Below are 144,179 nucleotides of genomic sequence, written 5' to 3'. Positions count from 1 at the left end.
AGTAGTGTTAGTATGCGTTTATACTATACAGGGAGTGGGAAGCAAACTACTCACCCCTACTGGTCTGAAGACTCGGGGATTAAACCGTGAGCCTAAATCGTAAGCCCATTGCTGTAAAGTGATGTGCTCTGGGCACTGTGGCATACCTGTGGAAGTAGTGTTAGTTTGCGTTTATACAATACAGAGAGTGGGAAGCAAATTCTGGTCTCTACTGGTCTCAAGACTCGTGGATGAAACCGTGAGCTCATTCCAATGTAAGTCATAGTAGAATGTTAGTATGTAATGCTATTAGAATGTAAGTATGTAATGTTAGAATGTAGGGCTGTCATGGGGGGAACCTTGGGAAGTTTGTACATGGTGCTGGATGTTGCCTTGCTGTCTGCTCCTGTTGGTGGCTGTTTAAGCTGTCTTGTTTTCCTGCAATAAATCTACTTATCAGATCCACTGCTGTCTGCCTCTTCACTAAATAAATTTGGCGAAGAGCGGGTGAAGGTAAAAAGAAGACAGCACTCACCAAAATTTCGAGCTTGCTTGCGTTCTGCTGAAGACCCGTTTTCATTGTGAAGTGTTTTTACTCATCCCAGGGTCGTTGGCTCATTGAACTATGTTATCCGACCTCTGGTAGGATTTATATTTTTTGATTTTGGGCTTCCTGTGCCTCTTCACTACACTCTGTCGTTGTACTACACATGTGCAAGTAGTGTTGGTATGCGTTTATACTAATTCTGTAGTTATGCAGTAACCAATGCATTATGGTCCTAGGGAGCGCCACCTCCCAGGCGCAGCTCATACAATGTCCTGGGGTGTGCATCTGTGGAACATTTATGTTTGCAATTGCAGGACGGGTGCATCGCTTCCACCCTGTGATAGCAAATCTTTGTTTGCCTCTTTGAAGCAAGAGGATGAAAACCTTGTATCGCTTTAAAATAGCGGATCCGGATGGTAAAAATGAAGAAAAAAGAATGAAGCAGGGTCTCACCCGTTCATTTAAATGAGCCCCCTGGTGGGTAATGTTTCGGGGCCAATCCTATTATTATATTGCGGGGTCTCTGCAGCACTGGGGGCTTTTACCTCACATGTAAATTAGGTGCGGGAGGGCACAGAGACGTTTCACAACCTAGGGGATCGCCACCTCCCCGGGTATTGTTTACTTAATGTTCGGGGGGCTTCGAGGCCTACTCAAGTCCGGGGATCGCCACCCTCCGGGGCTTTACTTAAATATGCAGAGTGGGCCTTGCCAGTCCCTGAAGCCTCGGTGGCCCTAGGCAGTGCCTTATTGGTTCTGTAATCACACGGGCAGTACTCATGGTGTTATAAAGTGATACACTCATAGAACCCTTGCAGTTGTAGAATTACGCAGGCTTCGTTTATGTAATAGTCTGTTGCTTTATATTTGGTAGGTGCACCACAAAATTACAAATGTTTTCCCCCATAAACTCCTATAAACAGCCTGTGACCATAAACTACAGACAAGTGTTGTCAATAAATAAGTGACCCTCCGACCCAAAAACACCTGGGTCCGATCATGGAGTCGTGTCAATCTTGAAAATCTCTCCTCCCTCCTGACTAACTCTCTTCCCGCTCTTCAAGGTCTTACCACTGCTTCCCAGGTTGATTCCATAAATCTATGGCTCATTCACAGCTGCGACTCTGTTGCCCCGCTCAAACGCCTAACCTCCAAACGCGACAAAGACGCCAATCGGTGGTTTAATAACGAGCTCAAAACCACCAAATTAACTGTCCGTCGCGCAGAGCGGGCCTGGAGAAGAAACTATTGCCCCGCTCTAAAACTGGAATACATCAACATCTTGAACCAGTATAAAAAAGCCATCCTGGAGGCTAAAACATCCTACTTCTCTTCAAAAATTTTAGCAGCAGAAAACCAGTCCAAAGAAATTTTTTCCATCGTTCACAACCTGGCGTTCTCGGATAGAACTACTCTCAAACCAGCCCCATCCGAAGACCTCTGCCTCTCTCTTAATGATTATTTTATTCAGAAAATTACCACCATTAAGGCCAACATCCCCCTTCCCTCCCCATCTTTTGTTGATCCTCAATGTCCCCCCCCAAAAGGTGCACTAACCTCCTTTCCCCCTATCACTCGGGAAAATCTGACCTCTGTAGTGCCACTGATCAAATCCGGCTCTCCGCTTGATCCCTGCCCTGCCCACATTCTCCGCCACGTCTTTGTCTCGTGCCCAGACCCTCCCCTCCATCTCCTTAATAGCTCTCTCTCACAAGGCATAGTTCCCAACTCTATGAAATCCGCGGTCATTGTGCCCATCTTGAAGAAACCGGGGGCAGATCCTTCTGTCCCGGCCAATTTCCGCCCCATCTCCCTCCTGCCTTTCCTGGCCAAGGTGCTCGAGCGCCATGTCACCTGCGCTCTGAGTTCCTTTGTGGAGAAACACGGTGCCCTTTCCCCCCGTCAAGCTGGTTTTCGCCCCGCACACTCCACGGAGTCTGTTGTTATGTCGGTCCTTGACACCCTCAGGGAGGGTATGGACACCAATCAGCACCAGGCGCTTGTGCTCCTCGATCTCTCAGCCGCCTTCGATACGGTGGACCATAACACCTTACTCTCCCGTATCGCGGCGGCGGGGATCGGGGGGAGTGCCCTGGTCTGGTTGTCCTCCTTCTTGAGGGACCGTACCCAGGCTGTCCGCCTGGGTGACTATACAGCGGACATCCGAAGAGTTCAGTGCGGGGTTCCCCAGGGTTCCTCTCTCTCTCCCCTTCTATTTAATCTGTATATTGCCCCTCTTATTTTCTCTCTTCAACAGATGGAGGTCACCGTATTTAATTATGCGGATGACCTCCAGCTGGTCTTCAACCTTTCTTCTCCTTCTGCTACACTAAATTTCCAAACTGTTATGCTTCATATCAGGGACTGGATGAACCACAACCACCTTAAACTCAACCCCGATAAAACAGAACTGGTGTTGACGGGTGCTTCATCCAGCCCCTGGTCCCCTCTTTTCTGGCCCCCCTCTCTTGGTCCCTCTCCTGTTCCCTCTCCCTCAGTCAAAACCTTAGGCATTAAACTCAACTCGCAACTCACCCTTCACTCCCAGGTCAGCTCTGTGGTATCTTCTTCCTTTCTTTCACTGCGCACAATTCGCAGGGTGTCCCGATTTTTCACTTTCTCCGCACTAAAACTCATCATCCTGGCCATGGTGGTGTCCCGCCTGGACTACGGGAACGCCCTGTATGCCGGCATTCCCGCATACAGTCTGCGTCGCCTCCAACAAATACAAAACCAGGCGGCCCGCCTGGCCTTCAATCTCCCCAAATTCCACCACTCTACCCCTCTCCTGAAACAACTGCACTGGCTCCCCGTGCGAGCTAGAATTCAATTCAAGCTCGCATGCATTACCTTCCTGGCCCGCTCCAGTTCGGCGCCAGCTTTCATCTCCTCGGAGATCGTCTCTTATGTCCCTACTAGGGCTCTACGATCCTCCACCCAGTCCCTCCTTACCATCCCACGCTTCCGGAGAAAGAAGTGGGGTGGATCCAAATTTGCTGTCCTTGCCCCTACCCTCTGGAATTCCCTTCCCCTTGAACTTCGCTCCATCCCCCTCTATTCACAATTCCGCAAAAACCTCAAAACCCTCCTTTTTACTAAATCCTTTGATTAACTGCCCGTTTTGATCCCCCTACTTCCACCCTCAGTCCCCGTTAGCTATAGCGCCAAGAAGCCGCTGGTATACGTGCGCTTAAGAAGAACTTTTAAACTCAAACTCAAACTCAAACTACTTATTTATTGGTAAAAAAAGTAACTTTTATTAAAACAAAACAAATAAATGGAAACACAACTTTATTCGAACAAACAACAGTATAACATGAAATAAGTGGGTAGGACTCCTCTGGAAATAGCTCACAAAATCTGCAAGACGAAAAAAGACACAAAAGTATGTGTGCCATGTTCAAGAGAAAAAAAGGTAGTCAGAATGAAAGGAAGATAGTGAGAATGGGACAGAGAGGGAGTGGGTGGAAGGGAGAAGGGGAGGGAGAGTCAAAAGAACAGAGGGAGGAGGACACAGAGTGTCGGCCTACTGCACCCAGCCCTCACTGTTTACCTCCCGTCACCTGTGTGTCTAGCACGCTACGGTCCGCGAGAAAGAGTGCGGTCCAGCAAGTCCTTAAAATGAAACAGATATGAATGAGGCCAGAAATTACATTATTATCTACGGCAACATCGCTTGCCTGCACCTTTGCACCCAGGCTGCTACACGCCAGACCCTTTCCCCGCATGTTGCTCAATTGCAGCTCCTGCACACGAGGCTTCACTACTCACCTGCCACCACCGGTGTGTCCAACGATGTGCCAGTGCAAGCTCCGACTCTGGGGTGCCTCTCTCAGGGTGGCATAGAAGGTCTCAGGTCGGGGACCGTGTCTTGATACCACGATGGAATGTGTCAGAATGGCTAGGGCATCGTCACAGGGGTTTGGCGCAAGCAACTCAGTGTCTGAAAAGGAAGAAATAATGTAATGCTGAAACGTCTTGAGGTAAATGAATCTTTATTTCAAGCTTATTAGAGAACACCAGTTGAGTGCATCCTTCCTTCTTGAAGTACGATTTACCAACTGCTAGTGGTAATCGTGGTTCAAAGAGGAGTTAGAGTGCACGAGAATACACAAGGTTAAATAATAAAATGTTATGCCATTGTTTACAAACAACGGAACAGAGCGCATGCTAGAAGCATAATGTGCGCGTGTTAAGCAGTGGCGCAATCCTGTGTGTATGTACACTTAGTAATTAGCTCACTGCAGTGTTCCAAAAGCCAACGCCACATGTCTGTAGGGCAGCGGTGCCCGCTGTCTCAGGCCTACAGTATGGTCCAGCAGGTCCTTAAAATGAGACAAAGATATGACTGAATGAGGTCAGAGATCACATCATTACGCACAGCAACATTACTTGTTCGCACCTGCACACCCAGGCTGATGCACTCCATCCCTCCCGCAGCACCGCGCTCAATTGCAGCCTCTGTGCACCCAGGACCCACTGCTCACCTGCTGTCATTGTTGTGTGTCCAAACACGACGGGCAGCAGTGTTCACAATTCATATGCACTGTTGATTGCCAGGATGGTGTACACCTCATGGATCCCTTTCCAAACACGACGGCCAGTAGGGTTCACAATTCATATCCAATGTTGATTGCCAGGATGGTGTACACCTCATGGATACCTTTTTATTAAATTGTGCATTGTGATATGCGAGGTGGATGCAGCCATATCACCTGAGGCAGTGTGGAAGAATTGGGACATGTGGCGTCGTCGTTACCCTATTTATACGTTCACAAAGTGGGCTGAGCTTGGCTTGCGACCGCCAGGCCAGCGTAGGGTTGTGAATAATTATTCCTGGGACCTGGGCGCTGTTCAGTTCCGGCATGGCCAGGAAGTGTACTTATGTGTGTTTCTGTTGCAGTTTTGACGTCACAGAATGCACAATTTACATTAATGTAGCATGTACCGGGAGGGCGGCAACTATCGCTTATGAGATGCTGTTTGAAAACATTGAATGGCCAACATCACATATCGTTGTCAAGTTTGTGGATATGCGGAGACACGCATGTCAATGGTGTGCGGTATTATTGAAAGTGTTGCTATCGCGAAATGCACACATGTGAATGTGCTTGGATGGAGGGAGGATCAGCAGTGAGGCTACGTCATACATAGTGATAATGCTCATTACAGTCAAGCAATCCATGTCAAACATGAATCTGAAAGTCTCACATATGACACACTACTATACTGGTAAAGCCTGACAACAGAGCATACTGCAACACAAATCTACACATTACTCTTTACTGTTTGTCACATGTGATCTAGGATGTGCACTCTGCCCGTGGCTTATGATACCCCTTTGAGCCACCAATACCCAGGCCGAAAGGCAGCACAATAATATGCACACACACACACCAGGGGCATCGTGTAACACACACTTGTTTTTGATGTAACGTTTCAGACGCATTGCCATCACACGTGGAAGACTAATGTTCAGACCATGAATATTGATCAAGATGATCTTTGCATGTTGTGTGTAGTATAAGATATGTGTACACGGCAAAACACTTTTTAAAAAACCTCTCTAAGGAGAAGGGGTGTGTCTCATCAAACGCTGTAGAGAGAGTGACTAAAATGGGTGGGGTCCTCCAACTTTTATAATGGGAAATTTATGAACTAATCAAATGCTTTTTTTTAAGGTCACATGGCAATCACACTTTGAGCGTGCAAGGAGTCCGCACCCTACGTGATTTATCATAATATAAGTTTATTACAGTTAGAAATATATAAATGTTTTAAAATATTTTAGATTATCGCTTGCTCTCATATACACTTTAAACTTATTTAGATATAGTTTTGAGACATATGCAACGCGCAGCAGGCGTGACCCCATACTTACATGTTGTAACGCATGGCTTTGTACTGCGTACCCGTCAGATATCAAAGTAGCAGCTGGCGTGACCCCATGATGTTACGTGGGATGTGGTGCCACGAACCCATCGGATACGAAACGCACATCATTTACGTGTTTAGCAATATGGCGGATAGGTTTCGCGTGGTGATGGAGTGTGGTACACTACCGGTATGGAACTGCAGTTTAAAAAAAAATATATATACAATTTTTTGAGGAAAGGTATACAACATTACATACTTTTTAAAGTGAAAAAAGGATAATAGATTTCCAAAATATTACAAAAAAATAGAAAAATATAGGTTTTATAAATATTAAAATATGAAATTAACATTTAAAAAATCTTCGAAATTCATGGAAAAAAACATAGGTTTTACAGACGTTATAGTTAGGAATTAGCATTTAAAAAACTTTTGAAATTCACTAAAAAAACATAGGTTTCAGGTATGTTATAGTTAGTTGAACATTTGACTCATATAAAACCATAGAAATTTGCCTGTTATAGTTAGTTGAGCTAACTATAACTGGCGTGCCCGCAATGCACTACTGATCGCGTCACATATTACATCACTCATGACATGGTCAGTGACATCTCAAATGACATCACTGATTACATCTCGAGCATGTCATGAGTGATGTAATGTGTGACGTCATCAGCAGTGCATTGCAGGGGCACGAGTTATAGTTAGATCTACTAACTATAACAGCCGAATTTCTATGGTTTTATATGAGTGAAATATCCAACTAACTATAACGTCCCTGAAATCTATGTTTTTTTCTGTGAATTTCTAAGGTTTTTTAAATGCTAATTTCTAACTATGCCTACAAAGGTAGGACATGTGAAGAAAGAGGAAGAAAAGCGCAGAAAGAAGCAAGACAAATGCAGAAAAAGGCAACAGAAGTCCAGAAAGACGAAGAAAAGTGCAGGAAGAAGAAGAGATGTGCAGAAAGAACCAACAGAGGAGCAGAAAGAGGCCCTGTTGCAAAATCATCCTGTGCCCACACATTTTTCAGACGGGTACTGGTGGTAACTGACTCTGACTAAACAGGCCTAGAGACAGTGCAATGCTAAAAGACACTTAGAATACAGTGAAAACACCTACATACACCAGGGAACACTATGTGTTGGGGTACCCCTGCGATTAGCATGACCTCCTCTGTAAGGCCCTAGTACATAATAGGGCAGGGGGATTAAAACTACCTCTCAATCAGAGGCGCCAAAATATGCTACTTTAACTAGTAGTCGCATTGGCAGAGTGGTGGAGAAAGGGTGCTGGGCGTCCAACCAACGCTCAGGAATTCCGCTGCGTCGGACTTACAGGAGGTACCAGCAGGGATTTTTGGCCCCCAAACTCCCTCAGGACTAAATTGGACTTCATCCTCCATCCCGTAGTCTGCCACAAAGCAACTTGCAGAGTGGTAGAGAAAGGGGGCAATGGCCTCTGAAGACGTCTTAGCAATCCCACTGTGTGGGGCTTACTGGAGGTAATAAGAGGGGTAGTTGACCCCCAAGCACATTCTTGGGGGCCTACTTCCCAAACTATTACTTCCAATCAGTCCCACACAGCAGCATTGGTAAGTGCTCATACCAGGCCACGCCCACTTTGCCCACCACTCCACAAACGGGCTCCCTGCCTGCTCTTGGATGGGGAATGAACTCCCCTTCCCTGCTGGGGGTCCTTTAGGGGCCAACTAGCCTACCTTTTACCTCCAGTAAGCCCCACACCGTGGGATTGGTGAGAGGTAGAAAAAGGCCATGCCCCCTTTCTCCACCACTCTGCAAAAACGCCCCCTGGCGCTTTGTAAGTGGAGGGACTAAGTCCCCTTTAATCCTGAGGGTTCCTGGGGTCCAACTAGCCCACCAGGTACCGCCAGTAAGCGCCACAGAGCTGCGTTGCAGAGAGGTGTAAAAAGGGGCGTGGCCTGGACCACCTCTCTGCAGCGCAGCCCTGTGGCACTTACTGGAGGTACCTGGTGAGCTAGTTGGCCCACAGGGACCCCCAGTATTGAAGGGGAATTAATTTCCCAATTTAAAGCGCACCAAAGGGCGCGTTTGCAGAGTGTTGCTGAGAGGGGTGGGTCCTCCGGCATGATCGCAGTCTTTTGGGAAGGGGGCTGTGTGGCCCCCTTTCTTTTCCCTTTTTTTGGGGCCTGGGGACCCCATCCCCCAGGGCCTGACCCCTTTTTTGTTTTTTAATGGAGGGGGATTGCGTGGCCCCCCTCCTGAGGCCTCTAATTGCCCCGGGGACCCCATCCCCTAGGGCCGGCCATTCTTTTTTAAAAATTTTGGGCAGGGGGCTGTGTGGCCCCCTGCCCGGGACACTTCTGACCCCGGGGACCCCATCCCCCAGGGCAGGCCCTATCCGTTGGGGACCGTGGGGGGAGCACCAATTCCCCCACGGTCCCGCCGGCTCTCCCCGTCCTGCAGGAGCCGGCAATGCTTTTCCACATGGGGAGCTCCTCACATGCAGCTCCCCGTGTGGAAAAGCAATCTGCTTTGCTTCATTGAAGTGAGAGCAGGTTTCCCTGTTCTCGCTTCAATGAAGCATAGCAGTTTGCAATGACAGGGTGAGAGCCGCACGGCTCCCGTCCTGTCATTGCAAACAGCAGTGTCCCAAGGATGGGCACCCTGGCACACTGCAGGTGCCGGCCCTGGGGGGTGGCGGTCCCCAGGGCCATCAAAGGCTCCTGAAGGGGGGCCTCCCAACATTGGCAAAGCCCCCGGGAGGTGGTGGTCCCCAGGGCCGGGGGTCCGAAATTACACAGTCAGTGCCCCGGGGAGGTGGCAGTCCCCGGGACTTGTGGGGAGCTCGAGCCCCCCACACATGTTGTTATAAAAAAAAAACAATCCCGGGGTGTGGCAGTCCCCGGGGCTGCGGGAGGGGCCATGTGCCCTGCAAATATTTAAGAAAAGCCCCAGGGGTGGCAGTCCCCGGGGCTTGGGGGACCTTGGAACCCCCCCACCCATTTCAAAAACAAGCCCCGGGGTTGGCGGTCCCCGGGGTTGTGGGGGGCCATGTGCCCCGCAAATATATTTAGTGAAAGCCCTGGGAGTGGCGGTCCCCGGGCTGTGGGGCCCACCTGGGCCCCCGCAATCACAATATACCAGGCCCCCAGGACTTGGTCCACCCGGGGGCTAAATAATAACGAAGAGCTGGAGTCCATGCTTTGTTTTTTTTTTTCCACGGCAGGATCCACGGATCCTCGGTGATTTTTGCCGATTTAAAAAAAAAAAAATCTTTTTTGGCCCTGGGGGTCCTTGTGGGACCCCCTAAGCAGGCCTAGGGGGTCAGGGTGTTTCTACCCTGCCCCCTTTTCTTGTTTTACACATTTGTTTTTCTGTTTTCTGTTGGCTGCCAACACTTCCTGGAGTGTTGACAGCCAGTTAGAATAAAGCTTGTGGTCGGGAGGGTCCGCGGATCCAACGCGCCTCCATATATCAAAACTTTTTATTGTTTGATTTTCTCAGCAACTACTAAACGGATTTACACCATTTAAAAAAAAGGTCTCTTTCATTCAGCAGTTCGAGCTGTAGCCGTGTTTAAAGTTTCCTATGGGAAATTGATTTTCTGACCTACATTTTTTTAATTTCTCAGGAACTACTTAACGGATTTGCACCATTTAAAAAAAAGGTCTCTTTCTGAACCATGGGCTACCTTTTTGCCAAATTTGGTATAATTCTGTTCAGCAGTTTGAGCTGTAGCCTTGTCTAAAATTTCCTATGGAAAATAACAGCCCATGAGTTTAGAAAATTTCGCGAAGATTCGTCATTCGGCGCCAAAGTTATTTAGAAAACAAAAAACGCTTTGCCTATGAAAATAGGTCCTAACTATAACTATCTACTGGCGACTGCCAGTAGATAATATATATATACACTGTTTAGAATTGTAGATATTCGAAAGTATTTTACTTTTTAACATTCATGTTCTCATTGAAAAAACTGCTGTAGTCTGTCTTTGCTATTCATGAATTTGTTGCACAGCTGTTGTAAATAATGTTTCACTGGCACTTTAAAAATGGCTTTCCGCTAACGCAACGCGTCATGTGATCAAGGTCCTGGTGGGACTGAAACGTGTTATGGCGGCGATGCAGTTTGTTTCAAAATAAATATTTCTGGCGCGAAGAACTTTTTGGGTCCGCTAGTCTTCTATCGTTGTTTGCTGGATGTTTTGAGGAAAACTACAGTGTTTAAAGTGTCGAGTTGCTTTAGCGACACTTGGCGGTAACCCCTCCTCTGATTTTGGGCGTTGCGGATGGAAGCAGCTGGTCTCGTCTCACAAGACATACTCGTTTGTCTCTGGAAAGGAGCAAACCACACAGCAGCCCCTGCACGCAGTTGAAGTGCTTCCGCCTGAGTTTCTGGAATCGAGGCGACCGGAGAAGGAAAACCGGGTCCCCTGAAGATATCCGGCCAAGGTAGGAGGCGTAACTTACTGTCCAGTAGAGGAGTGTGCCCGGTGAGGTTTTCGGCATTGTTCGGAGGCCGTTACCGTTTGTTTGATATTTCTTTCACCCACAAATCTGCATCATGGCCGCAGACGCGTTGCAGAGCCGCGAGGCGGCGGCGGTCGAACTTTTCGACGATTCCCTGGCTGGGGGATCGCCTATGGTGGTACAACAGGGTGTTGCACCCCAAGTCAACAACAGCGCATGTGAATTGTTTAGGAAATTGGAGAAACTTATGCGCTCCGAGCAAGCCAAATGGTGGGAACATAAGTCCTTGTCACTCTATTTGGAAGTCAGCAGAGTTCCAAGGGGGCTACGAATTACTTTGGCCCCTAGCTACGAAAGTCCTGAACCAGACATGTTAACAGAGTGGGCCGAATGTAATTTAGAGTCTTCCAGTAGACTGATTTGCATTTTGGTGAAGTATGCTGAGAGTGATAGGGTCAAATTACAAGCAAAAATTGAAGAACTAAACGCCGAAATTGCGAAATTGGAAGAAACTGAAGCCATTATTAAAATGAGAAAGGAGATGTTAACAAAGTTGCAAAAAGATGAGGAGATTATCAAGAAGCGCAAGGCTTATAAATTCAACCGTGATAAGCTTGATTACCTTCGCGCGAAAATACAACGGTGTAAAGGCTAAAGTTGGTGGTGCAAAACAACGTGCCAATGTGAGTGGCTTAAGCAATAACACTGTTGCCTCAACGTCCGCCTCCGATCTAAGTACAGCCACGGAAAGTGAAACAGAAGGGGAGGGGGCGAAAACGGCAACTTTGGGGTTTACAAAGCTATCCCAGGCACAGGAGGTGGATTGCCTGTGCCAGGACAGGAGAGACACCTTGAGGCCCCGGAATCAAAAAGTGCCACAAAAAGCAGGAGATTTGAAAAGACAAGGGGAACCCAATGGGTAGCTAGGGACCATGGGTATCAAGTGTTTTAAAGGAAACAAAAGGTCCTCAGCATAAAGGAATAAGTACAAGAAAATATTATATAGACCACAATAGGCTACTATATACTTCAATCCCTAGTCCAGCCGGACAGGGAATTTATTAATCAAACAAATCATTCAGGGTAAGAATACATATTAGCAACAAGACATTGTAGTTACAGTAGGGCACAGTCCTGTGCCGTACAAGAGAAGCAAAAGTGAGAGAGTAGTAGAGTGAAGAAATATCAGGCAAACAAGGTGAGCTATCAGGCCACTGCTTTGAATCAGAATTGACAGTGTGTCCTGGAGTAAACCATACATACAACAATATAATAGGGTGAAACGTATGTCTACTCTAAAGAGTCGACGTTTCGATCCCATGCTCAATTTATAGGGATCATCTTCAGGACTTAGGGAATTGTTTTTGTCTGAATTGGAAATTAAACGCCTGTAGGGGAAAACAGGGAAAAACAAAAGATAGACAGGTATAGTCATTTTAGGAAGAATATTGATGGACATCAGCTTCAGCCATTATACTTACAATATTCGGATCCGCAGTGAAAAAGGTGTTGCCTGATGGCGTGGGCATTCAGTGCAGACATATCTTAATAGGTGAAAGGTGAATTGGCCGCAGTGCTGGGCAGCTATCTGCTGATGGTAAGGAGGCAGATAGCGTGCGCGAAGAAGGAGCACGGACCACAAAAAATCCATTTAGACCGCAATATTCATTTAGCTACAAAACATACAGCGGCCGTCATCGCAAAAATGCAACCTAAAAGTGTAACCAATTTGACACTTTTCATAACAAATAGCAGCATTTCCCCATTACTGAAATTCATTAAGCAACACTCCATGTATCAATGACACAGTCATGTGGTTAAAAATAAAGCCCAAGTGGGCCAAAGTTATATCAGCCATGTCGTAAACAATCAGAACCAGTACAAAATAAGCAACGTCACATCAATAAAGTACAAACCTAGTGACAATTGGTGCAAAATTGTGCAATACAAATATATTAAAAAAGGAATATTTTGGTTACATTAAAAACATATGGGAGGCAGTTATCAGCAGTCATAGTTCTATAAGGACACAATGTCTAACAATTTAAAGATGTGTATACATGTCCTCACTCAAATTCATTCCAAGAGGGGTTATACAGTCCAATTCAACAATGTGGTTGGTTTCCAATTTGCGTACCATTGACTCTCTATTTCCACCTCTTCTCAGTGGAGGGACCGTGTCAATTACAAAGAATGTTAACTCAGTAGAGTTTTTAGCATACAGTTCTTCAAAATGCCTGGCAACGGGATAGTTGGAATCTCTGTTGTTGATAGCTCCTACGTGCTGGAGTATCCTCTTGTGGACCTGCAATTTTGTGCTTCCCACATATCGCAGGCCACAGGGACACTCCAGCGTATATACAGCAAATTCGGTTTTACAAGTCAATTTTTTCTGAATGAGGACTCGTTTATTACTGAAGAGGGTAGAGTATTCACTCCTATTTACTCCATTGTTGCAAGCTTTGCAGACTGTGCATCTTAGAAATCCCTTACTAGAATGCAACCATGAAGTATTGGTTCTAACCTTAGGACTACATTTAACAAGGCAATTGCTCATGGAGCGAGCCTTCCTGTATGTGATCCTGGGTGAGCGTGTCAAATTGGTACCCAAAACAGGATCATTTTTGATGAGGGCCCAATTCTTGTTAACAATCTTCCTAATTGCTTGATGTTGATTGTTATATGTCAGAATCAATCTGGTCTGTTGTATCTGACCTGTTTCTTTTATCATGGTCTCTTTACGCTTGCCTGCTAATGCTTGAGGCCTGCCCTGTTCATTAGCTTTGACAATAGCTTTTCTGACTACCTCTGAAGAATACCCTCTTCGAATAAATCTCTCTCTACATTCTTGCTGTACAGTATGGCAATCCATGTCAGTGCTACAAATTATTCTTATCCGCAGCATCTCCCCATAGGGGATCCTGGTGATAAGAGGTACACAGTGATGACTAGAGGCATGCAAAATAGCATTGCCAGCCGTCGGTTTCCTGTACATTTTGGTCTGCAGTTGGTTATGTTGGATATTATAAGCAGGTCGTCTATATACCTGCACCATTTATTAACATTTTGGGACATGATTTCAGAGTAGGTGGGTACAAGGACCAGTTCCTCCCACAAGCCCATATGGAGGCTGGCATAGCTTGGTGAGAAACAGGCCCCACTTGCTGAAACACCTGGTTAGAAAATAGGAAATAATTGTTAACCAAACACATATTGATCATGGACAACAACAACCTATTGTGTTCAAAATAACACATGGGCTTAGTATTCAAATAATGTTGAATTGCTTTCAGACCATCCCTGTGGTGAATGCTAGCATAAAGGGATGGTACATCCAATGTAATAAGCAAATACTCAGGTGGCCAAACAAGTCCCTCTAACTTTTGCAACAAATCACTGCTGTCAAGAATAAATGATGGAAGTTTCTTTACATGGTCTTGTGGGAAGAAATCAACATATTTACTAACATTCTCCATAATGCTATTACAAGCTGAAATTATGGGGCGGGCCGGTGGTTTTAAGTTGTTCTTATGAGTTTTAGGTATAAAGTATACCATATATATATAAATATGTATATATATATATATATATATATATATATATATATATATATATATATATATATATATATATATATATATATATATGTGTGTCTGCAATACCTCGCAGCAGCAGCACTCCACCCATCAAGTGGAAAATACGAGGCATGGACCAGCTTGTTGCAGCATTCAAATTATTTATTTCCCCAAAACAGATTTGCCACGACGCGTTTCGGCCGTCCCTGCGGCCTTGATCACATGACAATGCATAGTGCTCAGCTCATTTTTAAAGTGCAAGTGCGTGACATGTTGTCATAGACATAGAAGATATACTATCCACATAAATGTATTGTTGAAATGCCATGGTTGCTAGAAGAAATAATTTGTATAAATACAAAAAATCTTTCTTCAAAATACAGTTTCTGTTTTCATAAAACAAGTAATAATAAACTGCCAATATAGGTTTTTTTCACTGCATGAATGCATTTGATTCCATAACATTTATAATTCAACCTATGTCTCTTCAACATGAATAATTAAATTCCAAATATTGACACGTGCCCACCCAAACGTGAAAAACAATTTTTTTTTTAAAGAAAAGAAAACATCTCTTAATTTTTCTAAGAACATGAGATCAAAGAAGATGTTTTCGCACATTTCATCTTGGCAAGATTCAACAAATCATACTTATAAGGCAGATTGTACTTAAAGAGATTTCGTAGCCAATAAAGGTACACTTTAAACTGTAGGAAAATACATTTCATATTTTTCTATATGGAACCTTTTGGTTTCCAAAATACTTAGCACTATAGGTACATTTTGTATATAAGAGATAATCAATGTCTATTCGCCACAATGATTTAGAAGGGTCCCCTTCAAACTAATAAAGTGACACAGTGCTACAGTACAGAATTTAAAGTGACTGGTGCTACAATACATAAAACAAAACCCGATTATCATATGGAATAGACATTCACAGATAAATCGGTTTCTTCAACAGTTCATGGGGGTACTCAGTTAGTTGGGAACAGGGTTTGTTTTTAAATTTTAAACAGTTGATCACACAGTTGCATACATAGGATTATATATGCTTGTTCTGCACATATTTGTTTACTTCATTGGTGCAGATTGACTACCATATATAAATATATATATATATAAGAACTCATGTAAAAATGGAATCAGTGACATGTTAAAAAATTAGCCAAAATAAACGACATATGGATAACACCTACCCTGATGTCTAAAATGTACAGCTAAAATCAATCATGACACACAATAATTATACTGAGATGATAAAAACCTAGTGTTTCTTATTTTAAAAGGATTTTCATGAAATAATGATTAAATAAATATATATAAATACACCATTACACCTAAGCAGTATAAATATTGCAAAATGTCAAAGCATGAGTCCAAAAATATATGATATATATGTACAATTTCATGTCTTATTAAATGATCATACAAATAGAGCCTCATACATAAATAGACTATTTACAAATATGTATAAAGGTCCTCAGTAGTATTTAATCCACCTGGCCACATAGAGTCAAATTCTAGAATGTAGTTGGTTTCTGTTCTTCTCATGCAAGCCTCCCTATCCCCTCCTCTGCTTGTCACAGGGATGGATTCGATTGCAAAATATTTTAGGTATTGAGGTTTACTATTGTGACACGCCTCAAAATGCCTACCAACCGGATAGGTTTGATCCTTATTAATTATAGCTCGCAGATGTTGCAGGATTCTTTTGTGTGCCGGCAGCTTCGTGCTGCCAACATATCTCAGGTGGCATTCACATTCTAAAATATATATACAATACTCAGTCTTGCATGTAAGATATTGCTTGATCTCTTTGTTTACCCTGGGGATAACAGTGGTGTATTTTTTCGTGTTTACCCCATATTGACATGCTTTACACGACAAGAATTTTAAAAAGCCCTTGCTTGTAGGCATCCAATTTTTCTTTCTAAAGCATTCCTGGCTATTTTTGGATAAAATATTCCCCAGGCTCCTAGCTTTACGAAAGGTTATTGATGGATTTGAGGGCATCCGATCACCTATGACAGGATCGTTTTGAACGAAATGCCAGTTGTGTCTGACAATACTCCTTAATTCTTTTTGTTGCTTGGAGTATGTCAGAATTAGCCTGATAGGATTAGAATCTATACTCGGATTTTGACTCCTGTTGCAATTATATTCCAGGAGTTCACTTCTAGATTTTAGCTGTGATTTTCTCATGGCGCTTTCCACTATTCTTAGACTGTATCCTCTTTCCACAAACCTTTTTAAACTTTCTTGTTTTAAAACCTTATTGTCATCATTACTGCAGATACGGCGGATGCAAAGCATCTCACCGTATGGTATGGATTTAATGAGGTGTTGTGGATGAGAGCTTGTGGCATGTAGTAAGGTGTTACCCGCCGTTGGTTTTCTAAAAAGGGTAGTACTAAGAACATTGTTAGTTAAAAAAACCTGCACATCTAAGAATGTCACCGATTCCTTGCTAATACCAGAAGTAAAATTTAAATTAAGATCATTTACATTTATCTCCTGTATAAAATTTAAAACACTTTCCTCTGAGCCACGCCAAACAATAAATAAGTCATCAATAAAACAAAGCCAAGAAACTATATTTGATGTACAATAGTGTTCAAATTGTCGCCTGAGGACCAGTTCCTCCCACCAGCCCATGAATAGGCAGGCATAACCTGGGGAGAAACTGGCCCCCATGGCCACACCCTGAATCTGTTGGTAAAATTGGCTGTTAAACATAAAATAGTTATTTTTCAAACAGGATGACAACATTTCTAAAAGCATCTTTGAATGATGAGCAAATTCCATTGGCCTAGTGCCGAGGTAATATTCACATGCACGTAAGCCGTCCCTATGTTTTATGCATGTATATAGGGAACTTACATCCAATGTTACCAAGAGCAAATCAGAGTCCCATTCAATACCTTCTATTTTTCTCAAGAAATCACTCGTGTCTTGAACATATGAATTTAGTGATTTCATGTGTGTTTGCAGAAAATAGTCTATGTATTTCGAAAGATTTTCTAATGGTCCACCACAGGCAGCGATTATCGGTCTTCCTGGTGGTCTGGTTAGGCTCTTGTGGACTTTAGGTATGAAATAGATGTAGGGAACTAGGGGATGATCTCTTTTGATGAACTTAAACTCATCCCCACTCAACAGTCCTAGTCCCTTCCATGCCACCAGACTTCTGCAAAGATTTTCCTGTATTGTCCTGTATTTAAGTGGATTGCTCTTCCTGTAGCATTGGATGTCATCCAGTTGACTATATGCTTCTTGTAAATAGTCTTTGATTGGCCATAAGACAATATTTCCGCCTTTATCAGAATTGCGGATTACCAATTCTGCTTCTTGTAGTTTTTTAACCAATTGATTCAGTTTCCTTTCCAGGTTCGTATATTTCTTGCTCTTATCATTGTTGGAGTGGGCTAATTTCTTGATTTGCGTCACCAACGATTCACTGCAGTTGTCCAAACCATCGTGTGTTGCCAGAGGGATGTACTTGGACTTGGGTTTAAATGAGGTAGTTGGTTTTGTTTGGCCAATCATTAGTATTCTTTCTTGTGTCCCTAGGCTATCTTCATTGCCCAGTTGACACATATCGTGGAATAATCCAATATCACTGACAGTCAATTCTGTGGCTCTTACTCCAGACTCCGGTCTCCCAGCACCAATGGATGTCGATTTGTGCAGGAACTGTTTTTTTTAGTTTGAGTTTACGTATATATTGTTAAACATCTGCCCTGGTTCTTGTGTAACAGAAATTAGATTCTGGGCAATAGCTCAGACCCAAGCTTAATAATTGATTTTCTGCTGCCGTCAGGTCTAGGGTACTCAAATTGATAATCGATTTAGATTGTATTTCTTAAGACATACTTCCATTATGATCCTGCGGCTCTTCAATGTTACTTATAGGGCTTATAGGGGTTTCTTGCTGGTTCCCCCCGACCCCGACCTCGTTTGCTTGGATCTCCTTTGTTTGGCTGCGTTGTGCCTGCCCCTCCTGCGCTGGGCTTTTGTTGCACCGCTTTGCCCTGGAATCCCGATCTCAAAGTGTCTTTTCTGTTTTGTTTTAAAATGTCCAGCTCTTCCCCCAGAGTCAGTTTGATGTTGGCCAATCTCCTAGCATCCTCGTTATCTGACCCACTCTCTGCAGCCGAGCTGTTTATAGATGACTCATCCGTTACTGCTCTAGCAGTTCCTGCACTGTTGGTGTTACGTTTACTCGCTGTAGCCACTCTGAGATTGTCGTAGCGGCGCGCAAATGTAAATATTTGCCCGTTGGCATAATCGTCCCTGTCCCTTTTGAACGTATAAATTTTTCTAGTTTTTATTTTTTCTTCCTCTTTGGCCAATCTGGCTAGCATGTCTTCTCTTAGTTTGGTTGTTTGTGGAGTTTCCTTACCACCCATCTGGGTCTTGATTGTGGGATTGGTGTCAGTACAACGCGGATTTTTACATCGCATTCCGTTACAACGGAATTTTTACAACGCAGGATCCATTACATCGGATGCCATTACAACGCATGGCATTACATAGCAGAGGGTATTACAACGCATGGCATTACATCGTAAGTATAGGTAAGTATACCTTTTTTAAAAAAATGTTATTAAGTTAATTTAATTAATTTAATTTAATAAATTTAATTAAAATACATTTTAAAATAGCCATTAATTTAATTTAATAAAATAATATCTATTTAATAAATGTAATTTTAATAAAAAATGGAAATAATTTAATTTAATTACAAAAAATAAAATTAACTTAATGTACATATTTTTATAATTGAAATTAAATTAAATTAATTGAAATAATGTATTTAATTTAATTATGTTAATTTAAAAATGTAATTAATGTAATAAAATTAATTTAATTTATTAAATATATTTTAATTAATTTAAAAATGGTAAATATAATTTAATTAACCCAAAATACAAACCTACCCCTGAACCCTAAAAACACCCCTGTACCCCAAAACCCAAACCCTGCCCTAAAACCTAAAAACACCCCTGTACCCCAAAACCCAAACCCTGCCCTAAAACCTAAAAACACCCCTGTACCCCAAAACCCAAACCCTGCCCTAAAACCTAAAAACACCCCTGTACTCCAAAACCCAAACCCTGCCCTAAAACCTAAAAACACCCCTGTACCCCAAAACCCAAACCTTGCCCTAAAACCTAAAAACACCCCTGTACCCCAAAACCCAAACCCTGCCCTAAAACCTAAAAACACCCCTGTACCCCAAACCCTGCCCTAAAACCTAAAAACACCCCTGTACCCCAAAACCCAAACCCTGCCCTAAAACCTAAATACACCCCTGTACCCCAAAACCCAAACCTTGCCCTAAAACCTAAAAACACCCCTGTACCCCAAAACCCAAACCCTGCCCTAAAACCTAAAAACACCCCTGTACCCCAAAACCCAAACCCTGCCCTAAAACCTAAAAACACCCCTGTACCCCAAAACCCAAACCCTGCCCTAAAACCTAAATACACCCCTGTACCCCAAAACCCAAACCCTGCCCTAAAACCTAAAAACACCCCTGTACCCCAAAACCCAAACCCTGCCCTTAAACCTAAAAACACCCCTGTACCCCAAAACCCAAACCCTGCCCTAAAACCTAAAAAAACCCCTGTACCCCAAAACCCAAACCCTGCCCTAAAACCTAAAAACACCCCTGTACCCCAAAACCCAAACCCTGCCCTAAAACCTAAAAACACCCCTGTACCCCAAACCCCAAACCCTGCCCTAAAACCTAAATACACCCCGTACCCCAAAACCCAAACCCTGCCCTAAAACCTAAAAACACCCCTGTACCCCAAAACCCAAACCCTGCCCTAAAACCTAAAAACACCCCTGTACCCCAAAACCCAAACCCTGCCCTAAAACCTAAAAATACCCAAACACCCCAAAACATATACCTCAGTACCCCAAAACATATACTCCTATACTCATACTTATTTAAAAAAATTACTTAAATTAATAAATTTAATTTATAATATTTAAAAACATAAATAAATATTTTTATTTATTTTTATTTATAATTAATAATAATTAAATCAATTATATAATATTAAATAAAATAAAAAAAATTATATACTTACCAATACTTACGATGTAATGGTATGCGTTGTAATACCATCTGCTATGTAATGCCATGCATTGTAATGGCATCCGATGTAATGGATCCTGCGTTGTAATAGCTGCGTTGTAACAGCATTACGACGTAAAAGTTGCGTTGTAAGTGATACACACCTGATTGTGTCTTCCAGAGCGTCTATTTTCTTTTGAAGTTCTTCCCCATCGATCTCAGCGTACTTGACTAAAATTTGCATCAAGCGCCTGGAAGAGTCTAAGTTGCATTCACCCCATTCAACCATCATAAGTGGGTTCGGCGCTTTGTAGCTGGGGGCCAGCATAATGCGCAGCCCCCTTGGTACTCTCCCAACATCGAGGTACCTCTTAAGCAAATGCGCCTCCCACCACTTGGACTGTTCATTACGTTTTAATTTTTCGAATTCCTTGAAGACAGTTCTTATATTGCCAGAATCGGCCTCTGCAGGATCCCCACTAATCTCTCTGCCATTGTTTGTTGCAATTTCCAATTCGTCCGAAAACATTTCTTCTGCGGTGAGCTCCCGAGCTCTGCGTGCATTGCCTGACATTGCTGTGTTTTGAATGGGTTACAATACTACTTCTGCGCTGACAAACACGTTGACACTGACTCGTTTCTTGCACACAGAAAGTAAACTTTCTCCTCGCTGGCACTGGCGCTAATGTTCACCAAGCCTAGTCAGATCAATGTGTTGACCTCCCCTCTCCAGAACGCCAATTTTGATATGTTAAATATCGTCAGCGACCTTACCGCAGTTACGGCTTCCTCTTGGCACGGTGTCGGATCCTCGCCTCTTCAGCCGAACGGCTCGTCGGACCCTCAGTCCATGTCTCGGTTCCCGTTGTCTGCGGGTCGCGTATTTTCCACGGGTTTCTCTCCTTGCCCGTTATTGGACGTTCTGGATGGCTTCACTCCTTCCCTTGACTGGGACTTTGAAAGGTGCCCCCGGGGTCTCCACCAAAGCTGCACCTCGCGGCGGAGAATAACGGGGATTGTAGGGGACACAGGAGACTACTTGCAGTGAAGCCTACTTGTAGAGGAGGGGGTCCACCACCAGCAGCAATCCAATGCTGGTATAATATCTGCAATACCTCGCAGCAGCAGCACTCCACCCATCAAGTGGAAAATACGAGGCATGGACCAGCTTGTTGCAGCATTCAAATTATTTATTTCCCCAAAACAGCTTTGCCACGACGCGTTTCGTCCGTCCCTGCGGCCTTGATCACATGACAATGTATAGTGCTCAGCTCATTTTTAAAGTGCAAGTGCAAGTGCGTGACATGTTATCATAGACATAGAAGATATACTATCCACATAAATGTATTGTTGAAATGCCATGGTTGCTAGAAGAAATAATTTGTATAAATACAAAAAATCTTTCTTCAAAATACAGTTTCTGTTTTCATAAAACAAGTGATAATAAACTGCCAATATAGGTTTAAACGCGTCAATGGAGGGCACTTGCTCTGCACTTACTGCTTATTAAATGCACTGCTGAAATATACTTTTTGGTGCTGGCTCATCTTTCAACTGGAGTGTTTGCTTTCTGAGGTCTGCGCCCGCTTTAACTGCATCCAGAGCAGTTGGGAGTTTGCTTTATATATATATATATATATATATATATATATATATATATATATTCACTGAAAAAAACCATAGGTTTTAGGCCTTATATAGTTAGGAATTAACATATAAAAAACCATTGAAATTCCTCCTATATAGTTAGCTGGACATTTTATTGATATAAAACCAATGAAATTCCACATATAGTTAGTTGCACTAACTATATATTTCGCGCATCGGCAATCCAATGCTGATGATGTCACATATTACATCATTCATGACATGGTCAGTGACATCACTGATCACATCACTGATGACATCTCAAATGACATCACTGATGACATCATCCAGTGACTGTGTGTTTTTGTAAAGTTTAAATATGTTTGACATATTGAAGAATGAGTGGATGTATAAGAGTATGGATGAAGGATTTGATTGTATAAGTGAGTAGGTATGTGTTAGTATATTTGTGAAAATGTAAGCTGTTCTGTGTTTAACTGTATAGATGAAGAAATCAAAGTGTGATTGATTCTTTACAGGACTGACTCGGTGTGTGAGTAACTCCATGGATGAGTGGCAGTGTGTGAGTGTCTGCATAGGTGTATGAGTGCATATGATAGTGTTGTAATGATGAGTGACTGTATGTACGAGTGACCTTATGGGTGAATGAATGAATGTGCATGTAGACGTAGGAATCAGTGAGTGCGTATGTAGTAAATGGTATTGGTGTGTTAATAGTTTCAAAAATAATACTCTGTATTTTACACTAGGTGTAACAGAGGTTATATTAGAGTGTAAGGAGGTGCATTGTATTATCACATGAAGTAGAGGCCCCAAATATAAGCTGGCTTTAGGAAATTCTATCAAGATTTATATCAGGAGGAAGCAGGTGTAGAGGCCCCAAATATAAGCTGGCTAGACATGGGTAGTAAGCTAAAACAGGCCCAGATCGAATTTCTGGAACAAGATATCACAATGTCTGAGGTATTGGAAGCTCTGCAAGACCTGGCAAGCGGAAAGGCCGCGGGCCCAGATGCTATACCGGTAGAGCTATACAAAAGTCTAAGGGAGGAAACAACACCAATGCTTTTAGATCTATTTAATGGCGTTATGAATACTGGAATAATACCTGAGTCCTGGCAAGAAACTAATATAGTGATCTTTCACAAAAAAGGGAAACCAAAGACCAACCCGGGCTCCTACAGACCAATATCATTGATCAACAGTGACAACAAGTTATATGCAAAAATTATGGCCACTCGTGTGGGGAGGGTCATTGCGTCCTTGGTTTCCCCCTGGCAGCATGGGTTTATCCCAGGGAGGGGAACCACAGATCATATTAGGAGAGCTATCACCTTATTTGACATCGGTGCTGCTAGGGGGGAGGAGGTTGCAATGATCCTCCTCGATGCGGAGAAGGCATTTGATCGCGTCAGATGGAGTTTTCTATGGAAGGTTCTGGAGGCAAGGGGATTTGGTCCTAGATTCTGTCAAGCCATTCAGGCTATGTATTCATCACCTACGGCAAGAATTCAATCAATGGGGGAAAGATCAGATAGGATCAACATAACAAGGGGTAAGAGACAGGGTTGCCCATGCTCTCCAATGTTGTTCGCGCTCTATATAGACCCCTTAATCACACAATTAATGAATAGTGCGGTTATTAAACCAGTACTATCAAATGGGTATCAGACTAAACTTCTCGCATATGCGGATGACTTAGCAGTCATCACAAAAGACCCAGAGTCAGCTATGAGGGAGGTAGTTAATATAACCGGTCAGTTTGGAGATGTGTCGGGTTACCGACTAAATGTGGACAAAACACAAATATTATGTTCCAAAAAAATAGCCAAGTTGGACGGTAGATACCTAGAATCTGTAGTTTACTTGGGAATAATAATAAATGCAGATCCAGGAAGAATAATTGACGATAATTACACACCGCTTATCCATTCGATGGAAACAGAACTAAAAAGAATGGATTCATTACAGCTGTCATTGATTGGGAGGGCTAACGTTATAAAAATGACTATGTTTCCCAAGGTGCTTTACAAATTAAGGTCAATCCCATTTAAAATTGATGAGAAGATTATTAAGAAGATTGAGGTTATATTCATGACATTTTTGTGGCAATATGGTAAAATAAGGCGATCTAATAGATATATGTCATTACCACAAGATAGAGGAGGGTTGGGATTGCCAGATATCAAGAGCTATCATTTCGCATGTCTCCTATCAGATATGGCTATCCTATTTCATCCGGGGGGCCCAACCCTCAGGCAGGCGGTGATACCATCAATTTTTCAGCTATTGGTGGGAAGTGAAGCCGTAGGGCTCTTATTAAGGAGAACTCATAGGAGCTATTACAAGGAAATTGGATTCAAGACGCTTGAAGACGTATGGTATATATGGAAAACTGTAAAAAAAATCCTAGATATACCCACTATCCATCACAGCACACCGCTTTGGAACTCAACACTCTTTCCAAACCTTAGTAGGGATGGAGCGTGGCGTCATTGGGAGAGTCAGGGCATTGTGGAGTTGGGGCAAATAATGATTAGAGATCACTGTAGGACACTTGAAGAACTTACGCAACATTATTCACTACAAGGTTATCAAGAGTTTAAATACCTACAGATTGTCAATAGAATTAAATCAATTAGGCCACGTATCACTTTGCTTGGGAGATTTGAATTAATTGAGTATGTGAAGTCGGGGGGCCATAGAATTAGGGATATATATAAAATATTTAATGATGCATCGATAGACGATATAGGAAAAATGGAAACCGCCTGGTCCAAAAAATTGGGGGATCCCGAAGTAGATCTTGATAAGGCACTAGCAATGGATAAGAGGTTTCTGCGCTCTTCGAATCTCAGGGCCCAACACTACAAAACACTATTCAATTTATACTATACTCCGGAAAAATTATTCACTTGGGGGAAAGCGGCAGATAGTAACTGCCCCAGATGTGGAAATGGTCCAGCCGATCTTATACATATGTTCTATGGGTGTGAAAAACTAAAAAGTATTAAAACTGAAATAGTGCGGTTTTTAGAGGGGCTACTTGACGTCAAAATTAATCTATCCCCTACTCTGATAATTATTGGATGTGATGTGAAATTAAATATGTGTACTGAGGCCGAAGCTTTAGTTTTCATCTCTGTAGCAGTCCTTAGGATTTTAATAAGTGCAGCCTGGAAGGATACAGAAGCTCCTACTTTTCAAATGTGGATGTGCAGATTGTTGGGTATACATAACATAGAGGAAGCACTATATGATTTAAAGGGAGCGAAGATAAGGGATATGGGTAAGCGACTTTGGGCCCCAGTAGCTACTTGGAGGACAGCAAAAAGGTCAAATGAATGATTTACTGGTATTGTAGTTATTCAACCTGTCTATTGATTACTATTGATTACTGTTTATTGTTTATTATTCTTTCTGTTCTTTTATTGATGGTATAATTTTACGTATCTATTTATGTATTTATGTACGCATTTATGTATATGTATTTTCTGGTATGAACTCTCAATAAAAAAAAAATTATAAAAAAAAAAAAAAGTATTATCACATGAAGTATACCATCAGTGGTGTGATCATTGATGTTAAATGAGCTGTCATCAGTGATGTCACTGACCATGTCATGAATGATGTAATATGTGACATCATCAGCATTGGATTGCGGATGCGCGAAATATATAGTTAGTGCAACTAACTATATGTGGAATTTCATTGGTTTTATATCAATAAAATGTCCAGCTAACTATATAGGAGGAATTTCAATGGTTTTTTATATGTTAATTCCTAACTATATAAGGCCTAAAACCTATGGTTTTTTCAGTGAATTTCCAAGGTTTTTTAAAGGCTAATTCCTAACTATATATAGTCTATAACCTATGTTTTTTTCACTGAATTTCATTGGTTTTTTAAAAGCTAATATATATATATAATATATATTTGTTTCCTGCTATTTTCCAAGTGTTTTCTTATCCTAGTGCAACCTCTATACAACAGTCTGACATTCCCTAGCAACACGTCCACACTACATAAAAACACAAAAATGTATGTGCCTAACCCAAAAAACGGAGTAGTGGGTTTGTTTTCCTCTCTCAAAGTAAAACAAATGGTTTATGTGTGTGTATGTATATATCACTAAGGAAGCAAATTTTGTTTCAAAAATTCAGCAGAGGCTGGCAATCACTTATCCATCCAGCCATGCATGTGTCTGTACGTCCACAACCATGCTTCCACCTGCCTCCTACAGTTGAGTCATGCTATTTTTTAATTGAATCTCTCGCATGGAGTCTAGTGGGTTAACAATCTAAAGATTCCGGATTAGGGTAAAGGTCATATGGTGTCATCTAATTAGAAATTAATCAGTGCTCCTACCCACACCCTCCTGAACAAAATAAGACTGGAGCAAGAAATTCAACATAACTTTTTCAAATATTAAGAGAAAAAGATTATCTCTGATACTTCAGTCGAGATTAATCTTGCTTACAGAAAGTAGTGGATTTATCTTTTTTTTTTATTATTAAAAAAACAATCTTCAAAATGAATATCTCTCTATGTAGCAGTTGTTGGTGTTTCCTTCCTGGTGAAGGTGCTTTATTTTGTGTGAACATTTCCTCAATAAAATAAACATTTTGGGGAAAGATTTTGAAAGAGGATTTACCATGCAATAAAATTACTGTATAAGTAGGTTGTTATTTTCTGAGGTCCTCCAAGTAAAAAAAATAAATAAAACTGTGTGTGTATACATGTATAAACTCCTACACCACGACCTCCTGATCGCTCCCTCGGCACAGGGGAGCCCCTGCACCTGTCCGTTCGTCCTTCCAATTGGGCTTTTTGCCCCAACAGTGTGAAAATCATCCTCGTTCGTAAACTCGTAGCTTCAGTATCATTGGTGGCCGATTGCTTTAACTGTTAGATGAGGGTCGCTAATTTCGTCTATTAAGTACAAGATTCGTAGAGATGGGAGAGCAATAACAATTAAAATAATTGCTGGTATGATTGTCCAAACTATTTCAATTTCTTGAGCGTCCATGGCATTAGTGTTCGTTAATTTAGTGGTTATTATTGTTGTAATAATATAAAGTACTAGTGTGCTAATTAAGAAAACGGCTATAAGTGCGTGGTCATGAAAGTGTAGTAGTTCTTCTATAATCGGAGATGCTGCGTCTTGAAAGCCTAGTTGTGATGGATGTGCCATATAAGATGTACAAGATTCTAACTAGTAATTAAGCCTTGACAAGGCTTTGTAATATTTTTACTAACGTCTTAAAGAAAGTGATAGATTGGTTATATGGTTGACTTGAAATTAACTTAGGGGCGTTCGATTCCTTCTTTTCTTGTTAGTTAATTCGGGCTTGAACAAAGGAGGGTTCTTCAAAGGTGTGGTATGGTGGAGGGCACCCATGGAGTCACTCGATGTTTGTGGGTGTAAGTTCTGTTGTTATAACTTCACGTTTAGATGCTAATGCTTCTCAAATAATGAATATTATTATAATAACGGCAACTAATGAGATTAGGGATCCAATGGACGAAATTGTATTTCAAAGGGTATATGCGTCTGGGTAATCTGAGTATCGTCGAGGCATACATGCAAGGCCTAAGAAGTGCTGTGGGAAGAATGTGAGGTTTACCCAGACGCCAATGCCCGTTAGTCCTCCTACTGTAAATAAGAAAATGAAACCGAGGACTCAGAGTATTGCAGCGTCTCATTTGATGGACCCTCCATGTATTGTTGCTAGTCAGCTAAATACTTTTACACCAGTTGGGATAGCGATGATTATTGTAGCAGAGGTGAAATATGCTCGTGTGTCCACGTTCAAGTCGACGGTAAATATGTGGTGAGCTCATACAATGAACCCTAGAAGTCCAATAGACATTACAGCCCAGACCATGCCTAAGTACCCGAATGGTTCTTTTTTAGCAGAGTAGTAGGTTACAATGTGGGAGATTATCCCAAATCCTGGTAGGATTAAATGTAAACTTCGGGGTGGCCGAAGAATCAGAATAGGTGTTGGTAGAGCACCGGGTCCCCTCCTCCAGCGGGATCAAAAAATGTGGTGTTTAAGTTTCGATCGGTTAATAGCATTGTAATACCAGCTGCGAGGACAGGAAGTGATAATAAAAGGAGAATGGCGGTAATTAATACAGATCATACAAATAGGGGCGTTTGGTATTGGGTTATTGAGGGGGGCTTCATGTTGATTGACGTTGCAATGAAGTTGATTGCCCCCAGAATTGAGGAAACTCCTGCGAGATGGAGGGAGAAAATTGTTAAGTCAACGGAGGCACCTGCATGTGCTAAATTTCCTGCTAACGGAGGGTAGACTGTTCATCCTGTTCCAGCGCCTGCTTCCACCCCTGAAGAGGCTAGCAGCAGCAGAAATGAGGGAGGAAGCAATCAAAAGCTTATGTTATTTATTCGAGGAAATGCCATATCTGGGGCCCCGATTATAAGAGGGACGAGCCAGTTTCCGAAGCCTCCAATTATTACAGGCATTACTATGAAAAAAATTACAGCAGTAAATTCCTTAATTAGTCAGGGCACCCTCTATCACTAGCCACTCACCGAAAAGAGCACGTAAGGCAGTAGGGTCTTTGCTCCCCCATTGCTCTCTCACTCCTGTGAGAGCTTTACTGTGGGAGCCAGTGTCGCCGCCCTCCTTCACCCGGTCACCATAGGCAGCGCTGAGGCTCCTTTCTTCGGGTGCCGGCTCCTGCCTTCCGCTCCCCGGCCTCCCGTGCAGTTCTCCTACCTCGGGGGAAGCCCTCGCCGCCGGACCAATGGCAGGCGGGCACGGTGATGACGTGACGGGATTCCCGGGCAGCTGGAACCAATCCCTGTGCGGCCCTTGGGATGACAAGGAGGGAGTCCCGAAGCAATCACCGCGCGCCCCAAGCGATGCAGCCTCGCTGCAGTTATTCTCTCAGGGTGAAATAACGAGGGGTCCGTTCGTCCTGGTGCCATCTTCCTTCTTCCCCCTCGCGGCGGGGGCGGGCATTCCTGGCCGGCCGCGCTGGGATTGGCCGGCCGGCCCCAGCACTTCCGGGTCGCTGCGGGCAGCGCGGTGGCCCGATTTCAGGCAGGCAGGCGGGGACAAAAACAAGGTGGGCACTCGTAGGTGCAAATGACACTTGTCATACAGGTGGCAGGGCTCCCTCCCATCACGGGAGCCCTGCACAGTCAGCCGCCATCGTCCTTCTTCCCCCTCGCAGCGGGGGCGGGCATTTCCAGCCGGCCGCTCTGGGATTGGCCAGCCGGCCCCAGCACTTCCGGGTCACCACGGGCAGCGCGGCGGCCCGATTTCAGGCAGGCAGGCGGGGAGAGTGCGCGCACGCGTGTGCGCCTATAGATATATAATTGATTTTAAATGCAATTTTCTTAGCAAATACTGGACGGATTTACACCATTTAAAGAAAAGCGTAATCTGCGAACCAGTCTCTTCCATTTTACCAAATTTCAAATAATTCCGTTCAGCCGTTCGGGCTGTAGCAGTGTCTAAAGGTCCTATGGAAATTAACATGGGGAAAACACGTTTTGGGACCCCCCTTTTTTCTCAGCCCCCACTTGACGAATCCCCCCCAAACCTTCAGGGAAGGAGAGGAGCGGAGCGAGCCATCTTCTTTGAGAAATTTGCGAAGATTCATCAACCAGCGCCAAAGTTATTCCCAATAGAATGTTGGGGATTTCCTATGGAAACTAGGTCCTAACTGTATATACCTACTGGCGACCGCCAGTAGGTAATATATATATATATATATATATATATATATATATATATATATATATATATATATATATATATATATATATATATATATATATATATATATATATATATAGGAAAGGTAATATAGGCATTGTTGAACTTAAGATTCATTTATTTGTTTTTATTTTTGTAATTCAATAGTGAAGCAATTGTAGATAAATAGTTATGATAAAAGATTTATTTATTATGCAGTTACTTATATACATGTTAAAACATAGAAAATGTAACTATACGTAATATGTAAATCTTTTAAGCAGCACTAACGAATATCTATATTTAAAAAAACATAATTATTGTACACGTTTATACAAAGCAATACACATATGTAGGCACATAGCTATAGTCCAAGTAAATATTTAAATACAGAGGGATATGCTGTAAGTATATGTTTGAGTATGGTGGTGTTGTATGGCGACAGGGATCACACGGACTACAAGGGTTTCTCTTTGCAAAAAACAGAGGTTCTGTTTATTTGAACCAGTCACAATATACAGAAAAGCACGATGATGAAAGGAAGGAAAACCAAAGAAAACAAATGTCCCGTCGATGTCCTCTTCAGGGGAATAGGTCCTCTTCTCCTTGACAGCGTCGGGTCGGTGTCCTCTCGTTAATATTGCGGGCGTGAAAGGAGGGAAGAAAAACAACAAGCACTATGGTTAGTGCACAATACTCTGGGGTCACAAGAAAGAAGAAGGGAGCGGAACGTGAGGGATGACACACCGCAACCACTGGGCGTGAGGGTGCGGGGAAACCGTCACCAGAGAGGGGATCAGTGAGAGTACTTGGCTGACGGGGAACTGGACGTGCGGTCAGCCCGACTCTAGTTGTTTCTCAGTCTGACCGGGTGGCCTTCGGGCTCCCACCCAACTCCCAAGTCCCCATGACCCTCCGGGGCTGTGGCTGGGCGTAGCGTCCTCCGGTTGGCCACCTGGCTTCTCGAACGGGTGATCGGCGGGTCCTCTCATCTGCTTTGGTTCCTTCGGCGTCTTTCCACAGGTTCCCCAGACTTCCACTTCCTCCTTGCGGGTTCTGCCTCCTCCTTCCAGTTGCCAACTCTTATCCGATTCGTCGGAGGTTAGCTCTGCCCCCAAGGGGTGGAATCCTCATAGGTAGAGCCAGAGTTAAAAGGCCAGCAGTAAGGCTCTCCTGGTTGTTCATGTATCCCGACGCGGAGCTGGAAGGGAGAAAGAGCGCAGGAGTCAGGATGGGGCCGGGGAGAGTCCGTGGCTGATGGAGGTAGAGTCCGATACACCCCACCCCGAGAGTCTTCTCAGTCGCGGATCACAGGAAAGCGTGAAAAGAAGTCAGCGTTGGAATTTATGGACCCCTTCCGATGCTGATCGTCAAAGGTGAAGGGCTGCAAGGACAGAAACCAACGCATCACCCTGGGGTTATTCCTTTTGTTCCTAGCCATCCAAACCAGGGGAGCATGATTGGTGTATAGCGTAAACCTATTCCCTTCCAGATAGTATCGTAATTTCTCTATAGCCCATTTGATGGCTAGGCACTCCTTTTCCAGGACCAGATAATGGGTCTCTCTGGGGAATAGTTTACGGCTAACAAACAGAACGGGGCGCTCTACCCCATCCTCTGTAAGCTGGGACATTACGGCTCCAATCCCCACATTAGAAGCGTCTGTCTGTAGGATGAACGGATGGGAGTAATCTGGAGACATGAGGCCCGGGCTGTGGGTGATGGCTTTTTTCAGTTCTTGAAAGGCGATCCGGACAGAAGGAGAGGGTGAGAGTAGATTATGTGTACCTGTACCCTTTTTTAGGAGATCGGTGAGAGGGGCAGCAATGGTAGAATATTGGGGAATAAAGTGCCTGTAAAACCCCAACAGACCCAGGAAAGCCCAGACTCCCTTCTTGGTGGGGTGGGGAGCGTCAATGATGGCTTTGATTTTTTCGCTTTGGGGTTCAATACAGCCATTCCCCAGTATGTAACCTAGATACTTCACTTTGGTGAACCCCACCCGTGATTTATTTGAGTTAATGTGCAACCCAGCCCATGCCAGTGCCATGAATATTTGGTGGCAATGTTCTAAATGCTGTTCCCACGTGGAGCTATAAATGACGATGTCATCCAAATAGGAATAGGAATCGTTTTGGTGGGGTCGTAATACCTGGTTCATAAGTCTCTGAAAGGTGGCTGGGGCACCGTGTAACCCGAAGGGCAGGATGGTAAACTCAAAAAAGGCCATCAGGGGTTGTGAAGGCTGTCTTCTTTCGATCAGTGTCCCGTAAGGGAACCTGCCAATACCCTTTAGTTAGGTCTAGAGTGGTGATGTATTTGGTGTCTTCCAGGCGCTCAATAAGCTCATCCACTCTGGGCATAGGATAGGCATCGAGGCTAGAGATGGCATTCACCTGTTGAAAGTCAATGCAGAATCGAATACTCATGTCCGGTTTGGGAACCAGGATGATAGGAGAGGACCAGTCACTATGGGAGGGTCTACTGACCCCCATTTCTAACCTGTTTTTGAGTTCAAGGGAAACCGCTTCTAGCCTGGCAGCAGGAATCCTGTAAGGATGGAGCCGAGCCACCTTGTCAGGAGCAGCACGATACAATGCTCGAATAAAGTAGTTCTGCCGGCACGGTCCGAAAACAGGGGGGCATAGTCTACCAATATGTCCAGTAAGGATTCCCACTGGGTTGTTGGGGATATGCACAAGCTGGTTTGTCACTGGTGGGGGCCCTAGCCATTTTTAAAATAGATTAATGTGATAAGACTGGACTTGGTTGGGACCAAGTTGAAGTCGATACGTTGTTTTACCAATGGTTCCTATGACTTTATGTGGTCCCTTCCACTCGTTCTTTATTTTAGCCAGGGAGCTAGGAAAGCATACCAAGGCCCAGTCATTTATCTGGAGGGACCGCACATTTTTCCCTTTATCATATTGCACTTTTTGTCGGCCTTGACTTTTCTCTAGATTGGTATGGGCTAGTTCTCGTAGTTTACTCAACCGAGACCTCAGATGCTGGGTATATTCGAGTAAGTCTGCTATCTCATCGGGTTCCTTCTTCCAGACTTCTCTGGTCATTTCCAATAAAGTCCGGGCTGCCTTCCTTACAACATCTCGAAAGGTGAGCACCCAAGACTGCTCTGGACTTGTAATCTTACGATAAACAGAGCTAGTGGTAGGAGCCAGTCCCGCTGTTTTCCCTCAACCTCTAACCTCTTCTTATGGGTCAGTTTCAGTGTCCCATTGTATCGTTCTACTAACCCATCAGTCTGGGGGTGATAGGCTGAGGTTTTTATTTGTTTGACGTCTTTCAGCTTGCAGACGTGTCCCATGATCTTTGATATAAAGGGGGTGCCCTGGTCGGTGAGTATTTCTCGTGGGAACCCAATACGTGAAAAATATTCCAGGAGCCTGTCAGCAATAGCTGCGGTGGTAGGTGGCCTTATTGGAAAGGCTTTTGGAAAATGGGTACAGCAGTCAACCAACACCAGTACGTATTGGTATCCTTGCGCAGTACGTGGTAGGGGGCTACGAGATCCATCCCCACTCTGTCGAAGGCTTTCCCTATTATAGGTAAGGGTTGCAGGGAAATGGCTGGTGGTCGGTATGGGTTCTTTTTTTGACTAATGGGGCATTCTTGGGAATACTTTTTTACCTGGGTGTAAATGCCGGGCCAATAAAAATATCTGAAGAGGTTTTGGGTTACCTTCTCTGTTCCCAAATGTCCTGAGAGTAGATGTGAATGGGCATAGAACATGATTTGTTCTCGGAAGTCACGGGGAACAAGTAATTGGGGCTACTCGTCGGATCTGGTGACTCGATACAGTAGCCCATTGGTTATCTTAAAAGAGGGAAAAAGGGGAGTAGGGTTGGACGCGTTTGCTCGAGCTTTTTGCCAAGCTAGGGCAAGAGTAGGGTCGTTGGCTTGTGCCCATTGGAAATGCTTGTTGCGTTGCCATGGTTCTTGCGTGAAAAGAGCACCCGGGATCCCCTTTTGGTTGTTGGATTGCACGGAGTGTTCTGTATTTACCCTGTCCAATATTAGTGACATGAAATGGGGGTTGCCGGTTCCAAGAATCAACTGTTCAGGAAGGGTTGGCAATACCTCAACCGTTACCATAGTAAGGGAGCCCCCTGAGTGTTTAAGGGGAATCCTAGCTGTGGGGTATTCCATGACATCCCCTTGAGCACATCGATTAAAGGCCCTCTCCCAAGGGTTTAACTGCTCTTCATTTACCAAGTCAGAGTGGACAACAGACTGTCTACATCCAGAATCTAGGAGGGCTTCAAAAGGGACCCCATTTACGTGAACACTTACATAAAAACGGGAACTTAACTTCTCGGTTTACATTATGCTTCGGGGGATGCAGCTCATGTCCATTGGTACGTCCGCTCGTTTTTTTGGGCAGATCCGAGCTATATGGCCCCATCCTCCGCACTTGAAGCACTGGGGGCCTTGCATAAGGGGGCCTACCATTCTTGGAGGCGGTATTTTCTCTGGTTCTTTGATGGGACACAATGGTTTGCGGGCGACGGGTAGGGAGCGTGAGGTCTTCTCTGTTTCCCAGAGAGCGTTTCGGGGTTGGGCCCAGGAATATGAAGCAACCTATTCAACAGCGTGCTCTGGGGTTAGGTTGTAGTGCTGTTTGAGCCTCCTTTTAGTGTGGTATGGTAGGGCATCGATGAACTGCTCCAAATAAATGGAATTTATAATATCTTCTTTACTGTGTTCGCTTGGTTTGAGCCACTTATCAGCGCCTAGTTTTAGTTTAAAGAAGAGGGTTTTTGGATTATCACCCGGAGCCCCCTTCTCTTTTCTGAATTTCATCCGGTATGTTTCAGCATCCACATGGGGTAACACCACCAGAATCCGCGACCTGGTAGGCTGCTTGGACCTCCCCGGAAAACAATGGCGCCAAGATGAAGGGCCACTTGGCCACCGGCCATCCTGACACTCTGGCTGCACAAACGAAATTTAATAGAAAGGCGTTCTGGGTCTTCCCCTGGAACGTACTTTTGGAGAGATATTGCTGGCATGGAGGGGAAGGTTCTATTCCCTTGGGGGTCCTGCCACCCTGAGCTGCCTCCTCGCCAACTCGGAGAAGGGTGTCTATTTGCCCTTTCATAAGGTCTTTGAATAGATCCTTGTCGGCCTGTGCAGCGGTCATTTGTCTTTCGACCGCCCATTCCAACTTTTTTTGTCCTTCAGCCAAATGCTGTCTTAGAGCCTCCATTTTGTTTGTACAATGAATGGTTCAGATCCCACTTCTGACACCATGTGTTGTATGACGACAGGGATCACACGGACTACAAGGGTTTCTCTTTGCAAGAAACAGGGGTTCCATTTATTTGAACCAGTCACAATATACAGAAACGCACAAGGGTGAAAGGAAGGAATACCAAAGAAAACAAATGTCCCGTTGGTGTGCTCTTCAGGGAAATAGGTCCTCTTCTCCTTGACAGCGTCAGGTTGACGTCCTCTCGTTAATATTGTGGGGCGTGAAAGGAGGGACAACAAGCACTATGGTTAGTGCACGATACTCTGGAGTCACAAGAAAGAAGAAGGGAGGGGAATGTGAGGGATGACACACCGCAACCACTGGGCGTGAGGGAGCGGGGAAACTGTCACCGGAGATGGGATCAGTGAGAGTACTTTGCTGACGGGAAAATGGAAGCACGTTCAGCCCGACTCTATTTGTTTCCCAGTCTGACCAGGCGGCCTTCGGGCTCCAAACCAACTCCCAAGTTCCCGTACCCGAGCACGCACCTGCTCAAGCCACGACCCTCTGCTGCCATGGCTGGGCGGAGCGTCCTCCGGTTGGCCACCTGGCTTCTCGAACGGGTGATCGGCGGGTCCTCTCGTCTGCTTCGGTTCCTTCGGCGTCTTTCCACAGGTTCCCCAGACTTCCACTTTCTCCTTCCGGGTTCTGCCTCTCCTTCCGGTTGCCAGCTCTTATCCGATTAGTTGAAGGTTAGCTCCGCCCCCCAAGGGGTGGGATCCGCATAGGTAGAGCTGAAGTTAAAGGACCAGCTGTAAGGCTCTCCTGGCTGTTCAGGTATCCCGACGCGAACATCAGCGTCAGGGAGATGGAAGGGAGAAAGAGCGCAGGAGTCAGGATGTGGCCGGGGAGTGTCCGTGGCTGATGGAGGTAGAGTCCGGCAGTTGGTTATTTGGGGAAGAGACAATTCTTGAGTTTTCTTCTGAAGATAAGGTGCTTATCCGTGGATTTTACCTTTGGGTTTCAAGATTTCCATAGTTTGGCTGCTTGAACTGAGAAGGATGTGCCACCCATGGGCTTTTATAAAGTATGGTGGAATTTTGAGGTGAGGTTCCACTCTAGAGTGTAGATTCCTTTGTTGAAAATATGTTGTGATTTTATTCCTGATGAAGAGCTGTTCTGTTCCATGTACTGCTTTGTGGGTGATACAAAGCAGCTTGAATGTGGATCTTCTGGCAACCGGTAACCAATGGAGGGCTTTCAAGGCAGGGAGAAGTGGGCTTATGGCTTTATATGTAAGAGTAGTCTGGCAGCAGAATTCTGAATCCATTTTAGCCTTTTCATAGTGGTTAAAGCTTATCCTTGGTAGAGGCTATTGGGGTAATCAAGTTTGGACAGAACAAGAGAGATGGTAGCCTGAGCCTTGTGTGGAAATTCAGATGGAGGGAGTTGTGTTGCAGAGTTTTTATAGTAACATAGCTTGATCTCGCTAGTTTGACGACTTGGGCATTCATTGATAACTTGGAGACCATGGTCATTCTGAGGTTTCTTATTTCCTTTGATAGTTTAAGTGGTGTTCGCAGATCATCAGGGCAGGCGGCGATGGGGATCATAATTATTCCAATCGTCACACGTGAGTATTTCCGTTTTGGAAGCATTCAATTTGAGATGGCTCCATGTCCTCCATTGATCCATGGCTATGAGACAACTGAAAATTGGTGTGTTTCTAATGTCTTTGGGACATTCCAGATGAAAAAGTATTTGTGTGTCATATGCATAGTTATTGCACTTGAGGTGAAATTGATTGATCAGTGCTGGTAATGACTTTATGTAGATGTTGAAAAGCATGGGTGAGAAGATAGAGCCTTGTCATTGATTTAATGTCCAACACCTTGCCCAAATTGGTTTAGATTGGAGTGGGAATAGTAAATGTTACCCTTCTTGTGTCCAATTACTTTCCCAAATTGATTTAGATTGGAGTGAGAATAGTAAATATCCCCCTTTACTGTCCAACAGTTTCTTAAAATTGGTTTAAGTGATTATTTATTTTTTATAATTTTTGTGTGAAATCCTTGTTTTTATTATATTCATTTGTGATATTAATAGTTATTAAATTAGTATTGATGTTTTGAAATATGTAAAAAAAAAGATAGTTGTATGTTTGTAATTATTATTATTATCAATTACATATTTTCATATAATAAAGACATATAACCCATTTTTTCTAATTTTAGTTATGCTTTCAAAGTTTATTTAATGTATATTTTTGCATTTGTGAACATGTATTTCAACATAGATAAATATATTTTGTTTATTTACATAAAGATGTAAGTAATATTTAAATAGCATTGTATGTTGTGCATGTTTCACTTTTATTTATTATTATTATTATTATTATTAGGGCGGACTTGTATAGCGCGTGGTTACCCTGGAGCATCCCAGCGCTTATCCAGACAGAGTAACGCTCATGTGAGTTGAGGGACAGCGGTTAACAGAAAAGAAATGTTTTCAGATGTTTGCGAAAACGCAGGAGGCATGGCTCAGAGCGCAAACTTAAAGGGAGTGAGTTCCAAAGGGTCGCAACCTTCACGGAGAATCTCCTTCCTCCTGAATGGGCCTTTTTTACCCTAGGGGTCTTAAGTAGATGTTTTTGATCTGAGCGAAGTGCTCTACTGGCCTTGTAAGGGGTCACCAGATTTTGCAGAACGGGGGGGCCTTTACCCTGCAAGATTTTATGTGCAAGGCAGAGAGATTTAAATTTCACCCTTTCCCGCACCGGTAACCAATGCAAAGCCCTCAATGCGGGTTTAGCCGACCGTGACATGGGGATGTTATTGAGCATTCGTGCCGCCGCGTTCTAAACTTGTTGTAGTTTATTCAGAGGGGCGCCCAAGTAGATTGCGTTGCTAAAATCCAATCTTGATATAATCAGCCCCTGGATCAAAAGCTTCCGAGATGGAAATGGAAGAAGAGGCAGCACTTTGCACACGGATCAGAGAAGGCCAAAACAGACACCTGCCATCTTAGTAGCCTGGGTCCTAAAGGAGAGATCTTGCTCCAACCAAATTCCGAGGCTCTTGATCTCTGCCTTGGGTTTAGGCGGTGATCCCAGACAACTAGGCCAGACGGACGGGCGGAGTGAGGGACTTTTCTGCCCCATCAGTATTATTTCGGTCTTTGAACCGTTCAGCTTTAGTGCTGACTCCCCCATCCAAGTGTGGACTTTGGATAGGCAGGAGTGCAGCACCTGGGGATTTTCCGTGGCCTGGGATAGTGCGAACACCAGCTGGGTGTCATCGGCATAGCTCACGATTTTGATGTTAAATGGAGCCACCACGTCCTCCAAGGGGGCCATATACACATTAAATAATGTGGGGCTCAGGGAGGAGCCCTGCGGCACTCCACAATGGAGGTGGATGGATGCCGATCGTGAGCTGCCTTCCCAGACCTGATAGGTCCGGTCGCTGAGAAATGACCGCAGCCATTTCAACGCAATCCCACGCACTCCGATGTCTGACAGCCGTTGAAGTAACACTTGATGGTTAACAATGTCAAAAGCTGCACTAAGGTCCAGGAGGATCACTGCCACTGATCCTCCCGAATCCAAAATGCTTCTTGCTTCTTCAATGACTGCCAGCAGGGCGGTGTCGGTGCCTTGACCAGGGCGAAAACCCGTTTGAGAACTTCTCAATAAACCGTTGGACTCAAGGAAATTGGATAGCTGGAGATTTACCAATTTTTCCGCGATTTTACTGAGTCCCGGAAGTAGAGAAATGGGCCTGTAGTTCGCCATATCAAGGGGATCGAGGTTAGGCTTTTTAGGAGAGCTTTTACTACTGCTCCCTTCCAATTAGGTGGCACTACACCGGAACCCAACAAGGCGTTAATAACCTCGGTTATCGGTTCCGCGATGGAAGGGGCAACTATTCCATTATTTAACTTTTTAAAAACATTTCTTAAATTGTTTTACATGCATATTTTCAAGATTATTTTAACAAAGGTTTTTTCAGTATGAAGTAAATATTTGTATATTTTTTATGCTATTATTTAATTTATATTTTACAATTGTTTAACATTTGTACAGCATTTTATTTACATGTTTTACATGTCTAATATTTTTTTTTACTTTTTAAGTGCATTTATTATTTTTTTTAAATAGTTTACCATTCATTTCTATCAGAAGATAGACTATTTTTTTTGTTTTATTTAGCAGCCATATTTTTTTACAACTACCTTCTATTTTGTAGTCTTTTTGTGTAATTTTTAGTCCATTTTCTGGGATTCAGGTCGCGGGCTACGTAAATCCTTTATAAAGATTTTTACAGGGTTTTGAGGGTATGTTAAGTGGTATTTTTAGTTGTGTTTTCCACTAGAGTGTAGTTTTGGGTTTTCGTACTTATTTTCTGGTGATTAAGTGTGATGTATACGTATTTTTGGAAATGTAATGTATAGTACTGGTGAGTTTTCTTGTTTACTTTTCAGGTTTTTGTTGTTTACAAACGTGTCCTGTGGGCATTGGGAGTAGCTTGCATTTATTTTTAAGAAAATCAGTTTTTGGTTGTGATTTCCTTTTTTCTGGATTTCCAGGAGTGTTTATTTTTTTTAACTCTTTTATTATTTTTTTATAGGTCCTAGATGCTTTGGATTGCTTCAAGGGGTCTCTATTGGAGTCATTTCATTTTTGCAATTTTGGGGGGCTTTTTGAAAATCGTTTTCCTAGTTTATTTGGATTATTATTTTTGACATGGATACAGAGGAAGATCTGCAGCCACAGAACATTCTAATATTTATTTTATTTGTTTTGGGTATGAAATTCTATATTTTATTGTTTGTATAATTATTATGTGATCGTTAGTTGGAAATGTGTGGTTTATGTGTTGTATTCATATTACATGATGGATTGAGTTTATAGAATGCATCTTTAAGCTACTTATACATACTTACTTTATGCATCTGTATACCTTCTATGTACTTGGATCTATGTATTTATTACTTTCCTAAAAAAAGTGCATATTCAATGCACTACTCTTTTTCTAACCATATACCTCTAACAATATCTTTAATCTACATCTACTTACTTTCTTTATGCATCTATAAACTTTCCATGGTCTTATGGATCTATATATACTTTCTTCTAATTCAGCATATCCAATGCACTACCCTATTTCTCACCCTATAACTCTCAAAATATATATCTTCTACCTCAACTCTTTGACTCATCACATCTCAACTCAACTCATCAAAGCTAAAGATAACGAATCCACACTAGGAAGAGGTATAGTCAATATCGTAAGAAGATAATGTAGGCATACAAAAGGGTGCCGATATATTGGGCATGCATCGTAAATTGCTACACGGATCCGCCGACAGGAAGCGGTCTGGTCGAGTCCGTATCCTGTTTGTTGCTTCCTGTTGGGAGATCCGCGTAGCAATTTACGATGTGGATCCTTATTCTGTCCAGCGTTTTGCATTTTCTGCCACTATTTTGAACACATATTGAAGTCACTTGATATCAACAGTATTTTCACTGTGGACTATATATCTGCCCGGCATGCCCAATATATCGGCACCCTTTTGTATGCCTACATTATCTTCTTACGATATTGTCTATACCTCTTCCTAGTGTGGATTCTACTTATCTTTACCTTTTCTGTGTTACTTGATTCTAGCAGGACCTACTTACTGGGGTCTTGGAGTCCATTAGACTTGGCAGAGATCGCCTTGGCACTTGCAATAGATTTTTTGGACGCATCTGCACCTATGTGCCCTTGACATTACGCCTTTATGAACTTGTATGGAAACCAGTGGTTGTAAGCCTTTCTGAGCACACTACACAGTCAGCTAATCAGCGTATCTACATTTTTTAATTGATGGCTTACTGCCACTGATTACGTTCAGGCAGAGAGCGCCCTGTGGAAGGAATTGCTCAATTTCTGTCTACTTCCGAAACGCGCGTCTGCGCATTTCTGTGTATGACAATATCTGTTATGTTTATCTGTATAATGATCAATTCTTATTTTTTGTGAATGTTTTCTTCTTGTATGTTATGTGTTCTCTTGTCTTTGGAGATTGTTTTGCTCAGTGTTAAGATTTATGTTGTTTTTGTTATTTGCACTGTGAAATATTTTGTTTTTTGTATGTGTGTATACTATTGTATTGTTTTGTGGGTGCTCACTTATTGATTACATAGGATTATCTAAGTATATGTATTCTGCTTTTGTGTCTTTCTATCTAAATAATAATGCAAATATTTGTTCTTTTTTTAAATGAAGAATTATTTATTATATATTTTTGTATGTTTGATAGAATAAAATTGAAAAACTATTGGTCGGGTGCATGGCATTATTATACATTATGGACATCATGTGGCCTAATATGTAAAAAAAAATATTTGGAGAAGCCTTGTTCTTATTTGTTTCTGTGATTTCCCTGCTTTCTTCTCCAAACTTATCCAGTTTAGTCAACGACCCTCTCTGTTGTTTTGAAAGAATCTTCCAGATCCCCACAACATCCTCTATATTTTCTCGCAATATTACACTTGTGTAATGATGCATAAACCAGGTTGCGCAAAGAGCAAAACTAAAGACTGTTAGAGGAAAGACTTAGGGGCAGATATACAGGCCCCTTGTGCCTCTTTTACACCACCATTGCATCACTTGTGTGAGGCAGCGGAGGCGCAAAAGATGCGCCATTGTGCGGGGTATTTACAACGTGGCGCATCTGGGAGATGCGTCACGTTGTAAAGCCCTGCGCCAGAAGAAGGCGTTCCTGCGCAGGGGGAGGGGGGGTGAGGGGGGGGGGGGTGTTCCGGCACAGGAACAGCACCTAAAAGTGGCTGAGTGAAATCTACAAGATTTCACTCAGTCACTTTGGGGCCCATGCTGCGTCAAAACCCTGCGCCTGCTTGAAGCAGGCGTAAGGATTGATGCAGCATTAACAACTAACTGTTGTTTTTGCATTTGTCACCCCGAGTGGGATGGGTATGCTCAGACGTGAGTCCCATGCTCTCCACACCACTGGAGTAAAGCTATCCTGGCTGAAGACGGTTGATAGCCAGAAACTGGTCCTAGGATGCTTGATTCCGGTCCAGGAAAGACATGGCTTGGCAGTTCAGGCTGGACTGTTCCCATGAGGCACAGGGTCAAGGCTGATTTTCATATGGCCATGTTTGAACTGGGGTGGTGTGGAGTGCAAAAAAACGAGGGATTTAGGCCCAGATCTCTGTACTGGGGTGAATGTATGACATTGTTCTGCATTCTGTCCATCAATTGTTGTTTTTGCATTTGTCACCCGGAGTGGGAAGGGTATGCTCAGACGTGAGTCCCATGCTCTCCACACCACTGGAGTCAAGCTATCCTGGCTGAAGACGGCTGATAGCCAGAAACCGGTGCTAGGATGCTTGATTCCGGTCCAGGAAAGACATGGCTTGGCAGTTTGAGCTGGACTGTTCCCATGAGGCACAGGGTCAAGGCTGATTTGCATATGGCCATGTCTGAACTGGGGTGGTGTGAAGTGCAAAAAAACGATGGATTTAGGCCCAGATATCTGTACTGGGGTGAATGTATGACATTGTTCTGCATTCTGTCCATCAATTGTTGTTTTTGCATTTGTCACCCCGAGTGGGATGGGTATGCTCAGACGTGAGTCCCATGCTCTCCACACCACTGGAGTCAAGCTATCCTGACTGAAGATGGCTGATAGCCAGAAACCGGTCCTAGGATGCTTGATTCCGGTCCAGGAAAGACATGGCTTGGCAGTTCGGGCTGGACTGTTCCCATGAGGCACAGGGTCAAGGCTGATTTGCATATGGCCATGTCTGAACTGGGGTGGTGTGGAGTGCAAAGAAACAATGGATTTAGGCCCAGATCTCTGTACTGGGGTGAATGTATGACATTGTTCTGCATTCTGTCCATCAATTGTTGTTTTTGCATTTGTCACCCCGAGTGGGATGGGTATGCTCAGACGTGAGTCCCATGCTCACCACACCACTGGAGTCAAGCTATCCTGGGTGAAGACGGCTGATAGCCAGAAACCAGTCCTAGGATGCTTGATTCCGGTCCAGGAAAGAGATGGCTTGGCAGTTCGGGCTGGACTGTTCCCATGAGGCACAGGGTCAAGGCTGACGTGCATATGGCCATGTCTGAACTGGGGTGGTGTGGAGTGCAAAAAAACGATGGATTTAGGCCCAGATCTCTGTACTGGGGTGAATGTATGACATTGTTCTGCATTCTGTCCATCAATTGTTGTTTTTGCATTTGTCACCCCAAGTGGGATGGGTATGCTCAGATGTGAGTCCCAAGCTCTCCACACCACTGGAGTCAAGCTACCCTGGCTGAAGACGGCTGATAGCCAGAAACCAGTCCTAGGATGCTTGATTCCGGTCCAGGAAAGACTTGGCTTGGCAGTTCGGGCTGGACTGTTCCCATGAGGCACAGGGTCAAGGCTGATTTGCATATAGCCATGTCTGAACTGGGGTGGTGTGGAGTGCAGAAAACGATGGATTTAGGCCCAGATCTCTGTACTGGGGTGAATGTATGACATTGTTCTGCATTCTGTCCATCAATTGTTGTTTTTGCATTTGTCACCCCGAGTGGGATGGGTATGCTCAGATGTGAATCCCATGCTCTCCACACCACTGGAGTCAAGCTATCCAGGCTGAAGACGGCTGATAGCCAGAAACCGGTCCTAGGATGCTTGATTCCGGTCCAGGAAAGACATGGCTTGGCAGTTCGGGCTGGACTGTTCCCATGAGGCACAGGGTCAAGGCTGATTTGCATATGGCCATGTCTGAACTGGGGTGGTGTGGAGTGCAAAAAAACGATGGATTTAGGCCCAGATCTCTGTACTTGGGTGAATGTATAACATTGTTCTGCATTCTGTCCATCAATTGTTGTTTTTGCATTAACAAGATAGGGCACCCCCGAGCATTGCTGGAGCTGCGTTGCGGTTGTGACGCGACTCCAGCAATGTGCCGCCTTAACGGCACAGATGCGTCACGCATCTGTGCTGTTTATGCCCCATGGTGCGCTGCATTGTAAATGCGGCGCATCAATGGTAGCGGAGGCATGGCGCATAATAGGTGGTGCATCCCTGCTGATATGCAGGGATGCGCCACTTATTGTAAATCTGCCCCTTAGAATCAGAGTAATAAAGAGTACCAGGAAGTAGCAGGGCCACTTACAACCTCATCCAGCTTGTTTGTCAGAGGGCTCACACACGGAGGACTTAGAAGCAGTATATGACTGGTGTAATCCCGTAAATGGATAGTAGCAGACCCGGCAAAAATACCTGACTGCGCTCAGTGTCATTCCAGTCTCAGAAGGACAGCATGAACAAACAAAAAAACACAACACACTGCCATCAAAGTCTGACCACTGGGCCCCACAAAGCTGGGGGGAAATAAGCCTACCAGCTCACTGCAAGGAAGAAAGAATCACTTGAATGCCAGGTTCTACCTAAGATCAGAACAAACCCTCGAAACATATGTGAAGATGTGAGTCCCCTTTCCAATGGTTCCAAAAGATAGTACCCTGGAGGGAACCCATCAAAAGTGAAAACATTGAGAATCAAGAGAAAGTACTGGACTAAAATGACCCCCAAAACACTCCCAGAAAAGCCAAGGAATGACCTGGCAGCTGGCAAAAACTTCAAGAGAACTAATCGTGTGATACTAGAATATCATATACAAAATATTGTCTCACTAAAATATTGTGTACTGTTTTTAATTAAGAAAACTATCACCCCAGTGAAGTTAATGATAGAAAACCTACATTCAATAGGACAATATGCTTGTAAACTAAATATATATATATATATATATATATATATATATATATATATATATATATATATATATATATATATATATATATATATATATATATATATATATATGTTCAAAAGAGTGTCCTGTGCCCAAAGGACGCCACTCCACAAAGACTAGTCCATCGAACCTCCACCTTCAGACAGGCAGCTTCCTGCAGAGAAATCTTCAATGACGCCCTGACGCGTTTCGAGGCAGCAGCCTCTTCCTCATAGGGCAAAGCAGTAAGTGTTCAGCTGCACGTTCCAACCCTTTATTCCCTTCTCTGCATGCCGCTCCCACAGGGTACTTTCACAGCATGCTGGGTGTTGTAGTGCTTTATTTGCTGAGCACTCACCTTCGTGTTGCTTTTGCAGTCTTTTGTAACCCCTCCAATGGGGCTCCGTTGGGATAGCTGTCTGTTTGTTTAAAACAATCTTTGCGCCGCCATACCAGCATAATTCAGGCATGAAGACCCGCTTTGGATTTAATCGGGCGGTGCATCCTTCCACGGCCGGACTGCCGCGTGAATATGTTCAAAAGAGTGTCCTGTGCCCAAAGGACGCCACTCCACAAAGACTAGTCCATCGAACCTCCACCTTCAGACAGGCAGCTTCCTGCAGAGAAATCTTCAATGACGCCCTGACGCGTTTCGAGGCAGCAGCTTCTTCCTCATAGGGCAAAGCAGTAAGTGTTCAGCTGCACGTTCCAACCCTTTATTCCCTTCTCTGCATGCCGCTCCCACAGGGTACTTTCACAGCATGCTGGGCGTTGTAGTGCTTTATTTGCTGAGCACTCACCTTCGTGTTGCTTTTGCAGTCTTTTGTAACCCCTCCAATGGGGCTCCGTTGGGATAGCTGTCTGTTTGTTTAAAACAATCTTTGCGCCGCCATACCAGCATAATTCAGGCATGAAGACCCGCTTTGGATTTAATCGGGCGGTGCATCCTTCCACGGCCGGACTGCCGCGTGAATATGTTCAAAAGAGTGTCCTGTGCCCAAAGGACGCCACTCCACAAAGACTAGTCCATCGAACCTCCACCTTCAGACAGGCAGCTTCCTGTAGAGAAATCTTCAATGACGCCCTGACGCGTTTCGAGGCAGCAGCCTCTTCCTCATAGGGCAAAGCAGTAAGTGTTCAGCTGCACGTTCCAACCCTTTATTCCCTTCTCTGCATGCCGCTCCCACAGGGTACTTTCACAGCATGCTGGGCGTTGTAGTGCTTTATTTGCTGAGCACTCACCTTCGTGTTGCTTTTGCAGTCTTTTGTAACCCCTCCAATGGGGCTCCGTTGGGATAGCTGTCTGTTTGTTTAAAACAATCTTTGCGCCGCCATACCAGCATAATTCAGGCATGAAGACCCGCTTTGGATTTAATCGGGCGGTGCATCCTTCCACGGCCGGACTGCCGCGTGAATATATTCAAAAGAGTGTCCTGTGCCCAAAGGACGCCACTCCACAAAGACTAGTCCATCGAACCTCCACCTTCAGACAGGCAGCTTCCTGTAGAGAAATCTTCAATGACGCCCTGAAGCGTTTCGAGGCAGCAGCCTCTTCCTCATAGGGCAAAGCAGTAAGTGTTCAGCTGCACGTTCCAACCCTTTATTCCCTTCTCTGCATGCCGCTCCCACAGGGTACTTTCACAGCATGCTGGGCGTTGTAGTGCTTTATTTGCTGAGCACTCACCTTCGTGTTGCTTTTGCAGTCTTTTGTAACCCCTCCAATGGGGCTCCGTTGGGATAGCTGTCTGCTTGTTTAAAACAATCTTTGCGCCGCCATACCAGCATAATTCAGGCATGAAGACCCGCTTTGGATTTAATCGGGCGGTGCATCCTTCCACGGCCGGACTGCCGCGTGATAGCTGTTCCTGACAAGGGGGAGGTGTGAACACCTCTGCTGAGGACAGGCATTGTTCTCAACCTCTGAGCGCGCAGGCACCCCATTAGGTCAGAACAATGTCTGGTGGTAGCAGGCTGGCTAAGGCCAGCCAGTGCCCACACTAAGGGCCCAATACCGATGTTGTTAGGAAGGCCTGTCTTCCGACTCGTATTGGGAGCCAGTTCCTACAAACAACGAAGTACGATGCCAAAAATCCTTAAATTACTCAACAACTCGTTTACTCCGATCCCATCTACAGTTTACTAACAAGAACTCTCTTGATATGCTGAATGGAGTCATGCAGAGGCATATTCTCAGATCGATTCTGAAGGCCAAAGTACGATGCGTACTTTCCATGCACCGAATCGGTCGCCAAAACCAATACGTGAGACCATCCGGAAGGGGAGTATTTCAGCTCCGATTCGCGCTACAACACGATTCCTGTGAACGAGATGGTGCAGCCATGTATTCTATTGCTCATGTCATCCCTATACTCTACCTCTACTAACACTACTACAACCCCAACCGACGGGGTCGTCGCAGAAGGTAAGTCCGACACCTACCATCATACAAAAATGGCACGACACCAAGAAAGGCAACATAAGATAAAGCAGAGGCAAAACTACAGTTACACCTGGGGTGGAGGCAATACTTGCAGCAATGTAGAGGCAAGGGGGTTGGGGGCAACTGTTACAGCAAATGAGACACAAAAGGGGGCTGGCGGGCCAATACTCCCAGCAATGTGTAGGCAATATGTGGGTTGTGGTGCAAATAGCCACAGCAATGTCCAGACAATCTGGGGTTTAGGGGCCAATACTCCCTGCAATTTATAGGAAATATGTGGGTTATGGGGCAAATAGCCACAGCTATGTCCAGCCAAGCCAGGGTTTGGGGGAGGGCAATACTTCCAGCAATGATTAGGCAATATGTGGTTGTGGGGCAAATAGCCACAGCTTATTCCAGCCAATCTGGAGTTTGGGGGACAAATACCCCCATTAAATGAGATGCACATCTGGGGTTTGAGGGGCAAATACCCCCATGAAATGAGATGCAAATCTGGGGTTCTGAGGTGCAATACCCCCTTAAAAGTAGATGCCAATCTGGGGTTCTGGGGGCAAATACCCCCATTAAATGAGATGCAAATCTGGGGTTTGAGGGGCAAATATCCCCTTAACAGTAGATGCATATCTGGGGTTCTGGGACAAATAACCCTATTAAATGAGATGCAAATCTGGGGTTTGAGGGGCAAATACGCAAATGAAATGAGATGCAAATCTGGGGTTCTGGGGTGCAAAACCCCCTTAAAAGTAGATGCCAATCTGGGGTTCTGGGGGCAAATACCCCCATGAAAGTAGAAGCAAAGCTGGGGCTTGGGGTGCAAAATCCCACTAAAAGTAGACGCAAGTCTGGGGTTTGGGGGTTAATACTCCCAGCAATGTGTACATAAGCAATGCAACTGGTGCACATGCAAAGTGCCACAATACCTACAGGTGGAGTACATGCAGCAGGAATGTCTAAATGAACAAACTCAAAAGTCATTTTCCATGAAATGCATTCCTATACTGTTGCAGAAAAAGTAACAGTTACATTTGAGGAATGGACAGGGCGGAGATGCAAGTGCTCTAGGAACTGTTAAAAAACAAACAAAGTCTCATCATTCAATAAATGGTCCCTTAAAAACTGTGAAATACTGTGGGGCTGATGTGAAACAAGACAGACCAGCAATCTACAGCAGCTCAAGGACTGTATGCGTGTGCGTCGAAGCTGTCTCATTCTTGGCAGGACACATGACAGGAGGACAAAGACCACATAGGCCTCTGGGTGTTGAGTAAAATCAGAAAGTGTTCAGCATATCCTTGGATTGGCCCTGCTGCTGATTTGACATTGTTTAAAGATCTGGTGCACCAGGGTCACCTGTGAGCCATGTTTTGGGTGACTGTTAACCACAACAAAATCCTGACTCTCTTCCCCAGTCCCCACCAGGCGAAACCAATGTGGTGTCAGTATCCTGTCCGCTGACCTGCTGTGCTGCAAATTGAGGATGGGGGTCAGACCTTGGAGCATACTCATCTTGATGCACTGTGTCACATGCCTTGCCAGAAGCAGTGTCATCTCCCCCACCAATCCATGAGTATCACGGCACAGTAGGTACAGGGAGGCTGCATTGTATGTAGGTGCCTTGCAGGGAGGCAAGTCATATTTGCCCATTACAAAATACCCCCCTCCCCCCTTGATCAGCAGCAGTGTGCCTCGTTGAAACTTCCCTTGACAGGTGACATCGCAGAGGCTACCATGAAAGTGAGGATCATGGAATGCTTGCCAATTGCTTTCAGAGTGCCCATGCATCATTGTGATCCCAATCCCAACATGGGTCCATTGCATGTTGTGTATGACCAATAAGGGAATGTCATCATCAGGTGGGTACACTCAGCCTCCCACAAAAATATTGACAATACCAACACCTATGGAACTGGATGTACTGTTCCAGTGTCACATGTGAGTTTGCTTACAGTGCAAAGTGTTGTCCACAGCACAACCAGCAATATCACCACAATGAGTCCACTCCCCTGGTGCCCCCACACCTTGATCATTCAAAGTCAGAAAACCATGAATATCTATGCCTGTGTCGTCTGGGGAGTATGGGGATTCATTTCTGGAGTTGTGAATGTGTATCTGACAGTCTACTTTACAATTTCAGCCATGTTTCAAACAGTGACCCACTGTGTTTGTCTGTGAATGGCATGCGTTATTACTGTTACAGAGTCAGACACATGGACTCACTCATTTGAATTGAGAGAATGGGATCTTCAACACAATCATGTGACAGGCCTATGTGACAGATGCCCATAGTTAGCATACCTGGAATTGGCCCACAGGATACATTTGATAACACAGGGCAGCATGGCTGGGACCGAACAGTGGCACAATGAGCACGCAAAACTCACTAAGGCCTCAATCTTGATGTCACCTGCTGCAGGGAAGTATAGCATGGCCTATTCACATGTGTTTGCTCCAATGACAACATGCCTCACATATTTGTGGAAACCACACTGAGAACAGGTCATACATTAGTCAATGTGCTGGCACATGTTGGGCATTTGCATTACTTCGGAAGCTTACCTCCATGCACATGTTACTGTGATTTGTGGTGATCACATGATCATGGCACTATAGTCACTTCCCTGAACATTACTGACTCACATCTCCCTGATGAAAGAGGCATAAGCGAGCATCAATTTATCCCTGTGCATATTTATTTATTTATTTATTTTTTTATTTATTTTAAAAATTTATAAAGCGCGGCGTATACCCGTGGGTGTCTTGGCGCTATAAATTTGCTGAAAATCCCAGAATAAGGTGGTATCTTCCTTCGAACATATTGTTTCTGAGCGGATTATTGATCAAATAACCAAGTTTTTACCAATTTTCTAAACTGAAATAACGATGGTGCCAGTTTTATTTCCTTTGGGAGCATGTTCCAGATTTTGGCTGCAGCATATGCATCTTACAATATGTATCTTACCTTGAAAAGTGCACTACGAACTACTTAGAGCTCCACAACGTCAAGTCTGCACCGGTGAGTCCCCTTCACCCTAAATGCCCCCTATACACCCTGTTCCTGTATATTTACCTCACTTTAAAGCAAATCTTGCCCCCGCCTATGTGCTACCTCTTTCCACTCAGATACCTTAGCTCTACTTCTTTCTTGTAAACCCCACCAACAAGTCACTGACCAACCCTAAATAACGGTCTGTTCCACCTAACTCTGCGGCCACACTCATTAATCTCTAAATCAGCGTTAACATTGCTGTGACGTTAGCCCGGCGCATCCCTATCTTGCAGCACCCATCTACTTATTCGGCCTGACCACCCGGGGGCTATCCCATTAAACTCTGGTGGGTTACATAACTTGTAATTCAATGGCTGGACAACAGCAACAATCTTGCACCCCTCCAGAAACAAAATTGACATAAGCCCCACCACTCTTACACTCTCCCCGTCCCCAGAGATCGCGTGTTGGCAGACTACCAATCCAACCCATATAGAAGCAGTCTGACATCGCTAGCAGTCTCGTCCTTCACTACAACCCTCCCCGACCCCTGTGTTAGCATAACACACCAAGCCCGAAAGGAACCAGCCCCACTGCCAACTTAGATAAATTGCCTTCTACCATGTCAACCTACCCCAACCCCCTCACCTTGCCCTACGTAAAACCGCACGGCCTGAACTCCTTCTCGATCAGTCTCCCCTCAACCTCTCACCCAAAGCGAAAAAAAAACTCAAACACAAACTGATCAGGCAATACACAGAATCACTATTTGCTGACATACATCACTGCTCCTCCAAAGGTCAAGTAAAAATGGACCTCATTTTTCAAACAGAAAGGCCCGACAAGTGGAATTCCATCCTTAGAGCACAATGCCACATTACCAAATACATCAATACTCCCCATAGCTGCAAACTATCATTCTCTATCCCAAACTGCACGTCGTGTTGTGGGAACACCTCTGTGACCATCTACTCTAACGGCACAGTCTTGATTCAAGCTAACAAAGTCAATCTTGAGGCATTTGATCTCCTCTTTCCCTCTCTGTGGACTAACGTTGTTCACACACATCCCCCCTCCCATCGCTCCCCTTCTACTCGGACAACCATTCCCCCCAACAGAACACCCACACCATTCTTGCGCCTGCTATCACAAACCCCTAGACTCCACCTCGAGCCACCTCCAGCACCTCTACCACCAAGAACAAGGCGCCCCTTCCCGCACTGGTCCGTCCCCTCAAACAGCCCCCTTCGTATAACCTCCTTCAAGCAATACCGGTCGAACTCAATACTCAGTCTAAGTCTTCCAATCACCCTCCTATACCCACCTGCAAAAGAAAACAATTACCACAACACGACCTTCCTCACCCGCGCCTAATCCCTTAACCCTAATTGACAACACAACAACTACCAGAAGACAACACAACATTGTCAGATCTTCTCACCTCCGGGAAGATCCCACCCAGAATCCACTCACCCCCCCCCCCCCCCCCCCAAGAAAAGATGGGGCGCCGCCTTTCCCTGATTGAAAGCCAAGTGGCTATTATAATACAGAGCCCTAAAGAAATCCTAAGCAACCTCGCTACACTCCATAAGCCCTCCTTAAACCCCCACTCTACTCCCATAATCTCCAACCACACACACCAAAGGCCCCCCAAGGCTCCCCGACCCAGCTGAACCGCATCCACCTCTCGAACCATACACCGAGATCTAATAGAACTATGGAAGCCATGTCTTCTGATGAAGCAACCGAGCTGGCCTCCTTATACACCACCCCCTCTACTCACATCCCCCAATCCTCGATTCAGGTAATCACTGGATTCAGAAGTGATCATTCCATTCTGATACCCCCTAGACCCCCAGCCTCCCTCATCAACATCCCTCTGCTCCCCTAACAAAAGAATCAAAAAAGCTACTCCCCGTACCCCATGGACAAGAAAACGAACACAGATCAACATAGTCGACTTAGAAGAAAAAATAAGCACCCTCCTGCCCATCTCCCTAGAGTGTCTCTCCACAACAGAACTCACATCCCACTACAACACAACTATGTCCTCCCTCTTAGACCAACTAGCCCCCTGAAACTGAAAAAATCCAGGAACATCCCCTCCAGATCCTGGTTTAACAAGGACATTAATGACGAAAGGAGGCAACTTAGAGCCACAGAACGTCTATGGAGAAATAATCCCTCCTCTAGCCTCTGCGAGAAACTCAAAACAGCAAGAAGAAAGTACATAAAACATATCAAAAATGAAAAAAACGACTTTTTCTGCACCGCTCTTGACAACGCGAAAAACAGGCCAAAAGAACTCTTTAACATCATCAAGCAACAAACTTCCAAGACCTCTGCAACCCAAGTCCAGGCCTCCAAAGAACTATGTGACAACTTCGCCAACTTCTTCAACGACAAAATCATCAAGATTGAGCTATTACTTGACATCAACATCAATCCCTCTTGCAAAAACTTAGCCTCAGCAGTCAAAACCATCACTAGCTTGCTCCCCACGAAAGCCTGGAGATCCTTCAACCCCGTACCTGAAGCTGAGATTCTTAAATTAATCTCCTCCTCCAAGCCCTCATCCCACATCTTCGACCCTGTATCCACCTAACTGACCAAAAAGCTGAAACTCTCCCTTGCACGTCTATGGTGTGAAATCATAAACAGCGCCTTAAAACCCGGCATCATAGTAGACTGCCTCAAAGTCAGCCAAGTCACACCACTACTGAAAAAGCCAAGCCTAGACAACAATGACCTGAATAACTTCAGACCTGTTTCCAATCTCCCCTTCCTAGCCAAAATCCTCAAAAAATGCATTCTCCGCCAACTGAATCAGCACATTGACAACATCAACCTGCTAGCCCATCACCAATCGGGCTTCAGAAAAGGCTGTAGCACCGAAACCGTGATCCTTAACATCGTGGATGACATCCTCAAGAACCTTGATACTGACCAATACTGCCTACTCATCCTCCTAGATCTTTCGGCAGCCTTTGACACAGTTGATCACAATCTTTTCATCAAGGCTCACAAAGACCGAGTAGGTGCGGACGAGGTGGTCCTTCAATGGTTCTCCTCCTTCTCTCACAATCGCTCCCAAATGATAAAAATCAAATCCTTTACGTCTGACATATTTCCCGTCAACAGAGGTGTCCCCCAATGCTCAATACTCTCCCCTCAACATATACATGGAAGCCCTCACCACCATTCTGAAATAAGCCAACATCCCCTTCCACCTATATGCAGACGACACCCAGATCTACTTGGAAACCTCCTCCATTAACGAGATTCTAAGACTCAACAGCACTCTTAGAGAAGTTCAACAATGGCTATCAACAAACCACCTTGAACTCAATCAAGAAAAAAATGAAATCATCCTCATCTCCAACAAAGAAGAAAACCCTCAGATTGTAGAGTGGCTAAAAGCAATCTCTGCTCTCAACGGTAATCTCACCCTGGCTAACTCGGTAAAATCACTAGGAATCACCCTCAACCAAAAACTAAACATGAACAAACACATTAAGATATCCGAGAAGAGTGTCTTCCTCAATCTGAAGCTTCTCAACAGAATTAAACCCTTCATCCCGCCCATGGACCTCAAACAAGCCATCCAATCACTGGTGTTATCTAGACTGGACTATGGGAACGCAGTCCTCTCCGATACATCTCTCTCCCACTTAGCATGACTCAAAACAACTCTCAATGCTGCTGCCAGAATGGTCACCGGAGTCAAAAAAATATGACCACTTATCTCCTGCACTCAGAGAACTAAAATGGCTCCCAGTGGAAATGCGTGCCAGCTTTAGAACTGCCTGCCTCACGCACAAAGCCCTGCACACAGGGAAACCGGAATACCTGGCCTCCAAACTCAAGAAAGCCGGCCAGTCAAGAAACCTCAGGAGCTCCAACACCCTCTTACTCATCCCTTTGAAAACACGCAAACAAAAAACCACGCCATGATCCTTCGCAGCAAAAGCACCCAAAATCTGGAACTCCATCCCTCTGATATCAGGACTATCCCTTCCTTTATAAAATTCAATAAACTCCTAAAAGACCTCTACCTCAACTGTGCCTTCCCGAACTGAAATTCGAAACACACAAGCCTGCACTCTGCAGCCACCAGACAATGCTCCACCACTCCCTACCTCATCCCCGCTCCCTAACCCCCTCCTCGTTCACAGCCTCTCAGAGGAAGATAAATAAATAATAAAATGTATCTGTGGGTTTGGCTGACTTACAACCAGTAAAACGTACAGCAGGCTAAGGTACTGTAACATGCATAAACTCACTCAGCAGAGAAGTACTAAAGAATGTGGTCCAATCTGTACAATGTCAAATATAGGATGAGACTATAGATCATATAATGATCCACATAGGGACAGTAAATAACATATCTACTTGAACCTATGACAGAGCAAGGGAAGACAACACATGTCTTAATACTGCCCTCATATACTTTGCAGTGTCATGCGTCATCATTGGGCCGCATCATACATCCAGGTGTAGACACTGGATGAAAGGCAATTTTTTTATGACGAAGAGCAGTGGTGAGTGAAGAGAAAGAAAGAAAATGTGATAGTGCACATACAACACATAGGACAACGTGAGACAACAAAAGAAAGAAGGGAGGTCTAATCCCCTCTGTAACGGGACCAAGCTGTGCAGTACTTAAATTTAAAACAACCTAGGGGTCAACATAGGTTTTTTTTATATGTATCGGGGTATACAGGGAAAGTGACGATCCCTATAGCCCCACTGCAATTACCAACATGTTTCTGCCAATATTAAGCCCCCACACGGGTAGCGCTGGCTTTCATCAGGGTGTTGGTCCCCACTTTCCGATCCTTACCCTAATTGAGTGTTTATTACCTTTGTTTTTTGTCTGGAGGTAATATCCCATACTCTTGGTACTCTCCAGAATTTCTGTGAGGGAACCACTTCACAAGTTCATACATTTTTCTCTAAACCCGGGACTTAGTTGGACTGCGCTCTCGCCGTCACATAGTCACGAGAAGCACCAGGAATTCTGCCCTCACTTCAGTCCAGCGTCGGTCATAAAACGATTGTACTCCATCAAGTGTGTTGATCTGCACCTGGATGTATGATGCGGCCCAATGATGAAGCATGACACTGCAAAGGGTGTGAGGGCAGTATTAAGACATGTATTGTCTTCCCTTGCTCTGTCTTAGGTTCAAGTAGATATGTTATTTACTGTCCCCATGCGGATCATTATATGATCTATAGTCTCATCCTATCTTTGACATTGTACAGATGAGACCACATTTTTTAGTACTTCTTTGCTGAGTGAGTTTATATTGACAGTAAGGGAGCCAGAGAAGTCTCAGTCCCTTGTCTCTCCTGGTGTGTTTTTCACTGTAACATGCATGTCTAACAAAGGTGTGCAAAAAGGCACATACCCACCCCTTCCTTGCTGCTGTCTTGCCTACAACTGCCCATCCAGGTCAGGAAAGACCCCCTCTAAGATGCAGGGCATGTGAGGGGTCAGTGTTCGGCGCTCGCTCCTCTTGCCGCGACGTGACAGGCCCAGCTGGACCTCTGCGATCTTCTTGGCCCAGCCACGAATGTCCTGCCACCTCTTGCGGCAATGACAGAAGCGCCAAATCTTCAACCCCACGGCGCTCACATTCCGGGAGATGGTCTTCCAAATCTTGGCCTTCTCATGGGGGTTGACCTGTAAGGATGACATTGTGACAGAACATTAGGGCACATGCAACATGTTTCTGAGTCAGACACCTGTACATACTGTTAATGCTCAGTTTGGCAAGAATGTCTAAGGGCTATGCCTATGATATTCTGTGCAGTTGTCCTGGGTTCAATGATAACTCTGTATCACGAGAACAGTGATAAGATGTTTAGCCCAGTATACACACTTCTACGGCAGTGTACCTGCCCACAACAGTTGACTACACGCTCTTGAAGTCACAGATAACATTTGACATGCTTGCCAATGAGATTCCTAATGGTAGTATAGCAAGGTGATTGCATATGTCCAATGAAAATGCAGTGTGATCATCACTCACCTGCTCCTTTGGTTTGCCTTACAGCTGGCTGTATAGTAGGAGGAGGGTGTCCAACAGGGCCTGGTACTCCTCCTTGCTGAATGCTGGGGCCCTGTCCTCTGTGCGTGCCATGAGGATGTAGTAACAGCAGCAGACAGATGGGGAGGTACCGGAATAATGCAGGTAGTACAGACAAGTGAAGTCTCAAGGGAACAAACTTATATCTAAACAGCAGAGGTGTTGTCAAATCCATGCTGTAAAATTGATAAGTTTGAGTCGGATCATTATCTGAATCGGTCCAATGCATTACATTGCTTGCAAACGACATGCCTACTGCAAAGTTCCAAAACTCATCACCGGACCACGAGTGACTGTGATACATTGTTGATGAGAGGAGAGAAAGTTTCCACACAATGCATATTGGAATTAAAATGCGCATCTGTCACCATAACAACCAAGATCTAATGGCCGTGACCGAATCTGCTCAGATGCGGCTACTGCGTTCTTTGAATACTCCCCCGCTTCTCTCACCATAACAACCAACATCCAATGGCTGTGACCAAATCAGTTTGGATGCGGCTACCGCATTCCTTGAATGCTCACACGCATCTCTCACTATAACAACCAACATCCAACGGCTGTGACGAATCGGTTCAGATGCGGCTACCACTTCCTTTGAATTTTCATTCAGCAGGGCAGAAACCACTGTGATAGTTGTATGTTTTGAGAAATCCATGTGTATGTTCATCTTTTTACAAGCTGAAATGGACCTTTATATGCATAGCTCACACACCCATGATGAGCAAAATTTGAGGGGCACATGACACACTGTAATTGTGGCTAATACTAATAATTTTCATATGTTTTGAAATGTACACTTCTTGGCTTTGTCACAGTGCCAATGACTCCATTGGCACGTACAAGTCCATATTTTAACATTATCATGGCATTAAGTCAGTTTGTAACCCAGAGTGCAATCAGCATGATTCCTGACTATAAATAAAATGTGTGTGATTCGTGGTTCAAGTATTTACATTTGAAAAGTTAGACCGTAACTAGATGCACCCAAGCAAATGATGTGTGTTGAGTGTTTTACCAATGTATCTTTGTTGCCCTGACTCAAGTGTATGACGGCATCATACATGCAAATCAACAAAAAATAATGGTTTGTGTATGTAATTGTATGTGTGATGCTGAGCTGACAACAGGACAGTGTCCATCCTGGACAGTAGTGTGCATAATTTACAAAGTGGGATGCTGTATGTATGTGTTCTCCAATATATCTGTCAAATCATAATCCTTATGTGTGTACATTTTGAGCATATAATTGTTGTCACACACCTATATCTCAGATTATATTGTGTTGCTTAGTTTATTATGTGATTCTTGATTGACTTGACTGGTGACGTACAGTAGTGACTTTGTCAGTATAGCACACAAATTACTGTGTGACCATACTGTGGTAACAATTCTGGCAAGGCTCATTATACTGTAAAATGTATCCAAGATCAACCGTACACATTCAAACATGTATTACAAATGTTCCCTACTCTATTTTGTGCTCACATTACATGTTCTGTTTGTAATGATGCATGTTATCTTGTATATTTGTATTTGACAACAATTGTGTTTACGCTCTACACATAGGTATCTCAGACAACCACCAGTGTACAGGCCCTTCCCAGACCTGCAGACTATGGAGGAATGTGACAAAATTCGCAAATATCGTTTCACCAGGGCAATAATTAAACAGTTGGCTAACCAGTTGACACCAGATATGATGCCTGGTCTCACATATCCAACTGCACTGACCCCCAAGAGGAAGCTCATGGTTGACTTACAATTCTTTGCTACTGGTCGTTTTCCAGTATACTTTGGCAACATCTGGTGGCATGTTACAGATGATGTTCAGCCGTGTTCTGCATGATTTGTTGGAAGCATTGCTCCATCGCCTGGACCAGTATATCATGTTCCCACACCAGGAGAGTTAACTGACATCAAGTGCGAATTCTACACCTTAGGACATACACCACACGCCTTTGGAGCAATTGATGGAACCCATGTTGATTTGGTACCACTACAGACCAATGAACAGGTCTACTGTAACCGGAAGCACTTTTACTTGATTAATGTCCAGGTGATGTGTTTGGCAGAGATGTCCATCTCCCGCGTCTGTACACGTTTCCCTGGCTCAGCACATGATGCTTACAACCTGAGGAACAGTGTCATCCCCCATATGGTGTCCCAGCTGCAACATGACCGTGCCTGGATTGTTGGTAGGTGATGTTTCATGTGTATGTTGTAGTGTGTGTTGATTGCATGTCAGATAGTGAACTTTTTTCTGTGTTCTATGAAGGTGACTCTGGATACACCAACCATCCCTGGTTGCTGACCCCTGTGCGCAACCCAGTCACCCTTGCAGGAGTGCGGTTCAATGAGGCACAGGCTCGTACCAGGAGAGCTGTTGAACGTACATTTGTTCTCCTGAAAACAAGGTTCCGGTGTCTGGATCACAGGAGGAGCACTACAATATAGCACCCAGAACGTGTGCAAGATTATTACAGCTGCATGTATGCTCCACAACCTTGCAATCCGGAAGGACATTCCACTTATACTGGATGCCGGAGACCATCAACCACCAACAAGGCAGGATCCAGGCTTGGGACATGATGCCAGTGATGATGAGGATGATGTTGGGGATTTGCGACAAGAACTTATCCGCAACTACTTCACCTAAATGTGAGTATTCAATGAGTTGTGCAAACCCAAAATGTTTGTTTGTGTGTTGCTGTTGTCCTACGTGTATGTATGCTGCTGAGTGTATGTTATTCTTCAATAGGTTTGTACTGAGAAGCTTAAACAAATTTTGTATATGACATGTACAATGCTACACTCAATACTAGCTTGTGTTTACACTGACATTTGTATGATTTAGCAGAGACAGTTAGCAACATTAAGCAACATCATTCCTGAGTTTATGACTCTATTCTATGTTACTCTTTATCAGGATCATTCACCATGTGAACTGCAGAGTTGTGACCACACCAGACCCATGATACTGTGCCATACTCCAACAGTGAGCAGTTGTGGAACTCCCTGGACCGCACTTCCTTCTGAACTGATAATCATTTCTTTTTACTTGTGACCATTTTGTTAATGTGTGATGTCATTACAGTTTGGGTTAAGGTGCAAGATTGTAAAATTCTGAATAAACCTGTGCTTCATGTTGAGGTGTGCCTTGTCTATTTGCACACATCCAAAGGTTATCCTGAAACAAAACATATTCCATGATGATCTGTTTTGGTGACTGTTATAGGACAAACCACAGGGAGAGGCGGTAGGGGTCCAGCAAAGGGAAATTTTATTAATGGTTCACCAAGTGTCACCGGGTACTCCGCTGGGTGTTGTCCCTAAGCCTGACTCAGGCTGATTTTTCCTTTCAGCAGGCTTCTCGCTATTTCATTCTTGATGGTTAGCCCTTCGATTGTCCTCTCTTGCGTTGGTTTTCCCTCGGGGAGAAAAAGAAAAGGAGAGGCAATCAGTTATCGGGCCACCCTCCAATGTAAATGTTACCCACAAACACTTCCCGGACAACAGGGACATGTCTGGGCAGAGTCCAAATACGCTGCCTCTTACGGTAAGTGAAGGAGGGGTAGGAAGAACACAAAACACAACAAAAGAACAATGAACCTGATACAAGAGTGGGGGACGTTACTCTTCACGTGACCCCTATGTTACCCTTCTCTCCCAGTCCTGAGTTCCTCCCGTCACCTGGGTTTGTGTCCTAAACCTAGTAGGATACCCAGGTTCAGCCCTCTACATAAAAGTGAATCTCTGTCTTTCCTTCAGTGCGCCGTGCAGGCTCTTTTATATGCCCATGAAGTACACTTGAGTGAAAAACCATCTGTTAATCACCCGCACGGTTGTTCGGGCCACTTGCCTGAGGCCGTGGCTCTCTGACAGAGCCACGGCTGCCTCGTCCAAAGCGCCTTCCCCTGGAAAAATTACCACCACTGGTCCGCTCCACTCCTCCTCATCTCCTGTCTGGTCTGCGGTCTCCGCACTCTTCTACGCTGGCCCCCGCTGTTCTACTGTTGGCCATGCTTTGTCGTTTCGCCACTACACACCCTCTTCTCCTCACCTGGCGTACTTGTATCTACTTCCAGGGTCAGCTGATGTTGGGATCCGCCCCTCCATGGACACCGAACACACCTTTGCGATATCCCTGGGGCACCGATAGTCCTCCTCCGAGGGCGCCCTGTCACAGTGCTCCCCAACCAGGCATGGCCCATCGGGCCATGAAACAGCTGCGGAATGGAAAAGGAAGTCCACACTGCTCTGCTGTGAACCTGGACGGTGTGCCACATGAACAGAAAAAGGCTACAGTGCCAGAAACCATCGCAGGATGCAGGCGTTGGAGTCTTTGTTCTGGACAGCCACACCAGAGGAGCATGATCTGTGTGAAGTCAAAATGGGCGACCCAGTAGATAGTACTGGAGCATTTGGACAGCTCATTTTATGGCCAAGCACTCCTTCTCCACTGTGGAGTTACAAGTTTCACGTGGCAGCAGCTTGCGACTCAAGAAGATCACGGGATGTAACATCCCAGCCCCGTTGGGCTGAGACAAGACAGCCCCCAGACCCCTGTCCAAGGCATTGGTTTGTAGCGTGAACTCTTTAGTGAAGTCGGAACAAATAAGAACAGGGTTGTGACACTACAGACCCTTCAATGTCTCAAAGCTTCGCTGCTGACAGAGCGACCACTCCCTGATGGTATTGGGGTGTGCTTTTGTCAACAGATCTGTTAATTGAGCACCCACCTCAGAAAACCGGGGGATGAACCAACAGTAGTAGCCCACCAAACCCAGGAAGGCCTGGGGCCCTTTTTCGTGGAAGGCCTGTCCAGGATCTTGATGGCCTATACTTTGTCCACCTGAGGTTGTATCTGTCCCTCCTGTATGTAATACCCAAGTAACGTATTGTGTTTCATTCAAACATACATTTCTCAGGGTTCACCGTAAGCCCCGCTTGTCTGAGGCTGTTGAGCACTGCCCGTAAATGGGTGACATGTTGTTCCCATGTCTGGCTAAAGACTGCTATGTTATCCAGGAAGGCGGCTGCAAACGTTCTGTGTGCACGTAATACCACATCCATCAGAAGTTGGAAAGTAGACGTGGCTCCATGCAGACCGAAGGGCAGGACCTTGAAGTGATACAGGCCTGGGGGGGGGGGGGAGCAGTTTTTCCCAGGCTGATGGTGTTAAGGGTATCTGCCAGTAGCCTTTAGTTACATATAACGTGGTTAGAAACCTGGCTGTACCTAGCTTATCTATCATCTCGTCAACTCGTGGCATGGGGTAAGTTTTGAATTGGGAGACCGCGTTTAGCTGTCTAATATCACCACAGAATTGGAGAGAGCCATTAGGTTTCAGTACCAATACAACTGGGGAACACCAGGGACTTCGTGAGGGTTCTATAACACCATCTTGCAACATCTCCTCTACTTCTTCTTCCAGTACCCTCAGTCTGGAATCTAGTATTCTGTAAGGTTGCAACCTAATAGGCTTGGCCCCATCAGTCCTGATGCCGTGGCACTCTTGGGGTGGTCCTGCCCGTTCTCTGGGAGAAGACGTCACGACAACTGTCTACTAGAGTGTTAAGGGTTTTGTTTGGTCTATTGTCAAATGGGAACCCATGGGGACAGCACCAGTTTCTTTGGTCTTTCCAACAGAGGGAAAGGGAATAGCCAGAGGCTGGGCATCAGTCACCAGCAGGTTGGTAGAGGACACAACTATTGGCTCTGTTCTTTCTACCCATGTCTTCAAGTGGTTGACGTGGTACATCTGACCTGCCCTCCCCGAATGGGGTACCACTACCCTATAGGTGACCGGTGTTACCTCGGCCAGAACCTCAAAGGGAGTCTGCCACTTTGCTAATAGCTTGTTGTCAGTAGCAGGAAGGAGGAAAAGGACCTTATCCCCAACTTAGAGCTCCTTTAGCACTGTTCTGGTGTCATACACACTTTTCTGTTTGTCTTGGGCGGTCTCTAGGTTATGCCGCACCTCCTCCCACAGCGTGGTCAGTCTCTCTTTGAGTTGGGTGGCATAATCGAGGAGACCCTTCCCTTTGTCTTCTTGGTCTTCCCACCTCTCTGCAGCCATTTCTAGCAGATTCCGGGGCTTCCTCCCAAATATAGCCTGTCAAGGACTGGGTGTGAGTTCGGATCGCAAAAAGGGTCAGAGCTAGCTGTTTATCCCAATTCCTCCCTGTTGCAGACATGGTCCTTCTCAGGATGCTCTTAATGGTGCGGTTGTACCGCTCTACCAGACCATCTGTTTGGGGATGGTAGACCGAGGAGCGTATTTTTTGGACACCCAGCACTTTGCAGATTTGTGCCATGAGCCGCGACATAAAAGGTGTGCCTTGCTCCATCAGGATCTCAAGAGGGAACCACAAATGGCTGAAAACCCTATCATTGCCTGTGCTACAGTATTGGTTGTCATGCTAGTGAATGCAATTACCTCTGGGTCTCTTGTGTAATCGACCAGTACAAGTATGTACTGGTACCCCCTGGCAGAGGTGACCAAAGGTCCTACTATGTCCATACCAACCCTGGAAAAGGGGACCTCAATGACGGGTAGGGGACACAATGGTACCCTAGGAATGTGGGAGGGGTTGACCCGCTGACACAGGGGACAAGCCACACAAAAGCAACATATAACAGAGAAAACCCTAGGCCAATAAAACTGGCACAAGAGGTATTCTTTGGTCAAACCCTCTTCTTTAATGACCCCCCAACCGCCTGGCTATGTGCTAGGTGTAAGACCTGGTTTCGGAAAGGAAGAGGGACTAGGAGTTGGGTAACCATTTTGTGGGTTTCCTGACACTCCTATACAACAAACCCCTTGAGATATAAAAGCAAGGGCCTACGTGGTTGTCTTCCTCTGACACTGTCTGGGCACAGGCATTTCCCAAGGTGGAGGTCTTCCTTCTGAGACGCCCTGAATCTGTGCTGTGTTCCATGTTCTCCACCTGCAATGGAGGATGTAGAAGGATTGTTAGTCAACCCGTTCAGCACCATGTGACAGTAATGTTCTCTCTTTTCTCTATGGGTTTTTACTAGCCCCCTTCAGCCACAAGTATTTCACTTTTGTCTTGATGTCTCTGGACTGTAGTGTCAAAGCGTCTGCATAGTCGGTGCCTATGATCATGTCTTCTACTAATCATGGTATCCTCCCAACTTGTATGGGTCTTCTTTCCCTTTCTTCCACTATGTCTTCTGGTCTCCATGAACACAGATGATTTGCACAGTTTCTTCCTCCTTCCACTGATGACCCTATATCCGCTCTCTTAGGGCCTTTGTTGTGACCCCGTTGACACAGAAATACAGGTGGTATGCCTCGTTCCCATCTCCTGCCCACAGCACCCAACCTCTTGCATACCCCACTTCCATGGGCTCACTGGGGCCCGTCCTTTGGGAGAAGTTCCGTGTGATGTGGCCTCACTCAGCACATTGGTAACATTGGGGCGCTTGTCTGCCCTCCCTTCCCAAGAATCATGCTGGCAGCCTTGTGTCCAGGAGGGGTCTAAGACGGGAGTAGGGGGACTGGGACAGGGAAAGTGACGATCCCTATAGCCCCACTGCAATTACCAACATGTTTCTGCCAATATTAAGCCCCCACACGGGTAGCGCTGGCTTTCATCAGGGTGTTGGTCCCCACTTTCCGATCCTTACCCTAATTGAGTGTTTATTACCTTTGTTTTTTGTCTGGAGGTAATATCCCATACTCTTGGTACTCTCCAGAATTTCTGTGAGGGAACCACTTCACAAGTTCATACATTTTTCTCTAAACCCGGGACTTAGTTGGACTGCGCTCTCGCCGTCACATAGTCACGAGAAGCACCAGGAATTCTGCCCTCACTTCAGTCCAGCGTCGGTCATAAAACGATTGTACTCCATCAAGTGTGTTGATCTGCACCTGGATGTATGATGCGGCCCAATGATGAAGCATGACACTGCAAAGGGTGTGAGGGCAGTATTAAGACATGTATTGTCTTCCCTTGCTCTGTCTTAGGTTCAAGTAGATATGTTATTTACTGTCCCCATGCGGATCATTATATGATCTATAGTCTCATCCTATCTTTGACATTGTACAGATGAGACCACATTTTTTAGTACTTCTTTGCTGAGTGAGTTTATATTGACAGTAAGGGAGCCAGAGAAGTCTCAGTCCCTTGTCTCTCCTGGTGTGTTTTTCACTGTAACATGCATGTCTAACAAAGGTGTGCAAAAAGGCACATACCCACCCCTTCCTTGCTGCTGTCTTGCCTACAACTGCCCATCCAGGTCAGGAAAGACCCCCTCTAAGATGCAGGGCATGTGAGGGGTCAGTGTTCGGCGCTCGCTCCTCTTGCCGCGACGTGACAGGCCCAGCTGGACCTCTGCGATCTTCTTGGCCCAGCCACGAATGTCCTGCCACCTCTTGCGGCAATGACAGAAGCGCCAAATCTTCAACCCCACGGCGCTCACATTCCGGGAGATGGTCTTCCAAATCTTGGCCTTCTCATGGGGGTTGACCTGTAAGGATGACATTGTGACAGAACATTAGGGCACATGCAACATGTTTCTGAGTCAGACACCTGTACATACTGTTAATGCTCAGTTTGGCAAGAATGTCTAAGGGCTATGCCTATGATATTCTGTGCAGTTGTCCTGGGTTCAATGATAACTCTGTATCACGAGAACAGTGATAAGATGTTTAGCCCAGTATACACACTTCTACGGCAGTGTACCTGCCCACAACAGTTGACTACACGCTCTTGAAGTCACAGATAACATTTGACATGCTTGCCAATGAGATTCCTAATGGTAGTATAGCAAGGTGATTGCATATGTCCAATGAAAATGCAGTGTGATCATCACTCACCTGCTCCTTTGGTTTGCCTTACAGCTGGCTGTATAGTAGGAGGAGGGTGTCCAACAGGGCCTGGTACTCCTCCTTGCTGAATGCTGGGGCCCTGTCCTCTGTGCGTGCCATGAGGATGTAGTAACAGCAGCAGACAGATGGGGAGGTACCGGAATAATGCAGGTAGTACAGACAAGTGAAGTCTCAAGGGAACAAACTTATATCTAAACAGCAGAGGTGTTGTCAAATCCATGCTGTAAAATTGATAAGTTTGAGTCGGATCATTATCTGAATCGGTCCAATGCATTACATTGCTTGCAAACGACATGCCTACTGCAAAGTTCCAAAACTCATCACCGGACCACGAGTGACTGTGATACATTGTTGATGAGAGGAGAGAAAGTTTCCACACAATGCATATTGGAATTAAAATGCGCATCTGTCACCACAACAACCAAGATCTAATGGCCGTGACCGAATCTGCTCAGATGCGGCTACTGCGTTCTTTGAATACTCCCCCGCTTCTCTCACCATAACAACCAACATCCAATGGCTGTGACCAAATCAGTTTGGATGCGGCTACCGCATTCCTTGAATGCTCACACGCATCTCTCACTATAACAACCAACATCCAACGGCTGTGACGAATCGGTTCAGATGCGGCTACCACTTCCTTTGAATTTTCATTCAGCAGGGCAGAAACCACTGTGATAGTTGTATGTTTTGAGAAATCCATGTGTATGTTCATCTTTTTACAAGCTGAAATGGACCTTTATATGCATAGCTCACACACCCATGATGAGCTAAATTTGAGGGGCACATGACACACTGTAATTGTGGCTAATACTAATAATTTTCATATGTTTTGAAATGTACACTTCTTGGCTTTGTCACAGTGCCAATGACTCCATTGGCATGTACAAGTCCATATTTTAACATTATCATGGCATTAAGTCAGTTTGTAACCCAGAGTGCAATCAGCATGATTCCTGACTATAAATAAAATGTGTGTGATTCGTGGTTCAAGTATTTACATTTGAAAAGTTAGACCGTAACTAGATGCACCCAAGCAAATGATGTGTGTTGAGTGTTTTACCAATGTATCTTTGTTGCCCTGACTCAAGTGTATGACGGCATCATACATGCAAATCAACAAAAAATAATGGTTTGTGTATGTAATTGTATGTGTGATGCTGAGCTGACAACAGGACAGTGTCCATCCTGGACAGTAGTGTGCATAATTTACAAAGTGGGATGCTGTATGTATGTGTTCTCCAATATATCTGTCAAATCATAATCCTTATGTGTGTACATTTTGAGCATATAATTGTTGTCACACACCTATATCTCAGATTATATTGTGTTGCTTAGTTTATTATGTGATTCTTGATTGACTTGACTGGTGACGTACAGTAGTGACTTTGTCAGTATAGCACACAAATTACTGTGTGACCATACTGTGGTAACAATTCTGGCAAGGCTCATTATACTGTAAAATGTATCCAAGATCAACCGTACACATTCAAACATGTATTACAAATGTTCCCTACTCTATTTTGTGCTCACATTACATGTTCTGTTTGTAATGATGCATGTTATCTTGTATATTTGTATTTGACAACAATTGTGTTTACGCTCTACACATAGGTATCTCAGACAACCACCAGTGTACAGGCCCTTCCCAGACCTGCAGACTATGGAGGAATGTGACAACATTCGCAAATATCGTTTCACCAGGGCAATAATTAAACAGTTGGCTAACCAGTTGACACCAGATATGATGCCTGGTCTCACATATCCAACTGCACTGACCCCCAAGAGGAAGCTCATGGTTGACTTACAATTCTTTGCTACTGGTCGTTTTCCAGTATACTTTGGCAACATCTGGTGGCATGTTACAGATGATGTTCAGCCGTGTTCTGCATGATTTGTTGGAAGCATTGCTCCATCGCCTGGACCAGTATATCATGTTCCCACCCCAAGGGAGTTAACTGACATCAAGTGCGAATTCTACACCTTAGGACATACACCACACGCCTTTGGAGCAATTGATGGAACCCATGTTGATTTGGTACCACTACAGACCAATGAACAGGTCTACTGTAACCGGAAGCACTTTTACTTGATTAATGTCCAGGTGATGTGTTTGGCAGAGATGTCCATCTCCCGCGTCTGTACACGTTTCCCTGGCTCAGCACATGATGCTTACAACCTGAGGAACAGTGTCATCCCCCATATGGTGTCCCAGCTGCAACATGACCGTGCCTGGATTGTTGGTAGGTGATGTTTCATGTGTATGTTGTAGTGTGTGTTGATTGCATGTCAGATAGTGAACTTTTTTCTGTGTTCTATGAAGGTGACTCTGGATACACCAACCATCCCTGGTTGCTGACCCCTGTGCGCAACCCAGTCACCCTTGCAGGAGTGCGGTTCAATGAGGCACAGGCTCGTACCAGGAGAGCTGTTGAACGTACATTTGTTCTCCTGAAAACAAGGTTCCGGTGTCTGGATCACAGGAGGAGCACTACAATATAGCACCCAGAACGTGTGCAAGATTATTACAGCTGCATGTATGCTCCACAACCTTGCAATCCGGAAGGACATTCCACTTATACTGGATGCCGGAGACCATCAACCACCAACAAGGCAGGATCCAGGCTTGGGACATGATGCCAGTGATGATGAGGATGATGTTGGGGATTTGCGACAAGAACTTATCCGCAACTACTTCACCTAAATGTGAGTATTCAATGAGTTGTGCAAACCCAAAATGTTTGTTTGTGTGTTGCTGTTGTCCTACGTGTATGTATGCTGCTGAGTGTATGCTATTCTTCAATAGGTTTGTACTGAGAAGCTTAAACAAATTTTGTATATGACATGTACAATGCTACACTCAATACTAGCTTGTGTTTACACTGACATTTGTATGATTTAGCAGAGACAGTTAGCAACATTAAGCAACATCATTCCTGAGTTTATGACTCTATTCTATGTTACTCTTTATCAGGATCATTCACCATGTGAACTGCAGAGTTGTGACCACACCAGACCCATGATACTGTGCCATACTCCAACAGTGAGCAGTTGTGGAACTCCCTGGACCGCACTTCCTTCTGAACTGATAATCATTTCTTTTTACTTGTGACCATTTTGTTAATGTGTGATGTCATTACAGTTTGGGTTAAGGTGCAAGATTGTAAAATTCTGAATAAACCTGTGCTTCATGTTGAGGTGTGCCTTGTCTATTTGCACACATCCAAAGGTTATCCTGAAACAAAACATATTCCATGATGATCTGTTTTGGTGACTGTTATAGGACAAACCACAGGGAGAGGCGGTAGGGGTGCAGCAAAGGGAAATTTTATTAATGGTTCACCAAGTGTCACCGGGTACTCCGCTGGGTGTTGTCCCTAAGCCTGACTCAGGCTGATTTTTCCTTTCAGCAGGCTTCTCGCTATTTCATTCTTGATGGTTAGCCCTTCGATTGTCCTCTCTTGCGTTGGTTTTCCCTCGGGGAGAAAAAGAAAAGGAGAGGCAATCAGTTATCGGGCCACCCTCCAATGTAAATGTTACCCACAAACACTTCCCGGACAACAGGGACATGTCTGGGCAGAGTCCAAATACGCTGCCTCTTACGGTAAGTGAAGGAGGGGTAGGAAGAACACAAAACACAACAAAAGAACAATGAACCTGATACAAGAGTGGGGGACGTTACTCTTCACGTGACCCCTATGTTACCCTTCTCTCCCAGTCCTGAGTTCCTCCCGTCACCTGGGTTTGTGTCCTAAACCTAGTAGGATACCCAGGTTCAGCCCTCTACATAAAAGTGAATCTCTGTCTTTCCTTCAGTGCGCCGTGCAGGCTCTTTTATATGCCCATGAAGTACACTTGAGTGAAAAACCATCTGTTAATCACCCGCACGGTTGTTCGGGCCACTTGCCTGAGGCCGTGGCTCTCTGACAGAGCCACGGCTGCCTCGTCCAAAGCGCCTTCCCCTGGAAAAATTACCACCACTGGTCCGCTCCACTCCTCCTCATCTCCTGTCTGGTCTGCGGTCTCCGCACTCTTCTACGCTGGCCCCCGCTGTTCTACTGTTGGCCATGCTTTGTCGTTTCGCCACTACACACCCTCTTCTCCTCACCTGGCGTACTTGTATCTACTTCCAGGGTCAGCTGATGTTGGGATCCGCCCCTCCATGGACACCGAACACACCTTTGCGATATCCCTGGGGCACCGATAGTCCTCCTCCGAGGGCGCCCTGTCACAGTGCTCCCCAACCAGGCATGGCCCATCGGGCCATGAAACAGCTGCGGAATGGAAAAGGAAGTCCACACTGCTCTGCTGTGAACCTGGACGGTGTGCCACATGAACAGAAAAAGGCTACAGTGCCAGAAACCATCGCAGGATGCAGGCGTTGGAGTCTTTGTTCTGGACAGCCACACCAGAGGAGCATGATCTGTGTGAAGTCAAAATGGGCGACCCAGTAGATAGTACTGGAGCATTTGGACAGCTCATTTTATGGCCAAGCACTCCTTCTCCACTGTGGAGTTACAAGTTTCACGTGGCAGCAGCTTGCGACTCAAGAAGATCACGGGATGTAACATCCCAGCCCCGTTGGGCTGAGACAAGACAGCCCCCAGACCCCTGTCCAAGGCATTGGTTTGTAGCGTGAACTCTTTAGTGAAGTCGGAACAAATAAGAACAGGGTTGTGACACTACAGACCCTTCAATGTCTCAAAGCTTCGCTGCTGACAGAGCGACCACTCCCTGATGGTATTGGGGTGTGCTTTTGTCAACAGATCTGTTAATTGAGCACCCACCTCAGAAAACCGGGGGATGAACCAACAGTAGTAGCCCACCAAACCCAGGAAGGCCTGGGGCCCTTTTTCGTGGAAGGCCTGTCCAGGATCTTGATGGCCTATACTTTGTCCACCTGAGGTTGTATCTGTCCCTCCTGTATGTAATACCCAAGTAACGTATTGTGTTTCATTCAAACATACATTTCTCAGGGTTCACCGTAAGCCCCGCTTGTCTGAGGCTGTTGAGCACTGCCCGTAAATGGGTGACATGTTGTTCCCATGTCTGGCTAAAGACTGCTATGTTATCCAGGAAGGCGGCTGCAAACGTTCTGTGTGCACGTAATACCACATCCATCAGAAGTTGGAAAGTAGACGTGGCTCCATGCAGACCGAAGGGCAGGACCTTGAAGTGATACAGGCCTGGGGGGGGGGGGGGGGGGGGGAGCAGTTTTTCCCAGGCTGATGGTGTTAAGGGTATCTGCCAGTAGCCTTTAGTTACATATACCGTGGTTAGAAACCTGGCTGTACCTAGCTTATCTATCATCTCGTCAACTCGTGGCATGGGGTAAGTTTTGAATTGGGAGACCGCGTTTAGCTGTCTAATATCACCACAGAATTGGAGAGAGCCATTAGGTTTCAGTACCAATACAACTGGGGAACACCAGGGACTTCGTGAGGGTTCTATAACACCATCTTGCAACATCTCCTCTACTTCTTCTTCCAGTACCCTCAGTCTGGAATCTAGTATTCTGTAAGGTTGCAACCTAATAGGCTTGGCCCCATCAGTCCTGATGCCGTGGCACTCTTGGGGTGGTCCTGCCCGTTCTCTGGGAGAAGACGTCACGACAACTGTCTACTAGAGTGTTAAGGGTTTTGTTTGGTCTATTGTCAAATGGGAACCCATGGGGACAGCACCAGTTTCTTTGGTCTTTCCAACAGAGGGAAAGGGAATAGCCAGAGGCTGGGCATCAGTCACCAGCAGGTTGGTAGAGGACACAACTGCTGGCTCTGTTCTTTCTACCCATGTCTTCAAGTGGTTGACGTGGTACATCTGACCTGCCCTCCCCGAATGGGGTACCACTACCCTATAGGTGACCGGTGTTACCTCGGCCAGAACCTCAAAGGGAGTCTGCCACTTTGCTAATAGCTTGTTGTCAGTAGCAGGAAGGAGGAAAAGGACCTTATCCCCAACTTAGAGCTCCTTTAGCACTGTTCTGGTGTCATACACACTTTTCTGTTTGTCTTGGGCGGTCTCTAGGTTATGCCGCACCTCCTCCCACAGTGTGGTCAGTCTCTCTTTGAGTTGGGTGGCATAATCGAGGAGACCCTTCCCTTTGTCTTCTTGGTCTTCCCACCTCTCTGCAGCCATTTCTAGCAGATTCCGGGGCTTCCTCCCAAATATAGCCTGTCAAGGACTGGGTGTGAGTTCGGATCGCAAAAAGGGTCAGAGCTAGCTGTTTATCCCAATTCCTCCCTGTTGCAGACATGGTCCTTCTCAGGATGCTCTTAATGGTGCGGTTGTACCGCTCTACCAGACCATCTGTTTGGGGATGGTAGACCGAGGAGCGTATTTTTTGGACACCCAGCACTTTGCAGATTTGTGCCATGAGCCGCGACATAAAAGGTGTGCCTTGCTCCATCAGGATCTCAAGAGGGAACCACAAATGGCTGAAAACCCTATCATTGCCTGTGCTACAGTATTGGTTGTCATGCTAGTGAATGCAATTACCTCTGGGTCTCTTGTGTAATCGACCAGTACAAGTATGTACTGGTACCCCCTGGCAGAGGTGACCAAAGGTCCTACTATGTCCATACCAACCCTGGAAAAGGGGACCTCAATGACGGGTAGGGGACACAATGGTACCCTAGGAATGTGGGAGGGGTTGACCCGCTGACACAGGGGACAAGCCACACAAAAGCAACATATAACAGAGAAAACCCTAGGCCAATAAAACTGGCACAAGAGGTATTCTTTGGTCAAACCCTCTTCTTTAATGACCCCCCAACCGCCTGGCTATGTGCTAGGTGTAAGACCTGGTTTCGGAAAGGAAGAGGGACTAGGAGTTGGGTAACCATTTTGTGGGTTTCCTGACACTCCTATACAACAAACCCCTTGAGATATAAAAGCAAGGGCCTACGTGGTTGTCTTCCTCTGACACTGTCTGGGCACAGGCATTTCCCAAGGTGGAGGTCTTCCTTCTGAGACGCCCTGAATCTGTGCTGTGTTCCATGTTCTCCACCTGCAATGGAGGATGTAGAAGGATTGTTAGTCAACCCGTTCAGCACCATGTGACAGTAATGTTCTCTCTTTTCTCTATGGGTTTTTACTAGCCCCCTTCAGCCACAAGTATTTCACTTTTGTCTTGATGTCTCTGGACTGTAGTGTCAAAACGTCTGCATAGTCGGTGCCTATGATCATGTCTTCTACTAATCATGGTATCCTCCCAACTTGTATGGGTCTTCTTTCCCTTTCTTCCACTATGTCTTCTGGTCTCCATGAACACAGATGATTTGCACAGTTTCTTCCTCCTTCCACTGATGACCCTATATCCGCTCTCTTAGGGCCTTTGTTGTGACCTCGTTGACACAGAAATACAGGTGGTATGCCTCGTTCCCATCTCCTGCCCACAGCACCCAACCTCTTGCATACCCCACTTCCATGGGCTCACTGGGGCCCGTCCTTTGGGAGAAGTTCCGTGTGATGTGGCCTCACTCAGCACATTGGTAACATTGGGGCGCTTGTCTGCCCTCCCTTCCCAAGAATCATGCTGGCAGCCTTGTGTCCAGGAGGGGTCTAAGACGGGAGTAGGGGGACTGGGAGGGGAGAACCGCCACTGTAAGGCCACTGGGGTTGGCATCTGTGGTTGGGAGACCCGCACTTCTGGTGCCCTTTGGTATGAACAAGCCAGCACGATGGCACTGACGACTGTAACATTTGGGTGTTGTTTCATCCACGCTCTTGTAGAACTAGGATGCCCCTCCAGGAATTCCTCGAGTAGAATCCTATCTATCACTTCCTCCCTAGTGGAGGTGATGGACTGTAACCACCGAGTACCCAAGTCCAGAATTTTGTAGTGGAGGGCACAGGGTTATCCTAATGTAGCCATTTCACTTTTCTAAATTTAACGCAATAATGTTCCTGATCATATCCCAGTCTCTCTAGTATGGCCTTTTTGATTGCTCCATAGGAGGTTGTCCCTGCAGGGTTAGCAGCCTGGTAGGCAGTGTATAGCTCCCCGGATAAAAGGGGGTGCGATGTTCTGCCCCCAACATTCGAATGTCCATTGGGCGGTGATGGCTACCTGTTCGAAGTTCATAAAAGAGAAATCCGGGTCTTCCCCTGGCTGGTATCTCTGTAACACCAAGCTTGGTACATTGGGGTGCACCTTGTTACTTGCTTTGTATGAGTTAGATGTTGGATGGGCGTATCTTGTACTACCTGGTTCGGGGCAATAAGAACCGCTTGCACCTGTAGGGCATCCTGCAGGTGTTCTGGATCTTTTTGGGCCTCCGTAGTCTGTCTTCCACCACCAATTGGAGATGACATTGACCCTCTGTCAATTTCTTCAGCATATCGTCCAGGCTGATAGTCTGGGTCATAGTGTTGTCCTGTGTCAGTAAAGGGGAAGGGGATATCCCACTTCTGACACCCTTGTTACAGGACAAACCATAGGGAGAGGCGGTAGGAGTGAAGCAAAGGGAGATTTTATTAATGTTTCACCAAGTGTCACCGGGTACTCCGCTGGATGTTGTCCTTAAGCCTGACTCGGGCCACTTCTTCCTTTCAGCAGGTTCCTCGCTGTTTCGTTCTTGACGGTTAGCCTTTCGATCGTCCTCTCTTGCTTTGGTTTTCCCTCAGGGAGAAAAAGAAAGGGAGAATCAATCAATTATTGGGCCGCCCTCCAATGTAAACGTTTACTCACTAACACTCCCCAGACAACAGGGACACGGCTGGGTGGAGTCCAAATATGCTGCCTCTTACGGCAAGTGAAAGGGGGGTAGGAATAACACAAAACACAACAAAATATCGAACACGATACAAGAGTGGGGGACGTTACTCTTCACGTGACCCTTATGTTACCCTTCTCTCCCAGTCCCAAGTTCCTCCCGTAACCTGGGTTTGTGTCCTTAACCTAGTAGGATACCACGGTTATGCCCTCCACATAAAAGGAAATCTCCGTCTTCCTGTGAAGTACGCCTGAGTGAAAAACCACCTGCCCATCAACTGCCCGGTTGCTTGGGCCACTTGCGTGAGGCTGTGGCTCGCTGACAGAGCCACGGCTTTCTCGCCTGAAGCGCCTTCCCCTGGGAAAACGACCACCGCTGGTCCGTTCCGCTCTTCCTAATCTACGGTGTAGTCCACGGTCTCCGTACTCGCCTTGGCTGGTTCCCGCTGTTCCGCTGTTGGCCGTGCTTCGTCTCCTTCACCAATGTACGCCTCTTCTCCTCACCTGGCATACTTGTATCCACTTCTGGGGTCGGCTGATGTACTGTGATCTGCCCCTCCACGCGCACTGAACACACCTTTGCAGTACCCCTGGGGCACCGGTAGTCCTCCTTCGAGGGCTCCCTGTCACAGTGACAAAGATTGTTGTTTGTGCTTGCAAATGGTGGTATGTTTGCAGACTGTAGACTACAATTGCTACATTACCATGTACTATGGGTTGTGTGATAAACTGGTTGTGTCTGTCTATCATGCTGTGTCAGGTTACATTTACTCCCAAGCCAGTGATATCTAAATTGATTTCTTATCCAATTTTGTGTGTCATTTAAACTGTACATTTGTGTTTCAAATTCACGACATGAGCAAGTATTTTGTGCAAAGTGATTTATTTCAGTGCAAGATTTGATGAAATACATTCAGATAATGGGGGAGTGCACAAAAAAACATGGAAAACAAAGTGCAAAGAGGAGTTGGTAGTGTTTGTATATGATGTTCTCAGAAGTAAATCCACAGTTATTTAAGTCCAAAGTTCAAATAAGACCCTCCAGTCAATGTGGGAGAGTTCAACGAAGTGAACGCTTAGCACACAATGGAGGGTATCAGGAACAGATTATCACTTCCTGGGGGTGATGCGTAGCCTTCGGTCTCTCAGTGATTCTTCTTCAGAAGACCACTCACATGTTTCGGGGGCCCTCAGTTGCACGTAGCAACGGTGCAGGGGGCTCTCTGCCAGAGTCCACATCTCTCCTTGTGGCAGGTGCAGATGCTGATTCACGAGATCTGGAAGTACAAAGAGAGGTGTGGACATGTTGGTGGCAATCTAGCAGAGGCAGGTGAGAATGTCCCTGTGCACCGCAGTCAGGTCATCTATTTTAGCCATGTATGTGTCCATTTTGTCACAGTGGGCTGCCTGCTGTTGTTGCATGGTCCTGAGGATTCCAACTACCTTGCCAAAATCTTCTGTGCAACCCTAATGTGCATGGAAGATTCTGGATATGCATGTGTCATCTTCAGCAGCAGCAGCATGATGGCGCATGTCCCCATGGCTCCTCCTACCACCCCTACCCACCCGATCAGGACCAGTTGGTGTAGGCACAGTCAACACTGAGTCTCCTTCCTCGTTGACAGTGGGGATATGCCAGGTAGTTTTTTGTCACCCGAAGATGGTTGGGAGACCTCAACCAGGAGAGCTCAGGGTCAAGCAGAGTCTGGTACTGGCTGTCCTGGTTTGTGCCTAGGTGTTCCCAGCTTATCCTGTGGGTACAGTAAAGACACCATGATTGATGTGAATGTCATCAGCCCCTCAAATCATACCCATTACATAGGCTACTGAACCTGCAGATGAATTTAAGGGCATTGATTGGCCTCTTTCGGCAAGAAGGATCAGTGTTCAGATCTACCATCAGGCCCAGCATTAAACACATTCCAATGATCAAAAACGTCCCTGGAACTATGGTATCCATGAGAGTGAGTGGATATGTACTGACAAGGAGTTCTGACACTGGGGCCTGGTGTTTTTAGCCCAAGGCCCTGTTGGTAGTTGTGGCAAAGTCAGACACCAGTGACCAGTGAAATGCATCCTGCTAGTAAACTTGTACACATTGTGGGTAAGCTTAGTTCCTGCTGGACTTTTTGTGCTGGGTGGGAAGGTGTATGTTGAACAGTACCTGATGTGAGTTGTGGCCTTTCCAAATACTCCTCCTCCCACACAGCCCAGGTAGCTCCTCTGAGATGATGGCTGTCAGTGAGGGGAATTGTAGTAGCAAGGAGGCTGACACTGTTGCATGTTGTTAAACTTTTAGGCAACTCCCAAAATGGCCTTGTGCACATAATACCATGCTACAATGTCAGCCATCTTGCTGGCGCATTTCCATTCACTGTCAGGTATCCATAGGCATAGATGAACTGGTTGATTTGTGTGTGGGTAGGAGTGTTTGATATTACTCCAACTCCCAACAGGCCCTGTCTTTCACACACTTTCCCAGCAGACCAACAGAAAATGTGTTTCCAGAAAATGAGTGGGAAGTGTACTGTAAAGATGTCTGTCACTGGGGCCTGTTGTCAGAGTTGACCACAACTCACATCATGACCTTGTGCTCCAAACACCAGTCCACAGTATCATCCATATTATCAGTGCATTTCCACCCAGTGCCAGGTAAGCAGAGTTGCATGTGTGCTTTTTGTGCTTGGTGGGAATAGTGTGTGTAGGGCTGGGCCTGCTTGGAGATGTAGCGCTCCTTCTCCCACCCAGCCAAAATACTCCATCATGAACCATGTTTACCTGCTAGCGAGTAGAACTTTCCATTCAAGATGTCTGACATTGGTGCCTGGTGTTTGACTTGTCTGCAGCACCCATCAAGGGCTTCTGCTCCAGACACCATGCAGCAGTGTCAGCCATCTAAGCAGCACATTGCCACTCACTGTCAGGGAAGCAGTGTTTCAAGCAAGGTATTTGGGATATGTAGGAAGGTGTGTGTAGGACAGAGCCTGATGGTAGATGTAGTCAGTGCAAACACTCCTAGCCCCACCCAGTCAAACAGTGTCATCTGTGCCTATGGCTACATGACAGTGAATGGAGGTGTACTAGCAAGATGGCTGATACTGTTGCAAGGTGTTTTGTGCACAGGGCCTTGATGGGAGTTGGCTTCAAGTTGAACACCAGGCCCCAGTGTCAGCCACCCTGCCAGTTCACTTTCCATCACTGTGAGATAAGCATAGAGCTAGTGGACTTCTCTAGCCTGTGTGTGGATGAGTATTTGCAATGGCTAAGAGTCCCATCAAGCCTTGTCCCCCACACACCTTCCCCCAGAAGCAAAAGCCTACCTGTAACTCAGATTACCAGACAGTGAGTGGAATGTGTTTGCAAGAGGTGTGACACTGGTGACTGGTGTCTATTTGCCCACACCTCCCAGCAAGGCCTAGCGTTCCAGTAAACCAGTTCCCAGTGTCAGCCATCTTGCCAGTACTTTTACACTCCCTATGAGGAAAGCATAGTACAATGTGGACTTGTTGGGCTATGTGGGAGGAGGAGTGTTAGGTGTGACTACAAGTCCCATCAGGCCTGTGCCCAAACCCACCTTTCCAGCCATCCCAAACAGCCTACCTGTGACTCAGCGTTCCTGTGAGTGTTTAAGTGGAAAACGACTGGCAAGATGTCTGACACTGGTGCATGTTGTTTGAGTTGCCTATAACTCCCATGTAGGCCTTGTGCTTAGACACCCTAGAGCAGTGTCAGCCACCTTGCTAGTACATTTCTACTCACTGTGAGGGTTGCATGGTTCCAGTAGGTCTGTTTGGGCTGTATGTGAGGAGGAGTGTTATTTGTGACTATAAGTCCAATGTGGCCTGTGCCCAGACCCACCTACCCAGCCATCCCAAACAGCCTACCTACGACTCAGCTTTCCTGTGATTGAGTGAGTGGAAAAGTACTGACAAGATGGCTGACACTGGGGACTGGTGTGTGGAGCACAAGGACATGATGGGAGTTGTGTGCAAATGAGGCAGCAGGCAACGGCATTGGCCTGTGACAATGAAGTAATAAAAAAAGAAGTCAGTCCTAGGATGCATTAGTCCACTAAGCCAAGATTCCCTGCTTAAAGTACTTTAAAATATTTTTTTAAAACCCTGGATCTGTTATTGCTATATGACGCATGCTTTTTAAAGAAAGATACATTACTTGCCGGTAATCTTGGTTCAGCCATGGGTGTTTTTTCTGATTCCAGAAACAGTAGAATATTTCTTCACGTACGGGAGCCGGTGCACTTTCTATACTATATTTTGTTCATTTGATAAACCATTGAAAAATGAACTAATCCCTTTGGTAAACTTTTCTTTCTTTATTTAAAAAAATCAAACAGTTTGTCAAGTCAGTCATAATGTACATTTGATTGAAAATACCAGATTTGACCACTTTTTAGAACAGAAACAAGAGGGAAAATGTAACACTAACATAGGCTGTAAATGGGAGGAAGCAAGATAAGCGTGCGGGAAGGGCAGCAAAATATCTGCTTCATGTCTTCTTGATTCTCACTTAATCAAAGTGTGTCTGGAGGTGACTTATAGGAGAGTTAGGAAGAAAGGGAGTGCCTGTTGGAGTTAAAGGGGGAGCCAGGCTGGGAACCAGTAGAGTCCAGAGGCTCTATTGGGCAAGGTAGCTGTCACCCTTCTCATTTGTCCTCTGCCATTAGGGATCTAAGACCTTCACTATCGTCAGGGTCACTCCTATCCTTGGTTGAGGTTGATGCTCAATGTCAGCATTGTCCGAGGCCTCCAATTCAACCTCAGGATACCTATCATCATTCAGATCCATCTCTATGTCAAGAACCTCAACTTCTCGAAGAGGTGATGCCTTCATCAAGGAATCATAGCCTGATGTCAGGTCCTAGGGACACGTTATGTCCCTCGCCTCTTTGCCGTAGTCAACAGTACTGTTTGCTGATGAACACTGGTGCTCACCAATAGCAGCAGAGGACCCCCAACCTCCTCACCATCAGGGCCCAACAACCCGTGAGTGCTATAACCTGCTGACTTTCCTTTTCTTCCTATACTCTTTCTCCTCTCTTCTTTGTGGACAAAAAAGATGACAGGTCAAAACACGAGCACAAAAGACACGAGGCTAAAACATAAGATGATGCGCCAATTAAAACAAGCATTTGCAATGCAATAGGTCTCGCATTAGGAAAGTTTGAGGTATTGGTATTGCAAATGACAAATATTTTATTTATGTGTCTGTATTGAAAGTAGCGAAATTATTAGCTTTGTTATTTACAATGCCAATATTTTTAACTTTTGCAAACGTGACACCTATAGCATTCTAATGCAATATGTGTTGTATTTACATGACTTTGAAGTATTAATATTATAAATAACAATGGCTTTTATTTGTATTAATAATTAATACTTAAATAAAAGTTATTGTAATGTATAGTGGCAAAAGCTTAAAGTTTTGTAAATAACTTATGGGAAGATTATGTTCAGTGTATTTTACTGTGAGGAAAATCCAAGAACATAAGTGAAATATTACCATTATTTTGTAACATTTCTAATAAAGCTTAAAACATTGAGAGAACATATTAGAACCAGTTGTTGTTGATTGGTTGCAAAGAGTGATGCTGTGGCGTTCAGTGATGCTGTGGCTTTTAGTGGTGCCGAGTGATGCTGTGGCTTTTAGTGGTGCCGAGTGATGCTGTGGCCTTCAGTGTTGCGGAGTGATGCTGTGGCATTAAGTGTTGCTGTTTTGTTGAGTGGTGCTGTGGCGTTGAGTGTGGCGTTGAGTGGCGTTGAGTGATGCGGTGGCGTTGAGTGATGCAGTGGCATTGAGTGGTGCTGTGGTGTTAAGCGTTGCTGTGGCGTTGAGTGGAGCTATGGAGTTGAGTAGTGGTGAGGCGTTGATTGGTGGTGTGGCGTTGAGTGGTGCTGTGGCGTTGAGTGGTGCTGTGGCTTTGAGTGGTGCTGTGGCGTTGAGTGGTGCTGTGGCGTTGAGTGGTGCTGTTGCGTTGAGTGGTGCTGTTGCATTGAGTGGTGCTGTTGCGATGAGTGGTGCTGTTGCGTTAAGTGGTGCTGTGGTGTTGAGTTGTGCTTTTGCGTTGAGTGTTGCTGTCGCGTTGTCTGGTGCTGTGGCGTTGAGTGGTGCTGTGGCGTTGAGTGGTGCTGTTGTGTTGTGGTGTGCTGAGTTATTGAGTGGTGCTGTGGCATTAAGTGGTGTTGTGGCATTGATTGGTGAAGTGGCATTGAGGGGTGGAGTTGGAGGTTGGAGATGGAGGTTGGAGTTGGAGGTTGGAGTTGGAGGTTGGAGTTATAGGGTGGATTTGGAGAGTGGAGTTGGAATGTGGAGTTGGAATGTGGAGTTGGAATGTGGAGTTGGAATGTGGAGTTGAAGCGTGGAGTTGGAGCGTGGAGTTGGAGCGTTGAGTTGGAATGTGGAGTTGGAATGTGGAGTTGGAATGTGGAGTTGGAATGTGGAGTTGGAGCGTGAAGTTGGGGCGTGGAGTTGGAGCATAGAGTTGGAGCGTTGAGTTGGAGTGTTGAGTTGGAGCGTTGAGTTGGAGCGTTAAGTTGGAGCGTTGAGTTGGAGGGTGGAGTAGGAGGGTGGAGTTGGAGGGTGGAGTTGTATGTTTGAGTTGTAGGGTGTAGTTTACTTTTGAGGGTTGACTTGGCTTTTGTAGTTGTTTTGCGGGTTTATTTGGAGGGTGGATTTGGAGGCAGGAGTTGTAGTTGGAGGTTGGATTTGTAGGGTAGATTTGAATGTTGTATTTGGAGGGTGAATTTGGATGTTGTATTTGGATGGTGGAGTTGGAGGGTTGAGTTGTAGGGTGGAGTTGTAGGGTTGAGTTTGAATATTGTGAGGGTGAGGGTGTGAGGGTGAGTGAGGGCTTGTAAGGATGAGGGTGTGACGGTGTGTGAGGGTGTGGGGATGTGTGGGTGAGGGGGTGTGAGGGTGAGGGGGTGTGAGGGTATGTAAGGGTGACTGAGGCTGAGCGTGTGAGTGTGAGTGAGGGTGTGAGTGTTGTGAGAGGGGTAAGGGTGTGAGGGTGTGTGAGGATGTGGGTGTGAGGGTGTGATGGAGTGTGATGGTGAGGGGGTGAGGTGTGAGGGTGAGTGAGGATGTGAGTGGGTGTGAGGGTGATAGGGTGAGTGAGGTTGTGTGATGCTGATTTGTTGTATGAGGGGGTGTGAGAGTTTGTGATGGTGTGTGAGGGTGAGGGTGTTAGGGTGTGTGAGGGTGAGGGTGTGAGTGTTGTGAGGGGGAGGGGGATGAGGGTGTGAGGGTGAATGAAGGTGTGTGAGGATGGATGAGGGGGTGTGAGGGTGTGAAGGTGATTGTGGGTGTGTGAGGGTGGTTGAGGGTGGTTGAGGGTGAAGGTGTGAGGATGTGAGGGTGTGTGATGAGGAGGTGTGAGGGTGAGGGTGTGTGAGAGTTGTTAGGATGTGAGGGTGAGTATAGGTGTGTGAGGGGTTGTGAGGGGGTGAGGGTGTGTGAGGGTGAGTGATGGTAGATGGAATGTGATGCGTACATTTTGCCTAAGGGGTATAGAGTCTATAGTATATAGCTTGGTAATGGAGCCTGTACACTAGCTACTCCAAGTCAGAATCATCCCTGTGTCAGGGGCAGTCACAGGAACAAAGAAGTGTAGAAGTAACATCTGTGTCAAGCTTGCTTTCCTGCTGCAGAACTGATGGCACACTCTGCCTAACCGAGGGCCAAACACCCAACTCCCGGACATATCAAAAAAGACCAGCTGCCCAAACAACATAAGTTAAAATGAGAAAATAGAACACAATATAGTGGCAAGAAATACAGTTGTTATGGGGTAATTGACCAGGCAACGAGTGGGGAGAGCTTCTGTATACGTGTTTGTAAATACCTAAATGCATTCCTCTTTTGTTCCGTTTTAGGCGTGAGAATACAAACAAATGAGCATTAAACGTGCAGTAAACAGAAGGATAAAGGGATGAGGAGGAGGGCAGCTTAGAGGGGACAAGCAGTGGGTCAGAATAGAAGGGCAGATATGAGGACTGGCAAAAGGATAGAAGGAGTGGGGAAAGGACATTCGGGAGGAGGAAGGAAAGAGGCAGACAGGAGGACATAGGAAAGGGAGGAGACAGTAGGCAAATGGCCAGACAAGAAGATAAGAGGAAATGCCCAGACATCCGAACAAAGGCAAAGGGACTGAAGTGTCAGTCATAGATGTTGATGTCAGATTAGCTGCCAGGGCAGTGCCGATGCTATCAGCAGCCTCAGCCAGCCACATTCAATGCCTTTAATTAACAACAAGGGAGGAAGGGTGACGAGACGCATGGGGAGCTGCAGCCTTTGATGTGCGGGCCGGCATTCCTTCCATTTTCTTTCCTTACATTCTGAAAATGTTTGAGTTTCGAGGAGCTGTTGGGGTGAACCCTTCTGTTCACCAAGCATAATTCAGGCTTAGCCTGAAAGTCTGTCCTGCGTGAAGCACACTTCGCTCATAGTCATTCACAGACACACAACCTACACATTCCACGTGTGTGTAATGTGTTCAATGCGAGCATACATTGCAATGCAAGCATACATTGCAATGCGAGCATACATTGCACTGACGTAAAATGAGGGTGTATTTGTAAAGGTGGGCAGCTCTGCGAGGGTAAGGGCAAGTCCAGTGCGGGGTAGATTTACTCTCACACAAAAGTAACATTGTGGGCAATCACAAGTGTTCAGTCTCCAACCTCTGACACTTATAAGCACCACTATCTTGCACCAATATCGATCTGGTGTGACTGGAGTAAAGGTGCTAGAACGTGCAAAGTATATGAAAACTATTTTCGGCGGAACAGCAGTACAGTAAAATCAATAAAATACTCCACAGTTTTGCTCTTATTCATAAATTGTTTTCTATGGCTATTTGTGGCATCCTCCTATGTTATAAGAGATTTACTCCTGAATGTTCATAGCTGATTCCCGAGGAATGTTTATGAATAATTGTTCTTTAATTACATCCCATTTAAGCCGGAGTAAGACAACTCTTCCAGTAGAAAAAGCTTTGAAGTTTGCGCCGCATGAGCCCTAATGCACGTGTAATTTACAGGATGCACCCATGGTTTGTTTGATTAGGAAAGCAGGTGTAAAGTACGAATGAACCTGATGTCATCGACTGCATGAACGCAAATGCATATATCATTAGAACATTAGGACGTTATAAACATTTCAGACTAGGAGAAACAGTTTAAATACCATACATGGGATATTGCACACTCCAAAAGCCTTAATTGCTCATTTAATGCGGGCATTGTGTGCATTATACAAGTACCCTCTGTGGTTGGCCAAGAAGGACTAAAGCTCCTACACCTGACTCCATGCACAATACAGTGCCTGCGTCTCGGTGATGGTGTAAAGTACACCAAGCATGCTTTACACACACATAGCGTACGGTAAGGACTAGAGCATGTGTAAATCACCAGTGTACTGCAATACTGCGCCAGGAGCAGCTGGAAGGAGGCAGGAAGTGCTCAGGAAACACCGATGCGCCACAATACACGCACAGGAAGGCGCTATATGGTGAGGAAAGATTGTAACTCACCGGTGAACCACAACAGCGCACACCGTGTGAGTGCTCACTGCAAGGTAAATGATAGAGTTTTACAATGCACACTTCCCAATGCATACATTAAACCGATATATACGTTTAGGATAAAAGTTGAGAATTAGCAACGTGCATATATGCCATACACTGCGTGGATCGCAATGTGTGAGGTTTTTAAAAGTAAAATGTATTTCACGGGCAGGTGTGACGAGCATACCCGCCGTAAAGCAGCAATGACTTTGGAGACGACTAAGAGGAGCTTTAAATATTGAGTGGTGAATAAAGGCGCCATCTGTTGCGGCTGTAAAGCCGTCATGTGCCGGGAGACGGAGAGAGCGAGGGGCGGGGAGCGGGAAACGCTCAGTAAACCAAGAAACATTTCATAGAAGGGGGTTCACAAGTTTCCGTTAGTTTGTTCTGGATATATTACACGACTGTCTCGATTGTCCCACAGCTTGCTCGGTAACGCGCAAGGATTTTTGTGCCGTCATTTAAAGGATCAATTTGCCATTGGCGTGCACCCTGGTTTTCGACTACTTCATGTATTTCTCAGTCTCGATAGGGAGTTGCTGCCTCGTTCCACCACATAGAACCAGCAGCCCAGCGATTAATGGTGGTGCATAAAAAAATTCTATATACATTAAACTTCTTTCATTGGTTGAACGCATCTGTCAGAAAAAAAACGGAATACCTGATTGCTTGTGGGGTAATATATGAGCAGTCAGTACTGGGTTTGTGTTTTCTCGGCATTTCGGAGGCGGGTGACAAGACGCATGGGGAGCAGCAGCCTTTGATGTGCCAGCCGGTAATTAGGGGAGGAGAAATGCCGGCCTGAGGCCGAGCGCAAAGCAACAGATGGCTTTGATGTGGAGGCAGGTGGCAAGCTCGTGCACGAGGCGTGCACTTCCGAAAATCCGCTGGAGAGCCCTTGCTTGGCCTGAAGTATGGTTTGGCTGCATTAGGGCTCTTTTCCTATTCCTGCGGAATAGGAAAGGGGCGAGCCCTAAAGAAGTGATTAAAGTAGAATAAAAAAAGAATGAAAGCTGAGTAGTCAGAGCCAGGATATGAACTTGCAGACATCAGCAGTGAGTGGCTTCCTGAATGAAGCAAACAAACCTAATAGAAATGCATGTTGGAAACCCATCTTTAGTATCCTAGGAAATCCGACTTTTGTGCGGTGTTAACCTGGATTTTTTACCTTTAGCTGGACCATATATTTTTGGCTGGCTTCAGAACTGTATGCAATTTACCCCTGCTAACCAGGAGTGTTTTTCCTTCAAACATGGTGGAATTGTCATTTTCCTAAGTGGTACATTTAACTTACCATAAGCCCTTAGTAAAAGGTACAAGACGTACTCAGGAGCTGGAAGTTAAATCTAACTAGTGGACTGCAACACCTATTGTGCCAGACACTACAGTGACAGTGCAAACATGGCTTCAAGTTTACCCTGTGTAGTATAAGTGTACCAGTGTAGAAACTGCAAGTGGACCTTTCAAAAATAGAGCTCCATGCCTGGCGCCTCAAATACTCCCCTGGCAAAGGACTGGGTCAAGAGTTTCCACTTCAGCCTGGGCTGTTTCCCTCCCCATGTCAGGTGGTTCAGTTCTTGCTTGGTACATACAGAATGTTAATGAATAGATAAAGTAGTTTTGGGAGGATTTCCATCTTAGTCAGGGAGATGCATCCTGTCAATGATAAAGAAATAGAGATCCACCTCGCAATGGATATCGTCAGAGCCTCCAACTTGCGGCCATAATTATTGCACATCAACTCCTCTTTGTCCCTTGCTATCTTCATCCCTAGGTATTTGACTGCCTCCTTGCACCATTTAAGTGGGTAATCGGGGGTAAATTGCCAGACAGCTGGAATGAGAGGGAAGATTTGCAATTTTTACCAATTTGTGTTTATGCCCAAGATCCTTCAGAAGTTCACCTTTGTGTTTCGCGCATTGACCCTGCGCTCTCGCTCCGCTCTGTATGGACAACTGTGACCGCCTGGCCATCATGTCAATCCTTCCCGGACCAAGTGCCTCACTTGGCAATGCTCGCAGTTATGCTGATTTTGACTTCATGGCCCAGTCTAAGAAGCGCAGAGTCTGCAGCCATCTAGACCCCATGGGAGTGACCCCAACAAGCTCAGTTTCTTCCTCAAATGTGCAGGTCGCCCTCCCACGTCACATTCGCTTCACAGGCAGTATGCAGGCCCATTGTCAGTGCCGTGCTCTGTGCAGCCGAATGTAGCTTCCTGATCACTAGTATCGTCTAGCTTAGCAGCAATCTGCAGTTGTTCCAAGCTCCACGCTGTGCCACAAGCTTCACCTGTGCAGTCCAGGGTTTGCAGCCGCCCAGGTCACGATGTGGCACTACCGCTCAATGCAAGGCCCTGGTTCCCCTTTTAAAGCGTCTAGCACTATACATGCGTCGTCTTCTCCTTGCCAGTAGTACTCAGGAGAGGGCCTGAGGCGCAATAGAGCTTGTAAGGCTTGACACAGGCATGAGGGCACTGGCTGTGCTCACTTTACTATCTGTGCTGAGGTCTAGGCCGCTAGCCACCACCCTCCCCACGCCGCCTGCCTGTTTCAGCGTGACCGTTGGTTCCGCCTTCAGTCACAGCTCGGCAGTCCGCACCGGGTGGGCTGCCTTATCATCTGCAACCGCCGCAGCTGTGGCACTGTTTGCGGTGGGGATGCCAGGTCTCCCGTCCGACATTTGCTCTTCAGCAGCCTCCGGCTCCCCAGGCAGCCGCCATTTTAGATTGCACTCGCCAGCCTCCGGGTGCGTGTCAAACGACAAAGCAAAGGAAGAAGCATTACATAGAGACTGCTAAGAGGGAGATAAAAAGAGATAGATGAAGGACATAACATAGCCTGAACTCGGTTTATATGTAGTTCTCCATACAGCTGCAAATAACACATTGATTCAGATTTTTCTGGAGGGGGCAGAGCATGGTGTGGGGGGACCTTCAGCATATTTGAGGGGGCCCCCTCATGGTTTATTACACCACTGCTGGACATGCATCACTGTTCACTGGACAACCGTGGCCCACTAGGTGCATTTGTTTTTTCCTTTTCTCCCCATTCTTTGTTTTAATTCTCCCCCCTTTTGGGATGTTTGTTTCTGGGTTGTTTTCATTTTTTGGTTGGACCCTATGAGATACGTACAAAGTTGGAGAGGTGGAGTTCAAATCCAAATAAGACCTGTGGCGGCTGGTGACATTTGAAAGAGGTGAGGCGTAAAAATCACGGGCAGCTCAATGTGCCGAGCGAGCGTAGCCAGCGAGCTTGACCCTATGAAAGGGGGTTCGGGGGTTCATCCCACCAGAAATGTTTGAAAAAAGAGCGGACAAATGGTGCATTTAAAGCACATTTCAGAAAGTGGAGGGCTCGAGAGTGCCACCCGGAACCAACAGCTGAAGGGAGCTGTTGTGCAGGGGGTGCTTTGAGAACAGAAGCGGGTGTGCAGCAACCCTCTCCCTGCCAGCCGTGTGCCAGAAAGAACAGTTACAGCCACTACAGCCTTAGAAATTGCCGAATTGCCAAACAAGGCAGTATCGAAAAAGTTATCTTACACCACTAATGCTCACACATTTGATCTAAACTTTACTCCAAAAGGTGTCCGTTTTCATATAGTAAATATGAAAGAAGGGAAAGAATCTAATTTGAATAATTTAGCCGAGGCTCTTGTGCCCAAAAAAGAAGAAAAAAAAAACCAAAGGACTCATAAAGAAAAACGGAGGGAAAGGAGAGCTTGCGCAATTAAAAAATAGATCTTATTTTCGTCAGAGAAGCACCATTCTCGAGCGGAGTTAAGAACAAAACCATATGTGAAATCTTGAAAGGACAACTGTGGTTCTTTGAAAACCACACGGATAGGTGGCTAGCCGCTAATCTCACCAAAATATGTTGATGGAAATATTGCGTCCTGCACACACGGGTTCTCACAATGCACAGTGTTGAGTCACATGCACAGAAAAGCTCTGCAAGATTATTGATTATTTCTATCTTTCCATCACTGGCATTTTCAAAAGAAACACAACACAGCCTAGCTCTCAATCATCTGTGCTCACCCACCTCCTTCCCATTCCCCATGCTAAGTGTGTTACGGCAGGGGTCTACTCAATAACCAAATGCTCTGGTCTCCTCTGCCCAAATGAAAATTTTTCAGAAGTCAGTCTTTGCGTGCGCGCTGTACAGGAGCTTCCCACAAACAGACATGCATGCTTAGGAGACAGGGGGTACCCAAGTTGTTTCCTTGAAGTATATGCATGGGACCGACCTGGCAGGTTGTCATGGAAATGCAGCAGTAAATGCGCCGGAACCCTCGCCGAGCATGATTAGATATAAAGAAGTATTGGCTGCTTGTCACTGTAACTTTGAATGTATTTGCTGCTTTCGGCTAGAAATATTGCGACGAGTGCTGACAGTTCTAAAATAAATTACTAAGCATAACACACACACAAAGTAACATAACACCACAATTCAAATATAAAGTGTTGCAACAAAAAAACCACTCAGAACAGAACAGGACACAAAAATACGGCAGTACAATTGAATAGAAAAAGTCCAAAGGATTACCGTGTTCAACCATTTTTCCTGTACTTAATCAACAACAAACATCGGAGTGAAAAGACTTAAAACTACACCACCAACACGCATGCAGGCACACATGCACACAGTGTCCCAAGTCTGTGAGACATCCAAACATCGTCCATACTCTCCGGGCACACTGTGGCTGGTCACTCCAAACCTATTGAGTATTACCATTGGCATACTATTACATAGGGCAGTACAACGACTGCATCAGTTGAGATGCACGCCTGTGTTAAATCAGGCGCGCAGTTGCTAATTAACTAACTGTGGGATATGCACAAACTACAAAGAGGTAAAAAACAAAAGCACACGCATTATCAGGGACAGATGGAGCCGTAAAAATAAATCACTCACCTTGTGAGACAGGGTTGGGGGTCTGCAGTGACGCAGCACGAGTCCCAGACAACTGCAGTGGACACCTGCGCAACCTTCCCTCCACGCCGCCACCGGGTTCAGGGGTCTGCATCACTGTGTTGCGCCGTACACGTGTGATGCACCTACAAAACAGTGCAGCGACGGAAAAAGAAAACTCGAGTCTGCGCAGTGTCTCTTCAGGAATCCTGTGGACAAACTTCACAGATTACATTTCTATGCTTCCCGCCTGCCTGCAGCCTCTGCCCCACCCCTTGCCAATACGTCACAGGGTGGGACCAATCTAGTAAACACATTGGTAGGCGAATGTAAAGTAAAGGAACAAGTCTTTTATTAAGACAAGGAGTAAGACAAGAACAGACTGTTCTCTGCAGCAAGAACCAGTCAACTGCCATAGAACAGAATAGAGAAGCATAAGATAACAAAGAACACTGTAAAGAAAGCATTCTTAACATTAGGCATTCTAGCAAGCAGTTCTAGAAAGACTAGAGCGTTAACAATGTATTAACAATGTACTACACATCTTCTTTCTTTCTTTAAAAAAAAACAAAAAAACAAAACAACAAAAAGAAACTAACTAACTAACTAACAAACAAAATCCTGTAAATAAGCAGGTGCTCTGCGAAGCCTTTGAGGACGCATTCTGGACTAAATTTTGAGAAAACGGAGCATCCCCAGCACCTGAAAGATTGACGTCACTCTGAGGCATACGCTGCACCTGAGACTGAGTAGCCAATAAATACCCACTTGTAGAGGAAGAAGAAGAATCAACATTATCCCTTGAAATATCACTGGTTCTAGGAGAAGAAGAATACATATTCTCAATAGAAACAGCCTTACATCTATTGTAAAGAGCTACCCTTCTAAAGTTCCAACACTCCCCATTGTTGAGAATCACACAATGGTCAAGAACTTTCATCACTTTGAAAGGCCCTTTGAACTTGGATAATCCTCTTTGAACCCTACCACTTTTAACTTTAACCAAGTCTCCAACAATGAAAGGAGGTGTACTTCTGGGAGTGAGAGAAGGGAAGGAAATGGCAGAAAAGCTGTCACAACGTTTGTTTTGCAATGTGACCACTTGTTTCATCCAAGATGGAACTAATTTCAAGCCAGGGTTATGTCCCCTCATCATCTCAAAAGGAGAGTTTTGCCCATGGGCTGACGGAGTTGTGCGATAGGCCCACAACATTTCATTTACCATTTTCCTGACAATACCCCCACTTGAAGATGCCATTTTGATAATTCCCTTAACCACCTTGTTAGCTCTCTCACAGACCGCATTCCCCTGAGGATTGTACAGGGAGGTGCGATGATGTGATATACCGCACCCTTTCAAAAACGTTTGCATGTCATTTGAGATGAGCTGTGTGCCATTGTCAGTGATAATGACAGATGGTAAACCTTCATCCTTAAAGAGATTACCCAAAAACCTAATTGTGGTCTCTGTGGTGATGTCATTAGTAAAATGTACAACCAACCACTTCGAATAAACATCTACCACCACTATTGCGAACCTGTCTCTTTCATTTAACTCACCCATAGGGCCAATGAAATCTAGAGAAATCGTATGCCATGGCAAGCCTGGACTTTGTATATGTGCTTCAACTGATTTTGGTGCCACTCTCAAACGTTTTTCACCTTCTCTGCACATGACACAGTTCTCCACCAACTCCACTAACTGAGCATCCATGCCAGACCACCAAAAATGGTCCTTGATGCGACGCTGTGTAAGGTTTGGCCCATGTGACCCTCATGAGCCCAAGCCAACAATTTATTCCTAAGACCAAATGGAGGTATGAACTTCTCACCCTTCATCAAGATATTTTCATCGATGATTGAAAGATCATCTAAAACTTTGATAAAAGGTCTAACAGAGACGGAAATAGAACTCTCACGTCTAGAACCCAGTTTAATCAGCTTGATGACCTCCTGAAGAGTATGATCAGCTATCATTTCCCTCTCCAGTCTTTTGCCAAAAAGGCACCCTCCCCCACAAAAACATCATCTTCAACAGAAGCAACTGCAATATCATCTAAGCTCAGAGAAGCTTCAGAGTGAAGAGAACGCCAGTCCAAGGACAACCTAGAAGGACAATTGGCCTGTGTATTTTTCCATCCCTGTACATACTCCACAGAATATTGAAATTCTTGAAGTTTTGCAGCTAACTTCATAAGCCTAGCAGAACCCTTACCAGTGCCACCTGGGGAAAGAACTTTAATAAGGGGTTTGTGATCCGTTCTTATAATACATTTCATACCCCAAAGATACGTTCTGAAATATTCCACTGCCCAAGAAGCAGCCAACGCTTTTCGTTCGACAACCGAATAGTTTTTCTCTGCCTCTGTCAAAGTTCTTGACGCAAAGGCAACAGATGATTCAGACACACCCTTAAACTGTGAAAGAATAGCCCCAAGACCAGTCGCACTGGCATCTACTGTAACGATTGACTTATTATTTACATCAAAAGGTGATAGTACATTCGCACCACAAATTTCTTTTTTTATGTTATGAAAACACTCTTTATGCTGACTGTCCCAAATAAAACTGACACCATGCTTAAGTAGAGATCTCAGACATACAGTCTTGTCAGAAAAATTACGTACAAACTTCGAGTAATACTCGATAAGCCCCATAAAGGAACGCAGCTGATCTTTGTCTTTAGGTGGGGGTGCTGAATGGATGGCTTGACACAAATCTCTCTTGGGTTTAATGCCAAGAGGCGTGTTGGTATACCCTAGGTAATCCACATGATCAACAGAAAACAAACACTTATCTCTGTGAAGAGTAAGGCCAGCAGAAGATAACTTGTCTAGCACAGTCTTAAGAGTGGAGTTGTGCTGTTCTGCGGACTGGCCATAAATCAAAATATCGTCTTGGAAGTAAACGACATTCCCGACACCCTCAAATAAACCTGAAACCATCCTCTGAAACACACTAGCCGCAGAATTGAGGCCAAATGGGAGACGAGTAAATTGGAAGGTACCCCAGGGAGTTATAAAGGGAGTCAAGCTTTTAAAATCCTTATGTAAATCGATCTGGTGATAGGCACTCCTGAGATCCAATTTAGAGAAAACTCTAGCCCCTTTAAGCGTGGTAACCAATTCTGTGATGTTAGGCAAGGGAAAAGTATCTGCCACTACACATTTATTTAGAGACCTGAGGTCAACACAGAAGCGAAGCTTGCCGTCCGATTTCTTCGTGACGACAATCGGAGAAATCCAAGGAGAAGCTTCTACAGGCTCAATCACACCTATTTTCAACATATCATCAGTCAGCTGCTTGACCTCATCTCTGACAACAATGGGAATACCAACACACGAAGAAGTGGCCTGGTCAGGAAACTGTAGGTGTGCCGCAACTGAACTATAACCCCAAGGCCATTAGTAACACTAGAAGTGATGACCCAGGTCTGATAAGAAAATTCCCATCAGCCCACCCATTTGGTGGAATGTCGTCATGTGGGAGATGTCACCAATCCAGATCTCAGACAGTGCACCTAATCATGGTGCAGAGATGGATTATCATGGTGTGAATACAGACCACTGGGCTTCACTGGTGATGCTAATGGGGTGCAGTGCAAGTGGAAAAATTAAAGTGAAAAACGTGAAGGTAAAATTAACTCCAAGGGCCAAAATTAATTTTAATCAGTATGGCGCTCGGGTCAAGATTAAAATTGCCAAAATAGTTTGAAATAATAACTATATGTGGGCAAAGTGAGTGAAGGTCGACATGTTTCAGCTGTATTGACTGTTGGTCTTAGCTTTCTTCAGGACCATTGGGAAACTGCGACTGCAAATCAAAAATAATAATGGTACACGCTAATATATATTGGATAAGTCCTACCAGTTCCTCTGAGCCCAGATGAATACTGTAGGAGGTCCAGAACTTTATGTATCTCCTAAGAAAGAGACGTAAGCGTGAATCAAAAACCATATAGTGTACAACAGAATTAGGGAAAACAAGAACAAGTTGCTAAGCACACGAACAGTGCGATGGAGACAGTCTCTCCCCGCTAGTTAGACTACTGTGTTTTAATCCGTGTATAAAATCACGCATATGAGAATAGATGTGATAACTTACCCAGCATTATGTGGGAGTACGCCTCACCTCACCCGGAACCCACTCGGGAAAAAGGGAGGCCCCGCTCTAGTTAAGGAGGAAAATGGAGAAAAGAACCTCTGAAAAATAGCAAAGGGCCTGAAAGCAATGATTGCTATCATTTCCAATAGTTTTCTTAACAAAACCTAGCTATAAACAGAAAAAAGACTCAACCTAGTATAAGGCAGATGGCTGAGAGCTCTGCAGGAATTAGTTAACCAAAGTCTAAGGGCAGAGCCACTCCCTAGGGGACTCTAGCTGGCGCTGAGATGGCTTAAAAAAGGAGCTAACAATACAGGAGGAACAGAGAGTGGTGTGCTGCCCTACCTGTCCGTCGGTACCTCGATACCAGCGTCCGAGAAGGAACGGAGGTACCGACACACAGCGCGCATGTCTATTTATACCCAAGTTAATTGGGTAATGAGCTGCAGCTGTGTCCGATATTCCGGAAAGAAGCTTCAGTGAAAGGATGCCCGCGCTATTATACGCATGCGCTAGATATCCCAGCAGGACTGCGCATGAGTAGACAAAAAGCGTAAGTTGTAATGCGCATGCGTTCAGTATCCCGGCTGAAGTGCGCATGCGTGGACATCGAGTGTGTTTGTATCAAACTGCGCATGCGCTAAAGTATACTACGCAGGCGCGGATATTGGATCACATAAGATGCCGATCTCATTGCGAATGTAAGTTGCGTGCCACCACTGTAATAAAGGAGCACTGCTGGCGTCAAATAAAGCTGCATCAAGGGCATACAAAAGTGGTCAGTTCTAAGGGCATGTGCTGTAAGGTGTGGTTGAAAAAGCAGCGTATGTGTTAATATCCGATCACTAGAGCCAATGTAGGAAAAAGTAAATATTGTGTACAGAAATTGAACCACAATAAATATACTCCAAAAGACTATAGTTGGTGACCATATTTAGACTATATATGCTACAAGAAAAGCAGATATAAGTGTGGAGTACTGCATCAAGCGCAGAATGACATGATTAGTCAAAGATGAAGTATCTTGGATGACCCCAAGGATGATAACGAAATGAGTTAATGTAATGAACAGATGACAAGGACTCAGGACTTGTTGATTACAGCGATGTCCATGGTATGTCATCATTTAAACCTTGAATGTGACTTTTCAGAAGAAAAATCCATTTCTGCTCCTTTATGAACAGAAATTTGGCCACGTCACTGATGTGAGACGGAATAAATGGCCGTTCTAGAATGACCCATTTCATTTCATCAGCAGTATGTCCTTGATCTAAAAAGTGATTTGTTAATTTAGTGGCCTGTTTGCGACACCTAATAGTACTTTTATGCTCCCCTATTCTTGTTTTGATCTTACGGGTGGTGTACCCAACATATCTAAGGGAACAAGGACAGGTTATCATATAGATGACATTGTCGGTGTTGCAATTAGTATGTTTTTTGAGCAACCATGTCCTCCCTGTCCCTATGTCGACTGTGGTGGTTTTCTCAGTCTGGGGGCAGACACTACATGACCCACAAGGGTAATGACCAGAAACCGGAGGAAGGTTCCATAGGGTTGTTGAGCTGTCAGTCCTGGTAGTCCTAGGTCTTGTATGGACAAGAGTGTCTCGAAGACTAGGTGCCTTTTTAAATGAAAACAATGGTAACGGAAGGTTTGCATCAGTACTATTCAAAATCGTCCAGTGTTTGCGAACCAGTTTCTGGACAGAGTTAGACATTGTACTGAATGTACTAACAAATGTCAGGCGCTCAATTGGTGGTTTGGGTGGGCGTTTTTCAATTAGTGCCTCGCGGTTGTTATTCGAGGCACACTTCCATGCTTTGTTCACAAGATGCTTAGGGTAATAGCGTTCCTCTAAGTGAGTGGCTAGCATGGTTGCATGCTTATTGAATAATTCTCTGGATGAACAATTCCTCCTGACCTGGAGGAACTGGCCCACTGGAAGGTTCTCCCTCAGGGAACGTGGGTGATGACTACTGAATGACAGGAGTGAGTTTCTCGCCATGGGTTTGGTAAATAGCTCACTGCGGAGACTCCCATCTTCGGGAAAAATAGATAGATCAAGGAAGGGTAGTCTAACATGACTGTACTCAAGCGTGAATTTCAGATGAGGATTGCATCCATTGAGCCAAGTATGGAAAGCCTGTACTTCAGGGCTAGAGCCTCGCCACACTACCAGGACGTCATCTATATACCTCTTCCATAGCACCTGGTGGTCAGAAAATGGGTTGCTATGGTTGAGGATGTGTGTCTGTTCCATTTGATGTACATAAAGATTTGCCAGGCTTGGGGCAAAGACACTCCCCATGGAGGTCCCGGAGATCTGTAGAAACAGCTGTTCTTCAAATTTGAAATAGTTTTGCTTCATTGCCAGTTCTGCAAGAGACAGAATGAAATTAACTGGGGTTATGCTGTCAAGATCTTCCATTGACAGAAGACCTCTAATTGTATCCAGCGTATCCTGTTGTGGAATACAGGTGTAGAGTGATTCTACATCAAAACTGACCATTAGGTCAGTATCCACGTTGTACTCTATCGTTGGTAATAGTCTGAGGACATCAGCTGTGTCCTCCAGATACGTGGGCATTTTCTTAACTAGAGGTCTAAGAAAATGATCTACAAAGGTGGAGAGGGGTTCCAAAAGGGAGCCAATCCCCGAGATGATAGGACGGCCTGGCGGTGGTCTAGTGGCTTTGTGGATCTTAGGGAGGCAATAAAAACCTGGAATAGTGGGTTTCTCTGTTACAAGGAATCTGGCTTCCTGGGGTGTGATCCACCCTTCCATGTTCCCTTCGTCCACCAAAGTTTTGATTTCAGTAAGTAGACTTTGAGTGGGGTCTGAGGTAAGACGACGATAAAATTTGTCATTATCCAGCTGTCTAAGGCATTCCTGACGGTACTGTTCCAAATCCATGATAACAGTGGCTCCCCCTTTGTCCACCGGTTTTATGATAATGGACGGATCTTGCGAGAGATTTTTTACCGCCTGCTGTTCAAGTTTTGAGAAATTGTGGAACGTACTCCGTTCAGTATTTTGCAGCTGTGAAATATCGTGTCTGACCGCTTGTTCAAAGGTAGTGACAAGGGAAGGAACTTGATGACTCAAGGGAGTAAAAGTGGAAGGAGGACGTAGTCCTGTGTTCTTAATAGTGTCATCACCTGATTGAGAATCATCAGTTCTGTCTTTGAAGAAAAAGTGAAGGCGCACTTTACGGAAGAATTTCTCAAGTTCCGTTCTTAAAAGGAACGGGTCTCCTACATTAGTTGGCACAAAGCCCAGACCTCTCTCCAAAACTGACTGCTCAACTGGAGTAAGAGTACGAGAGCTAAGATTAACAACTAGACTCCTGTCGTCTCCGAGCTGTTGTTCTCTCGAGCTGCTCTCCTGCTCCGGGTGTTGGGGAACGTCTGATCGGCTTCCCAGTGGACAGTTTGTGGTCCTTTTCTTCTTCCCCTGTTCTGACCCCGGCCACGCCCTAAAAAAGGCTGGTTAGGGAAGAACTGAGGAAAAGGAGTGTATGGATTCATTTGTGGCGGATGTGGTTGAAAACCCCATGGACCTGGTGGCCACCAAGGACCAGGATGTTGGTAATTGCCTGGGTGTTGATTGTACATTGCACCTCTCTGTCGACCACCTCTCTTGAATGGTCGTTGTTGAGACCCAGCCCCTCTCTGGGGAGCTCCAGACGTGCTGGGTGCCTCCGAATCACTAGAGTAAGTATCGGAACCAGAAGATGAGTAGTTGGATCCATACTGTCTCCCTCTGCTATTAAAGCTGGGGGCTACGTAGTTGTCACTGGTATATGGATAAGTTTTCTCCATGGAAAAACGATCTAAATCTTTCTTGAACTTATCCATCTTACTCATCAGGATGTTATCCTTGTAGTCTTTATTTGTCTTATTTGTTTCGTCTAGCCGTTTTTTAAATAGTGTACTACACGCAGCTTTGATCTGACCTTCAAGAACCTGGATTTCTATGAGAATTGCATCCGCTATTCTTTTACCTGTGCTGATTATCAGTATCAACCAGTCCCGCGTGCAGCGCCACGCAATGAGGGACCAGTCCCGTAGAAAGGCTTTGTCAGTCAAAAAAAGACGTGGTGTGTTTGTGACAATAAGGCCTGTAGGGGCACATTTCCCTCTCAGGTATTGTGCCATGATGGTTCCATGGATAGAGGTGCGTGTATGTGATTTTTTTAAATTTAGCAGTGTAAGCCAATCATCCTTTACTACACTGGAGGTCTCAGGTAATGAGTCTAAAAGGGAGGGGTTGTCATCCAAAATAGTTTTTAACATCTCGTCATCAAACGCCAACCCTGCAAAGTCAGCCATTGCCTCAGCAAGGGAGTCTCTAAACAAATATCAGCTAGGTGAGCCTAAACAAGGGACATACCCTAAGAAGTAAATAATGTGTATGAAAAAGACCCGCAACAGAAGTTGCACTAAATACAAAAAATAGACGTGGGGAGGGTCTAAAAGGGCTATATTTAACGACCACGACCACTCATGCCCTAATAATGACTATCAACACACGAAGAAGTGGCCTGGTCAGGAAACTGTAGGTGTGCCGCAACTGAACTATAACCCCAAGGCCATTAGTAACACTAGAAGTGATGACCCAGGTCTGATAAGAAAATTCCCATCAGCCCACCCATTTGGTGGAATGTCGTCATGTGGGAGATGTCACCAATCCAGATCTCAGACAGTGCACCTAATCATGGTGCAGAGATGGATTATCATGGTGTGAATACAGACCACTGGGCTTCACTGGTGATGCTAATGGGGTGCAGTGCAAGTGGAAAAATTAAAGTGAAAAACGTGAAGGTAAAATTAACTCCAAGGGCCAAAATTAATTTTAATCAGTATGGCGCTCGGGTCAAGATTAAAATTGCCAAAATAGTTTGAAATAATAACTATATGTGGGCAAAGTGAGTGAAGGTCGACATGTTTCAGCTGTATTGACTGTTGGTCTTAGCTTTCTTCAGGACCATTGGGAAACTGCGACTGCAAATCAAAAATAATAATGGTACACGCTAATATATATTGGATAAGTCCTACCAGTTCCTCTGAGCCCAGATGAATACTGTAGGAGGTCCAGAACTTTATGTATCTCCTAAGAAAGAGACGTAAGCGTGAATCAAAAACCATATAGTGTACAACAGAATTAGGGAAAACAAGAACAAGTTGCTAAGCACACGAACAGTGCGATGGAGACAGTCTCTCCCCGCTAGTTAGACTACTGTGTTTTAATCCGTGTATAAAATCACGCATATGAGAATAGATGTGATAACTTACCCAGCATTATGTGGGAGTACGCCTCACCTCACCTGGAACCCACTCGGGAAAAAGGGAGGCCCCGCTCTAGTTAAGGAGGAAAATGGAGAAAAGAACCTCTGAAAAATAGCAAAGGGACTGAAAACAATGATTGCTATCATTTCCAATAGTTTTCTTAACAAAACCTAGCTATAAACAGAAAAAAGACTCAACCTAGTATAAGGCAGATGGCTGAGAGCTCTGCAGGAATTAGTTAACCAAAGTCTAAGGGCAGAGCCACTCCCTAGGGGACTCTAGCTGGCGCTGAGATGGCTTAAAAAAGGAGCTAACAATACAGGAGGAACAGAGAGTGGTGTGCTGCCCTACCTGTCCGTCGGTACCTGGATATCAGCGTCCGAGAAGGAACGGAGGTACCGACACACAGCGCGCATGTCTATTTATACCCAAGTTAATTGGGTAATGAGCTGCAGCTGTGTCCGATATTCCGGAAAGAAGCTTCAGTGAAAGGATGCCCGCGCTATTATACGCATGCGCTAGATATCCCAGCAGGACTGCGCATGAGTAGACAAAAAGCGTAAGTTGTAATGCGCATGCGTTCAGTATCCCGGCTGAAGTGCGCATGCGTGGACATCGAGTGTGTTTGTATCAAACTGCGCATGCGCTAAAGTATACTACGCAGGCGCGGATATTGGATCACATAAGATGCCGATCTCATTGCGAATGTAAGTTGCGTGCCACCACTGTAATAAAGGAGCACTGCTGGCGTCAAATAAAGCTGCATCAAGGGCATACAAAAGTGGTCAGTTCTAAGGGCATGCGCTGTAAGGTGTGGTTGAAAAAGCAGCGTATGTGTTAATATCCGATCACTAGAGCCAATGTAGGAAAAAGTAAATATTGTGTACAGAAATTGAACCACAATAAATATACTCCAAAAGACTATAGTTGGTGACCATATTTAGACTATATATGCTACAAGAAAAGCAGATATAAGTGTGGAGTACTGCATCAAGCGCAGAATGACATGATTAGTCAAAGATGAAGTATCTTGGATGACCCCAAGGATGATAACGAAATGAGTTAATGTAATGAACAGATGACAAGGACTCAGGACTTGTTGATTACAGCGATGTCCATGGTATGTCATCATTTAAACCTTGAATGTGACTTTTCAGAAGAAAAATCCATTTCTGCTCCTTTATGAACAGAAATTTGGCCACGTCACTGATGTGAGACGGAATAAATGGCCGTTCTAGAAAGACCCATTTCATTTCATCAGCAGTATGTCCTTGAACTAAAAAGTGATTTGTTAATTTAGTGGCCTGTTTGCGACACCTAATAGTACTTTTATGCTCCCCTATTCTTGTTTTGATCTTACGGGTGGTGTAGCCAACATATCTAAGGGAACAAGGACAGGTTATCATATAGATGACATTGTCGGTGTTGCAATTAGTATGTTTTTTGAGCAACCATGTCCTCCCTGTCCCTATGTCGACTGTGGTGGTTTTCTCAGTCTGGGGGCAGACACTACATGACCCACAAGGGTAATGACCAGAAACCGGAGGAAGGTTCCATAGGGTTGTTGAGCTGTCAGTCCTGGTAGTCCTAGGTCTTGTATGGACAAGAGTGTCTCGAAGACTAGGTGCCTTTTTAAATGAAAACAATGGTAACGGAAGGTTTGCATCAGTACTATTCAAAATCGTCCAGTGTTTGCGAACCAGTTTCTGGACAGAGTTAGACATTGTACTGAATGTACTGACAAATGTCAGGCGCTCAATTGGTGGTTTGGGTGGGCGTTTTTCAATTAGTGCCTCGCGGTTGTTATTCGAGGCACGCTTCCATGCTTTGTTCACAAGATGCTTAGGGTAATAGCGTTCCTCTAAGTGAGTGGCTAGTATGGTTGCATGCTTATTGAATAATTCTCTGGATGAACAATTCCTCCTGACCCGGAGGAACTGGCCCACTGGAAGGTTCTCCCTCAGGGAACGTGGGTGATGACTACTGAATAACAGGAGTGAGTTTCTCGCCATGGGTTTGGTAAATAGCTCACTGCGGAGACTCCCATCTTCGGGAAAAATAGATAGATCAAGGAAGGGTAGTCTAACATGACTGTACTCAAGCGTGAATTTCAGATGAGGATTGCATCCATTGAGCCAAGTATGGAAAGCCTGTACTTCAGGGATAGAGCCTCGCCACACTACCAGGACGTCATCTATATACCTCTTCCATAGCACCAGGTGGTCAGAAAATGGGTTGCTATGGTTGAGGATGTGTGTCTGTTCCATTTGATGTACATAAAGATTTGCCAGGCTTGGGGCAAAGACACTCCCCATGGAGGTCCCGGAGATCTGTAGAAACAGCTGTTCTTCAAATTTGAAATAGTTTTGCTTCATTGCCAGTTCTGCAAGAGACAGAATGAAATTAACTGGGGTTATGCTGTCAAGATCTTCCATTGACAGAAGACCTCTAATTGTATCCAGCGTATCCTGTTGTGGAATACAGGTGTAGAGTGATTCTACATCAAAACTGACCATTAGGTCAGTATCCACGTTGTACTCTATCGTTGGTAATAGTCTGAGGACATCAGCTGTGTCCTCCAGATACGTGGGCATTTTCTTAACTAGAGGTCTAAGAAAATGATCTACAAAGGTGGAGAGGGGTTCCAAAAGGGAGCCAATCCCCGAGATGATAGGACGGCCTGGCGGTGGTCTAGTGGCTTTGTGGATCTTAGGGAGGCAATAAAAACCTGGAATAGTGGGTTTCTCTGTTACAAGGAATCTGGCTTCCTGGGGTGTGATCCACCCTTCCATGTTCCCTTCGTCCACCAAAGTTTTGATTTCAGTAAGTAGACTTTGAGTGGGGTCTGAGGTAAGACGACGATAAAATTTGTCATTATCCAGCTGTCTAAGGCATTCCTGACGGTACTGTTCCAAATCCATGATAACAGTGGCTCCCCCTTTGTCCGCCGGTTTTATGATAATGGACGGATCTTGCGAGAGATTTTTTACCGCCTGCTGTTCAAGTTTTGAGAAATTGTGGAACGTACTCCGTTCAGTATTTTGCAGCTGTGAAATATCGTGTCTGACCGCTTGTTCAAAGGTAGTGACAAGGGAAGGAACTTGATGACTCAAGGGAGTAAAAGTGGAAGGATGACGTAGTCCTGTGTTCTTAATAGTGTCATCACCTGATTGAGAATCATCAGTTCTGTCTTTGAAGAAAAAGTGAAGGCGCACTTTACGGAAGAATTTCTCAAGTTCCGTTCTTAGAAGGAACGGGTCTCCTACATTAGTTGGCACAAAGCCCAGACCTCTCGCCAAAACTGACTGCTCAACTGGAGTAAGAGTACGAGAGCTAAGATTAACAACTAGACTCCTGTCGTCTCCGAGCTGTTGTTCTCTCGAGCTGCTCTCCTGCTCCGGGTGTTGGGGAACGTCTGATCGGCTTCCCAGTGGACAGTTTGTGGTCCTTTTCTTCTTCCCCTGTTCTGACCCCGGCCACGCCCTAAAAAAGGCTGGTTAGGGAAGAACTGAGGAAAAGGAGTGTATGGATTCATTTGTGGCGGATGTGGTTGAAAACCCCATGGACCTGGTGGCCACCAAGGACCAGGATGTTGGTAATTGCCTGGGTGTTGATTGTACATTGCACCTCTCTGTCGACCACCTCTCTTGAATGGTCGTTGTTGAGACCCAGCCCCTCTCTGGGGAGCTCCAGACGTGCTGGGTGCCTCCGAATCACTAGAGTAAGTATCGGAACCAGAAGATGAGTAGTTGGATCCATACTGTCTCCCTCTGCTATTAAAGCTGGGGGCTACGTAGTTGTCACTGGTATATGGATAAGTTTTCTCCATGGAAAAACGATCTAAATCTTTCTTGAACTTATCCATCTTACTCATCAGGATGTTATCCTTGTAGTCTTTATTTGTCTTATTTGTTTCGTCTAGCCGTTTTTTAAATAGTGTACTACACGCAGCTTTGATCTGACCTTCAAGAACCTGGATTTCTATGAGAATTGCATCCGCTATTCTTTTAGCTGTGCTGATTATCAGTATCAACCAGTCCCGCGTGCAGCGCCACGCAATGAGGGACCAGTCCCGTATAAAGGCTTTGTCAGTCAAAAAAAGACGTGGTGTGTTTGTGACAATAAGGCCTGTAGGGGCACATTTCCCTCTCAGGTATTGTGCCATGATGGTTCCATGGATAGAGGTGCGTGTATGTGATTTTTTAAAATTTAGCAGTGTAAGCCAATCATCCTTTACTACACTGGAGGTCTCAGGTAATGAGTCTAAAAGGAAGGGGTTGTCATCCAAAATAGTTTTTAACATCTCGTCCTCAAACGCCAACCCTGCAAAGTCAGCCATTGCCTCAGCAAGGGAGTCTCTAAACAAATATCAGCTAGGTGAGCCTAAACAAGGGACATACCCTAAGAAGTAAATAATGTGTATGAAAAATACCCGCAACAGAAGTTGCACTAAATACAAAAAATAGACGTGGGGAGGGTCTAAAAGGGCTATATTTAACGACCACGACCACTCATGCCCTAATAATGACTATCAACACACGAAGAAGTGGCCTGGTCAGGAAACTGTAGGTGTGCCGCAACTGAACTATAACCCCAAGGCCATTAGTAACACTAGAAGTGATGACCCAGGTCTGATAAGAAAATTCCCATCAGCCCACCCATTTGGTGGAATGTCGTCATGTGGGAGATGTCACCAATCCAGATCTCAGACAGTGCACCTAATCATGGTGCAGAGATGGATTATCATGGTGTGAATACAGACCACTGGGCTTCACTGGTGATGCTAATGGGGTGCAGTGCAAGTGGAAAAATTAAAGTGAAAAACGTGAAGGTAAAATTAACTCCAAGGGCCAAAATTAATTTTAATCAGTATGGCGCTCGGGTCAAGATTAAAATTGCCAAAATAGTTTGAAATAATAACTATATGTAGGAGATACATAAAGTTCTGGACCTCCTACAGTATTCATCTGGGCTCAGAGGAACTGGTAGGACTTATCCAATATATATTAGCGTGTACCATTATTATTTTTGATTTGCAGTCGCAGTTTCCCAATGGTCCTGAAGAAAGCTAAGACCAACAGTCAATACAGCGGAAACATGTCGACCTTCACTCACTTTGCCCACATATAGTTATTATTTCAAACTATTTTGGCAATTTTAATCTTGACCCGAGCGCCATACTGATTAAAATTAATTTTGGCCCTTGGAGTTAATTTTACCTTCACGTTTTTCACTTTAATTTTTCCACTTGCACTGCACCCCATTAGCATCACCAGTGAAGCCCAGTGGTCTGTATTCACACCATGATAATCCATCTCTGCACCATGATTAGGTGCACTGTCTGAGATCTGGATTGGTGACATCTCCCACATGACGACATTCCACCAAATGGGTGGGCTGATGGGAATTTTCTTATCAGACCTGGGTCATCACTTCTAGTGTTACTAATGGCCTTGGGGTTATAGTTCAGTTGCGGCACACCTACAGTTTCCTGACCAGGCCACTTCTTCGTGTGTTGATAGTCATTATTAGGGCATGAGTGGTCGTGGTCGTTAAATATAGCCCTTTTAGACCCTCCCCACGTCTATTTTTTGTATTTAGTGCAACTTCTGTTGCGGCTCTTTTTCATACACATTATTTACTTCTTAGGGTATGTCCCTTGTTTAGGCTCACCTAGCTGATATTTGTTTAGAGACTCCCTTGCTGAGGCAATGGCTGACTTTGCAGGGTTGGCGTTTGATGACGAGATGTTAAAAACTATTTTGGATGACAACCCCTCCCTTTTAGACTCATTACCTGAGACCTCCAGTGTAGTAAAGGATGATTGGCTTACACTGCTAAATTTAAAAAAATCACATACACGCACCTCTATCCATGGAACCATCATGGCACAATACCTGAGAGGGAAATGTGCCCCTACAGGCCTTATTGTCACAAACACACCACGTCTTTTTTTGACTGACAAAGCCTTTCTACGGGACTGGTCCCTCATTGCGTGGCGCTGCACGCGGGACTGGTTGATACTGATAATCAGCACAGGTAAAAGAATAGCGGATGCAATTCTCATAGAAATCCAGGTTCTTGAAGGTCAGATCAAAGCTGCGTGTAGTACACTATTTAAAAAACGGCTAGACGAAACAAATAAGACAAATAAAGACTACAAGGATAACATCCTGATGAGTAAGATGGATAAGTTCAAGAAAGATTTAGATCGTTTTTCCATGGAGAAAACTTATCCATATACCAGTGACAACTACGTAGCCCCCAGCTTTAATAGCAGAGGGAGACAGTATGGATCCAACTACTCATCTTCTGGTTCCGATACTTACTCTAGTGATTCGGAGGCACCCAGCACGTCTGGAGCTCCCCAGAGAGGGGCTGGGTCTCAACAACGACCATTCAAGAGAGGTGGTCGACAGAGAGGTGCAATGTACAATCAACACCCAGGCAATTACCAACATCCTGGTCCTTGGTGGCCACCAGGTCCATGGGGTTTTCAACCACATCCGCCACAAATGAATCCATACACTCCTTTTCCTCAGTTCTTCCCTAACCAGCCTTTTTTAGGGCGTGGCCGGGGTCAGAACAGGGGAAGAAGAAAAGGACCACAAACTGTCCACTGGGAAGCCGATCAGACGTTCCCCAACACCCGGAGCAGGAGAGCAGCTCGAGAGAACAACAGCTCGGAGACGACAGGAGTCTAGTTGTTAATCTTAGCTCTCGTACTCTTACTCCAGTTGAGCAGTCAGTTTTGGAGAGAGGTCTGGGCTTTGTGCCAACTAATGTAGGAGACCCGTTCCTTCTAAGAACGGAACTTGAGAAATTCTTCCGTAAAGTGCGCCTTCACTTTTTCTTCAAAGACAGAACTGATGATTCTCAATCAGGTGATGACACTATTAAGAACATAGGACTACGTCCTCCTTCCACTTTTACTCCCTTGAGTCATCAAGTTCCTTCCCTTGTCACTACCTTTGAACAAGCGGTCAGACACGATATTTCACAGCTGCAAAATACTGAACGGAGTACGTTCCACAATTTCTCAAAACTTGAACAGCAGGCGGTAAAAAATCTCTCGCAAGATCCGTCCATTATCATAAAACCGGCGGACAAAGGGGGAGCCACTGTTATCATGGATTTGGAACAGTACCGTCAGGAATGCCTTAGACAGCTGGATAATGACAAATTTTATCGTCGTCTTACCTCAGACCCCACTCAAAGTCTACTTACTGAAATCAAAACTTTGGTGGACGAAGGGAACATGGAAGGGTGGATCACACCCCAGGAAGCCAGATTCCTTGTAACGGAGAAACCCACTATTCCAGGTTTTTATTGCCTCCCTAAGATCCACAAAGCCACTAGACCACCGCCAGGCCGTCCTATCATCTCGGGGATTGGCTCCCTTTTGGAACCCCTCTCCACCTTTGTAGATCATTTTCTTAGACCTCTAGTTAAGAAAATGCCCACGTATCTGGAGGACACAGCTGATGTCCTCAGACTATTACCAACGATAGAGTACAACGTGGATACTGACCTAATGGTCAGTTTTGATGTAGAATCACTCTACACCTGTATTCCACAACAGGATACGCTGGATACAATTAGAGGTCTTCTGTCAATGGAAGATCTTGACAGCATAACCCCAGTTAATTTCATTCTGTCTCTTGCAGAACTGGCAATGAAGCAAAACTATTTCAAATTTGAAGAACAGCTGTTTCTACAGATCTCCGGGACCTCCATGGGGAGTGTCTTTGCCCCAAGCCTGGCAAATCTTTATGTACATCAAATGGAACAGACACACATCCTCAACCATAGCAACCCATTTTCTGACCACCTGGTGCTATGGAAGAGGTATATAGATGACGTCCTGGTAGTGTGGCGAGGCTCTATCCCTGAAGTACAGGCTTTCCATACTTGGCTCAATGGATGCAATCCTCATCTGAAATTCACGCTTGAGTACAGTCATGTTAGACTACCCTTCCTTGATCTATCTATTTTTCCCGAAGATGGGAGTCTCCGCAGTGAGCTATTTACCAAACCCATGGCGAGAAACTCACTCCTGTCATTCAGTAGTCATCACCCACGTTCCCTGAGGGAGAACCTTCCAGTGGGCCAGTTCCTCCGGGTCAGGAGGAATTGTTCATCCAGAGAATTATTCAATAAGCATGCAACCATACTAGCCACTCACTTAGAGGAACGCTATTACCCTAAGCATCTTGTGAACAAAGCATGGAAGCGTGCCTCGAATAACAACCGCGAGGCACTAATTGAAAAACGCCCACCCAAACCACCAATTGAGCGCCTGACATTTGTCAGTACATTCAGTACAATGTCTAACTCTGTCCAGAAACTGGTTCGCAAACACTGGACGATTTTGAATAGTACTGATGCAAACCTTCCGTTACCATTGTTTTCATTTAAAAAGGCACCTAGTCTTCGAGACACTCTTGTCCATACAAGACTTAGGACTACCAGGACTGACAGCTCAACAACCCTATGGAACCTTCCTCCGGTTTCTGGTCATTACCCTTGTGGGTCATGTAGTGTCTGCCCCCAGACTGAGAAAACCACCACAGTCGACATAGGGACAGGGAGGACATGGTTGCTCAAAAAACATACTAATTGCAACACCGACAATGTCATCTATATGATAACCTGTCCTTGTTCCCTTAGATATGTTGGCTACACCACCCGTAAGATCAAAACAAGAATAGGGGAGCATAAAAGTACTATTAGGTGTCGCAAACAGGCCACTAAATTAACAAATCACTTTTTAGACCAAGGACATACTGCTGATGAAATGAAATGGGTCATTCTAGAACGGCCATTTATTCCGTCTCACATCAGTGACGTGGCCAAATTTCTGTTCATAAAGGAGCAGAAATGGATTTTTCTTCTGAAAAGTCACATTCAAGGTTTAAATGATGACATACCATGGACATCGCTGTAATCAACAAGTCCTGAGTCCTTGTCATCTGTTCATTACATTAACTCATTTCGTTATCATCCTTGGGGTCATCCAAGATACTTCATCTTTGACTAATCATGTCATTCTGCGCTTGATGCAGTACTCCACACTTATATCTGCTTTTCTTGTAGCATATATAGTCTAAATATGGTCACCAACTATAGTCTTTTGGAGTATATTTATTGTGGTTCAATTTCTGTACACAATATTTACTTTTTCCTACATTGGCTCTAGTGATCGGATATTAACACATACGCTGCTTTTTCAACCACACCTTACAGCGCATGCCCTTAGAACTGACCACTTTTGTATGCCCTTGATGCAGCTTTATTTGACGCCAGCAGTGCTCCTTTATTACAGTGGTGGCACGCAACTTACATTCGCAATGAGATCGGCATCTTATGTGATCCAATATCCGCGCCTGCGTAGTATACTTTAGCGCATGCGCAGTTTGATACAAACACACTCGATGTCCACGCATGCGCACTTCAGCCGGGATACTGAACGCATGCGCATTACAACTTACGCTTTTTGTCTACTCATGCGCAGTCCTGCTGGGATATCTAGCGCATGCGTATAATAGCGCGGGCATCCTTTCACTGAAGCTTCTTTCCGGAATATCGGACACAGCTGCAGCTCATTACCCAATTAACTTGGGTATAAATAGACATGCGCGCTGTGTGTCGGTACCTCCGTTCCTTCTCGGACGCTGGTATCGAGGTACCGACGGACAGGTAGGGCAGCACACCACTCTCTGTTCCTCCTGTATTGTTAGCTCCTTTTTTAAGCCATCTCAGCGCCAGCTAGAGTCCCCTAGGGAGTGGCTCTGCCCTTAGACTTTGGTTAACTAATTCCTGCAGAGCTCTCAGCCATCTGCCTTATACTAGGTTGAGTCTTTTTTCTGTTTATAGCTAGGTTTTGTTAAGAAAACTATTGGAAATGATAGCAATCATTGTTTTCAGTCCCTTTGCTATTTTTCAGAGGTTCTTTTCTCCATTTTCCTCCTTAACTAGAGCGGGGCCTCCCTTTTTCCCGAGTGGGTTCCGGGTGAGGTGAGGCGTACTCCCACATAATGCTGGGTAAGTTATCACATCTATTCTCATATGCGTGATTTTATACACGGATTAAAACACAGTAGTCTAACTAGCGGGGAGAGACTGTCTCCATCGCACTGTTCGTGTGCTTAGCAACTTGTTCTTGTTTTCCCTAATTCTGTTGTACACTATATGGTTTTTGATTCACGCTTACGTCTCTTTCTTAGGAGATACATAAAGTTCTGGACCTCCTACAGTATTCATCTGGGCTCAGAGGAACTGGTAGGACTTATCCAATATATATTAGCGTGTACCATTATTATTTTTGATTTGCAGTCGCAGTTTCCCAATGGTCCTGAAGAAAGCTAAGACCAACAGTCAATACAGCTGAAACATGTCGACCTTCACTCACTTTGCCCACATATAGTTATTATTTCAAACTATTTTGGCAATTTTAATCTTGACCCGAGCGCCATACTGATTAAAATTAATTTTGGCCCTTGGAGTTAATTTTACCTTCACGTTTTTCACTTTATTTTTTCCACTTGCACTGCACCCCATTAGCATCACCAGTGAAGCCCAGTGGTCTGTATTCACACCATGATAATCCATCTCTGCACCATGATTAGGTGCACTGTCTGAGATCTGGATTGGTGACATCTCCCACATGACGACATTCCACCAAATGGGTGGGCTGATGGGAATTTTCTTATCAGACCTGGGTCATCACTTCTAGTGTTACTAATGGCCTTGGGGTTATAGTTCAGTTGCGGCACACCTACAGTTTCCTGACCAGGCCACTTGTTCGTGTGTTGATAGTCATTATTAGGGCATGAGTGGTCGTGGTCGTTAAATATAGCCCTTTTAGACCCTCCCCACGTCTATTTTTTGTAACAATGGGAATACGCCTACCTTTATGCTGAATGGGAATAGAGTCTTTTTTCAAGATAATTTTGTGTGAATATCCCTTGAGGTGACCAAGACTCTCTTCAAACACCCTAGAAGCACCAGACAAAATACCATGCAAATCAGAATCTTCAACGACCATAACTTGTGGGTCAGCTCGGGGATTGACTATGATGCTAAGGTCGTACTGATGAACCCATCCTAAAATAGCCCATAACCTATTCATCACTAGGTTATCTTCTTTTGAATACCTGACCTCGAGGCGTGAAACTGCTTCTTTATACTCATCTAAAGGAGCTTGTGACCCAGCTGGTACAACCTGAGGTAAGAACTTGAAGACTCGCTGCCCCTCTTTCCCTAACGAACTTAATAAAAGTGCTTTTTTCTGCTTTGCTGAGAACTCTTGTGCGTCAAGTGCGTCTAGGTAATTCTCGAACATGGTAAACCAGTCCTCCCAAGATATGCTAGGTTTTCTCGGGTTAACAAGAAAGCTGGGCGGAAACAATTTTTTGAATTGCTTTGGACCGACATATCAACTACAGTCTGTGAATGAACACACAATGATCAGCTATGTATTACTGAGTGAGTTAGAGAACAGTACTAATACATAAAATACACGAAAATATATGCTTATCATCAATTTTTGCAAATACTTTAAGACAAGCTGTTATAGAACACACAAACAGCGTGAGTATCGCTGATGCACAAGTCGTTATAAGACACACAAACAGCGTGTGTATCGCTGATGCATAAGTCGTTATAAGACACACAAACAGCGTGTGTATCGCTGATGTAAGCTTCAAGCGCCATTTTGCAGCAATACGCGAAAACGTGCGTATTGTTGATAACGCATAATGCTTACCAAAAGTAGTGGTTGTCAGACATACAGGTAGCGTGTGTGTCGCTGAGGCAGTCTTCAGAGTTGCTTTTCCTGTGTAAAGTATTTCGCAGTAACTTGTGAACACAGAAAAACGTCTGCAAACCAAAAAAACAAAATTAATGTACATGCGCCGTGAATATCGGTTAAAGATTGCTTTGTGAACCGATCGGCGAGGTTAAATTGCTGGAGGCTGATTTTCCGTGACTGAAACTGAAAGTTTTATTGATCAAAATGGCCTCCCTTGTGACATAAATACAGATCTGTATGTGGATTGGATAAAACGAGAACACTCTTGTGACGTAGGTACGTAGTTGAAACAGATTGGCCCAAACTGCATGAACAAACGTTGTACGACATCCTTTGCTCAAGATGATTAGAGGTTTGCACAGTGTCACTAGTACCTCCACTAACTCCCATGAACGTTCTAAGATGTCACCAAATGCTCGTCGGAGAGCAGTGAGAGCAGAACGCTTGAAACAAAAACTACCGTTGAGCACAACGCAGATCGGACGAGACTTCCAAGCAAAGTATCTAACAATGCTTACAACAGTCAATCTTCGATAATTTCTGAAAGTATGACTAAATGAATAACATGTTCGTTTGAAGAAATAACATAGTCATGTACTAAATTCCTTCGCTGAACGTGAGAGTGCACTCATCCACAGTAAAGTTGTTCGCGCAGACTTTGAAAATTGAAAGTCAATGATCCACCTCACCTCTTGATAGGTACTCCCCACAAATTTTCAAATGGGAGGTGGAGATAAGGTGTCAGCCTCAGTTTTGTCTGTTCTTGTCTATAACCACCAAAGTAGAGACACGCGTTGAGTTCAGGACATCGTCGCCAAAAAGTTGTAGTAAACACATTGGTAGGCGAATGTAGAGTAAAGGAACAAGTCTTTTATTAAGACAAGGAGTAAGACAAGAACAGACTGTTCTCTGCAATAACCAGTCAACTGCCATAGAACAGAATAGAGAAGCATAAGATAACAAAGAACACTGTAAAGAAAGCATTCTTAACATTAGGCATTCTAGCAAGCAGTTCTAGAAAGACTAGAGTGTTAACAATGTATTAACAATGTTCTACAACCAATCCCCATGACGAGTTGGAAATGGGTGGGGTAGCCATGCTCTCCACTCCCTGATTTACGTGAAGCCCCAGCACTACAGGGCTTTAGCCTGAAGCGCCCGGGGCTAACTTTACCCTCACGTCATCAGGGGTGGAGACTGATCCTTTGTGCTATGTATTTGCCGAGCTGTTAACCTCACAAACCTCAGGTCGGTGAGCTCTTCAGCCCGGCAAATAGTTTCCCGACCGTCACTCAGCGTCAGTGACTCAGGCTGGCATTGAGCATTGCTTATTGCCCCCACTCAGAAAACAAGGATGAATAATATTTACCGATTTTAGGTTAGTGCCGCCTGCATTTTTAAAACCATAAATAGCCACCTTTTTCATAATTGTGGAGATGGTGATGGGTACAAAAGTAAAGGGGTCGGAGCCCTGTCGCCCTGTACGAGAAACCGCCACTGAATAAGACCACTCTGAAAAATGTGCAATAAGAAGCCAAAATTATATTTTTAATACCCTTTACGGGTGCTCAATTAAAGAAGAGTGGGAATAGCGATCAATTTTGGGAAAGTTTGAAGGGCCACTGCCTAAACATTGGTCCTTTGAAAGCTGTGCAGAGGGACATAGAGACATGTCAGGAGGGAAAAAAAGGAACAAGGGGAGAGGAGGAAGGGAAAAAGACATAAGATAAACAAAAGTGAGGAAAGCAGTAATTAATCTATCCCTCTGGATTATTGCACTAACCTTTGCTCTCGTAAGGATGATCAGAAGTGGGGGAAGCCATGCCCGACTAAGCGACATGCACATGCTGGTGTCAAAACCTGGAAAATGAAGAGAAAAGAAAATAAGTTTGAGGTCTAATCCCCTGTGAAGAGGGACATTTTTTAAATGTACATTAGGACCCTATAACATACTGTGGCTTGGAGAGTATTATCTCCCTTCTTTTTATTTTATTTTATATAGTGCTGAGATGACACAATGGGTATCAGATAAACAAATGAGATGCGCCTTCGCAACCACTTAGTATGAACAATTACTTTCAATAGAAATAAACGCAAATTAATCCGTTATTCCTAGCCTCAAAGTTAGGCTGCTTTAGTATTTAATCATTTCAACATTTTTTTAAAGAAAAAGGACATGTAATCAACTCAACAGAGAATACATTTTGATGATGGCATGCTAACAAAACACAAAGTAACTGAACAGATACAAAATCAATTTGGACATTTGGAGAAAAAATATACACAAAAATCACAATATTTATCAACAACAGCAACTGTAGCGAGTAGTGATCTAATCAACTACCTAACGAAAACAGTTGAAACATAATGAAACCATTCTTGCATGTTTACACAATTCATGACACAAAAAAACTTGCAACTGTTGTGATTACAATTACAAAATTGATGCAAAAGGTTTTTTCTTATCACTCGGGATTCAGGCTGTACTTAATGTATTGGCCGACGCGTTTCGAGTCTTGGTTTTTGAAATTACCAGACTCTCATCAGGGCTGGATGAGTCTTTAAAAGGTATATCAACTGTTTACAAGAAAAAACAAAAAAACTTAATGAAACTAGTTTTCCCAGAAAGTCTAAAATGCAGAGCAGTTGTTTAGACGTAAAAAAATACTTCATACCTGGTCAATGACCAGCGGAAGTTGTGCGTCTCAAGTTCAGCGTTTTATGCAGTGCTCACCTGTAATTAACAAGGTGACATAGGCTAAGTGGATTTAAGGACAATAAGGATGCTCAATTGCAAATTTAGTAATAAGCGTGGTTTACCTAGTGTGTGATCACGCGTAGTGAACCTTCTCCGGTTCTCTGTATTACAGGGGCCGACGTGGCAAGTTTTTCAACAAGTCTGGTGAGAAATAATACCTAGCGTTAAAAAATGCATGTGACTGCCGGCGCATGAAGCGCTCAAGAGGCCAGTACTTACATTACTGAGTCTGTATCACACGTTAGTCGGGTGCGCGGCAGTGCCGATTTTCAAGTTCTGGAAGGTTAAATGAAACCGGGTTGAAAAAACAGTCACCCGGCAGTGCCGATTTTCAAGTTCTGGAAGGTAAATGAAATCGGGTTGAAAAAACAGTCACCCGAGTAGCGGCGTAGTCAGCGTGTGCGTTGTTTAGCTGAAAGCGGCAAAAGGCGCTTACCTTCAAACCAAGATTTAATCGCCGAGCTGAATGTCTCCTATTCCATGAAAGTGAGGACCGGCCATCCTGCTACCTCCTTCGTTACAATGTGGTAACACAGGTTGGGGTCACGTGACGAGGGCGGAGCTACGCTAATTGGTCATGGAACTGCATTATGGGAATTGTGGTCCATGTATGAAAAAAAGATCTATTGATTTTTGTTAAAAAATCATTAGTGGCCGGATGGTTGCACCCTGGCTCAAGGCGATCGGTATAGAGGTTCCACGAAGTGGGTTATACCCTGTTCAGCTCGCTCATCGTGTTTAGACCGCTATTTATACTGTCGAACTTCATAATTAAGTACGCCTCTTTGCGTAGTAAGGCACTGTCCACGCATCCTGATACATTTTTAGAATCAATTGTGGCTAGCACAGTCCACTTGAACTGGTTTTCATTATGATTTTGGCTCACAAAGTGTTCAACCATCGGTGCCGATTGGACCTTTTTCCTGATTCGCGACCGATGTTGGGTTATTCTTGTGTTGATTTGTTGACTCGTTTTGCCTATGTACACCCTGTCACACGGGCAAAGCACTGCATAAACAACATTTTTAGTTTTGCAATTAGTGAAGTTGGTGTGTTTCCAAGAAATTCCTTTATGGTCAAAGACCTCCCCCTCCAGGGTTGTTGGGCAAGCAACACAATTCCCACACCGATGATGGCCCAAAATCGGTGGCAGATTCCATTGTGTTGTCAAATTACTTATGGGTTTAGGAATATAGCTGTCAGCACGTATAAGTTGCTGCCCAATACTAGGGTTTTTCTTCATGGCGAAGATGGGCTTGGGCATGGGGCAGTTAAGGTTCTCTAATAGATGCCAATTTTTAAGGACAATTTGTCGAAATTTGTTAGTGTGAGGACCAAAAGTGGTCACACAAACAAGTTTGTTGAGATCTGGCTTGTTCTTTTTCTCTAACAGAGACTCTCTCGGTGTGCATCTTGCTCTTTTTGTTGAATGTTTGAGCAGTTTTTTGGGGTATCCCCTCCCTTCCATTTCTTTACAAAACAATTCAGCGTGTTTATCAAATTCCTCCAACTCAGTGCAATTTCTCCTAATTCGTAGCAGTTGGCCATAGGGTAAGTTTTGTTTTAGACACTGAGGATGTGAGCTATTGAAATGCAATATGGTATTTCTGTCTGTCTCCTTTTTGTACAGTGATGTAATGAGATGTTCCTCTTGACATTTAATCGAGACATCTAGAAAGGTCATTTCTCGATTACTTGATTGTAATGAAAATTGGATGTCAGTGTGCCGTGAATTGATCCAATTGTGAAAAAGGTCCAACTCAGTCTGGCTCCCCTGCCACAGGAGCCAGACATCGTCTATGTACCTCAACCACTGCAGTATCTTGTCAGAAAAAGGATTATTGTGAAAAATGAATTTTTCTTCATACTGGGCCATATAAAGTACAGCCATTTCCGGCGCATAAGGACAGCCCATGGCTGTCCCTTTGACCTGTACAAAAAACTCATTTTCAAACTTGAAATAATTCATACGGAGGGAAATTTCAACCAACGAGAGTATAAATGAATGGGTATCAGAGCACTTTACAGCAACATAAACAACAGATATCAGAAATAGTTAAAGTACAATATTAGCACAGATTCTAGATGGTTATCAGTCAATTTCTGGCAGTAAAAGTACAGCTTCTGGGGCTAGTCATTCTCAGAGTAAAGAATTTCGATTGAGGAGTTGAGCATTGGATCTTTGAGTAAACTTTGAGGGAATGGTAAACCTAACTGGTTGGGGATTTCAAGGTGGGACTGAGCAGCTATTTTTCTGAGGCATAGAGATGCCGGTTGAGGAGAAATTATTTTAGTTGTCTCTTGAAGCTTGTGAAGGAGGGGTTAGTTCTGATATGTATTAGAGAATTCCAGATTTTGGGGGTGTTACCTGAGAAAGAGAAAGGGCTTTTTGTTTATGTCTTTTGGGAGGAGGAGAAGCAGAGTGTTGGAGCTTCTTAGGTTTCTCAATTGTCCTGCTTAGGTAATCTGGTTTATCAGTGTGTACTGCTTTATAGATGAGTAAGGCAGTTTTGAAACAGCACTGTACTCCTATATTTGTTGCCAAGTTAGATTTTTGCAGCGCAAGGGTGATGTGATCCTGTTTCTTAGCTCCTGTGACAATTTTTGCTACTGCATTTCAGGAGGCTCTCATTGGGGCTACTTGTGTTTTGGCTGCTCTGGTGAGTGTGGCATTACCATAGTCTAGTCTGGACAGAACTAGTGCTTGCGTTGCGGTTTTTAGGTCGTGTGGAGGTAAGAAGGGCTCAAGTTTGTTGAGGAGTTTTAAGCTGTAGAAAGTGCCCTCTGCAGTGAACCGTATGTGAGAGCTCATGTTTAGTCTTAAGTCCAGAGAGATCCCCAGATATTTGACTGATTCAGCTAGAGTAAGCTTACAGTACAGGGAGTCTAGGGGCCATATGTAGGAAGCTGTTTTGTGATCGCAAACACCACGATTTGCAAAAATCAGGGTGTATGCGATCGCAAAACAGACTGTTCCTATGTAGGAAAGCTTTCTGCGGAGCAAAAATGGGAATCGCTAATTTAGCGATTACCATTTTTGCGTTCAAATGATTCTGCGAATTATCTTGCAAAATCGCAATATGCGGCACATCATTTGCGATAATGTCAAATTCCATTCCCACAAAATGCGAATTTGCAAATTGAGATGTAGTACAAAGTCGCAAATAGCGATTATTCGAAATTCACAAATTTGCACTTCTTAATTACCACGAACTGTGAGCATGTTGGAACCAGATGCTACCTATTTAAACAGGCCCACAATGCCACTGGGACTTCCCACCATGGCCTGTATGTGATAGCCAGGAGGCTGCCAATCAGAGCTGCTGCACAGAGAAGGAGACGCCGGGAAAGGATTTACAGTGCACGATCACCCTCTTCCAGCGGACTGAGGAGGACATCCATGTGAACTACAGGCTGCACCCAGACAGCATGCTGGATTTTATAGAGGAGCTGACACCCATACTTGAACATCCCACACACAGGGCACACACCATTCCCACCCATGTCCAGGTTCTGTGCTCACTGCACCTCCTGGCATCAGGGAGTTTTCAGGGGGTGATAGCCTCAGAGGGAGGGGTCTCTCAGAGTGCACTTTCACGCTTCTTCCACGCTTTCCTAGATGCAATGGTTCAGAGGCTGCATCACCACATCCAATTTCCCAGCACACAACAGGCACAAGATCAGACCGAGCAGGAATTCTACCAAATTGCCCAATTCAACCATATCATTGGCTGCGTAGATGGGACCCATGTCGCACTCTCACCCCCAGCACAGAATGAGTATGTGTTTAGGAACAGAAAGTCATATCATTCCCTGAACATCCAGGTAGTGTGCAACGCCAAACATATAATCACAGATATAGTGGAAAATACACAGGAAGCATACACGACTCATTCATGTTTCGCCACTGTGGATTAAATCGCAGACTCACAAATGGCGAGTTTGGAGAGGGCTACCTGCTAGGTAAATGCATGGCTTACAAACACACAATGAGTAAATGTTTGAAGTGGCAGGACAGTATTGAACATAAATCTATTTATACCCTGCAGGTGACAGTGCGTATGCTGTACGTGACTACATCCTCACACCGTACCTGAATCCAGTCACAGCAGCTGAGCACAGGTACAACAGCACCCACAGAGCCACAAGGTGTGCCATTGAGAGGACCTTCGGAATCCTTAAGAGCTGTTTCCGCTGCCTCCATAAGAATGGAGGTGCGCTACAATACAGCCCTGAGACATGTTGCATAATCGTGTTCGCCTGTGCAATGCTATTCAACATCGCTACCAAGAAGGGCACCCCAGTGGATGTGACAGATTCAGACACATCAGATGATGAGGAACCACCTCCACATCACAGACCAGCAGGTGGTGCTGGGGCGACTGCTGGGCGCTTGAGACGAGATGAGATTACACAAAACTACTTCTAAGTGAGTAATGTGGACACAATGCCACAGAATGGTGCTACACTGTGATGTTTATATCCTTTGCTGCAGGAATACATCTGTCACACAGCGTGCCTTTATTGTAATTGCTTGCACATGTTTGTGCCACAGCACAAGTATTTCCATCAGGTAATTAGTCCATATGGAATGTGTTGCTTTACACATAGCCATGAGTCCTTGATGTTTCTTCACCTCCTACATGCACGCCCTGTTGCCCCTCACTCAGGTTGCCCACTGACCTCCCTGGAGTCATCATCTACTCTCCCCTGGCGCGCACTCCGGTGTCTGTCTGCTGGAAGTGGTGGAGTGATGCTGCTCCTGCTGGACTGTTCGTCCGTATCCATTGTGCTAAGTGTCCCTATGCGACCTGTGGCAGCTGCGCGTATCTGGTCCACGGCATGTGTGACCTGCACCAGGCCCCTGCCCACGTCCTAGCAGCAGTGGGCCATCTCATGCTGCAAACTGACACATCTTCGGGCCAGGAGGGATGTGGCGGTTGACTAGCGGTTGACAGCTCTTTTGTACAAGTCCAGCCGGGTGTGATGACGATGTTTCTCCCTGCGCCTGGCCGTCCTGTCTCTCCATATCTCCCTGCACAGTCCTTCCAATGCACCTGTCATGGCCGTTAGACCAAGCTGCAACTCTGTCATGTTATGATTGTGTGCAGCCAATTGGCGCTGTACTCACCTTATTCCTTTCACTTGCAGGTGTTGTGCTTTCAGCATTCTGCCTTCAAGTCCAGAAAACACTGTGTCTTCATTGACAGGAGCAGTGCTGGTGGAGGGCCGTGCCCTGCATCTTCACCCACTCCCTTCTCTGGATTGTACAGGAGACTGTGTTGTTAGCAGTCCTGAACGCTGCCTCTGGACTGGCTGTGCCTCTTCTACTGTGTCTGTTGCCTCTGCCTCCAGCAGTGGTAGTGGTGGCACTATTTTGGGCCATCTGCCTGGCGCAGGGTGTGTTGGTCTCACTGCCCCCTGCTCCTGCTGCCCTGCCTCGTCCTCATTTTCTGGTGTGTCCACTCCTTCTGCCACGGTTTCCTGTGTTGTTGCTGGTGCTGTGAATTTAAATGCACACATTAATTCTGTGTCCTGTCTCGCATTTGTTATGCATTAAAGTTTACATTTTTCATTTCACATTAGTACTATCTGTCTGTTTTTTTCATTTCCTGAATCACTCATCCCTATTCCACCTTGCTATGTCTCACTGATCCAGGTATCAGTGCAAGTGACTACATCTCCCATAATGCAAATCTGGGTAAACTCGTGGACATGTACTGGAGTTGCACTCCGATTTGGTGTCTCGGGATGTGAGTGGTTTGAGTATATATCAGGGGGTTTTGGCATGCATCTTACCGTGTCTGGTGTCTGTTCTGAGCTGTCCAGGTCAGCCACGCCACTCACACTTTCAGTCTGAAGGGTGCCCTCCACCAGCTCCTCCAGGGGCATTGTGTCTGGTGCTGTCGACGTCCCACCACCGGTCTGTTTGGCCTCAGCCAATTTTGTAGCCACCCTCTCCTTTGACCTTTGCCGCATGTCGTACCACGGTTTTCTGAGGTCTTCGACTGAGCCGTGTGTGACGCCAATTGCATTTACTTTTTCCTGGATGTCAGTCCATATTTTTCTTTTTCTTGCCTCTGGCACACGTGGCAAACTTTTTCCAAATAGGAGGTCATGGCTCCTGACTATTTACTGGGTGAGGACCTCCAGCTCCCTTTCACTATTTTTTTGTTTCCTCTTTCTGGGATTTACTTCCTGCTGCTTCTCAGTGCCCTTGGACTCCATTTCTCCTGCTTTCAGTTGCTGAGCACACATCTCCAACCCTCCTCACAGGCTCTCACTCAGCTTCTGGCTCTCACTCAGCTGCTGGCAATCAGGTGCAGCATGGACAGTCACACTTCCTGGTTGAGATGTCATCATTCTGCACCTGAATTGCAGATTCCCGGATTTGCGATTCCTTAATTGCGATATGATTCCTTCATTGCGATATCGCAATTAAGGAATCGCAATTTGAATAATCGCTATGTAATTCTGCAAATTTATGGGAATCGCTATCTTTTTGCGATATTTTACCTACATCGTAATTTGCGATTCTCAAAATGCGATTAATGAAAAATCGCTATTTCAGAATCCCAAATTCATTTTTACCTACATATGGCCCTAGGTTATTTATTCATTCTTGGATCTGTGGAGGGTGGTTGTGATTAGAGAAGACAAGAATTATTGTTTTTCTTGACATCAAATCAGACAACAGGGTATCTTCTCGAGGTGCTCTCCCCGCATCTCTGAGGCCTGGCCTCTTATACACGAGTTTATTGCTTTATTGTATGAAACACATCTCTGTCAACCCTTTGATTTACGGAAAGACATCCTCGGAATCCCCCCCTTCAGGCCCGTTCCCACACACATTTACAGTTGAAGTCCCCACCCCGGTCACAACAGGTGATGATTATCGCGCAGCTGGACATTCCGCCGATTCACGGAATGTGTGGGGTTGATCGGATCTCATAGGGTGGGGGCTTTGATCAACTCGAGGGTCCTTTGATGGAGGAAGCTTCCTACTGTACAGGGGGGCAATAAACAGTATCCGCAGGGCCAGGTGGCGGCCTGGGAACGAGGAAGACAAACGGGCACACAGGAAAAGGGGGTTGTATCAAAGGACCCGGGACCATGAAAGGAATGAAGGGAGGTGTCGCGCTGGGAACAGGATGGGGTTCCGAGGCAGAGCTGCGCTGAAGAGGGATTTATGACCCAAGGCATGTGAGAGCGGGGGTTGTTAGTGTGTGGGGGATGCTTGCGAAGTTAGGAGGGAGAGAGAGAGACGTGCTGGCTATCAGCGAGGGGCAGAGAGGCCATGGTACTCAAAATGGCTGCCGCTTACGCGCACGAATGGGCTCGAAAAGGGGCAAGATGGCGCCGATAATGTTGACGTTTGCGGCCTAACTTTTAACAGTCCTCCCTTTTCAACGTATCTAGCCAACTTGCCTACTCAATGTCAATTTTCATCAAATTCCTAACCTCTGCATCATATAATGCTCCCATGCGTTCATTTCCAAAGTCCACAGTTTTAGGGCAAATACAATTCATACATAAGGAACACAGAGGCGGCAGGCATTGGATTCCTAAGCACAACCCACAGATAACAACTACAGGAATCAGGATAATCGTAAACAGTCTCCAGCCCCAGTTCTTAACGGTGTTCCAGAACCAACCACCAAGCGACCATTCTTCCTGTTCCTGGTGGACTTCTGAAGAGAGTCTGTGGAGGTGTTCGATGGCCTTGTATACTGAGGGTGAATTGTCCGGTATATATGTACAACAGCTGGACCCAATGATGCGGCATGCTCCACCACGATCCGCAAGAACCACATCTAGAACCAGGCGGTTCTGGAGAGCCAACAGGCGGACCGCTTGAAGTTCGGCTGTGTTATTAGCAAGAATACCAGCTGTGATGTTCATTGTTGTCTCGACTGCCTGAGTCAGATGACGGATGGCACGGCTGTTTGCCATCGGGCCCCAGAGTGGAACAAGTCCCTTCATAGCATCGAGGAACTGTGCTCCTGTTGAGTCGGCTTGTTCAATATCCTTGGCTCGCTTTTGTCGATGGTGATTTGCTGGGGCCACGTAGGTCGGAGGAAGAATGAAGGAGATGAAACAAGTGCCCCCCCAGCCTTTGGGGAGCCAGGTGTAAGCCTTTGTGCCACAAACGAAATACATATTTGGAGAGGATACAAAGGAAGGTGGATCGGTGGAGTCCAAAGTTCTGGTGAAACGGCAGGCGCTGCGGCCTACCAGCTGTGTCCCAAGCCCTTCTATGCACATGTGGCCTGTGACGTTGATGACTGACAGGGCCACAGTCAGAGTGGCAGCCGTTCGTTTCCGCAGGTAGGAGAAGGTGAGTCTGGTTGGATTGTTGAACACCTGCATTTCAATTCGTTCTTTTGTAGGGATGTCCATGTGGATTGAGTCATTGGAAGTCTGCGGGCAGAAGTGTGTCTTTGTTTTGTTTCGCCAGACCTCATGAAAGAAGTGCGTCATGGTTTTGCTGGAGGTGGCATTGTCTTTATAGCTTTCTTGCAGGAGGATCAGCCAAGCAAGGCAGGAGCCGTGAATTGAGAAGGGTGAAGGGATGAAAGGTATCGAGTGTCCAGTGGCGTGGGGTAGCAACCCACAGATCCAGCAGTTGGTGGCATTGGTGGCGAGATTGTGCTGGTGGAGTAGCTGCACAAAAGAGTTGTTCCAGAACTCCCTTCGCCTTTCTCTGAGTTGAGGAGATAGTGAGATCAAATAATGTTCTTTCATGGTGGTAGGCTGTGCAGTTGTTAACAATATCTGATGAGCAGGCGTGCTTTCTTCCAGGATCCAGGAGGAAGTCATAAGGAGGAGGCAAAAGAGGAAGACAATGAAGAAGGCGATTGTCTTTGATTGGTGCATATTGTCAGTCTTTGGGTTCCTGTAATGGGTATTTCCTGGCGCTTCCATCATCTTCTTATCTGGCGCTTCCATCACCTTCAAGGTGCTCGGTAGCGGGCAGAACCTCAGACTTTGTTTAGCTTCTCTCCGGGTATCCCTTGATAGTGTTTAGGTCACCGTTCTGAGATTTAACTCAGTCCGTGGTCTACTTAGCCGAAGCTCCCTCCTTTCGACGCAGGAAATACCCTTCTCTGGTTGGCACAGTGGGATCAGAGAATTTGGCAAGTTCAAGTGCCTCGGTGTCAGGATAGCAGTTCAGTGATGGTCGATCCTTGTTCAGGAGCTCTTCTTGGTTGTCGATGCTTTCTGTCGTGGCCAGGGCCGAGGAGACCTTCTTACAGTGGTGTGCGTGCAGCCAGTGCCGTTTCCCCTCCACTCGAAGCGCCGTCCGGGTGGTGATCAGCCCTTGCCAGGGGCCCGTCCACCGGGGTTCCAAACTCTTCGCCCGCTGAAAATTTCGGACTAGCACGTAGTCCCCCGGTTGGATGTCGTGGCCCGGACCCCTGGAAGCATCGGGGATGGCCTGCTGCACCTGCTGATGAATGACAGACAGAGTTTCAGTTAACTTGTACAAATAATCAGACATTGGACGTCCGGGACGTCATGAATGGAGGTGGGTTTGGGTGCAGACCAGACGCTCATGGGCCGGCCGAAAACGACCTCGTATGGTGTCAGGTGGTGTTTGGTGGGGGTGGAACGCATTGATAGCAATGCCAATGGGAGAGCGTCTGGCCATTTCAGTCCTGTGGTAGCCACTATCTTGGCTAATTTTAGCTTCAGTGTGGCATTGTGTCGCTCGACTAGTCCAGCAGACTGGGGGTGGAAGACTGCGTGGAACTTTTGTGTGATACCCAGCCCCTTTAAGATGAGCTGGATGACTTCGGCTATGAAATGGGGGCCATTGTCGCTCCATAAAATTCGACAAAGGCCGCAGCGAGGGAAGAATTCTTTTAGCAGTACTTTTGCAGTGGCCATAGCAGTGTTATCACGGGTTGGGTATGCCTCCACCCACTTGCTAAATGCACACACCACTACAAGCACATATTTCAGGCCTTGGCATCTGTCTAGCTGGATGTAGTCCATCTGTAGGACTTCAAATGGGTGATTGGGAACCCCGAACCCTCCCAGGGGGACCACAGTTCCTTTCCCAGGGTTATGTTGCAGGCATATCAGGCATTGGTGGACCAGACGTTTGGCGGAGTCCGTGATTTTATCGTTGTGCCAAACTCTGGAGACAAGTTCAATCATGGGGGCTGATCCTATGTGGGCAGGGGAGTGTGCCATAGTCAGTATGGGAATCAGATATGAGTCAGGTAACAACCATTTGTTTGCGTCTTTTGTCCGCCAGCAGCCTTCATCGTCCTTTAGTCCCACCTGTGCCCATTCAGTCAGTTCGCGTTGTGTGCTAGCCATTTGAATATCCCTAACAGTGTCCCTAGCGTCGGTCCATTTTTCTGCTTGTGACCTGGTCACGTACATGCGTGTTGTCGTCCTATTTTCAGCTGTCGTTCGGGCAGTGAGGTCCGCTAGTGCATTTCCCTGTCCAATAATGTCTGTCACTTTCTTGTGTGCCTGGCATTTGATGACCGCAAGTCTTTTGGGGAGAAGGACAGCTTCGATCAAGGCGGAGACTAAATCTCCATGCAAGATAGGGGTGCCGTGTGAGGTCAAGAATCCCCTTTCCTTCCAAAGGAGCCCAAAATGGTGAACCACCCCGAAGGCGTACTGGCTGTCGGTGTAAATGTTCGCTGTGGTACCTGCTGCTAGGATGCATGCTCGTGTCAGGGCAATCAGTTCCGCTGCCTGGGCAGATCGTTGTGTGATGCGGGCTGTCTCTACTACAGTTTGGGCCGTGGTGACTGCATAGGCAGCTGAAGTGGTGCCATCGGGGAGTTTGATGCAAGAACCGTCCACCCACAGCTCTCCGTCAGGGTCAGGAAAAGCCGTGTCTCTGAGGTCAACCCTACTTCTAGTCTGTTCGTCCGTAAGAGTCACACAGTCGTGTACAGGGGGCACATTGGGATCGTTCTCTGGTAGGGGTAGCAAAGTTGCCGGGTTCAGTGTGGTGCATCTTTTCAGGGTGATATGGGGTGCAAGCAAAGTCAGCTCGTATCCAGTCAGTCGTGCACTCGTCAGGTGTTGCGTCTTGGTTTGGTTCAGGAGGGTGTCAACTGCATGGGGTACTAGTACCGTGAGGGAATTCGAGAGCACGATCCCCTCACTCTGTTGGATAGAGATAGCAGCGGCAGCTATAGCTCGAAGGCAGGCAGGTAAGGCTCTGGCTACAGGGTCAAGAGTGGCAGAGAAGTAAGCGCACGGTCGTTGCTTTGGGCCAATGGACTGGGTTAGGACAGATAAAGCGCACCCCTCCCTTTCGTGAGTGTAGAGGGAGAAGGGCTTTGTGTAATCGGGGGTACCTAGGACAGGGGCCGAACAAAGGGCATCTCGTAGTTCCGTGAAGGAGGTTTGGCACTCAGGAGTCCAAGGGAGTGGGAAGGGGACATCTTTAGCTAGCAGAGAAAGCAGCGGTTTCACAATGAGGCTAAAGTTTGGTAACCACTGTCGGCAGAAGGAGGTGAGGCCTAGTAGGGAGCGAACCTGTTTCTGAGTCTTGGGGACGGGGGTTTCGAGAATGGTTTGGATCCGGTCGGGAGTAAGTTTCCTTCCGTCTTTGGACAGGAGGTGACCTAAGTAAGTGACCCTGGGTTGGCAGAATTGCAGCTTCTTTTTGGAGACCTTGTGGCCCTTTTCCGCAAGGAAGTGCAGGAGTTGAATGGTGGCTGTGACTGCTAGTGGAGTGGTGTCGGCCGCCAAAAGGATGTCATCGACGTATTGTACTAACACCACTCCATCGGGTAACTGGACCTGATCCAGTTGTCTCTTGAGGGCCTGACTGTAGATACTGGGGCTCTCAGTGTAGCCTTGGGGTGCTCGGCAGAACCGATATGAGCGGGCTTTCAGGGTGAAGCCGAAGAGATATCGTCTGTCTGGGTGGATGGGGATAGAGAAAAATGCATTTTTGAGGTCAATGACAGTGAAGGTGGTGGCAGTAGAAGGAATCAAGGTCAGGATAGTGGTGATGTCTGAGACCACGGGGTACTGGGGTACAACCACTTTGTTGATCTCTCGAAGGTCGATGATGAAGCGGTATGCTTTCTCATCCCCCTCTCCCTGTTTCTTGATGATGGGCAAGATAGGGCTGTTGCAAACGTTGCTAACCACTTCCTCTACCACTCCTGCGTCTATCAGTGACTGAATAATCTTTACCAATGCCTTCTCGCCCTCGGGCGATATCCGATATTGTGGGAGTTTTTGGGAGTGTTGCGTCTGGTCTGACAGTAATGTGCACTGGGTCAATCATCATGCGCCCTACGTCCGAATCCGTCTTGGCCCACAGATACGGAGGCAGAGTGTCAAGCAGGGATGTGTCAGCGTCATTGATAAAAAACATGCGTTGGGAAGGGCAATGTCTAAGCAGAATGGGGTTGTCGTACAGGAAAACTCGAACTCCGTCTTGGGAACATCTAATGGTCGCTCGGAAGTGTTTCAGTAAGTCAAGTCCCATAATGGCGTCAGGAGTATTGGAGGAAAGCAAAAATGTCGTGTCAGTGGTATTGCTCTCTAAGTCGAAGGGGATGGGAGTGGACAAAGGGTTAGTGGAGGGCGTTCCATCGAAACATATCGATGTCACAAGTGAGCCAGACAAGGGTGCCCTTGGAATCAGTCGTTTAGATAACGCACTACGTGTTGCGCCAGTGTCTACCAGGAATGGAGACTTTGTACCCAGGACCTTAGCAGTGACATAAGGACCTTGCTGGTCAACATAGAGCTCGAGTGGATCCCTCCCTTGCCCTTGGCAGTCCTATGCAAAGTCGTGGGCATCGTCGCAGTCAGACTGTTGGTACTGATTCTGTCTGGGTCGGTCAAATGTATTCGGCCTGTTTGATCTATCGTTAGTCATGTCATTTGTGAGCCCCCGCTGCTGTCCTCTATTTCTTGGTCCACCCGCTACGTCCTTGGGGTCCCTATTTCTGTTCATCTCTGAAAGAACCGGGCACTGAGATTTCCAATGGCCATATCCTTTACAGAAAGCACACTGGTCCTCTCTAATGTCTGTACGTCCAATGTGGGGTGTCGAGGTGCGGTCTTTAGGAGGTGCGTTCTTAGGGACATTCGTCTGATAGTTTCCTTTGTATTGCTCTCGTCCTATAGTCACCCCTTGCAATTGCGCAATCATCACCCTCTCTTTTAAGTCTTTCTTCTTTTTCTCTGTCGCTCTATCGTTTTCGTTTTTCTGGTGTTCGTAATATTGGGCCATCTGGAGGATAGCCGCAGGTTTGGAGGCAGCCCAACTACTCTCGCTGGCCTGCAGTTTCTGGGAGACCTCCGGTGACAAACCTTTAATGTAATTTTGGACAAACAGATGGTGTCCGGTTGCAGTGGTCATGTCCTGGCCGCTGTAATCGGAGAACACCGTTTCAAACCGGGAGAAGCATTCCGATACATCCTCCTGGGGTTTCTGACGACAGGCCGTTACTATCGACCAGTCCACTTTCTTTTCTGGAATCAGGGTTTTCAATTTCTGTACGATCTTATCTGGGAGGTCTAAAATAGATTCCAAGGGTTTCTGTCCAGGCTCTCGTTGCTTATCTATGTCTTCGAGTTGTGACCAGGTATGTCCGAACAGCTCAAGGTGGTCGACTTTCCGGATTAGCTTCCACACATCAGCTGGGAGACATAGCCCAAAAAACAAATCGATATCAGCCAGGGTCATGATCGTTGAACCTAGGGCTGTACCTAATTCAGTATAGAAGGCAGTGGGGTTTTTACGTAAATCAGGCAGAGATTTTCGGAACGTCAGGATATCCTGCCGGTCCCATGGCTGGTAGACCCAATTATACACTACCCTCCCTCTTGCATCTTTGTCGTTAACGTCATCGTGAGTTCCTAGACCTCGTGGAGGAACCCAGTAGGGAGCAGCCTCTCTAATTGACATCATGGTGCTAGCTCGCTCAGTTTGGGGTTCGGTTGCTACGGGTGTCGGGGGTTTAGCTTCCGATTCTTGTTCAGTGAGGTGGCGGAAAACCTCAAGCGTACGCGTAAGGAGGTCCGTCACATCACACTCATTCTCATCCCCGATATCGACCTTTCTGTATAGAGTCGTAAGGCTCTCGGGACCCTTTTCTCGATATCGGTCCTCGTATGCATTCAAGACATGGTAACACAGTTGTACGGTAAAGTGTCGTCTGTGGCTCCCTGTATACGTGTTGAACATGTCCGTGACGTGCTCTTCACTTTCCTTTCTTTCTACCAATGTCCTCACTACCTTGTCAATCCCTGCTCGCTCATCCTTGCTTAATCTGTTCGTTCTTGCAGAATCAGCCTTCCGGGTCTCTGGGTCATCTAACACTGTTGCTTGTGCTGTACCTAATACAAGGGGTTCGGCCGGCACAGAGGCCACGGGGGCCGAAGCTCTGGTGCTACTCTCGCCTATGCTTGGGGGTGTTGGGTGCTGTGCTAAGGGTTGGGAAGGGGCATATGGAGGGGGCATGTAGATGATCGGAGGACCTAACAGCAGATCATCGTTGGCTCGCTGTTTCAAGGGTAATTCAGGGTAGAGCGTGGAGGGCGTTCTAACCGGACACTGGCTTGATGTTTCCATTTCTAGTTTCTGTTTGGCTTCCTCTCTTTCCTTAATCTCTTCTTCTAGTTTCTGAGCAGCTAGGTGGGCTGCTTTTCGCAGCTCTTTTCCCAACCTACTCTCAGTTCTCTTTTTACGTTGTTCGGTTTCTTTGCGCCACATGCCGAGACTATCAAGCATAGTGGGCGTTGTCTTGTGTTTACCAAGGGCTGTTTCTAGCGCGCTTATTTTATCCTCATCGAAGGATCCTATCAGTTGCCACTGACTTTCTCGATCCTTTTTCGTATATTTATGCCACAGCTTGCTATAAGCTATAGCGATCAGTCCATGCTTCATGAACATGTCCTTATTAGGGGTGCCTTCCAGTGGAGCCGGATGGTTCATCTCTAATAAGCGGTCCGGGCTAAACAGGCTACCAATCAGTGGGGAGAAGACAGGCATGACGGATTACAACGGGGAAAAAAGTCAGCACTACCTATCTTATCACTGCGTGCAAAGACTAGACAGAATATTTCTATTCCACGTTGTTTGCAGGCGGTGAATACCTCAAAAAGAACCAATATCGAACAGTCAATGTTCGGTCAATCAAACAATCAATGGGGAGAATAAGTAGGCACGACGGGTTACAACGGGGACAAAAGTCTGCGTTACCTACCCTTTCACTACCTGCAAAGAGAGAACCTGTTCTTCCCTGTTTGCAGACAGAGAATCTCCAGAGAACAATCCACGAACAGTAGTTCGGGCAAACAATCAATCAGTGGGGGAGAAGGAAATCTCCAGAGAACAATCCACGAACAGTAGTTCGGGCAAACAATCAATCAGTGGGGGAGAAGGAAATCTCCAGAGAACAATCCACGAACAGTAGTTCGGGCAAACAATCAATCAGTGGGGGAGAAAGATAGGCACGACGGATTACAATGGGGACAAAAGGTCTGCGTTACCTATCCTTCACTGCTTGCAAAGAGAGAGCCTGTTGTTTCTCCGTTTGCAGACAGCGAATCTCCAAACAAATCAATCAAAGAGTAATACTAGTATTTTCCAAACAATCAAACAATCAAACAATCATTTCGCAATTCGTCGTGTTTACACGACCTTACCCGGACCCCATGGACAGTTTCTTGTCTTCCGAATCCAGCGCCCGATCATCCTCTATTCTTCGTGATCCTCGCGGCACTCCTGATGGTTCCCAGTCAGGACCGTAGATCACTCAAGAGAGGTCTGTTCGGAACCAGTGAAGTTCGGATGATCGGCTGTCAGGCGAGGGTCTATCGGACAGGTGCACTCCCGATCGTTGCAGTCATTCACTCTGTCGTCAGGACCTCTCCCACTGGATCCACGAGTCGCTGATGGGCCCCACGTTAGGGACGCCAATTGTGGAAAAAGGTAGGGCCGATGACCTTTTTCAGAGTTGCCCGGCGTTAACCGCCTCTATACCCACTCAAGTTACCAAACAAAGAGGCAGGCGCTGGAGACTGGAAGGCAGGAAACAGAAGTTTTATTCCGATGGAGCAGAACACATCAAATCAGACAACAGGGTATCTTCTCGAGGTGCTCTCCCCGCATCTCTGAGGCCTGGCCTCTTATACACGAGTTTATTGCTTTATTGTATGAAACACATCTCTGTCAACCCTTTGATGTACGGAAAGACATCCTCGGAATCCCCCCCTTCAGGCCCGTTCCCACACACATTTACAGTTGAAGTCCCCACCCCGGTCACAACAGGTGATGATTATCGCGCAGCTGGACATTCCGCCGATTCACGGAATGTGTGGGGTTGATCGGATCTCATAGGGTGGGGGCTTTGATCAACTCGAGGGTCCTTTGATGGAGGAAGCTTCCTACTGTACAGGGGGGCAATAAACAGTATCCGCAGGGCCAGGTGGCGGCCTGGGAACGAGGAAGACAAACGGGCACACAGGAAAAGGGGGTTGTATCAAAGGACCCGGACCATGAAAGGAATGAAGGGAGGTGTCGCGCTGGGAGCAGGATGGGGTTCCGAGGCAGAGCTGCGCTGAAGAGGGATTTATGACCCAAGGCATGTGAGAGCGGGGGTTGTTAGCGTGTGGGGGATGCTTGCGAGGTTAGGAGGGAGAGAGAGAGACGCGCTGGCTATCAGCGAAGGGCAGAGAGGCCATGGTACTCAAAATGGCTGCCGCTTACGCGCACGAATGGGCTCGAAAAGGGGCAAGATGGCGCCGATAATGTTGACGTTTGCGGCCTAACTTTTAACAGTCAGCATAAAGGTGATAGGACATATTTTCTTGTTTTAGAATGGTAGTGACCGGTTCCATGTAAATGTTGAAGAGTGTGGGAGAGAGGTGTGAGCCTTGTGGGACACCTCAGGATATGGGTGAAATGTCAGACATCAAGTTCTTGATTGTATTAGTTGGCATCGGTTATGCAAAATGAGGTGAACCATTTCAGAACATTACCATCAGCTCAGATCCATTGTTGCAGGGCATCCAAAAGTAACTTGTGATCTACGGTTTCAAGCGCTGCCGAGCAGGAAGCATCTGATCGTGTCTAGGGATTTATGAATGTCATCTGTTAATTTGTTATGTTCAGTATAGGGGTTTCAGTGCTGCATTCCTTCCTGAAACCTGACTGGTGTGAGTTGAGAAGTACAGGACTTGGTTGAATTGGGAGAGAACACATTTCTCAAGGAGTTTAGCTAGGAATGGATGGTTGGTTATGGGTCTCATATTCTTCGGATTGTTCGGGTCTGCGTCAAGGTTTTTTTAGAAGGGGGTGATTTGGCCTTGTTTAAGGCAATCGGGCATCAGCCTATTTTTCAGTGAGCTCTTTATGATCTTGGGCCTTAGAGGGGTTAAGGTGAGGTTGAAGCTTTTAACCAGGGAAGCAAGGACTGGGTCTGCGTAGTGGGCGGAGGGTTTGGATTTAGCAATCACCTTGGATATGTCCTTCTCTGTGAGAGGTGTGAAAGCCTTCCAACTCTTGGGTGTTGAAGAGGGCCTTGGATATTGCTTTATTTGGGTAGTTATAGGGGGAGGGGCCTCAGTTTTGGGGATTGAGGAGTTATCTAGGGTTGTGTTTATCTCCGTCGTGGGCGAAAGGTTGCTCGGTTGAGGCGGTGGGTGATAATCCAGGGAAAGCTCCATGTTAGTGATATTCTCATGAACAATTTGGCCAGGTTGTCACACTGTAGTTTTGAGGCAGGGGGATTTTCTTTGGTGGGTTGAGTTTTGTTGTCGGATGATGTTGAAAAGTTCTTTGGGCATTGTTTTGCTTTGTCTAGGGCACTCCAGAAGAAGGTGGCTTTCTCTTAGGGGATGTGTTTTTGTAGCTCCTGAATTCGATTCTGAGCTAGTAAAGGTTGGTTATGGATGGGTGTACTCTCCAGAGTCTTTCAGCAGCTCTTACTTGTCTTCTTTCAGGGTTGAGGTCTTTGTTGAACTAGGAACTTGGAGGGGTGTCTCTGACCCTTTTCAGATTCAGGGGGGCTAGTTGATCCAGGGCAGTTTTCAGCTTTGGGTTATAGAAAGTAGTGAGCTCCTCCATATTGAGGTTGTCTGTGGTAGGCGAGAGTAGGGATAATATTTTTTCTTCCAAGTCCGAGGGATTAGATTGAGGTTTCTGCGCCATTAATGGGTAATACTAGATCAGTTAGGAGGCCCTGTAGCTTGGTTGGTGTCAAACAGATTGATGTGGTGGTCAGACCAGTCAACTGGGAGAATATTGTTTATGCTTATTAATTTATTTTGGGCTATGCAAGCATCTAAGGTTATTATTATTATTATTATTATTATTTAAAAAATTTATAAAGCGCGTAGTCACCCGTGAGTATCCCAGCGCTAAGATCAGTACAGCTGCGGATCAGAGTGGGGGGGGACGGGGTCAGAGTTTAAGGAAAGAGATGGGTTTTCAGCCGCTTTCTGAATTGTAGATAGCTGGGTTCTATCCTAAGATCGCGGGGTAGGGCGTTCCAAAGGCGTGAAGTGTGGACCGAGAAGCGCCTTCCGCTTGTCCGAGCCTTCTTCACTCTGGGAGTGAAGATAAGATATTCCTGATCGGAACGTAGGGATCTTGGGGCTTTATAAGGTTTAATGAATTTTCTTAAAATTGGGGGACCTTTGTTTTGAAGCAGTCTGTGTGCCAGGCAGAGGGCCTTGAACTTCACACGTTCTCTTACCGGGAGCCAATGGAGGAGTTTCAGGGCTGGTTTGGCCGAGGCCCTGGCAGGAGTGTTAGTGAGGATCCGGGCAGCAGCGTTTTGGATCCTTTGTAGTCTGTTCAAGGTAGCCTCAGGAGCGCCTAGGTAGATGGAATTACTATAGTCAAGCCTAGATAGTATCAGGCCTTGGACCAGCAGTTTTTGCGAGTTGGGAGGGAGTAGGGGCAGGATCTTACGAATCGACTTGAGGAGCCCAAAGCAGGTCCCGGCTACTTTTTTTGCTTGAGTTGAGAAAGATAAGTCTTTTTCAATCCAGACACCCAGGCTTTTGACTTCAGGTTTGGGGTCAGGGGGCGGACCTGGCAGGGTGGCCAGATGTTCTGTGGAAGAGAGGGCCCCTTCTGACCAAGGAGGAGAATGTCAGTCTTTGAGCCGTTGAGCTTCAAAGATGAACTGTTCATCCATCCTTGTATCTGCGTCAGACAGTTGTAAAGGTCCGCAGGTTGTTGACTTGGGTGAGAAAGGGACACCACTAATTGTGTATCGTCGGCGTAGCTGACGATACTCACTCCGAACGGGATGACAACCTCCTCCAATGGGGACATGTAGATATTAAATAATGTGGGGCTCAGGGAAGAACCCTGAGGCACACCACATTGGAGGGGAGTTTCGGAGGAGCGGGTGTTATTCTCCCAGCTCTGGAAGGAGCGATGGTCCAGAAAGGACGATAGCCAGGACAGTGCAGTCCCTTCAACACCAGCACTCCTGAGTCGGTGGATAAGGAGTTGGTGGTGTGGAAAATTAATACAGTTTAGTAAACATTATCTGCGCCATCTTGCCTTCTCTCCCGATGCCACACTTTTTGTCGTGCACACCCGCCATTTTAGGTACCTTGGTCAGAACCACCCTCTGCACGCCACTGACCCCCCCACGCACTGGTCACCCCCGCTCTCTCATGCATGGGCCATAAACCCTCCCCATCTGCGCGACTCTGCCTCGGAATCCTATCCTGTTCCCAGCGCGACACCTCCCCTCATCCCTTTCATGGTCCCAGGTCCTTTGATACAAACCCCCTTTTCCTGTGTGCCCGTTTGTCTTCCTCGTTCCCAGGCCACCACCTGGCCCTGCGGATACTGTTTATTGCCCCCCGTACAGTAGGAAGCTTCTCCCCCATTAAAGGACCCTCTAATTGATCAAAGCCCCCACCCTATGAGATCCGATCAACCCCACACATTCCGTGAATCGGCGGAATGTCCAGCTGCGCGATAATCATCACCTGTTGTGACCGGGGTGGGACTTCAACTGTAAATGTGTGTGGGAACGGGCCTGAAGGGGAGATTCCGAGGATATCCTTTCATACTTCAAAGCATTGCAATAATGTGTTACCTGCAATAAAGAGCATAAACTTGTGTATAAGAGGCCAGGCCTCAGAGATGCGGTTAGAGCACCTCGTGACGATACTTGCTGTCCGAACTGATGTGTTTCTCCTCCGGAGAGAATAAAACTTCTGTTTCCTGCCTTCCAGTCTCCAGCGCCTGCCTCTTTGTTTGGTAAACTTGAGTGGGTATAGAGGCGGCTAACGCCGGGCAACTTCGGAAAAGGTCTTCTGCCTGTACCTTTTTCAACAATTGGCGTCCCAAACGTGGGGCCCATCAGCGACACGTGGATCCAGTGGGAGAGGTCCTGACGACAGAGTGAACGACTGCAACGATCGGGAGAGCTCCTGACCAATAGACCCTCGTCTGGCAGCCGATCATCCGAACTTCACTGGTTCCGAACAGACCTCTCTCGAGTGATCTACGGTCCTGACTGGGAACCATCAGGAGTGCCGCGAGGAATACGAAGAATAGAGGACGATCGGGCGCTGGATTCGGAAGACAAGAAACTATCCATGCGGTCCGGGTAAGGTCGTGTAAACACGACAAATTGCAAAATGATTGTTTGATTGTTTGGAAAATACTAGTATTACTCTTTGTTGATTTGTTTGGAGATTCGCTGTCTGCAAACGGAGAAACAACCGGCTCTCTCTTTGCAAGCAGTGAAGGATAGGTAACGCAGCCGTCGTGCCTATCTTTCTCCCCCACTGATTGATTGTTTGAACCGGAACTACGGTTCATGGATTGTTTTCGGGAGATTTCCCTCTCCCACACTGATTAATTGATTGAACCCGAACTACTATTCGCGGATTGTTTTCTGGAGATTCTCTGTCTGCAAACAGGAAAGAACAGATTCCCTCTTTGCAGATAGTGAAAGGGTAGGTGACGCAGACCTTTGCGGGCCTACTTATTCTCCCCACTGATTGTGTTGATTGACCGAACATTGACTGTTTGATATTGGTTCATGAGGTATTCACTGCCTGCAAACAACGTAGAATAGAAATATTCTGTCTAGTCTTTGCACGCAGTGATAAGATAGGTAGTGCTGACTTTTGTCCCCATTGTGATCCGTCATGTCTATCTTCTCCTCACTGATTGGTAGCTGGTTCAACCCGGACCGTTTATTAGAGGTGGACCATCTAGCTCCGCTGGAAGGCACCCCTAATAAAGACATGTTCACAAAGTATGGATTAGTTACCATAGCTTATAGTAAGCTATGGCACAAGTATACCAAAGAAAATCAAGAGAAACAGTGGCCACTGATAGGATCCTTCGACCTTGATAAAATAGAAACGTTAGAAATAGCCCTTTGTAGTAGTAAGACAACGCCTATTATGCTCGACGGTCTCGGTATGTGGCGCAAAGAAGCAATGCAACGAAAAGAAAGAGACGAAGTCAGAGTAGGTAAAGAAACGCGACAGACAACCTTCCAAGCATCTGATAGGCCAAAGGAAGGGATAGCGGCGACACGGCTCCAAGGAGTAAACACAGGAAGGGAACGGTGTAAAGGGATGTACCGACAGGACAACCCCAAGACACGACGACCCGAACGTAATCCCCCGACATTACGCGCAGGACGAACAGACTTAGGACAAAATCAATGTGCTTTTTGTAAATATTCCGTGCACTGGAAAGCCCAATGCCCGACTCTACTGAACACGGGTAAGAGCAGAGGGCCGACAGAAATAACAGACCGGCAGAAAGGGAAAAGGCGGGAGACAAAGATGAATCAGACTGACACGGACAGGCCAGATAGAACCACCACGTTTGATTACGCCCGATGGCACAGATTTCGCCAGACAGATTTCAGCGACATGTTTGACTTCTCATAGGTCGAACAACGCTAAGACAGGAAACCCAGGCAAGCTCTAGGTTACCAGGTGACGAACCCCGTACTACCGCTACTGTTCCCGAACACAAAAGCCACCCTTTCGGATAACATACAGGAACGACACACAGAATAGTTTCGGACAGATTAGTATACATTCCATTAATGAACTCAAACTTCGAGTGCAATGGGACTGATTACTCTCTGTTGCCCCCCCCCCCACTCTGTGAACAAAAGCAATTACAGGCCTGCATAGACAACCCCCCGTTTAGGAAGACTGTTCTTGTGGACACCCCACCCCCCCCATTACCCAGGCATAAATACCTACCCCCACTGTAGCGAGGTTCTCGTAGTAAAAGGATTCAAGGAAACCAAGTCTCTGTTATATAATTTAAGATTTAATTCCAGTAAAGTAACACCGTATTAATAGGAGCAATACAATACATATTACACCCACTCCGGAAATTCCCGAAATGCAGCAGGTCACCGGTCACGCCCATCCGGAAGGTAAAACACGTAGCACGTGTGGGGCGGGGTCCTGCTGACAGCCGTCGATCGAAGAGGTCGCCGGTGGGATGTCCAGGAGGCACCGAGGGCCCGGCATGAAATGGCCTTCCCCGTCCTCTTCTTCCTGGGGCGGCGTCCCCGGGCCACGAGTGGGGAGGGGGCGAATGCAGATGACCCCCTCCCTCGTATCTCCTGGTCCGGCCATCACAAATACCTCCGCTGAAAAATTGGTGCAGGGTGGGCTGGGAGAGGGAGGCGGCGCGAACGAGCCTCCCTCGCCTCCCCAGGTGGAGGTTTCCCAGCCCCGGCCCGGCGCCGACATCCTCCAGCCGGGCGACGGACATACTTGCGCAGCACAGGACATACGATGGCCAGCAACCCTACTTGCGCAGCACAGGACACACAATGGCCAGCAACCCTACTTGCGCAGCACGAGACATATGACGGCCATCATGTAGACCCGCGCAAAGGGACGGCGTGGGGTGCACTGGGAGAGGGAGGCGGCGCGAACGAGCCTCCCTCGCCTCCCCAGGTGGAGGCGCCACAGCTACACCCTAGCGCCCCGAGCCGAATGTCCTGCTCCTACGGCACGGTGTTCCATTCTTCGACCCAAGAAGTCTCATCCACTCTTGCAGACACGACGAAGGGCGACTGCTGCGGAGTCTCAAAATGGCGTCTGGGCCCCCTGGAAGTCGAGTCTGGGCCGCTAGAATAACTTTGACCAGTAACGTAACTTGGACGCTTGCCCACCTGGGCACGAGCCCCCACCTCCAACAACATCCCCACAGCTTTGAAGATTCTACAAGAGTCCCAGGAGCCCTCGACCCCTGCAGGCTTCCGGTGGGGAACAACTGCCTTGATCACTCGAACAAGTTCTGGCTGAATCTCAACGAGACCTGGTAGGGGAGATTTTTGCCTCCGTCCCCTTTTTGATTGACGGTCCACATTGCCTGCCCCTTCTGTTAGCACAAGTTTTGAACTGCCGAAAAGGACTCTGGTCCAACCGCCGGTTGTTGGAAACATTTTGTCCCCCGATGCTACTTCCGGACTAACCCGGCCTCGCCCAAAAATGGCGCCGGTGGCAATAGGAACTAACGAACACCTCGAGGTGTTTTCCTTTAGTTAATAAGACTTGATGTTCTGAGATATGTATATGATCCTTTGTACACTTAACGAAAAAGGGGGAGGGTTCACTTGGCGAACATGTAAAAAGATTCCGTTAAAATGTTGGTTTCAATGTACGATTTATTATGATATTATTGTAACTGATACATAACGTCGCTTATGACACACGCCCACGGTATGCATCTAGGAAATTTGATTGCAACTAGTCTAACTATGCCTCCAATTATGAAACGAATGCCCCCTGATCCCTCAACTATTGATAGACGTTTTCAAGTTTTCTGCAAATAACCAAATGAACTCTTTTAAAATATTTTTAATGCTGCAGAATAGCCCCCCTACTGTACACACTTCAGCCAACGCCGTGTCCGGCCAAAATACTATTGCACTCTCATATTTACATGCTGAACGATTATGCAAATAAAGGTTTTTCAAACTACGAACAGGCATCGCATACTTTTGTAAATGTGGGATCAGCGGGAGGGTTTTTCTGTACGACCTGTTTTGTTCTCTTTTTAAGGTTATTAGAAAATGGTCGCTCAGCCTCGGATTGATGATCGAATCTAAGGCACGATACGCTGCCCCCAAATGTGCGACTAGCTCAGGAACAAACGCATGAAGAAGGACCTCGACTTCTGAGAACGGGTAAAGTGAAGCGGTGTAAATGATAAAATGTTATAAAGGTATGATACTCAAAGGTACTAGGGAACAGGGTTGGCCGAAGAGCCGATAGGCCTTAGGACATCACAGCATTGGGAATGATTTAAGGATCCCGATAGCTAGATACATCTACCAACTAGATACCTCGCACTAAGCGCCTCTGATTTTTTTTTAACGTTTCCCTACACACGACCTATAATGCCACACTCGGACCGTCTCCCTCATGAACAACCTATCGCTTGCCATCCTTACCACACTGCCCGCCCCCTGGCTTCGGAAACCAAGACCTCAGGGATTATATCCCGAGGGGATAAGACGAGTAGGTGGTAAGTAAAGGACTTTCGTGCCCGTACATGTGATATGCTCGAATGTTGTCCCCCTCCCTCTTTTCCTCCCTCTACAGGTTACATTGGAATCCCGACTGATGTATAGTGAAGATCTGAAACCACGCCATGTCTGATACATGAAGCGGACTAACGCTGCAAGGTGGCACCTAAAGACGCCCACAAACTACTCTTGTAACGAAAGAGTCAATAGTTGTATGATATGATGAAACGCGATCACCCCTAACCCGTGTTGCGTGAATGAGCACATGTCACGTATGTCTGAAACTATGAGAAAATGTTTTCTGTGCGACTGAAACATTGACTTAACTAGGCAAAGGACCGAGAGTGCGAGAAGTGCGGCACAATGGTGCTTCTTACTCAATGCATGTCCCTCTGTACCCGGCCTAATGCTCGTCCATCCCAAACTGCATGCTTTCTAAATTTTAACACAGACCTGTAATGTCTCATGTTGTGTGATGCGCTGAATAGCCTATCTTAGTACACGGCCACTCTCCATGCTGCACGTGTACTGTTTAGCCTATTGTTGCACATCTCTCTCTCTCTCTCTCTCTCTCTCTCTCTCTCTCTCTCTCTCTCTCGCTCTCTCCCTCTCTCTCTCTCTCTCCTTTTCCTCTCTCTCTCTCTCTCTCCTTTTCCTCCCTCTCTCTCTCTCTCTCTCGCTCTCTCCCTCTCTCTCTCTCTCTCTCTCTCTCTTCCACACTCCCACTCTTCCTAACGACTGGCACCTAATTGGCGAACCCCCATCCCTGGTGCACCACCCAATTGGCTCCAAATACCGCAAGTATTTGAACAAATTTGTCCTAAATAAAATCACATTGATATCATGTTACTACCTCTCCTTTCTGCTAAATATTGATGTAACTTAAATTGGCCAAAAAGGAAAGGACAGGTAAGACGACTGAGGTTCCCTAATCTGACCCGTAATCAGGGAACTACATGTCAGTGGCTTCTATGATAAAATGCCTCAGGTAACGCGACCTTCCCCGACCCGAATTGTCTCAATGTCCAAACAGTAAAAGTGATCGAAGCATCCCCGTCATCCCAGAACGCCCCCAGTTTTGTAACAGCTGCCCCGAACGAGAGTTTGAAAAATGTGGCTCACCCCTGGTTGTAAGAGATGGGTCGACTTACGGCTGACCCAGGCCAGCCATTGTTCCTAGAAATGATTTGTTGATGAACAAGCTACAAAATTTAGAATTTGAGAAATGTCCCTGAACGCTTACCAACTGAACTGTAGCCTTCGGCTAGATAACGCCCTTGCGACTCAAAGCAAGACGATAGTCCCTCACCCCAGTTTGCTATGTTCCTAGTTGTTTTTCATAAGACCCCGGTCACCCCAAGGATGAGTCGAAATAGTTATCGCAAGCCCCCCGTTTTTATGAAGTAGCCAGGTTGTAAGAGACTATGTAGAAATTAGAATGATGTTTGCGAAGTTAAGATTAGATTGAAATGAAGAAATTGTTGCAGTAAACCCTGTTGAGAGTAAATGTTTAGCTGAAAGATAGGATGCATTGATATAATGGAAAATTGTTTAGCCTATGTTCATTCCTCAGAAAGATACCTATCAGACCATGGTGATAGCACGTTGCACTTTTTTGAAAAATACAAAGCCCTGAAGGACGTTATAGCTTTGTAAGACTCGTACTAGGAAAGTAGGTCTCTGCCAGAAGAACTAATGTGACTGTAATAAACAAATGCAATGAATAGGTATCAGACCTCGTACCACGACAATGAATGTAATACCAACAAACGCCAAAGAAATAAGATACGAAGGAAAGTTGTAGGGAATCCAGCAAACCTATCATCAATTATCTATACGTTGGTTGTAATCCCCAATGTAACGGATGTTTCCCCAGTTGCTTGGAGTTGGGAGAGAAATAGACTTATGTGATTACCTTCTACTGCCAATTCTCTAAAGACTGTCTTTTCAAACTCATTTAAGGGTACCACCGTCGGAGGAGAGAGAGACCGGATGTGGGAGCACGCGGCCTGACTGCTGATCGTGGAACATCTGCGACTTTGACCAAGGCGGGACCGCAACAGTAAGGAGTCGCAGGACGAGGCATTGTTTCCGACCGAATGAAAGGAAAGGGCTGATCTGATGCCCCTGTTCGATGATCAACAAATGCCGAAAGTCCCCGCCCTCTGAGCCCGATCATGGGCCCACCTACCTGAAATTTTTCGTCCCCCTGGTCTGTCCCCGATCTGGCCCTGCTCCATCCCCTCTTCCTCCGACCTACCCTAAGGACCGCTCACACACCCCCTTCTTCCACCTGAACTCTTTGACAATCGACTCGAGAAAGAAAAACTGCAATCAGATAGAATAGGGTTTTTGTTGCGAACTAAAATGAAACTTGGGTGCCCTGTCTAAGGTACCCGTGAAAGAATAGTTAGGACACAGGGCGAAAAAAAGGACCTTTGTGACCAGAAACACGAAGAAAAGGTCATGCCCTGCAACGCAGGACCTGGAATAGAGCTGGACGCATAGCTCCACCGCCGGTGCTCAACAGTGCCAACAGAAGACGACAAAGAATGCTGAGAACTCACTAATAATGGTCCACGACAATAAGACACTGGAAAAAGCAACACCCCTTCTCTTCGAACAATGACGCCCCTGATTATCGTTTTTACTACGTCTCATTTCTCTCCCAGCTACCATTGTATTGATTATGCTCCAACCAAGTACAAAATGAACTTACATATGTAATAACCTATCAGTTCATATTCCGAATGACTATAAGCACCAATGAAATGTACCCAACGCTCTCACTGCAGAATCCTTTTTGTCCGATATTGCATTACTATGACTTTCCTGCAACGAGCTCAGCGATGAGCCCGCCTCCTAAGATGAAAGATTTTAAATGTAATGTTTATGCATAGCTCCTTCACCTGGGTTCCTACTTCTTTACTTATGACTGCCACAATCGACATGGTAGGAAATAGGCCAGCAAGATGTCTTAGGAATGTTAAAGGGAGGACTGTGGAAAATTAATACGGTTTAGTAAACATTATCTGCGCCATCTTGCCTTCTCTCCCGATGCCACACTTTTTGTCGTGCACACCCGCCATTTTAGGTACCTTGGTCAGAACCACCCTCTGCACGCCACTGACCCCCAGCACGGCTCTTCGCCCTCACAAGCATCCCCCCCACGCACTGGTCACCCCCGCTCTCTCATGCATGGGCCATAAACCCTCCCCATCTGCGCGACTCTGCCTCGGAATCCTATCCTGTTCCCAGCGCGACACCTCCCCTCATCCCTTTCATGGTCCCAGGTCCTTTGATACAAACCCCCTTTTCCTGTGTGCCCGTTTGTCTTCCTCGTTCCCAGGCCACCACCTGACCCTGCGGATACTGTTTATTGCCCCCCCCGTACAGTAGGAAGCTTCTCCCCCATTAAAGGACCCTCTAATTGATCAAAGCCCCCACCCTATGAGATCCGATCAACCCCACACATTCCGTGAATCGGCGGAATGTCCAGCTGCGCGATAATCATCACCTGTTGTGACCGGGGTGGGACTTCAACTGTAAATGTGTGTGGGAACGGGCCTGAAGGGGAGATTCCGAGGATATCCTTTCATACTTCAAAGCATTGCAAGAATGTGTTACATGCAATAAAGATCATAAACTTGTGTATAAGAGGCCAGGCCTCAGAGATGCGGTTAGAGCACCTCGTGACGATACTTGCTGTCCGAACTGATGTGTTTCTCCTCCGGAGAGAATAAAACTTCTGTTTCCTGCCTTCCAGTCTCCAGCGCCTGCCTCTTTGTTTGGTAAACTTGAGTGGGTATAGAGGCGGCTAACGCCGGGCAACTTCGGAAAAGGTCTTCTGCCTGTACCTTTTTCAACAGTGGTTGACGGTGTCGAAGGCCGCACTGAGGTCGAGGAGGATCACTGCCACTGACCCTCCCGCGTCTAAAAGTGCTCTGGCCTCCTCCACTGCCACAAGGAGGGCGATGTCGGTGCCCTGCCCTGGGCGGAATCCCGTCTGCGAGCTTTTGAGCCGTTTATTGGTCTCTAAGAATTGTGAAAGTTTTCTGTTCACAATCTTTTCGGCGATCTTTCTCGTTCCCGGGAGAAGAGAGATTGGCCTGTAATTGGCCAGGTCGTCAGGGTCTAGGGAAGGTTTTTTTAGTAGTGCCTTGACGACTGCCGCCTTCCAGCTGGACGGGACAACTCCTTGTTGAAATGAGGCATTGATGAGATGGGTGAGGGGGGGGACAATCGTGGGTGCTACCTTCTTGAGGATGCGTAGTGGGGCAGGGTCCCTGGGAGAACCGCTTTTGATGGTGTTAAGCGTACTTTCGACATATTCTGCAGTAACTTGACCCCAAGAAGTGAGGCAGGGGGGGTAGGAATCAAGTTGATAACTTTTTCCTCGCTCGAGTTTGTGGTTGGAATAGAGTCGAGGATTTTCTGGATTTTCTCCTGGAAAAAGTTTGCTAGTTTATTGCATTTTTCCTGATCTGCCTTGGAGTCATGTGGGTTTTTAGGCCCGGGGTCTGGGATTTTAAGGAGTTCTTTTAAAATAATAAAAGATTCCTTACTGGAGCAGGCGGAGTTTTCTATTCTTTCTTGGAAGAATAGACTTTTGGTCTTGCGGAGGGCGGTTTTGTAGCTTTGTAATGCAGTATGGTATGCGTTCTTCTTTACATTGGACTTATCCTTCCTCCAGGAGCGTTCTGATCTCTTGCATTCCTGTCGCAGAGATTTAAGCGCCGGAGTGTACCAGGAAGCGGGGTTCACTCGTTTGGTGTGTTGGAGAGTGGTAGTATTAGGGAGGAGTTTATCCAATGAGGATGTGAGCCAGGAGTTAAACTGTTCATCGGCAATAGCCGGATCAGTGGAGAGGGCGGGTGTCGAATCTGCAAGAGTACTGGCCCATTCATCCGGTGTGAGTTTGTGCCAACGTCGGTCTGTGACTCGGATTTTGGAAGGTTGGGAGGGTGCTATAGGTAGATGCCAGAAGATCGGAATTAGGAAATGGTCGGTCCAAGGAAGAGGGAGGGGGGGCCCGTGGTGATGTCCGCGATGTTGGTAAGGACGGGATCCAGGAGGTGTCCTTTGTCGTGAGTGGGTCCATTATTGACCAGACGAATGTTAAATGACATCAAGTCCTGAAGGAGATCCGATGCTGTGGAATCTGTGGGGTCTGTGAAATAAAGATTGAGGTCACCCACGAGTAAAAAGTTAGGGGTAGAAGAGGCTGATTGTGACACCATATCAGTCAGGGCGCTGAGGAATTTCCCTGGGTAGCCCGGAGGGCGGTAAATCATCAGACCTGAGAGGGAGTGTGCCGGGGAGATTTGGAGGGCGAAGTGACAGCTTTCGCTATCTTCAATGTTGGCACTGCTGGTTCTGCATACAAGGTGTTCTCTATGGATTATTGCCAGCCCCCCTCCCCTCCCTTTAAGCCTGTGCAGGGTTTGAATAAGATAGCCTGGGGGGAGTGCATTGATAATATCAGAGTCCGTGCTATCAGAGAGCCAGGTTTCTGTAAGAAACAGTATGTCTAGGCCTCGGTCCTGTATCAGCATGTTGGTTTCATGCGCGTGCTTGAAGATGGGAACGGCAGTTAAGGAGGCCAATCTGTAGTCCGGGCTTTCCCGATGTCTGTTCGACTGGGTTACATCGTGCGCAGTTGACAAAGGGTTTACCTTCAGCGTGGATATAGTGACACTCCGGATTTTTTTCAAAGTGAAGAGCGCGAAGCATGTCGCTTGTGTACACCAATCGGTCATGAGGCAGATCCGGCAGAGTTCCTGGGCCTGGGTCCGGCTGGGCCCGGACGGGCCCAGACGGGCTTGCCTTAGGCGCGCCTACGGCGCGCTGCCGGCGCGCCCGCTGCGCCCGTCCGCTGCACGTACGTGGAATGCACATGTTTTTAAGGGCGGAGTGGGTAGAGCCTGTGCTGTGGATTTGTCCCTTGCAGTGTTGGGTAAGATCTTTGTTCAGTAGGAGTTAATTTAATTAATGTATTAATGTGTCCTTCCCGTTATTCCAGTGGCGATTGAAGTCACCTAGGATTATGTTGTTGGAGTTAGAGAGAGAGCAATGCATTAGTAGGTCAGATAGTTGTTCCCCAAAGGCGGACGAGTTTCCTTGTGGGTGGTAGATGAGATGACATTTCGTTACTTTGTTGTCTTTTCGCTTAAGGTTGGTACTGAGGTATTCAAATGTTATATAGGAGAAGGTTTTAGTTTCAGCCATTGTGATGTTATTCTTATGTATGATGGCTATGCCAACACCGCAATAGCTTATCCTGTCCTTCTTGATGATGGAGAAACCTGGGGGACTTGGAGGTCATGGATTGGATAGGATGATTAGTTGAGCCATGTTTCAATGACGAACATAATGTCTATGTCGCAGTGCAGTATGGCATCAAGCCAACTCTGTTGTGTGTTTTGATTGCTGATCTACAGTTGTAAGTTGTAAGTAAGAGCATGCAGTTTACCTTGCTGCTGGTAGTGTACTTTTGGGAGGGAGTGCCACAGGTATTTCGGTGTGTTGTGATGGTGTCTCTGCCAATTCTGGTGAGCACCTGGATGTTAGAGGTGGAGGAGGTCTGGGCTGTCCTAAGGTCGTATGTGTTATATGTTTCAGCTATATTTATTGCCTCTATCATGGACATCTTTGGGCTCACTCGTTTTGGCCTGTGAAATTGGCTGTTGAGAAGGGTGGTGCACCAGCTGTTCAGTTGGGATTGGACAGCCGAGAGAGTTTACTGATGATGTTGTGAGAGGGAAATTGCGAGTGTTGGGTGGGGACAGAGGAGGTTCTGGTGTTGATAAGAATTTTGTTTATGCCCTGTGTAACTATGTTGGGTTGTCTTTGCAGGCGGGTTAGACTTTCAGTTATGGAAAGTTGTTCCATGCGTGTTAGAGGTTCGGTTAATTCGACCATAGACCCCAGGTTCAATGTAAAGAGAGAGTCGGTAGTAAGGGGCAGGCTAGCTTGTGAGTGTTGGTCGGGCTGGAGGGTTGTGGGTCAGTTGCACTGCAGATTCTAGTGCCACAATTTCTTACTTTGAGCGGACTATGGGGTGTGCGTTTAGTGATTATCCTTTTGCTTTTTGGCTATAGTGTGGGTGGTGGTTTGGCGTAGGTTGAGGTTTCCGGGGGTGGGTAATTCTGGGTTATTGTAATTGTGGTGTGAGGGGGAAAATCGGGAGTAGTGACCTGAGGGTGGTGGTGGAGTTGTGAGGGATCGGGCTAGAAGATGCATGGG

Source organism: Lissotriton vulgaris, chromosome 7 (assembly GCF_964263255.1).
Source record: "Lissotriton vulgaris chromosome 7, aLisVul1.2, whole genome shotgun sequence".
Taxonomy (NCBI): Eukaryota; Metazoa; Chordata; class Amphibia; order Caudata; family Salamandridae; genus Lissotriton; species Lissotriton vulgaris.
The sequence above is the reverse complement of the archived record's forward strand: the minus strand, read 5'-3'. Positions refer to the sequence as shown.